General features: G+C 55.2%; 3 protein-coding genes and 1 long non-coding RNA gene across 9 annotated transcripts; 3 read left to right on the forward strand and 1 right to left on the reverse strand.

Moving 5' to 3' along the window:
* Nucleotides 1–4,128: 4,128 nt before the first annotated feature.
* On the forward strand, nucleotides 4,129–48,989 carry MAP3K14 (mitogen-activated protein kinase kinase kinase 14). Of its 2 annotated transcripts, none has more exons than XM_084862635.1 (16): nucleotides 4,129–4,219; nucleotides 29,240–29,515; nucleotides 30,626–30,695; nucleotides 32,574–32,784; nucleotides 32,882–33,472; nucleotides 34,360–34,497; nucleotides 39,735–39,864; nucleotides 40,080–40,211; nucleotides 40,685–40,789; nucleotides 42,557–42,720; nucleotides 43,428–43,578; nucleotides 44,802–45,179; nucleotides 45,295–45,401; nucleotides 45,882–46,026; nucleotides 47,001–47,101; nucleotides 47,396–48,989. In XM_084862635.1, the coding sequence occupies exons 2-16, from the start codon at nucleotides 29,260–29,262 to the stop codon at nucleotides 47,558–47,560; spliced, it is 2,844 nt and encodes a 947-aa protein (XP_084718761.1). In that variant the 5' UTR covers nucleotides 4,129–4,219; nucleotides 29,240–29,259; the 3' UTR covers nucleotides 47,561–48,989. The 2 variants fall into 2 exon arrangements, with proteins under 2 accessions (XP_084718761.1, XP_084718760.1); XM_084862634.1 differs by lacking the exon at nucleotides 4,129–4,219 and adding an exon at nucleotides 28,793–28,852.
* Nucleotides 48,990–49,938: 949 nt separating this feature from the next.
* On the forward strand, nucleotides 49,939–58,689 carry SPATA32 (spermatogenesis associated 32). 2 transcript variants are annotated; one of them, XM_084863484.1, is made up of 5 exons: nucleotides 49,939–50,094; nucleotides 54,191–54,245; nucleotides 55,055–55,754; nucleotides 56,017–57,089; nucleotides 57,601–58,689. In XM_084863484.1, exons 1-5 carry the CDS (start codon nucleotides 50,082–50,084, stop codon nucleotides 57,701–57,703), a joined length of 1,944 nt encoding a protein of 647 aa, XP_084719610.1. In that variant the 5' UTR covers nucleotides 49,939–50,081; the 3' UTR covers nucleotides 57,704–58,689. The 2 variants fall into 2 exon arrangements, with proteins under 2 accessions (XP_084719610.1, XP_084719609.1); XM_084863483.1 differs by lacking the exon at nucleotides 49,939–50,094 and having other exon boundaries at nucleotides 53,823–54,245.
* A 90-nt stretch (nucleotides 58,690–58,779) lies between these two features.
* LOC311611447 lies at nucleotides 58,780–64,293 on the forward strand. The gene is made up of 5 exons (XR_014793112.1): nucleotides 58,780–59,270; nucleotides 59,681–59,765; nucleotides 60,330–60,586; nucleotides 61,677–61,800; nucleotides 64,165–64,293. It is a non-coding gene; the product is annotated as an uncharacterized lncRNA (long non-coding RNA).
* On the reverse strand, nucleotides 61,934–90,911 carry FMNL1 (formin like 1). 4 transcript variants are annotated; one of them, XM_084863406.1, is made up of 28 exons: nucleotides 89,924–90,911; nucleotides 78,956–79,039; nucleotides 77,132–77,245; nucleotides 76,218–76,291; nucleotides 75,830–75,913; nucleotides 75,326–75,463; nucleotides 75,042–75,059; nucleotides 73,422–73,530; nucleotides 72,834–72,910; nucleotides 72,557–72,650; nucleotides 71,568–71,642; nucleotides 71,158–71,268; nucleotides 69,624–69,773; nucleotides 69,005–69,106; nucleotides 68,584–68,836; nucleotides 67,676–67,942; nucleotides 67,409–67,533; nucleotides 66,356–66,558; nucleotides 65,661–65,895; nucleotides 65,482–65,550; nucleotides 64,398–64,478; nucleotides 64,187–64,316; nucleotides 63,909–64,072; nucleotides 63,555–63,656; nucleotides 63,321–63,416; nucleotides 62,967–63,087; nucleotides 62,705–62,803; nucleotides 61,934–62,488 (listed from the first exon to the last, which is right to left on the reverse strand). In XM_084863406.1, exons 1-27 carry the CDS (start codon nucleotides 90,050–90,052, stop codon nucleotides 62,712–62,714), a joined length of 3,297 nt encoding a protein of 1,098 aa, XP_084719532.1. In that variant the 5' UTR covers nucleotides 90,053–90,911; the 3' UTR covers nucleotides 61,934–62,488; nucleotides 62,705–62,711. The 4 variants fall into 4 exon arrangements, with proteins under 4 accessions (XP_084719532.1, XP_084719534.1, XP_084719531.1 ...); XM_084863408.1 differs by lacking the exon at nucleotides 75,042–75,059 and having other exon boundaries at nucleotides 89,924–90,908; XM_084863405.1 differs by lacking the exon at nucleotides 62,705–62,803 and having other exon boundaries at nucleotides 89,924–90,905.
* Nucleotides 90,912–109,368: the final 18,457 nt, after the last annotated feature.

The following is a 109,368-nucleotide window of genomic DNA, read 5'->3' on the forward strand; positions in this document are numbered from 1 at the left end:
CTGGATGGTTCACAATTTATTTATTTATCACTATGGAGACAGTAAAAAGATCATGGGTTGCCAGGGGTTGAGACAGAAGAAAGAATAGGCAGAACACAGAGAATTTTTAGGGCAGTGAAAAAACTCTGTATGATGCTCTAAATGATTGGTCCAAGGCCATAGAATGTACCAAGAGTGAGCCCTGATGTAAACGATGGGCTCTGGGTGATTATAGGTGTTAATGTAGATTCCTCACTTGTGACAAAAGTATCACTCTGGTGGGGATGCTGACAGTGCAAGAGACTGTGCATGTGAGGGGATGAGGGAGTATGTGGGAATCTCTGTACCTTCTGCTCAGTTTTTCTGGGAACCTACATCTGCTCTAAAAAAATAATCTTTAAAAAACACACAATACGCCCTAAAGGTTTGGCTCAGTGGATAGAGCATTGGCCTGCGGACTCAAAGGTCCCAGGTTCTATTCCAGTCAAGGACATGTACCTTGGTTGCAGGCACATCCCCAGTAGGGGGTGTGCAGGAGCAGCTGATTGATGTTTCTCTCTCATCGATGTTTCTAACTCTCTCTCCCTCTCCCTTCCTCTCTGTTAAAAATAAATAAAATATATATATATTTTTAAAATAGAATACAAAATCGTTTCTGATTTTAAGCTACCAACATGAAATTGTCACTGACTGCAGAATAGGAAGAGAGCTCTAGAACGCCACTGCCTATATCCATTTCCTCTCCTGCCTCCTTGCCCCTCCAAATAACGCTAGACTGGGTGGTAGCAATGGGGCAGGTCCAAGCCAGGGTGGGCAGTGACATCATCTCTGATCTGACATCTGAGTTCTTCTCAAGTGTAATTCTAGGATCTCACAGGAATTTGGGGCCTCGGGTCCACAGACACTCTCATGATTCATTAACTAGTTTCTCACTAAACATGGCTGGACACCAGGAACTGTGCTGACTAAGGCAGTAAAAACCAGAATATAATTTCCTTTTTTGCAAGCAGAAAAGGGAAAAGAATCCAAGGATAACATTCTCGCACTCATGCCCAAAATTCGTTCACCCTTCATTACTCTTGTATAGAACTGATGGACAATGGACTCCTTACAGTCCAAAGGCCTTTTGTAGAGTTCTGTATGCAGGAGAGCCCGGACCCGAGGGTCACCTCTGGTTTGAATCCAGGTCTTCTGTTACAGTAAAATGACCTTTGGCAAATCAGTTCTCTCTGAGCCTCAGAAATGGGGATAATAACAGTACCAGCGCTATGGGGTTAGACTGCAAGAGTTCTCAACTGGGGGCCATTTTGCTCCCTTGGGGACATTTGGTAATGTCCAGAGACGTTTTTTGTTGTCACAACTGGATTGGGGGTGAGGGGATGAAGAGGGGTGAGGGCATCTAGTGAGCAGAAACCAGGAATGCTCTTAACCATCCTACAATGTACATCAGTCCCTCCCACCCCCTCACTCCCCCACCCCCGCCAAAAAAACCACCATCCAATCCAAATTGTCAAGAGTGCCAGATTAGGAAACCCTGGACTGGAGTGACTATTCAGACGTTAAGCACACAAAGCATTTAGAAGTGTCTGATTTATTTTTGTTAACTCTCAAAGAAACAGAAGCTGCTCTTCGTTTTGGAAGGACACAGTCCTCCCCTTCTGTTTCCAGACGTGAACCGTTGAGGTGGGAGAACCTGGCTCGCTGCTCCAGGTGTGAGTCACCCAGTGAATGTTGGTTTATTTTTATTAAAGCAGAGCTGAGGCTGCATAAGTGACTCAGGGCTAGAAGCCTTCTCGGCTGTCGTGACTTAACTGGCTGGACTGGGAGGAAGTAATTTTGCCCTGAAGCTCTCCCTCCAGAAGGTGCAAGCATTTCAAGGTTGCTCACTCCGAGTGGGTGCAGTGCTGTGTCTCACCTCACCCCACACATGGTGGGGTTTGGCAAGGCCTGAGAAAAGCAGCTGAAATGCTGAGACCCTTCTCATCCCAGCTCACCTTCCTCACGAGTCTCTAGGGGATTGTTCCTCGGCGGCCTGCTGAGAAAATTCCTTCTTGGGAGCTACATAGTTGAGTCAACATGCTCACTGTCTCCCACTAATACACATTAGTGTTATCGGATAGATGGAAAGGCAGATAATCATGATAGAGTGGATGTGGGCAGGCAAGGGCCCAAAGAAGTGTCAGGAAAGTATGTGGGCCCTGGGTATCCTAAAGAAGGAATGGTGATGAAAGGATAATGCCAAGGCGAGCCAGGGAGCATCTGCCTGTGCAGATCTGGGCCTGTGCCCACGTCTTTCCTGAGAAGTGGTATGCCCAGAGGCAAGCAGGTGGTGAGAGCGGCAAGCTCTGCACCCAGGTTTGTCGATACCAACCTGTAACGCACCATCTGGCCAAGCTCCGCCTCTCCCTGAGTCACCGAAATGAAAAAAACAACAACAACAAAAAAAAAAACACAGGGGTCCGAAGGAGCTTTCTTTCTCCTTGCCCACCATCTTGCAAATTGGTCAGTGGCACAGCCAGTTGATGCACCAGAGACTGTTCAGCTCCAAAGCAAGGCACTATCAGGGCCACCATCTGGAATGCTTCAGGATCCAAAAAGATGACATAAGGTTAAACGGTTGGGTGTCAGACCTAAGGGTTGGGTGTCAGACCTAAGGGCAGGGGCTGTGAGAAACTGCAGGCTCTACCCTAAGGCATTCAAATTCAAATTCAAATTTAAACACCACACACTCACACGGGGCTAGCCAAACAAAGTATATTTATGGCATGACTGAGTTGGTAAGGCCCTGGGGTTGTGAGTTCTTGACCCTTGCCTAAACGAATGGTCTTTCCTACACCCCAACAAGGGAGACGTCGGTTGGGTGTAGATCACCAGAAACAGGCCTTGCAACTACGAAGGAATGTCTGAAGAGTGGCCTTGAGCAGGCCTTTGCTCCAACACTTCCAGCGATGAGATGATCCTTGTTCCCCAAACAGCTCTGAACAGGGCCTATTCGAGTCAGTAACCCCACCTGCCTGTTGTGGACCACTGATGTGGGTAGGTAGGGTGCCCAGGTAGAAACATCTTTTCCATTTTGCAAACGTTCAAAGTTTGGGTTTTGTTTTTTTTTCCTTTATTACAAACAAAATACAAGATCAATGAAAATACAGATAAGCAAATATTCGAAAAGAAAAAATATCCATACCGCCCCTCAATGCCTCCTGCCCACCTAACCCTCGCATTCGGAAAGAAGCACCACCGTTGACACCTTGGTCTTTTTTTGCATGGGTCCAGGTATAGTCTTCTTCCTGGTCCTGCAAACTGTAACCCCACCAAGGAGATGCTTCGCGCGGCGCTCGCACCACGTTGCTTCTCTGGCTGTGGGATGGGGATGCACCACGCCATCCACCCGCTCTCATCAGGCGTGGGTTTCCACACAGGTCTGGAGAGTGCAGGCCTTCTCTGCCCAAGCTCTTCGAGGGCAGGAACCGGAACCTGCCTTACTAGTGCTGGGGAACTCTACAGCCCTGAACAGAGTTCTGTGCTCCATTAAAATGTTTCCAACCAGCACCCCCCCGCGCGCGCACCCCCTGCCCCGACCGGCCTCAGCCCTGCAGACCTCGATCTAGCAGAGGAAGCAGAACTTGGCCAAGTAGGGAGAGCGCCTCGCCGTCTCCAAGGCAACCCGAGTCCCAGGCTGGGAGTGCCCACGCATGCGCACAGTCGCTCTTACTTCCCGTAACCTTCCGAAGAACGCGACCAGTGAAAAAAAAAAAAAAAAAAATCCTGCCTGAAGCCGAGAGCGCATGTGTGGTTAGAGTTAGACCAAACTCCCGCCGCCTCCGCCTCCTGTCAATCCACCCGCCCACCGGCTGCTTCACTATAAACATCGTCCGGAAACCGTGCCCATTTCTGGAAACGAGCCCTCGCAACCAATCGCTGCTCGAGGCCGTAGGAAAGGCCAGCCGAGGCGCGCCATCCCATTGGTCAGACTGGCGGAGTGGGCGGGACCACGGGTCGAGGTGCGGACGGAGTGGGAGGTGCGAACCGAAGGCAAATTTGCCGCCGCTGGGGGGAGGCGTGGTCCCAGGGGGGGCGACCGGGAAGGCGACCAGGGGGCGGGGCCCGAGGCGGGGGCGGGGCGGCCGCGGGGCGGGGCGGCGCGGGCCCGAGAACAGCGGTAGGCAGCAGCCGGCGGCGGCGGGAGATCGAGGGCGTGGGGAGCGCGACGGTCGCTGCTTGGGGAGATCGGCGCGGGCCGGTAGGTGACGGGGCCGGGTCCCGGGGCTCGGAGCGGGGAGCGCCGGGGAGGGGTCTCCCCTCAGCCCGGGACCGGGATGCGGCCGGGCCCGCCGCCCTAGAGAATCGTGGGGGGTCAGCGGCGCGGCCGATCGGACGAGTCCACTCGCGTGCGGGCCCTCAGCCCTGGGGATCGCGTGGTCGGCGCGCCCCGCCGCGCTCCCGGGGCCACGGCCGCGCTCGCCCCGCATCCCCGCGGGCGGCACGCTCGCCCGGAGCGCGCGCGGGCGCCCTGCTTCCCTTTCCCCCCAACACCCGGGTTCCCCTTGCTCAGCTGTCCCCGCCGCCAGGCCTGCCCTCTGCCCGGTCCCCTGGGTGCTCCGAGGATGGGGGTCGCTTTGAATGGGCCGGAGGTGGCTAAGGCACCGGTGCTCCGGTCCGCCCGCGTTGCCTCCTGTCTGCCCTGTCAGAGAAACCCTTCGGCCTTCCCTCCCCGCGAAGTTCTGGGATCACACACCCCAGGCGGGGAGAAGGGGTGAACCTGCCCTTGGCCTTCAGCGGAGCTTGCTGGCCGCTCGCAGCATCCTCCTCCTGCTTCCCCGGACTCCCGGGCACTTTGTCTTTGGCTCTCACACAACATTTCCACCGGGGAAGCCCAAGGTGGCCCCTGGCAACCTGCAGCCACTGTCAGCAGGCAGAAAGAGGCCACTTGGACAGAGAGTCTCTGGACCTGGCTGGCCAGGAGCCTCCTGGATGCTGGGTGAACTTCAGGAGGAATTGGTACCTTCCTTATGAAAGTTAAAATGTTGCTCTCCGTCCTTAAGGATGGACCGGGCAGTGAGTATGGGGAGGGCCGGGGAGAGGATGAATGGAGTAAAGGTCACAGAATTCAGTTTTTTGGTAAATGGAGAGAGGGTGGACACCAGTGACTGGATTAGGGACTCCAAAAGCAAGTAAAATGAAATTGATGAGAGGTGGGGCCTATTGCAGAAGAGCAGTCTGAAGTTTATTCCAGGAAGAATGTTGAAAACCCCTAGACTAGAAACATGGTCGCTCTGAAAGATTAGAAGGAGATAATGTCTTAACATTAGTGACATGGTTTTTTTTTTGTTTTTTTTTACTTCGTATCTTCATACCCGTAAACCTCCTTTTTCCTTTAGACCCGTGTGATAAGATAGATAACATTGTCTCTTATAGGTAAGGCACCTGAGGGGGCAGGGGTATATATAAATGCCTACAGCCTAGTAGCTAGGACTTGGGGTGAGCGCCCAAGCTTAGGACACTAGAACCTTCTCCAGCTCCTCACCCTGGACCAGGACCCCATTCTGGGCCTGAGATGCAAGAAGAGGGAGAAGTGTTTTGTGTGGTATTTCTGCTCCGAACGCGAGAGGACAGGTGGACAGCTGCTCGTCTCGCTTCTGATGTGTTTGGGTTTACTCTGGGTGTTGTTTTTTTCCAAGTGATGTCCATGTCAGTTCCTTTGGTGCAGCGACGCCAGACCCCTGTGTGTCTCAGACACCTTTGGGACATCCTCCTTTATTCTGAAGGGCGTGGTGACTTCTCAGAAGGTCTCAAAATAAACGTTAACACTCTCTGGCTTTCATTTTAGAAATAGGTATCCAGGTGTGTGTCCTGGCACTTGTGTGAAATCAGGCGACACGCTGCCAAACTTCAGGTCACCTTCTGTGTTCCGAACAGAAGGAGCCGTTTGGAAGGGTGGGGGGTGGGGTTTTGCCCCTCGTGTTGTCTGTGAGAGCTTGTGGGAGTGGCGCCCCAGACGGGAGACCTTGCCAAAGGAGCCTTCCTCCACTCCAGAAAAATGCCTGGTTGGCCGTTGCCCCTCAACAGATGGAGGTCTGCTTCCTCATTTTGGTTCTCCTGTTGAACACTGGCTTCTTTGTGATATTCTTGGAGTGTTTGTACATCATTGACTCTGGAGAAGCAACGCTTGTCCTGAGAGATTGTCCGGCTCCAGGCAACTGCTGTGATCTTTCTTGGTGCGTGATAACAGTGCATCTGGGCCGGGGCGTGCTGAGAGAGAGATCGGCGGGGATGTGGATGAGGTAAAGCTTCCTCCCGGGTTGTTTTCTCCGTCGCTGGCACCCTCAGCGACGTCTTATCACTCTGGCCTGTGAAGTCACTCCGCATTTCCTATGTCTTCCTGTCTCAGTGGACAGATAGCGCATGAGCTTCCCTCACAGGTCTGCCCGCCCGCAGTGATCAAGAGCTGACAGATTCATGCCGGGCGGCTTATGGGTGTTCTTTCTAGGTGGAGAGTGAAGAAACCTTAAAACCAAACTCAGTCCTAGGTTAAAAGTAAAAGTCGGCTTGATAACACACTGAGGCAGCATATTCTACCAATGGCTTCCATCCTCTCAGAGCTGTTCCCCCCCCCCCCACGCTGGCAAAAGGTTAAAAGGCAACTAAAATTCTGCTTTCGTGATTAATAAGTCACTACCGCAGTTGTGTCTGATGCTTCCTGTTTGCCCCATTTTAGTATTTCAGTTAAACTGGAAACATGTGAACATTGCGGGCCCTTTTCATGGCACGGTGTGAAATTAGCGGGGAGAGGGGCCAATTCCATGTCAGTGGATTTGGGGGACCCAGAGGTCAGCCGGCCGCTCTGGCCTCTGCGCGCCACGCTCCCCAGGAAGGGAAAAGTGGGGTGAGCTTCTTTAAGGGAGAGGGCGAGCACTCAGAGGGGGGCATGTGAGAAAGCTTGGCATGTGCGTGGCGATGCTGACTGAAATGCTGAAAGCAGTAGCTGAGAAATGGAAGGCCGCACGCAGGGCAAATCCTGCAGGACATTTCAGCGGAGCGGAGCAAGGCACTGCCGTGCGCTGGATAAGGGTCCTTAGCTGAGTGACTTTTCCTCAGTGACCTGTGCGTTAAATTAAAATTTTTTGTGTTTTAATTTAAATGATTCTCTTCCCTTCTTGCTATTTTATATCCTTGACTCCCTTTTCCTCCTGATAGAAATCCCTTGAAATGATATGGCATCAAGAAGAGTGGTACTTAGTAACTATTTTTTTGTGTTTTTCTCGCAATACTCTTATAAAGAGGGACATGGACAAAGGTCAGGAAAGTAAAATCTCATAAGGGGAAATAAAGTGGATGAGATTACTCGGGAAATCAGTGTCATGCCCAGAATCTTACACCCTTCTTTCTTGACATCAAGTTCACTGCCTTTTCTTCTAACTCACTCATGAAAGGATAAATTGTTTATGTGCCCCCTCATGTCAATTTTGAATGTAACTAAACCAGGGTAACTTCTTTATTTATCTAGCTGTATATATTTAAAAGTATTAATATTAATATGTCATTAACAATTATTAATCGATATCAATTATTCATAATGATTATTATTAAAAGACTGGCAGATGAATAGCATAGCCTATGCTCAGGCCCATTTTACAGATGCAGAGATTAAGGCAGAGTGGTGATATATCCAGAGCAATATAGCAAGTCCCTGGTGTCTCTGTGTCAAATGGAGGGGTTTAGGCTGTCAGGTCAGACAGACCTGGGTCAGATTCAAGTCTGCCGCTATCTGTGTGACCTCAGGCAACTCAGTGCCTGGCATATAATAAGCCACAGAATACGACAGCTGTAAATGGTATTGTTTGGCTATAAATGTTGTCAGTGATAGAGTAGTAGTAATAGCAGTATCAGTAGTTGCCAATTACCATATTGACTAGACCTGTTTTCTGTAAGATGGTGTCAGGATGGGTCAGACAGGGCCAGTCATTTTCTCAGTAGGACCTCCAGGGCGACATTTCTTGTCAGGAGGTTCTCGCTGTCAAGTTGCCTCTGCCTTACACTAAACCATGCCCTCACCACCTCCCAATGAGCCTAAAAGGCCCAGGCTCTACCTGGTCAGAGTTGGTGATTCTAAACCATGGGTACCCTTCGCCCTCCCAGGACTCTGAGCAAGAGGCACAGCTGGGCCTATCTAGGGCTTTCTGTGTCCTCCATGTGGTGGAGAGGGTCCCAACCTTAACTCTGGAGGTGAAAAAGGAAAATACTGCGTAGAAGATAAGTCAGCAAGGATTTATTTCTCTTTCATTATATATATATATATATATATATATATATATATATATATATATATATATATATATATATATCTTAGAGAGGAAGATGAAGAGAAAAGTCATTTTTCTCCCAGTGATGAGAGAGAATCATTAATCGGCTGCCTCCTGCACACCCCACACTGGGGATCGAGCCCACAGCCCAGGCATGTGTCCTGACCAGGAATTGGACCGTGACCCCCTGGTTCATCGGTCGTCGCTCAATTACTGGCTGAGCCATGCCGGCAGGGCAGGACTTGTTCCTCTTTGTTCAGGGGACTAAGAGCAAAATTTTGGTTCTGTGGGGTAGGGTTCCCACCACTACATGCACCCCCGGCTCAGCCTTCCTTCCTCTTGTACATGTATCCGCCACTATCTGTGTGACCGCAGGCAAACTCCGTGCCGGGCACATAATGTCTGAGGGCTCTGGGTCTGTAGTCACAGACTTGCAGAGTTCCCTTTAAATCACCCAGGAGGGGGGGAGGGAAGTTTCCCACTACATTCTAAATTCTTTTCCCCTCTCTTTAACACAAAGCAAAAATATAGGTTCCCACCAGGCTGCTGGTCCCTTTAAATAACAATTTGTTTTCTCCCGGGGAAGCTGTCTCGATGGCCAAAGAGTCATTTCTAAAGTGAACCTAGCTTTTAGAAAAAATAGATCACCGGATGTCAAGCATCATGTTCAGATGAAAATGAAACCAGCAGGCCCGGAGTGGCAGCTCCACACTTGACTTCAGGCTGGAGGTGAGAGGTGGAGGGCGTCTGGACCCAGCTCAGCGGCTGGTTGGCCCCACGGCGAGCATTTGATAGGCCCCTTCGTCATTTTCCAGGCAGCTTTGCTTAGGTGAGCAAAGCACTTTCTCTGGAAGGTGAGTCACCCCTGCAGGGGTGTAGGTGACGGGCGATTGATCCGCCCAGCACAGTTGCAGAGGAAGTCTTGACTGGCCCGTGTGGAGAAACCCTCTGCCAACAGTCAGGTTCACTTCAGCCCACAGGTTTTGGAGATGGGGATACAGAGGCAGAGCGGCTCCCAGGGCTGGCTGACTGGAGGAGAGATGGATCCCCTGGCACGAGGTCATGTGAATAGGGCGCAGAGTCAGATCAGCAGTGAGTCCAGCCACATGGAGGGTTAAAAAAACAGCCAGCTTTCAGTGACAGTCAGCAGAGAAGCAGGAGGGGAGCTTTGGCTGCTTGGAGCTGGGAAACCCCTGGGAAAAAAGCAGAGAGAGAGAACCCATTCTTCGGTGGGAAAGACCTTTTGGGGAACACTTTTCTACCTGCCTTGCTTTTCGCCACCGGAGTCGGAGGCTCTGATGAGTTCCAGTGATTGGAAAGGCTAGATTGAATCCTGCTTTTCCGGCAACTGGAATTCCAAGCCTGCCACCACTCTAGAAGTGTCACTGTGTGAACTCGGAGAGAAGCAGCAGAGGAACTCCTGAGCGATCCCTTCCGCACATGTCTGGTTGCTATGGCTTCTGATGCCCCTCTTATCACTACATCCAGGACCAGGTGTCGTTCGGTCAGAGAGTTTGTTCAGGCTCTGCTGTAGATCTGTGCACTCGTTGAGCTTGACTGCTGATGGCCAGGGATGTCTGTGACCAATGTCAGGGTCACCCACAAGATGGCCTTGACTTTATGGAAACCACAGGAAAGAACTAGTGTTACCGTGTAAGTGGTCACAGGCTTTTCCCAGTTCCCGGTGCGCACGCCGTTGATCTGGGCTAACCAGCAGTCACTTCAGGTGGGCATGGCTGTGACCGTAGGCCTTAACTGCCCTGTCAAGAAAGTGCTATTAGAATTACAGACTGGCCCTGACCGGTTTGGCTCAGCGGACAGAGCGTTGGCCTGAGGACTAAAAGGTCCCAGGTTCAATTCCCGTCAAGGGCATGTATCTTGGTTGCGGCACAGTCTCAGTAGGGGGTGTGCAGAACGCAGCTGATTGATGTTTCTCTCTCATTGATGTTTCTAACTATCCCTCTCCCTTCCTCTCTGTAAAAAATCAATAAAAAATATTTTTTTAAAAAGAATTACGCGGTTTGGCTCAGTGGTAGAGCGTCGGTCTGTGGACTGAAAGGTCCCAGGTTCGATTCCGGTCAGGGGCATGTACCTTGGCTGCGGGCATATCCCCGGTAAGGGGGTGTGCAAGAGGCAGCTGATCGATGTTTCTCTCTCATCGACGTTTCTAACTCTCTATCTCTCTCCCTTTCTCTCTGATAAAAATCAATGAAATATATTAAAAAAAAAAAAAAAAAAAGAATTATGGCTGGTTTGGCTCAGTGGATAAAGCAATAGCCTGTGGACCAAGGGGCCCGGGTTTGATTCTAGTCAAAGGGCACCTACCTTGTTTCAGGTTCCTCCCCAGCTGGGGCCTAGTCAGGGCTCATGCAAGAGGCAACCAATCGATGTGTTTCTCTCACATCGATATTTCTTATCTTCCCTTCTCTCACTCTCTCTTTAAAAAAAAAAAAAAAAAAAAAAAAAAAAATTTTGAAAAAAATTGAAAAATGTCCTCAGGTGGGGTTTAAAAATTAAGAAGAATTATGGGCTGGAAATGATCATTACCATTAATCGCTCCTTTTTTTTTTTTTTTTTTTTTTTTTTTTTACAAGAGTAAATGGAGGGAGCTGAGTGAGTTGCCCAAAGCCACACAGCTAGTTAATGCCTGAAACGGACTAAAGTCCAGGCTCTTCACACTGTGCTGCGCTGCCACTGAACAAAGGAGCTGCTCCTGAGGCAGGAATTGTATTTTGTTCTGCTTTGTTCCCCCACCCCAACCCCACCACCCTCAGCCCCTCTGCAAGCTCTGGCAGACCTGGGAAGGGTGGAGCCAGAGCCGCAGCTGCTCTGAGTCTAAGGAAAAGTAAACAGAAAGCTATTTCATTGACGCTCTCTTGTACCATGAAGTTCATGTAACCAAAAGAAGGTCAAGGTTGATAAGAAAATACAATTCTGGGCATGGTTACCAGGAAGTCTCAAAGGTTGCCTACACCTGTAGGGCGCTTGCCTACCTCGCCAAGCAGTATCTTACCTAAAGTGGGCGTTCAGTTACTAGGAATGATTGACTGTAAGGGCACAAACCCACTGGGCACCAAGAAGTTCTTATCTTTGCCCTGTCTTCGTCCTGTGAAGAAGAGACACGTTGCTAGTGGCATGCAGGTGGCTAGAAGAGCCAGAATAGTTAGCGTCATCCCTCTGGATCCATCCAGCTCCTCTCAGTGAAGAGGCTCTTCCCGTGGGCAAAGCATAATGTCATATCTGGATGGTGGCCCCCGCAAGTACAAAGAGCTGTTGTATCCTAGGTCCACCACCCACCCACCTGCTGACATTGGCATTTTCTCTCACTGGGCCAGACTCAGTCTACTGGTCAAGACCAGGGACAGCCAGGCCTGGGAAGAAAGGAGAGCTTCGCCAGCCTCCAATCAGGATGTTATTGCTAATGAAGATTAGAAATAGATTCATTTGACCCAGGAAGTTAGTTGGATGAATCAGTGTCCTTGAGACCATACTCAACAGTCCCAGTGGACTTTGAGCAGTAGAAACAGCCTGAGAGATAAATGTCCAAGGCAAAGATTTGTGTATCACCTCCTAGCTAGCATGTATAACCAGATCCAAGCTCAGGTGGATATTGTTCAGTTCAGAAGGGTCATTTCTCAAGGAAGTGGAAATGACTGGGTCTCTAGGCCAGCATTTAGACAAGAGGATGACAAGGTGGCTCCGGAGCAGCTCCCATGATACCTTCTTGCTGGGGTGCAGTCACAGTACATTGTGCTGATACCTTGTGCAGGGAGCTGGCTTCATCCCCTTCAGCTCTCCGGATGCTTGGACAGACTGGATACTTAGATCTCAGGCTCGCAGAGTCCACAGCACTCATTTATTCCTCAGTGTGTCAGTCATTCTTTCCTTCGGTTAACACTTGTCAAGGGTATCAAATGTGGCAAGGCTCTGCTAGGTGCTAGAATATAAAAATGAGGACCACTGAGGTCCTGTCCCCAAGGAGCTGGCCATGGCGAGGAAAGATGGACATGGAGGCAGACACATTATAGGTGCTGAATCGTGAATCACGACCGTGGGAGCTGGAGAGGAGCGAGGAAGGCACCCCGCGCCATGGCCCTCCTTGGCCAGCCTGGCCCAGCCCTCGCTCACACACAGAGCTCCTCAGGGGGAAGAGCACCCCTCCACATTCCGCCGGAGTCTGGGCAGGAACGCTCTCAGCATTTCTTTCATCTTGGGGCTTTGTACTGCTTGTTTAGCTTGAGAACAATCTGGAACTTCAGCACTCTGGAAAGGAGTCATTTGCAGAGGTGTGGGCCCGTAGACGATGAGTAGCCAACTATTAAAGACATGGCAGACTTATCCTGCCTTCCAGGCTGGTTTTGAGAGGGCAGTGACCAGACTGGCAAATCCCATGTGCTTGGTGCCACTCAGACAGAACCATAGGCCAATGCTCTGTGGCCTGATCCATGGCAGTGCTTCTCTTTAGAAATATAGATTTCTATTGATTTCAGGAAGGAAGAGAGGATAAGAGAGAGAGAGAGAGAGACATCAATGATAAGACTCATCAATCGGCTGCCTCTTACACACCCCATCTTGGGTTCGAGCCTGCAACTCGAGTATGTGCCCTGACGGGGAATCAAACCGTGACCTCCTGGTTCATAGGTCAATGCTCAATCGCTGAGCCATGCTGGCCGAGCAACAGTGCTTCTCAGTAACTGGATTCAGCACTCCAGGAAGGCCTTTCCAGCATTACGAGGGTGCAAGCTCCATGGAGACAAGGACTTTGTCTGTTCTGGTCACCATCACATCTCTCTGATCAGCATAGGACCTAGAGCATGATAGCCCCTGGCTAAGTATTTGTTATTGAGGGAAAGTACAAGACCAGAATCCACACTCCTCCTAGGCCCTCCAGGCCCGAGAGAGGATGAGAGAACCACAGGCTGTTTCACGGTTCCCCTCCTTTAACAAGGAATTGGTCTGCGATCCTCTGAATATTCCGTCATCCCACAGGTCCCCAGCCCTTTCTCCCTTCTGGGGGAGACAAGAATGTGAACCTCTGTTGTAAAGGGACATGTCAAATGCACCCCTACTGCTCAATCCTCAAGCTGGTCATTCAAGGCCAGTCTGTCACCGGGTGTGCTGGGCAGCATCTGAAACAAGGCCATGGTCAGGGCTCCACCGCCGAAGGGCAGAGCTGCCCCTGGTGCCTCCATGCTTTCTGTGGAAAGCCAGTGTTTGGGGTGGTTGTTTTTTTTCGGTTTGTTCTGCAGTTCCTCAAACTAGTTCCTCAATTTCAGAACCAGTCTCTGGTGACTACAATGAACTTAAAGCCTCCTCCCTTACAGGAAGGCTGGGCCTGTGTTTCTCCATCTCCTTTGAATACAGGTAGACCCTGCTTTCAGCCAGTCCCACCTGGGAAGTCCAGAGTTACAAACCAAGAGAGAGAGAGAGGAGGGGAGTGGCTTATTACCGTGGATTGATCGCAGCCCAGGGAACTGCTCTGCTCAGAATCCAGTCCAGAAGGTTACATAAGGAGAGCAGTTTCTCATAACCAAACATTGCCTGTAATGATGACCTCAGGCTGGCAAGATCCGAAGTGTATTTTGACTCATCAAAGAGAGCTGGTTGATTCTTGCCCGACTTTATGTCATGCTTAGGGCACCTATGGCACTGTAATCTTTGGAAATTGGTCATTATTGACTGCAACCAATATGTACTGCAGCCCAGAATACTCAGTTACACAAAATACCCAACCTACCAATTTCACCGACACTTAATATTTTTATATAACATACATTAAACATTCCTTGTTGCTTATTGTATAAATTGAAGAATGTGTGTGATTGAGTTTTTTTCCTCAATACTACCTTCCCCATTCCTCCTGAATACCACTTGCATCATTGTGTCTGTGTATCAATGATGCCCCGATGGCAACTTTTCTATATGCCATTGGCTCTCCTCATACAAAGGGTTTGAAAGTTAAATTGAAAATGCTGTTGTCAGCCCTGACTGGTTTGGCTCAGTGGATAGAGTGTCGGCCTGCGGACTCAAGGGTCCCAGGTTCGATTCTGGTCAAGGGCATGTACCTTGGTTGCAGGCACATCCCCGGTAGGGAGTATGCAGGAGGCAGCTGATTGATGTTTCTCTCTCATCGATGTTTCTAACTCTCTCTCTCCCTTCCTCTCTGTAAAAAATCAATAAAATATATATTTTTTTAAAAAGAAAAGAAAAGAAAATGCTATTGTCACATGTTCCTTTCAAAGCCCAAGTCAGGGGCCTGCAGACAAAGTACTGGCCACATTTATGAAGACAGCAAAGACCAAAGACAGCTATAAAAACCAAAATCCAAAACAAATAAACAAGGCTCAAAAAACCTGGAACCGGGTTTTCTAACATGAAAGGCAAATGTGAAGTTTGTCATAGAATTGGTCCCTGGGATGGGCCAGCTGTGCTGGACAGCCAGAGCATGGAACACAGGCCTGCCACTTGTCCAGCCTAAACCTTTGGCTTATGGCAGCATCTGCATTTGGGTCCCAGTTTTTAAAACTTCAGTAATTTGAAATTGGATACAGTATCGTGGCTGAGAGTATGGTGGTTGACATAGAAGAGTCCCTTGTGCAAATCTTGCTTCTAGCACTTCCTTGCAATGTGACCTTGAACATATTACTGATCTACTGAGCCTCAGATTTTTCCTCTGTATAAAGTGCCATGCCCACCGAGTTATTTTGACGATACAAGAAATAATGCTGCCCTGGCCGGGTAGCTCAGTTGACTGGAGCATCATCCTGTACACCAAAAGGTTATGGGTTTGATTCCCAGTCAGGGCACACACCTAGGTTGCAGGCTCAATCCCAGTTTGGTTGCATACAAGAGGCAACCAATCAATGTTTCTCTCACATTAGTGTCTCTCTCTCTCTCTCTCTCTCTCTCTCTCTCTCTCTCTCTCTCCCCCCCCCCCTCCAAAAATCAGTAAACTTATCTTCCAGTGAGGATTTAGAAAGAAAAAAAAAATGCATGTATTACCTAATTTGTAACAACCAATAATAGCTGTCATTATTATATTTATTAGTATTGACAACCAGCATGTAATTGTGTATACACATAGCAGCAGATGGTTGAAAACACCCAAGATGTCCACACAACAGTTAATTTTAGTTCTAGCTGCCAAGGAATTCCGGGTCCTGGTCCATGCACTGGCCAGTCATTCCTCAGCCCATCAGAGCTGAGGCCCTGCCAGCAGAGAGAGAAGCGGGGTGGCCTGTGCAGATGCTCTCCACAGAGCATTCTCCTTCCTGGGGTGCCCTTTTCTTCCTGACCACTCTGTCCCTCTCCCCTCTGTCTTTGATCATGTTTGTTCCAAACCTTCCTTCTGACACCAGGGCAGCTGGCTGGAAGCTGTGGGAGGTGGGTTTCAGCTTTGCATAGGCAAGGACTTTCGAAGAACTGGCACTGGCATTCATGGAAAGGACTGCTCATCTTCTAACAGCGTCCATCTCACTGGAGGTTCTGCTGTTCATAGAAGCACCCGCTATGTGCCAGGCACTGTAGTGGGCATATAAACATTGTTTCTTACACTTAATTATCCCATAAAATCCTTTTGTGTAGGTTTCAGATGCCTGTTTAACAGGTGAGATAGTTGACTATCAAATTAGTGACCTGCCCATGGTTACACACCAGAGTGCTAAGAGGATAGGATTTGAACGTTTGCTTAATATATTTTTATTGATTTCAGAGAGGGAGGGAGTGGGAGAGAGAGAGAGAAACATCAGTGATGAGAGAGAATCATTGATCACCTGCCTTTTGCATACCCCACACTGGGGATCGAACCCACAACCTGGGCAATATGGCCTGACTGGGAATTGGACCATGACTGAGCCATGCCAGCCAGGCAATAATGAGATCTTTTGGTTCCAAGGCCAACCTGTTATGTAGCTAGATGACCCTCCCTCAGAATTATTAAGTGACATGTTGGAAAAAATTACTTCTAAGGCCCAAGATCATTTTGCGATTCCTTTATCATTTATTTTTCCATCCACCCATTTCCCCCAATTGGATAGTAAGCACCTTGAGGGCAAGGATATCTTTCTAGCAAATAACAAATATCATATTTGGGAACCACCTGTTCTTGACTGATGGATGCTGCCTACTTCCCTGACACATAGAAACAAGAGAGAAGAGAGAGCCCACTGAGAAAAGGGTCACTAAGAAATTCCAATTCCAGGAATTTATCACCTAGAATTATGGAATATTACCCTGTTTCCCCGAAAATAAGACAGTGTCTTATATTAATTTTTTCTCCCAAAATTTTTTCTCCCAAACCCATGTTATGCTAGGTCTTATTTTCAGGGGATGTCTTATCTTTCCATGCGCTAGGTCTTATTTTCGGAGGATGTCTTATTTTCGGGGAAACACAGTATGTATGTACTAGAGGTATGGTGCATAAAATTCGTGCACAAGTAGGGTCCCTAGTCCTGGCCAATGATCAGGGCTGATCTGTGAGGGGCCCCCCTGCTGTCACCCACCTTGGCTGGCTTGAGGCCTGCAGGCTGGGGGCAGCTCCTGCATTGAGCATCTGCCCCCTAGTGGTCAGTGCACATATAGTGACTAGTTGTTCTGCCGTTTGGTCAATTTGCATATTAGGCTTTTATTATATAGGATAAGCTCATGCTTATTTTTAAAATAGTCCCAAATTATATGTTTGTATATGTACAGTAATGGAACAAAAAAGATTTATGCTAAACTTAAGTATGTCTTATGTTGTGGGGAGGAGGGAGTGGTACGGGGATTTATTTCTCTGTCCCCTTTTGTATTGTTTAAATGTTTACAATGAACTGGCATTATATTTGTGGTTGAAAACAAAATAAAGCAGGGTCCTATATTATAGAAGGAAGGTAGGAGAGACCGGCCAGTCACCTGCCTCTCTCGGGTTTCCCGGATTGGGACCAGCCCTCAGATCCCACCCCTTGACATAAGCAGCGAGGGAGGAACTGGTGGTTTTCTCTCAGGTCCAGTTCTGCCGTTTCCCACTCTATGGGGCCACCCATGGCCACAGGCATGTCTTATACCCAGGCCCATGACCACTGCATGTACTTGGCAGCAGATGATTGCAAGTAAAAGCAGGGAAGCGGTGGCCATCAGACGTGAGAACAGCTAGCAGAGCCATCTTTGAGCATCTTTCTGCTTCGTGAGTCGTGACTGATGAAACCCACAGTCCCCAGAAGAGAACGAAAAGGGGAGTGAAATGAAAACCAAAACCGGGAGGAATGGGCTTGCCCACGTCCAGCCTCCTGAGTTGGTGGCCCCGCCACCAGAACTCACTGCCAGCCACCGAGAATAAGGCTTCCTGTGTGGGTGGCGTGTGTGCGCAGGGGGGCGGGACAAGGGGAGGCAGTCACCACCTGCTCATTATGTCCCACACACAGAGGTGGGCCAGACCGAGTGCACCTCTCTGGAGGAACATACGAGAAACCGGTAACAGGGGTCCCCTCAGAGAGATGGGGGAGGGGGGAAAGGACTCGCACTTGTCACTGGATATCCTTTCAGTATTTTTTTAACCACTTGGAACCACCTGTGAAAAAATGAACCCTGAGAGGAGGAATACATGCTCACTGGAAGAAAAAAAAAAAAGTGGAAACATTAGAAAAGTATAAAGAATATTAAATGCCTCCAAGGAAGAAACATTGCTGTATGCCTGTGCTAGGTGTGCATTTCTAGAAATGTATCCTGTTAGCATTCCTCCGTATAGTTAAAAATTATTTCTAAGCAATTTGAATGGATGTAGCGGGATTTATTTCATAATTACCCTTCCCCTGTGCTTAGACTTCTCCCCAGTTTCTTACTATTATAAAAGTACACTGACCCTCTTTGTGCACCTTTATCTGTATTACTGTTTGCCTCATACCTAGATTGCATATCTGAGTTGTACACACAGAAATGTCTGTCTGCTCTTGGCATAATGCTGTATTGTTTCCAGAGTTCTTGCATCTACATCATTTCGTTTGATGACTAAAGGGAGTAAGGGTGTGGTTAAGGGCCAGGGCGAGGGTGAAAAAAAAATGAGGAGACCCAGTGCTGAAAGCAGTCGGAAAAGGAGGCCATGCAGGGGAGCTGATGGGAGGGACTTCCTGGAGGTGGAAGGCCAGAACTTCACCTGTGAAGGACGAGCAGGATGTGTGGGGCGACCCACACCGGACGGGCCACACTCCTCTAGAGACCTGTAGATTCGAGCAACTAGCAGGGTGTGGAGAGATCAGGCTGGCCAGAGCCAAACCTTGTGTTTAGGGAAATAGTGGTCAGACAGATTATGGACCACAGAGTTGGGCCTGGGCCCATAAGCAGTGCAGAGCCAACAGATGTCTTTAAGCTCAAGGTTATCTTAAGAACATGAGGTTTTAAGTTTAGCTCGGCATCAGGGTGGGACGGGAGGGGGTCAGGGGGAAGCAGACGTGGGTAAGACCTGTGCTGATAGAATAGGTATCAGGTGATTGCCTTAAACATGTGAAGGGGCCTGTCGACAGCAAAGTTCCCGCATGTGGTGGGAATTGAAGGACGGTCATAAATTTCATCCCATGCATTTCATTTATCGGGCAGTTTGACCTATGGCATTGGCAGTGAGACTGCCTTTTTGTGGGCATGGCAGGTTTCTTATTTATAATTGATCTGTGAGGTTTTAATGATTAATGTACATTCACATTTCATAGCCTCCTTAATGGGAAATGCTTACGCAGAAATGGCTCTCCTGGGAAGCAGAACTCAAGCTGGCAAGTGAGGCAGCTTTGGAGATTCCTCCAGCTGCATTTCATCAGAGTGCTCCTTCCTCCTTCCTCCTTCCTCCTTCCGAGAGCTGCTTCTGGGTCCCAGTGCCCCACGGGCTCTCCACCCGAGGGGAAGCCGGAAGCCTCCCAGATGCCTATAACGTGTCATATTGTCAGCGAGGCCAGGGAGGTGGGGGAAGATCCTGCCCCAATGGCACGGCTTTCATTTCATGCCCAGCACCCACCATCTGCCCCTGCCCGGTAGGTTCCTCCATCTGGAACTCTACCCCTGAATGCTCTGCCTCCCTCTCTCCTGAGAACTGAATCTCTGGAGGTGCATCAGCACCAAGCACATTCCCATTATCTGGTGCCCGAACTCCACTGGCAGCCTCATCTCCTGCCTTCGGCTTCCTGACCTAAGTTGCCCATCAGCAACCTGGAGCTGCTTGTGATTCCTATATAGACTCACTCTGTGCCTCAACCTCAGCCATGCTCCCTCCCTGAACTGCCCTCTCCTTTTTCTTGGCAAGTGCTTTCTCACCCTTGAGATTGTGTGGGCATCAGCTGCTTCAGGATGCCTTTCCTGATGCCCCCAGGCTGGGCCACATGTCCCTCCGTGTGTTCTCATTGCTACTGCTGTGTCTGTCGTTGCATCGCTGTACCGTATTGTTTTTCTGACTACTTGTCTCTTTCGCCCCATAGACTGTAAGTTCCGACTGTGTCTTCTTCCTCAGTGTATCCCCAGCGCCCAGCACAGGGCCCAGCACCCAGCAGACCCGATGTAGGCTCAGAGAAGGCTGTTGTAAAATCCCGCAATTCTCTGCAGGGTGACAGGACACTTTGAAGCCAAGACTTTACTCATCCATAAAGCCTCAGCCCGCCTCCAGTTCGGGATTTTGAGGCCCTTTATTGGGCGTACATATAAGTGCTTGTTATGTCTTTTTGTCTTAAGTATTTTGTCTGATACTAATATTACATGGTTTTGTATTGACCTGGATATCTCTTTCCATCCTTTATTTTCAAACTTCCTGTATAATTTTGTTTTGTTCGTTTTAGTCACTATGTAGATGGATCTTTTAAAAACCTATCTGGCCGAAGCCTGTTTAGCTCAGTGGTAGAGCGTCGGTCTGCGGACTGAAAGGTTCCAGGTTCGATTCCGGTTAAGGGCATGTACCTTGGTTGTGGGCACATCCCCGGTAGGGGGTGTGCAAGAGGCAGCTGGTCGATGTTTCTCTCTCATCGATGTTTCTAGCTCTCTCTCTCCCTTCCTCTCTGTAAAAAATTAATAAAATATATATTTTAAAAAATAAATAAATAAAAATAAAAACCTATCTGATTGGCTGTGTTTTCATACATGTGCTTAATCTATTTATGTCTATTGTGATTATTATTTGGTAACATTTCAACTTAGCTCTGCCCCTTAACTTGTGTTTCATTTTATACCTACTGTCCTTTTTCCTTCTTCTCCTTACCTTTTGTCCCAGCAATCACGTTTTCTGTTTTTACTTTTTTACCCTCTGGTTTGGAAACTCTGAATTGTATTTCTATTCTTATAGTTAGTTATTCTTAAATTTTAACACACCTATATAACTATTATTTTTTCTAAAGAAATGTAAACATTTTGACATGCAAATTCTGTTAAAGGCAAGGCTCTTACCACTTTTACCCATGGAACCGCCCACTCAACCCTTCTTCCTTATTTATATTGCCTAGAAGTTAATGTATTTAAATGTTTTAAACTAATTTCTTTAACATTCAATTGTTAATTAAATTGACCAGCATATCATATTGAGTCCTGTGCCTACCATTGTTTCTTACATCCTATTTTTTCTCTGTTTTACTTTTATGCTTGCTTTTAGTGGTTTTTTTTCTTATTTTTAACTTTTTATTGAATTTATTGGGTTGACCTTTTCAGTGAGTGGTTCTTTCAATGAAGGTAGCACCATCTTTCCTAGAACTCTTGTCTGTGTATTGTGTGTGTGTTTCTTATTAATTGTTTTAAGAAAATGAAATGAGCCGAAACCGGTTTGGCTCAATGGATAGAGCGTCGGCTTGGGGACTGAAAGGTCCCGGGTTCGATTTCGGTCAAGGGCATGTACCTTGGTTGCGGGCATATCCCCAGTAGGGGGTGTGCAAGAGGCAGCTGATCGATGACTCTCTCTCATCGATGTTTCTAACTCTCTATCTCTCTCCCTTCCTCTCTGTACAAAATCAATAAAATATCTTTTTTTTTAAAAGAAAAAGAAAATCAAATGAGCCGAAACCGGTTTGGCTCAGTGGATAGAGCGTCGGTCTGCGGACTGAAAGGTCCCGGGTTCGATTCCCGTCAGGGGCATGTGCATTGGTGCGGGCACATCCCTGGTGGGGTGGTGTGCAAGAGGCAGCTGGTCGATGTTTCTCTCTCATCGATGTTTCTAAAAATATATTTTATTGATTTTTGTACAGAGAGGAAGGGAGAGAGATAGTTAGAAACATCAATGAGAGAGAGTCATCGATCAGCTGCCTCTTGCACCCCCCCACTGGGGATATGCCCGCAACCAAGGTACATGCCCTTGACCGGAATCGAACCCAGGGCCCTTCAGTCCCCAAGCCGACGCTCTATCCATTGAGCCAAACTGGTCCCGGCTCATCGATGTTTCTAGCTCTCTATCCCTCTCCCTTCCTCTCTGTAAAAAAAATTAATAAAATATATTTTTTTTAAAGAAAATGAAATGACCTATTAACATTAAGTTAAAAATCAGAATCCCCAGGAACATGTACTAATAATATAAGTCAACTAAAAATCTGACCAATTTTTTGCCGATGCAGCCCTTATTGATGAGATCTCTCATTTTTTCGTTCTTATGCCTCCATAGGCTAAGAAATTATTACCGACAATGGATAGAGCCTGTGGGTAAAATAAGGGTAGTGATATCCACATGGGTTAGTAATATTGCTCAATTCCTGGTTGTTCCAGGTACTTCTGTCAACAAACTTTTATCCTAAAAAGGAACTGAGGATCCTTGAGTCCCAGGAGAAAGGGCCAGGCATGTCCTAGCTTTAGCCCTAACCCCATGTTAGATGCTCTAGTTCAGGGGTCTTCAAACTACGGCCCGCGGGCCACATGCGGCCCGCAGAGGAGTCTGATCCGGCCCGCCAGGTTTTTTGGGCAGTGAGCGCAGCCGAGGTGTTACAGTAGGAATTAGTAGTTCATATAGTCCGGCCCTCCAGCTCTCTGAGGGACCGTGATCTGGCCCCCACTTTAAAAAGTTTGAGGACCCCTGCTAGTTGTATAAATTGGTTTTATTGTTTCTGCAGGTAACATATCTTGAAAACTTAGTTTCTTCATCTGTAAAATGGGGACAGTATTAACCAACCTGGCCAGTTCCTGGGAGGTTCATTAGTAATGTAGATAAAGCACCTAGTACGTGCCCAGTACATTGAAGACGTCTGATGACTGGTCGTGGTTATTATAGTCCTGGCCCTTAGAAGACACTCATGGAACACTTGTTGAATGAGTGCAGGAACCTAACACAAAAGGCTTCATTGAGGAGTGAAATCTGGGCAGATATTAATAAAGAAAGAAGACATTCTCGATAGGAGCAAGAAGGTGAGCAAAAGGGAAAAAATCTGAGGCTCACCCATTGCTGCTCTGTTTGGGCCAGTGAAAGGAGTCTGGCTGGAACAGAAGCTGGACTAGGGGTTTGGGGGAGGAGGGGGGCCTGAGTAGGCAGGTCAGAAAGGGAGCCAGGGCCGAGCGTGCATGGGGATCACTGTGTCTGCCTTGCCAGATGGCTTTGGCCAGGCCAGCTCGCTCTGCTCGACGTGGGCCCTTGTTTCCCCTTCCTGCACAGCCCCTCATTCTTGACAGGCACTGGCTGGCCCAGTGTGGCCTCGCGGCTGGGCAAGCTGGAGCTTAAAAGAGGAAGCATCAGAATAAGATTGGTTTTTCAACTAATATCTTACTAAGGAAGTTGAGTCATTCTACTTCTGCTATTTGTCCCCTCTGGGCATTCAGAGAAGGACAGATTTTACTTCCAGATGAAATAGTCATGAGAGGGATTTGCCCTGGTCTGCCCTGGCCCCTCAGTGGACATTTTCAAGATGACCCTATAAGATGGAGATTTTTATTTCCTTTATACTCAGAGAACCAAGGCTCATGTATGGCTGAAGTACGGCTCGACATCTTACCTATATGGTGTTGAAACAGGGAAGTGCCATTGTCTCAGCGGCAGCATTTATGGGCCTGGTGAAGGGTAAGGGAGTGAACTTTCATTTAGTAACTTCTATGGGCCAAGCAAACCAATTGGTGTTTCTGTACTCCACCTCATTCAGTTCTGAAAATAACTCCAAAGACACTAAGAGAAGAAACTGGGTAGCCTGCTGAAGCTTTAGGCAGCAAGCCTCACCTCTGCAACCTGTGACTGTGTGACTTTTATTTTTGTTTACTATGTCTTCATTGATTTGAGAGAGGAAGGGAGAAGGAGAGAGAGAGAGAAACATCCATGATGAGAGAGAATCCTTGATCAGCTGCCTCCTGCACACCTCCCACTGGGGATGGAGCCTGCAACTCAGGCATGAGCCCTGACTGGGAATCAAACCGTGACTTCATGGTTCATAGGTTGACACTCAACCGCTGAACCACAACGGCAGAGCCAGAGAAGCTGTTTCCAATGTGAGTTACATATCAGTTGCATGCTTCTAGCTCTTTTATATATCGGGAGTTAAGGTATGATTTCAGTTGACAAAAATGGTCTGATGGCTTTGTGTGTGTGTGTGTGTGTGTGTGTGTGTGTGTGTGTAAGTTGCCAAGGCTAAAGCCCTTATCTTCTGGTTCCCAGTCTGGTGTTTTCACCAGACTTACTAAAACAGGGAAGTGAAATCCGATACATTTTAGAGATGTTATCAACACTGAAGATAAAATTTTAAACATTATTTTTGTACCCTCCAGTTAATAGTAAAAAATTTTTTAAAAATTCATTTAACCTAAACTACATTCCTGTCTCCGAATCCTAGGAACAACTTTTGCCGTTGAGTAAACATCGCTGTCACAGCTTAGAGCAGAGCTGTCCTGTGGAACTTTCTGCAGTGGTGGGAGTGTTCTCTAGCTGCACTGTCCAACAGGGTAGCTAGTGAAACTGAGGAACTGATTTTTAAATCTTATTTAATTTTAATTCATTTACATCGCTAGTGGCCACCATATTGGACAGCACAGCCTTACAGTATAGAGAGGGGCTGAAATGACAGTCCCTGACCCCTTGGCATCAGAATCATCCAGAGAACTTGTCAAATGTACAGATTCTGGGCCTAATGCCCAGTGACTGACTCAGTAAGTGTAGAGTGAGTGCATTTCCAGAACTCATCTCGTTATTCCAACCTGCAGTCGGGTTAGAAATTGCCGCATTAGCCGGGTGCCCTCTTCCTTCGGGTGGGAGAGCAGAGCCAGCATCAGGCACGGAGCCCTGGCCTTGATCTTCTGGGCGATTGCAGCAGCCTTCTGGGGACTGTGAGGCCCTTGGAGAATGTGATAGAAGCTATGGACTCTTCCCTGGAAAAAGCACACGCTGTATGTTCTCACGTGCCATCCTGAAACCATCCTTGAACCCTCTCCTCATCTTAGAGACCTTTACCACCTGGTAAGGGAGCCGAGTTTGAGTCTTGGGGTCTGGGAGTGTTGTCCACAACAGGCCTGTCGTATGGGTCTGCCCAAGGGTTGATCCGGTACCATCCCAGTCATCCCTACCCCCAGACTTCCAGGGGCTCATCATGGCACCGCAGAGGAGAGAATAGGCAGAGTACATGCATCAGGCCCTGAGAATACTGAATGCACGCCACCCCTTTCCCTTCCACTTCTGTTTTCTGGCTTTGGGTGAGCTGGGTGCATTTGGCTATTGCCACAGCTCGCATACGTCCTCAGCTCAGCTCTGACAGCAGAGGCCTGACTGCATTTGAGGCGTGCGTGGAGCTGGGGAGAGAATCCAGGCTGAGTAATGGATCAGGATTTTGACTTGCCTTCAAAGGCAGAGACATAACTGGCTCCCACATAATCCTCACTCTCCACAAGCTGCAGCAGAGAGAAGGGGCAGCAGAGCTGAGGGGCTGTGAGCTGGGGTGACTAGCCAGGGACCAAAACCTGGGGCTGGCAGGCCACCTGGCTAGCAGTCCCAGGATGAATGCAGCACCTGTTTTGTAGACCAGAACCGGGACAGAAGTGGGGAAGGCGGGAAGAAGTGTGTGTGTTTGTGTGTGTGTGTGTGTGTGTGTGTGTGTGTACAAGAGCTGCTGTCAGGCAAAGTGTCCCGAGAATAGCCTCTTGAACTTGGAGCCTGTCCGTGAGGGCCTGAGTCATGGTCATGTGGCCCAGGAAAGCCGGCCACGGGAGAAGCTGTACAGTTCCCAGGCCGTGACTTCATGCCCCTGCGAGGTGAGGGTCAGCCTGTTTTCCCCGTGCCCTTCACAGGTTCAGCTGCCAGCTGCCGGGCCAGCTTCTCAACAGCCTTCTTGTTCCTCTCCGCCTGCCAGGCCGGCGGATGAGTCACCCGGGAACTGCACAGGCCCTGAGCTCGCTGCCTCCGCCTCAGCTTCTCCCGGGCGGGCGGGCGGGCCTGACATGCTCGTGGAGGGAGGATCAGGGCACCTGGCCAGCGGCCTCCTGACCACCAAGGTGAAAGGATGGCGTGGGGGAACGGGGGAGGTCTCACAGCCTCTCCATGGAGGCATGGCTCAGGGTGAGCCCTGTGAGGCTGAGGGGGCTCTGAGCCCCACACCTCCCGATCTCCAACAGCTGGGTCCCCTCGGAGCAGCCGTTAGCACAGCCTCCTTTCTCACTGGTCGGATGGAATTCTCTCTTCATCCCACACGCTCAGGATCATCCTGTCTCTGGAGATCATCTTTTGATTTCCTCATTCAGCCAGCATCGATTGTCTCGTCTGTGCCTCACTGTGCTGTACACGGAGGGCACCCCTCTGCCCACAGGAGCCTTCTGATGAGCGAGTTCCCCCTTGTGTCTGCCTGTAACCCAGGAGACTAAGGGAGTAGGCAGCACAGCTGAGAGCCTGGGGTTCTAGGTCCTGCCACACAGTCTGGGTGACCTTGGGCAAGTCACTGCCAAATCAAGCCTCAGTTTCTTCAAGTGAAAATGAGGAGGCCCTAGGCAGTTTGGCTCAGTGGATGGAAGGTTGGCCTGTGGACCGAAGGATCCTCAGTTAGATTCCGGTCAAGGGCACGTACCTCGATTGCAGGCTCCTCCCCGGCCTATCAGACAGGAGGCAACCAATTGATGTGATATATTTCTCTCTGTCTTTCCCTCTCTCTTCCACTCTCTCTAAAAATCAATGGAGCTCTAACCGGTTTGGCTCAGTGGATAGAGCGTTGGCTTGCAAACTGAAGGATCCCAGGTTCGATTCCGGTCAAGGGCATGTACCTTAGTTGCAGGCACATCCCTAGTAGGGGGTGTGCAGGAGGCAGCTGATGTTTCAAACTCTCTATTCCTCTCCCTTCCTCTCTGTAAAAAAATCAATAAAATATATTTTAAAATATAATAATAAATAAAAATCAATGGGAAAATAGTCTCGGGTGAGGATTAAAAAAAGAAGGGGGGGATGAGGTTGCACCTGCAGGTGTTGCTCGGTGGTTGAGCTTTGACCTGTGAGCCAGGAGGTCACAGTTCGATTCCCTGTCAGGGCACCTGACTGGGCTGTTGGCTCAGTCCCCAGTAAGGAGTGTGCAGGAGGCAGCCACTCAGTGATTTCTCTCTCACCATTGATGTTTCTCTTTCCCTTTCCCTTCCTCTCTGAAATCAATAAAAGTACACATATTACAAAAAGAAAATGAGGAGGTTAAAGTACAGGAGGTTAAAATGTGGAGGTCCCTGTAAGCAGAACTCTACGGCTGTTAGGTTTGGAGGTTTGGGGTTGTTTTTAAGGTCTCGGCTCCCCCGGTAAAGAATCTGAGGAAGGTAGGAGGTGCTGTTGGCCCCAGATCGATTCCCTTTTGGAGGCTGAGGGGTTGAGGAGGTTGGGCTGGGAAGTAAGAGTGGGTTGGGACAGAAGGCCAAGGGCCTTACAAGGAAAACAGCCTGCTCGGAGGGCTTTCGCCTAATGGAAGTCAGAACGCCCCCTGGGCTTCTGAAAGTCATCAAGTTACGATGAGGTCACCCATTCTGCCTCCCCAGGGTCTAGCCTTCAGACCAAACCCAGGCATGTGAGCTGAAAGTTGGAGCCACCCTGAGTTCAAAGCTAGGAGGCCCTTGAAGGCACAGATGTGAGGATGAGTTAGTGACCAGCACACCCACACCCTTCCCCAGGCAGACTGGCTCAGGCTCAGTCTTTGTGGTGAGGCAGACTCAGGAGGAGGTTTGAGCCTAATGTTTCCCAGCTTCTGACTGTCTCGGTTTAGCCTGACAGGGCAAAAGGCCAGAGGCGTGACAGCTTCGGTGTCATTCACAGGGTCTGCCTGTCTACCCAAAGAGCAAACTGAGACACCATCGCGTGAGTGGAGTTACAGCGGGGGGACTACATCTGGTAGTGACACCGTTAAGACCAGCCTGCCACCGGAGGGCGCTATGAAAGGGCTGTTTGCGCCCTAGGCCCGTGGTTGGCAAACCGCGGCTCCCCAGCCATATGCAGCTCTTTGGCCCCTTGAGTCAGGCAAAATACCACGTGCGGCCGCGCACATACAGTGTGATTGAAACTTCGTGGCCCATGGGCAGTAGTCGGTTTTTGGCCTGGGCGACTCTATTCTGAAGAAGTGGCGTTAGAACACTCAAGGGGCCAAAGAGCCACATGTGGCTTTCGAGCCACGGTTTGCCGACCACTGCTCTAGGCAATTTGGCTCAGTCGATAGAGTATCAGCCTGCGGGGACTGAAGGGTCCCGGGTTCGATTCCAGTCAAGGGCATGTACCTGGTTGCAGGCTCCTGATGGGGGTGTGTGTGGAGGCAACCAATCAATGTATCTCTCTCACATGGATATTTCTCTGTGTGTCTCTCCCCCTCCCTTCCACTCTAAAAATCAATGGAAAAATATCCTCAGGTGAAAATTAACACCAAATAAATAAATAAGTAAATAAATAGGGCCTGTTTGCATGTGGTGCCTTCCCGGGCTCTGTCTATAGCAAGTCAGACCCTGCTCTGAGGGGTTCACAGCCCGTCTTTAAAGGGGTTCCCGGATGGTCCCAGTCTCAGGCGGTTGGGTTCTGATATGGCAGTGCTAGGCCGCAGGCTATGTGCACAGGTTGTCACCACACGGGGTCCCCTGAGCTCCCTGGAACACTCGGGGCCACTGGCGATGGAATTCCTGTGCTTTGCCCTCATGTTCCTAGAGGTGGAGGTGGGTGTTGGAGGCTCTGACATAAACTCCACTGCCCATGGTGCCTGAAAGCAAGATGGCGCCTGGGAGAGGTGTGCAGCAGATGAGGCTGGACGTTACAGAGGAAGTGTGTCCGTTCTCTGGAGAGCCGCAGACAGATGCTTCTTGGACAGAGCCAGGTGTGGTGCAGCCGTTGGCGTGGCGATGTTTGGGCTTTGTGAGATGTGTGTACACAGACGCCTGTGCACACAGACAGCCACCCTGCCCGGGAAGGGAGCGGACCTTCGTCCTCTCCCGTGGGAGGAGGGCCAGGGGGAGGTGCAGACGCGCCCTCCAAGAAGACAAGGCTGGAGCAGTCGGGCGGAGACTCGCGGCTTTGGAATATGGGATCCACCACCCTGTTCTGGGGAAGCAGCGTTTGCCATGAAACAAACTGCCATTCTTTGCGAAGGGAAGAAGGAACCAACCCGGATGTCTGCCATGGTGTCTGGAGGAAGTGGCTGGGAGCATCGTTGTTGGGCAGAGTGGAGGAGTCTGTTGATGGTGGTGTGCTGGTAGGGCCGCTCTTTCGAGAGAGTGGAAGGGAGCAGGAGAGACACTCAGAGAAATAATGTGAGAGACACATTGATTGGTTGCCTCCACATGCCCCCAATCAGGAGCCTGCAGCCAAGTGCATGCCTTTGACTGGAATCGAACCCGGGACCCTTCAGTCCCCGCAGGCTGATACTCCATCGACTGAACCAGACCGCCTAGGGCGCAAACAGGTCTTTAATGAGTGTAGATGCTGAGAGGTGGACTTCTTTGCCTTTGGGAACATGTTGAGGATGAATGCCTGGGCATAAAGAGGCAGAGCCCCCTTCCCCTGCTTTCTCCTCCGCCCCCCAGCTGACCAGGGCCCCTGGGGTCTGGGAGTGACCTTTTCTGGTTCGGTCTCCCCTCAGGGTGAGCGTGAGCCTGGGAGATGGCAGTGATGGAAGTGGCCTGCCCAGGCGCTCCCGGCTCGGCGGTCGGGCAGCAGAAGGAGCTCGCCAAAGCCAAGGAGAAGACGCAGGCCCTGGAGAAGGTGCAGAGCTCCGTCAGCAAGCTGGAGGCCGTGGAGAAGAGCCCCGTGTTCTGCGGGAAGTGGGAGATCCTGAACGACGTGATCACCAAAGGCACCGCCAAGGAAGGCTCCGAGGCAGGGCCGGCCGCCATCTCCATCATCGCCCAGGCTGAATGTGAGGCCCGGCTGGAGGGTGCTGGCAGGAAGGGGGGTCTGCGGGGGGTGCAGCTCTTAGCCAGGGGGCTGGCACAGGTGAGGTGTGGGGCCTCCTATGGAAGAGGGAGGTCATGGTGAGCACTCTGTGTGACTCTCACAAGATACAACTGGGGGGAGCGGAGGTGAAGCCAAGGCTGAGAGTGAAGTGGGGTTATAACTGTGCTGGGGAGTGAGACAGGAGGAGGGAGGAGTGGCAAATGGAGGCCTTTCCCGTTGTAACCAGAGCAGGGGAGAGAGCTGGGAGGCAGGACACAGGTCCTAGGGACTCTGCAGGATCGTCAGGCTGGCCCTCAGCCTCTGTCCTGACCTTGGGCAGCCGGAGCATCCCTGGAGAGGCCCCAGGCAGGAAAGGCCAGGTCTCCTGGAAAGCCCCTGTGGGGCTTGATTCTCTTCCACCTCAAGGTGGCCCCACCCCAAAGAATGAACACCTGCTCTGGGGCCTGCTGGGCAAGCGGATGACTTGAAATGATGGCTGCGCGGGAGCCTGAGGAACTCCCTCCCAGGACGGCTGGGTGGGGCCAGGAGTCTCCTTTCCCCGCCCACCCTCTGGGCGGCTTCTGGGGCCGGCAGACGCTGGTGACGGCATTTTCCCACGTGCACAGCCTTCCCCTCATCTTCACTGCCTTCCGTCTGGTTTTCGAGGAGAGATGAGGGAATAAAAATTGAAGTGGAGTGAGTGACATAACGTAATAATAGACACATAAACACACACATACACATATATGTAAGTATATATTTAGTAGCTTCTATTTATTGAGCTGTGATATGTGCCAAGCACTTTGTTGAGGATTTTGTATAGATCATCTCACTTAAGCTTCACATAAGTGAAGTGAGGTGGGCACCCCGTGACCCCATAGTATAGATATGCCCTCTGCTCTTGACCCTTAACCTGGGAGGATGGGTGAGACAGTCAGTGAGAGGAGCCGGCATGCGTGGGAGGTGAGCCACCAGACAGACGGAGGTGGTCTGCAGAGGAGGAGGGGGAGTGGTCCCCGGGGGGACTGTAAATGCCTCTCTCCTAAGTGCTGAGTTCCTGTTCCTTGTCTTCTCCCTTCCTCTTGTCCAAAAGGCGAGAACAGCCAGGAGTTCAGCCCCACCTTTTCCGAACGGATCTTCATCGCCGGGTCCAAACAGTACAGGTAAGGAGCTGAGGGACCCGGGGAACCGAGCCAGCGTCCGCCTTCCCCAGCTGCTCCGGCCGCTCCCCGTGACCCTGGCTCCCTCCGCAGCACCTGTGGCGCAGCCTTGGAGCCCGCCCAGGCTTTCCTGGCCGAGCTGCTCTCTCAGCCAAACAAGCTTCTCAAAAGCCTTTCGCAGCGTGCGGATGACTGCCTCTGGGCCGCATCAGCTTGACATTTATTTTCATTCTCCTCAGAGTCCCTGCTGCTCCCCCTCCTTTCCCATCCATAGGGCGGGCGCTAGGAACAGAAAGCACTTTTTCGGTGGTGTGTGACCGTCGGGGCGGGCCAAGGGGCCCCTGGCTGTGGAGAGGGCTGCAGTGTCTTCTCCTGTGAGACACGCCCGGGAGGGGGAGGGTTGGAAACAGGCAGGCAGGCTCCCAGCCCGGTGGCCCCGGAGGGAGGAGGCCCAGCGAGGCTCCGGCCGTTCCCAGGCTCCCCATCCCCAAACACGAATGTTGGCGACTGAAAACTAAACCTGGAAACAACTTCCTCCTCTTCCACCAGGCGGGCTTTTTTATCCTTGCAATATGGAAACTGCTAGTGATAAAAAGGTCGTGGGGCCCTAGCCGGTTGGGCTCAGTGGATAGAGCCTGCTGCCTGAAGGGTCCCGGGTTCAATTCCAGTCAAGGGCACGTGCCCAGGTTGCAGGCTCAGTCCCCAGAGGGGCGTGCAGGAGGCAGCCAATCAGTGATTCTCTCTCATCATTGATGTTTCTATTTCTCCCTCTCTCTTCCTCTCTGAAATCAATTAAAATATATATATTTTTTACAGTTGTGGGAAGGGCCGCTGCCCTTGAACCCATAAATGCTCCGTGTTTGGTCAAATTCCTTCCACTGCCCCTCACACCTTTGCCCAGGGAGGGGGTTTCTGAGGGACCCACTTCTTGCAGCTCCCCGAGAGAAGCATGTAGGCCACCGCAGCCCCCAGGACTGGGGTGCGGCTGCCTCCTTTGTGCGGGGGTGGCTCAGGCCGCGCGCAGTCTGTCCGCAGCTGTTTGGCAGCCATCCTCTCAGAAACCGTGGCCAGGGCCTTAATACCTGGCAGGGGAAAGAGCCAGTGAGGTCCGTGGGGGCGGGAGGCCGTCAGAGAAAGCCAGGCTTCCCTGGTCCCTGGCCACCGGCCCGGGCAAGATGTCCTGTTGCTGTGGCTCCTCACAGTCCTACGGCCACCAGGGGTCAGAGGTGACCGACCTCCACTGGCCCTGCCTCTGGAGGTGACAGAAATAAACTCTTGTCAGTTAGCGTTAATGCCCACCCGGAGTGACCCTCAGAGTCACAGGCCGCCTCCTGGGCCCGCCAGGGACTCTCCCCTTGGAGAGCAGAGAGAGAGTATGTCCCTGAGCACCTGTCCCGGTGATAATGGTTTATTGGAAACTTGCCTTTGGGACCAGGCATTGCTTTTTAAATGAGATGTTTCTTTTCTTTTAAAAAAAAAAAATATATATCTTTATTGATTTCAGAGAGGGAAAGAAAGAGAGAAACATCAATGATGAGAGAGAAGCATTGATCGGCTGCCTCCTGCACGGCCCACACTGGGGATGGAGCCTGAAACCTGGGCGTGTGTCCTGACCGGGAATCGAACTGTGACCTCCTGGTCAACCACTGAGCCACACTGGCTGGGCAGTGAGCTGTGTCTTTACACCTCTCCACCTGCACAAATACTACCCTCGTTTTATAAACGAGAAAACTGAGGTTCCTGGGGGCTTGAGAATGTTCCATGTTCACTTACGAACCAAGTGAGCTGGGATTTGCCTACGACTCTAGCTACAGGTACCTAAGCAGTTATGTCTTCCTGCCTCCTCACGTTCCAAACGCATGTCTGTTCCCTTTCTGACAGCCAGTCTGAGAGCCTCGATCAGATCCCCAACAATGTGGCCCACGCCACCGAGGGCAGAATGGCCCGCGTGTGCTGGAAGGGGAAGCGGCGCAGCAAAGCCCGGAAGAAACGCAAGAAGAAGGGCTCCAAGGCCCTGGCCCCAGCGGGCGTGGCCGTGGCCAGACCCCTCCCCAGGACCCCCGAGCAGGAGAGCTGCACGGTCCCGGTGCAGGTGAGCCTGCCGCCACCCCCAGAACCGGCCCCCGGGCCCTGGCCCAGCACCTGAGCCTGGCCTGGCCCTGATCCTAACACCTGTGTTTTCCCCACAGGAGGACGAGTCCCCGCTTGGCACCCCCTACATTAGCAATGCCCTCCAGTTCACCCAGCCTCTGAAGGATCCCGGCCTTGGCCAGCTCTGTTTTAAGAAACTTGGGGAAGGCCTCCGGCCGGCACTGCCTCGATCGGAACTCCACAAACTGATCAGCCCCTTGCAATGTCTAAACCACGTGTGGAAACTCCACCACCCCCAGGATGCAGGCCCCCTGCCCCTGCCTGCTCACCCCTTCCCCTACGGCAGACTGCCCCATCCCTTCCCATTCCACCCCCTCCAGCCCTGGAAGCAGCACCCCCTAGAGTCCATCCTGGGCAAACTGGCCTGTGTGGACAGCCATCAGCCCCTGCCTGGCCCAGCCCTGAGCAAACTAGCCTACAGAGACTGTCAGAAGCCCCCACCCGGCCCACCCCGGGAGCCCAGCTGCCCCCCTTGTGGCACTCCCGAGAAGTTTTCCGTGGAGGAGTACCTGGTGCACGCCCTGCAGGGAAGCGTGAGCTCCGGCCAGGCCCACAGCCTGGCCAGCCTGGCCAAGACCTGGTCGGCAAGCCCCAAAACTGAGGACAGCGAGGGAGTCCTGCTCACTGAGGTAACTAATCCCCGAACACACACACATACCCCTCCCACCACCACCAATCCAGGGTCAAGGGTAGCAGCTGGGAATCAGGGGGACCTGCTATGGAAGAAGGGGCGTCGCTGGAAACCTGCCAGACCCGCTATCAAGTGCCCACCCTTTAGGGGGATGGTTTTTTTCTCTTTATCAGAATCACTCAGGCATGGGATAAAAAGATGAACTCACAGCAAATTGCTTATCGCGGATGAAAAGCATAGTCTCCCACTCAACCTGCGGGCTCCCTTTTCCTTCTTTTTAGCTACTCCTGTTGTTAGTCTGATTGGTTGCCTCTTAACTGCTGAATCGTGTGCGTGTGTTACATGAATAATACATATGCTGAGAAATGGGGATAAGCAAATATCAACTTCAGAAGTTACCCAGGACCCCGGTGTGACACATGAGGGTTTTGCCCTTCGTCACCTAAGTGATTTTCCACGCTTACGTTTCTGGGCTTTATTCCACCCATCTTTGACGTTATCCCTCGGCCCCTGCCCCCTGCCCTGTCCTTCCCTTTCTTCTACCTTTTAGCTCCTGTGTTATAGTTTCTCACTGTCAACAGTGCCACAATGTCCATTTCTGTCCCACAACCACAAGTCTGGGAGACTTTTCATCACAAGGACCAGCTTGCCTCCGGCAGCACTCGAGGCACTCACTTGCCTTCACCTACTTCCCATAACCCCCTCTCTGGGTCCTGCCCCCCGCCCCCCCCCGCCAGCCCCCAATTGGGTGATGTCTTTGGTTGTGAGGGCTCAGCCCCAGCTGACAGCCTGACCAGCGCGGCCAGCTAGAGAGCCTTCCTAACCGTAACGCTCTGTCCCCCTGTGGCCTGGCCACTGACACTGGCCTCTCTCCTGCCAACTCAGAAACTGAAGCCGGTGGATTATGAGTACCGAGAGGAGGTCCACTGGGCCACGCGCCAGCCCTGCCTGGGGAGAGGCTCCTTCGGAGAGGTGCACAGGATGGAGGACAAGCAGACTGGCTTCCAGTGTGCCGTCAAAAAGGTAGGCCCCAACGTGTGCCAGGGCTCCAGGGGCTGGAGCGGGAGGCCAGGCGCCGGGTGCACCCCCTCCGCTTTCCTTCGAGGTGGGCACAGGGTGGCATGGGTCTAACTTGCTAATGGAGCCCGGCTCTCCTGGCTGCCCTGGCTCAGTGTGGGAGCTGCACTTGGTATGTGTGCACGTGAGAGCCGATGTGAGAGTGCCAGCGCCTGGGCCACTCCTGAGGCCGGGCCAGGGGCAGGTGAGCCTGGAAGACGGGCGGATCGCCATGACCTTCGTGTGAGGCTGAAACCCCTCACCGCACAGTGGGGCCACCACACCTGGGCCATAAGGCAATTGCAAGAGCAATACCTCCACCTAACACAGTGGTCGGCAAACTGCGGCTCGCGAGCCACATGCGGCTCTTTGGCCCCTTGAGCGTTCTAAGGCCACTTCTTCAAAATAGACTCGCCCAGGTTAAAAACTGACTTCTGCGCATGGGCCACGAACTTTCAGTCACACTGTACATGCACGCCTGCATGAGGTATTTGTGGAAGAGCCACACTCAAGGGGCCAAAGAGCCGCATGTGGCTCACGAGCCATGGTTTGCCGACCACTGACCTAACAGGTACCTTCTGGGGGAGTCTGTACATGGCGGGAGTGAGATCTGGTTTGAGTTTGGTCCTGGGTGATGGACATTATGAGGAAATGAGATTTATCAAGAGACCCAGGCTTGTCTGACTTGAATCTGCCTCTGAAACACTTTTCAAGGAGGGTGCGAGAAGGACTTGTGGACCTGGGGCTTCAACTAGAGACACAGACATGAGTCACCTCTGCACTCTCATCTCACCACGTTAGAGCTGAGGCAGGAGAGTCACGTGCCTTGCCCAAAGCCACACGGCCGGGCCTGACACCGAGGCCTCCTCCTGTCTAATCACACACAGGCCCGCCAGCCGCACATCCACAAACCTGGAAGGTGTCAACCCTGCTCCCCTCTGCCCCCCTTTTCCCCTCCCTCTGGCTCGCGGCTCACCTTGACTGGAAGCCACTTTGTCCCTGGCCCAAGGCCAGCATCCAGGATCTCTGAGGCCAGAAATCAGGAATGTTTCTGTGGGCACTTCCTTGGCCCGTTGGCAGGGTGAACTAGACTAGTTGAGAGATGGACCTTGTTTTCAAGCGACTTTTGTCAAGGACACTCTGATCCCTAAATGGAAAGAAACCAAGTAACCAGGCCAGGGCCTGTGCAGAGTGGACGGATGCCTGCGGCTTTAAGGGGTGAAGACACACATTGTGGTGTTAATACACCTGGCTTCCCTGGCTTGTACCTGGGCCAGGGGGTGAGAGCGCTGGAGTTGGAGCCTCAGGGCGACAGGACAAGTGAGGGGACTCTCCGTGGGTATTACCCCAAACTTCAGACAGACTGTGTCAAATCAGCCAGCTCTACCCTTCCCACCCCCACTGACCAGAACATGTGCGGCGCTCTGGCCAGCGTGGCTCATCTTCCCCTGGGGCGCCAGGCCACGTGCCTGACCTCTCCGGCAGCAGCTCCCGCCCCGGCCATCGGAGAAGGCGCAGCTGTCCCTCCTGAGAGGGTGCGAAGTGTCCTGGAGATGAATGGTCAGTGCCGGGGGCTTAGTCACTGGGCTGCTCAGCTGTTCCCCTGAGTCCCAGGCAACAAGGTAAACAACCCGAATATAGTGGAAGAGGACAAATCCTCCATTTCTCACCAGGGCATGAGGGAAGCTCCAGCACCACTAGCTTCCCACCCGTCCACTCAGCTTCCGCCTCCCCTGGAGCACCCACTCTCCCAGCTCGCCTCCTGCTGTCCAAGGCCTCGGTGAGGACGGCTTGTTGGCAGCCCCTCCCTTCTCTCCTTTCTCCCAAGGGGAGGAGATAGGGCAGGCAATGGGGTTCTTTTTTTTTTTCCCCTCTTTTTTAAAAAAAATATTTTATTGATTTTTCACTGAGAGGAAGAGAGAGGGATAGAGAGCCAGAAACATCGATGAGAGAGAAACATCGATCAGTTGCCTCCTGCACACATCCCCAGGGGATGTGCCCGTAACCAAGTCATGTGCCCTTGACCGAAATCGACCTTTCAGTCCTCAGGCCAATGCTCTATCCACTGAACCAAACCAGCTAGGGCTGATCTTACTTTTTAATTGCAAATAAACATAGGCTCATTATAAAAGAATTTCAAATGATACCCCAAAAAAGCAAAAGTCTCCCTATTCCCTGATCCCATTCTCAGACATAAATCATTTTAGACTTGTTATACATATATAAACATGTAGTTGTTGCCTTTATTAAAATGAGATTGTACCCTAGAGATTGTTCTGTACCATGTTTTCTTCATGTAATGAAATGTCATGGACAGATTTCCTTACTGGTACATAGGCATTGCGCTAGTGCTTTTATTTATTTATTTTTAATTGATTTTTTACAGGGAGGAAGGGAGAGAGATAGGGTTAGAAACATCAATCAGCTGCCTCTTGCATGCCTCCTACTGGGGATGTGCCTGCAACCAAGGCACGTGCCCTTGACCAGAATTGAACCTGGGACCTTTCAATCCACAAGCTGACGCTCTATCCACTGAGCCAAACTGGCTTCGGCTGTGCTAGTGCTTTTATAAGTTCTCATCTTAGCAGCGGATGAATTCATGAACTCCTCTGTGTGTGTGTGTGTGTGTGTGTGTGTGTGTATGAGTTTGTGTGTGCGCGCGTGCGCACACATGCTTGATGTATGGATGTGCACACATTTTTAATGGGGAAGGGTCGTGTTATATATCAGATTTTCAAAGGACTCTGTGGCCCAAAGAGGGTTAGGCACCATTCATCTGAGTTCATCTGGCTCAAGCACGGAGTTCTGGGAGCCTCCTGTGACTCTGCCACTGATCTGGGATCGCGTGGCTTGGCCAAGTGAAGCCAGCTGCCGCCAGCACCTGCTCTGTGGAGATGAGATATCAGCTCACAGGCCATTGTGAGATGTAAATAACCAGTGATTAGTGTGGAATAGTACCTGGCATATGTTACGTGTGTATTAAATATTAGTTCTCGTTAACATCCCTCACTTTCTGGATGAGGACACTGAAGTCCAGAGCAGGGAGGGGGGCCAGATGGGCAGCTGGCCTGGGCCGCACAGCCTGTGTTCTCCCCACCTGGCTCCCTCGGGGCTGCCCTGCCAGCCTCTCTCCCTGAGCTGGCACAGACTTCTAAACACCTTGTGTTCTGAAGAGTCTCCTTCGACCCCCTTTGGTTGTGTGGGTGGGAATGCTCTTAATATAATTCACTCTAAAGGGACCTTTGGATCTCTTAAAAGCAGAGGTCCCCAGACTTTCTTTCTCAGCTCTTAATGTCTCAGTAATATTTTCATGGCACCCGAGGCCAAAACTAGTGCCTGACAGTTCCATTTATGAAGGAATTAGGTCCAATAATGTCTTTATCCTAACAACGTAATAGCCATTTGAAAAACAGCACATAGAAACTGAAAGAAAATGTTTCTTCTGCTCTTAAACAACCATGATTACTCCTGGGATGCGCTCGTTGTTGGGTATCACACGACTTCTCAGGCTCTGAGGTCAGATTGGACACCATCACCTTCGTTTCCTGCTCCACATCACAGCAACCTCCAGAACCCTAGTTCCATAAAGATCCATCATCAAAGGGAATACTTTGCAGCCTCGCTTTGAAAGTGAGCTATCTCAAGCAGGCAGTGTTCTCGGTGTCCCATAAACGTGCGTCGCTGCTGTCGCCCCAAAAGTAAGATATGCTGGCGTGCCCTTCCAAGTTCTGGGCGATGCCCCAGGGTGCTTCGAGCAGCAGTCTGGGAGCACTAAGTTCACAGACATTTGCTATAACAAGTCCTGTAGGTGAGTTAGCGCCAACAGGTTCAGAGCTGGAAACACTGACAAAGAGTCAAAGTTCATGCGCGTTCATTAACAAAACCAGGGATTCTGTACGGAACCAGAAGAGAGACATTTTCCACTGATAGGCAAACGTCCAAAACCCCACATCGTCAGAGCTGTTTGCCAGGTCAGCATGTCTCCCTCCCAAGAAAGCTGCCAGGTCCTGACCGGTTTTTTCCAGGCCGGTTCTGCTATCCCTGGCGCCCCCTGGTGGTACCTCTGTAGGCGAACATGGGAACCCCCGGGAGCGGGAAGGAAAGTCTATTCAGAACACCGCAGCATTTCCTAAGCTGCTCTCCGCGGAGCTGAAGGAGGAGGAGCGAGCACTTCCTGAGCACCACTGGCTGCCAGGCCCATGCTGGTTATCCTCACTCCGCACCTTTCACTATGGAAACAGGATTACGGAGATCGATCTACCTTTCGAAGGGGCGGAGCGAGGGTCTCTGCCCAGGGTGCTTGTCTGAGGGCCTGCTTCTTCCTGCCACCCCATGCTGGTCTATGCAGACAGGAGGGTTGTTCTCCGGCCGCCAGTCCCCAGCGGAGGGTCCTTGGCCAAACCCCTCCCCAAAGCCGTCTGTGCCCAGATGCTAGGGAAACAGCTGCACACAGAGCAAACAGCACTGCGCTGTCCACGTGGACGCCTTAGCCCTGGGAGGGAAAGGACCAGCATGAGCGTGAGAATGTGTGAGGACTCAGAGGCTCTGACAGAGCAAGAGCCTTTTTCTTTTTAAATATATTTTATTGATTTTTTACAGAGAGGAAGGGAGAGGGATAAAGAGCTATGGAGTTAGAAACATCGATGAGAGAGAAACATCGACCAGCTGCCTCTCGCACACCCCCCACTGGGGATGTGTCCACAACCAAGGTACACGCCCTTGACCGGAATCGAACCTGGGACCCTTTAGTCCGCAGGCTGATGCTCTATCCACTGAGTCAAACCGGTCAGGGCCAGAGTCAAAGTCTTGATACAATTCAGACCCAGCATCTGAAGTCGTCGTGGGTGTTGATAGAGGGGAGGTCCTGTGTCCTAGAAATTGCCCAGTCATTTGTGCTGGGGTTTAAAAAAAAAAATAATAAATGTGTTTGGCAGACTTGAGGGTGGGCAGCCTGCCGGAGCCTGGATAAGGATTGCAAGTTTTTGTGTGTTCACACACGTCAGCCCCTCAGGAATTTAATCAAGCCCTGGGAGTTGCCCTGAGCCAGGGGTACACAGTTTCGTTCCGAAGGGCCCTGCCTGGCCTCCGAATCCTCACTGGGCACATCAGCAGCTCCATGCCGGGAGCATCCGGTTTCTGACAGGGTGACCGCGAGCCCGCCCTGGCCCCTCGCCCTGACTCCCAGCCGCCTCGGGCCCTTGCAGGTGCGAGTGGACAACTTTCGGGCAGAGGAGTTGCTGTCGTGTGCCGGGCTGACCTCGCCCAGAATCGTCCCTCTGTATGGAGCAGTGAAGGAAGGTCCTTGGGTCAACATCTTCATGGAACTGCTGGAAGGTACGGAGCTAGGTCCCACCCCTCCTCCCTCCAAATCCAGAGCCAAGGGTTTTCCCGAGTCTTACCCAGTTTCACCTCGGTCCCCTGTCCATCCGCTTTTAACCTATTGACCCCGTGGCATTGGCGGGAAAGGCCTGCTTCTCCACCACCCGCCCTCGTCCTTGGCTTGGCGGGCGGGAAGAGCCGCATGTAAAGACTGGCCATTGGTCTCCTAGGTGGCTCCCTGGGCCAGCTCATCAAGCAGATGGGATGTCTGCCCGAGGACCGAGCCCTTTACTACCTGGGCCAGGCCCTGGAAGGGCTGGAATACCTCCACACCCGCAGGATCCTACATGGCGATGTCAAAGGTGAGGCCTGGTCCCAGCGGCTTCCTCCTCTCCGTCCTGCTGATTTCTTCCCCGTCTGCTGGGCTCCCTGGTCATCTCCAGGGGCAGGGGCAGGGGCAGGGCCGGGGCAGGGCCGGGGCAGGCTGGCAGGGCTGTGCAATGGGAAGGGGAAGTGTTCTCTAAGCCCTCAGTGGGCGGTGCCCACAGAGAACCCCCGATGGAGCGCCTACACACTGGTGGACCACTGGGGGGAGGGAGGCCGCAGAGCCGAGCAAACCCTCTCCTGTCCCCTCCCTCTTGGAACGCCTGCCTGCTGCCTTCCTCGAGCCTGACCATCATGATACCCTCCTCCCTTCCTCCATGACGAATGGGCCTAATCACAAGCAGCAGCTGCCTCTTCTGGAGGGTCAGCCAGAAGATTGCCTCCGGGAGGTCCGGGGTGGGCCGGCCCGAGGTGACTCACCTGTTCCTCTTCCTCCCCGGGCGCCTGGCAGCTGACAACGTGCTCCTGTCCAAGGACGGGAGCCGGGCAGCCCTCTGTGACTTCGGCCATGCCGTGTGCCTGCGACCTGACGGCCTGGGGAAGTCCCTGCTCACAGGTAAGCCCACGCCCGCCCTCCCCACCCCGCCCCGGCTCCCGCCTATCCCCACGATGATCCTAGCCTTAGTATTAGCCTGTCCTCCGTACCTTCCAGAACGGAATCAGAGATGGGAGCACTTATGTCCACCAGCACGGCTCAGCCCCACAGCCACCCTAGAGAATTATAAGGCTTTTGTTGTCAGACTTACATGCAATAACGCATGTCAGCTGCTCACTTCCGATTTCCCTTCACACAGAGGAGAATGGGAAGACTGCGTGCCTGGCCCTAGGTCTCAGGTCTTCTCCCAGAAGCTTCCATGGCCCCATCCCTCTTGCCTGGCCTCTCTGGGGGAGCTGTGCCCCCAGTCTGTGACCTCGGCCTTCCCGCGCCTTGGAGAGCAGTTTCTGGAGGCACAAAGGCCCGAGCTGTGTAGCTGTAGAAATATCTGCTTTTAACTTTTATTTTTCTGATTGTTAATCTACACTCATTGTAAGATATCTTGCAACAACAGAGTTAAATGATATAGAAGGGGAGGAAAAAAGGAATTCTCACCATTTTTCTTTCTCAAGAAAATAATCATGAAATTTTACTATTTTTAAAAATATATATTTTATTGATTTTTTGCTGAGAGGAAGGGAGAGAGATAGAAAGTTTGAAACATCGATGAGAGAGAAACATCGATCAGCTGCCTCCTGCACTCCCCCTACTGGGGACGTGCCTGCAACCAAGGTACATGCCCTTGATCCGAATCAAACCTGGGACCTTTCAGTCCACAGGCCGACGCTCAATCCACTGAGCCAAACCGGTTTCGGCCAATCATGAAATTTTAGATAATTCCTTCCAGGTATTTTTGGGGGTTTTTTTCTGTACATAAGCCATTATAACCCAATTCTGCACCCTGCTTTTTTTTTATTTATAGCATTAAATGTAAAATGGTTTCATGATGACCAAAGGAAAAACAACCTTTTGGGGAAAGTGCCTACCTGTTAAAGGATTGTGATTGTGATTCTGAAGATGTAAATTGAACATGGACACCTGCCCTCCACTCTAAAATAACTTGGGATTTTTCTTATTCAAAAATAATTTCTTTTCTAATGCATTTTCAGGAACTAGAGCTAAGCAAAAATAAAACTATAGGTCACTAGAACAACAAAAAATGCTGTTTACATCTGGTGTCAATCCTTCTAGCCTTATGAACATAAGTTGGTGTGTGATTTTTTCACTTACTGATATATCATTCATCAGTCTTCCACAACCTAATTTTCAATGTCCAGGCCCCTCCCCATTTTTAAAAAGCACTTTAAGGATGTGGTCCAAAGGGCAGCATCCATATTTGGATGATGTATTCTTTTTTTTCTTTTTTTTTTTTTAACATATTTTATTGATATTTTACAGAGAGGAAGAGAGAGGGATAGAGAGTTAGAAACATCGATGAGAGAGAATCATCAATTAGCTGCCTCTTGCACACCCTCTACTGGGGATGTGCCCACAAGCAAGGTACATGCCCTTGACCAGAATCGAACCTGGGACCTTTCAGTCCATGGGCCGACACTCTATCCACTGAGCAAAACCGGTCTTGGCGGATGATGTATTCTTTGTACCAGTCCCAGCAGAACCCCTGACTTAGCTCATCCCCAGCAGGTGTGATGTGAAGGCTTCATCTCTATTTAGAGCATTTTAACAGAGACACCTTCAAGGCATCTCAGGAGTGGACTGGGGTGGTCATTGCCGAAGCTCTTGCCTATCAGAGGTCACAGGTGGCTTCTGTCTCTCTTGCCTCCTCAGGGGACTACATCCGTGGCACAGAGACCCACATGGCTCCGGAAGTGGTGATGGGCAAGCCCTGCGATGCCAAGGTGGACGTGTGGAGCAGCTGCTGCATGATGCTGCACATGCTCAACGGCTGCCACCCTTGGACCCAGTACTTCCGGGGGCCGCTCTACCTCAAGGTGAGTGACAGCCCCTGAGACAGCCAGGAGGGACAGCCCGCAGGGCCCCGGGGCTCCGGCCGCAGGCTGCAGTGGCAGAGGGGAGCAGGGAACGGGAAGAGGCCTCTTAAATGTGGGATCCTAACTAAAATACGTGTCCCCCAAATCTGAGGGCCTAAGGGGAGACGCTAGGTGAGGGAGTTCCTCGCAGGTCAGAACTCTCCTAGGTCCCCTCCGCCTGCCTCCTGACCGCTGGGCCCGGAAGCCCTGGGCATCTTGCTGCCTGGCTCTGACCTATTCTATTGTACTTGCCCCCCTTTTCCCCTTTTCTTGGAAAAGGCTCAGCCCTCACTCTACCCGAGGCCACTTCGGTCCTAATGGCCAACCCCCCAGTACAGCAGGGTGGGGACAGTGGAGAGAAGCAAGAAGAGAAAGCTGGGTGCTGGGAAATGGGGGGAAGGCAGGCCTCACATGTTGCTTTTTTGTTTTATAAATATATTTTTGTTGTTTTCAGAGAGAAAGGGAGAGTGAGAGAGAGATGAAAACATCAATGATGAGAGAGAATCATTGAGCAATTGCCTTCTACACACCCCACACTGGGGATTGAGCCCGCAGCCCCGGGCATGTGCCCTGACTGGGAATGGAACCGTGACCTCCTGGTTCATAGGTCAGCGCTCAACCACGGAGCCACGCCGGCCGAGCCTCACATGTTGCTTTTTGACCCCCAGATTGCCAGCGAGCCCCCACCTGTGAGGGAGATCCCGCCTTCCTGCACCCCTCTCACTGCCAAGGCCCTCGAGGAGGGGCTGAGGAAAGAGCCTGTGCAGCGAGCATCTGCGCTGGAGCTGGGCGGGAAAGTCACCCTGGCTCTGCAGCAAGGTAAGCGCCCTGTGCTGGCTGGAGGGCGAGGGGCCGCGGCTGGCGTGGTCAGGAGCAAGGCACTCGGCCTGCCAGAGCCTCAGTCAGCACTCAGGCAGACACCTGCAGACCTGGGAGCCACCCTCCACTGCCAAAGGGATTCTCACAAATCCCTAAGGGGACACTGAGGACGGCGCTGCAGCATCGTCTGCGGGAGGGGAGTTGGGTGCAGTGGGGTGTCCTTCCCTGGGAGAGTAGAGAGGACAAGGGTGGGGATGCCTCTGAGAGCGCCGCACAGCAGTTACAGCAGCTCCATGTCACAGAGCAGCCGGGCTGCTTAAAGCCACAGTGCCGGGCGGAAAGAGGGCCAGCGGAGCGAGGCCTGCAACACAGGGCCTTTTTGGTAAATTAAAAAATAGATAAATAAAAACCACAAACACTTTGCAAGAATGAGATCAAACCCAACATGGCACATTGAACATAAGGGAATGTTACCTGGGAGGTTGGTGGGGGAAAGGCAGTGGCTGTGGGGATGAAAAGGGAATAAATAAAACAGGAGAGGGGCCTTAGGTAGCTCCCGACCCCAACGTGGACGTTGTAAGGATGGCTCAGGGGTGAACTGCCTCCCACTCCACAGAAATGGTGCCCGGGGAAGCCTGTGTGAGAGGGGTCAGGGAGGCCAGTTAGCAGGGAACTCTGAGTTGGTGTTACCCCAGAACGGTTTTTAAATCTTCTCTTGACTATTTTTTTTTTTTTACTTTTCTTTAAAAAAAAATATATTTTATTGATTTTGTACAGAGAGAAAGGGAGAGAGATAGAGAGCCAGAAACATCAATGAGAGAGAGTCATCGATCAGCTGCCTCTCACACCCCCCCCACTGGGGATATGCCCGCAGCCAAGGTACATGCCCTTGACCGGAATCGAACCCGGGACCCTTCAGTTCCCAAGCCGACGCTCTATCCATTGAGCCAAACCGGTCTCGGCCTTCTCTTGACTATTAATATTAACAAAGTCCTTGTCTGGAGCCAATTCTGTCCTTGTTCAACTTGCTGCTGTGACCTGGGGAGAAATTGAATAAAAATCAGACATACTGTCCTCTTCTCGTTGTAGGAGGCCCTCGATGGAGAGGCCTCCGAGGGAGCACACGCTGCCCCCTGCAGTGTGTCCCTTCGTAAGGCCCGGGCCACCTCACCACAGTCGGTGCCGGCCCAGGCCACCTCACCGTGTGTCTCTCTGTCTTGCAGTGGGAGGTCTGAAGAGCCCTTGGAGGGGAGAGTACAAAGAGCCACGACATCTGCCCCCGGCACTTCCAGCCCATCCGCCACCACACCCAGCCCCCTCTCACCAGCCCCTTCCAGCCCAGCCGGGAGAGCCCTCACCAGGGACCCCGGGGCCCCAGCCAGCCGAGGACACCACAGGCGGGGCCCCCAAGCCCCAGCCTCCTCTACCTCCGGACCCCCCAGAGCGAAACAAGTGCCCCAGCCTGAATTGGGGCAAGGAGGAGTCTGGAATGTGGGAACCCTTGCCTCTGTCCTCCCTGGACCCAGCCCCCACCAAAAGCCCCAGCTCCCCGGAGCGGAAGGCCACCTTCCCGGAGCAGGAGCTGCAGCAGCTGGAAATAGGTACGGCCGCTGGGTCCCCGCTTCCTCCTTCCAGCCCCTCCCCCTGGACCAGCCCCCAGTCTGTGCAGGGAGGCCCTCCCAGCCTCTCACAGCCTCCTTCGGCTTTGTTTCGCAGAGTTATTTCTGAACAGCCTGTCCCAGCCATTCTCTCTGAAGGAGCAGGAGCAAATCCTCTCGTGCCTCAGCGTCGACAGCCTCTCCCTGACCGACGACAGCGAGAAGGTGAGTAGGCCGTGAACCGGGCTCCAGGGCACAGAGCCGGGGCTTCGTGTCCCGCTGGGGAAGGGGCCATGTGCACGTGGTGGGTAAAGGAAGGGAGCGTGACGGGGTCACCCCTTCCTGCCGGGAGGGGTCTTCACCGGAGCAGGGGCCTTGGTTTCTCAGGGAGGTGATCCATCTCTAGCCTGCACCGCCGGGCATCAAGGATGGTTGACTGCTGGGGCTGGTGAGAAAGGAGGCTTGGGTCTGGGTCCCCATAGCAAAGGTCCTCACCCTCTTCCAACTCGGAGGCCCCTCATGACCTCAGCCTCCTACTGAGCCCCAAAGTGCCCAGCGGAGCCATACGCCAACCTAGAACAAGAGCAATTCCTCACTGCAGGGGCGGGCCCGGGTCCCCTTTGCCCCAAGCAGTCCAAGGCCAGAGATGGTTGTCTGAGCCCAGGATCTGAGTCTGTGCTCCCCACCCCCATCTTGTTGTTTCAGAACCCGTCCAAGGCCTCTCAGAGCTCGCGGGACACCCTGAGTTCCGGCGTGCACTCGTGGGGCAGCCAGGCTGAGGCTCGCAGCTCCAGCTGGAACACGGTGCTGGCCCGGGGGCGGCCCACGGACACGCCGAGCTATTTCAACGGTACAGCCCCCTCCTGCTCAGCACCCCCAGCCCCTGACCCACCTGGGCCTGGGGAGCCTGGGAGCTTTGTCTCCCGTCCTCTGGCACATGGCGAAGGGAGGGGGAGGCTCCTGGCACCCAGAGCTTGAAGCACTTGGCATTCAGTCTGTTTAGAGCAGGGGTCTTCAAACTACGGCCCGCGGGCCACATGCAGCCCCCAGGGGAGTCTGATCCGGCCCGCCAGGTTTTTTGGGCAGTGAGCGCAGCCAAGGTGTTACAGTAGGAATTAGTAGTTCATATAGTCCGGCCCTCCAGCTCTCTGAGGGACCGTGATCTGGCCCCCACTTTAAAAAGTTTGAGGACCCCTGGTTTAGAGCAAAGGCCCTGCTCGCCCTTTCCTACTGGGGCTGAGGGACCGCTGCCCCCCGTGGGCTGTGGACAGAGTCAGAAGTCAAGAGCCTTGGCCTAGAATCAAGAAACTGAGCAATGACCGTCTCTGAACGAGGTTGCTGGGATCCTCCTCTGGGATCTGAAGTCAGAATTGCAGAGAGAAATTACAGAACTTAATTTTCAAGCTCGGTTGCGTAACCTATGTTGTGATTTCAGTAGAACTAGGGTTTCATCAGCTCAGTCACTGGCCCTCGCCAGGGCCAGTGTGACTCATGGTCAGCAAGCTGCACCGCCCGGCCAGGGGCCTCTTCAGCTCCGGGAACATTACAGACTAAGTCGCCTGCGTCTGACTCGGGGGTCTTTGTTGCCAGTTCCTTTCTGCTTTGTGTGCGCTGGAGGACTATGTCCCCATGGAAGCCACCCTCAGCTCTTTGCTCTACGCAGCGCAAATCCTGGTACTGAGAGAAAATGGCCAGGAAGACCTTAGGGCCACTCCAGGCTAAATATCACCCACGAGCTTCCTCAGAGCAGCCTGCTGCCCTCTCCTCAGGGCTCCTCGGGGAGCCAGCAGCAGCTTCCCGACAGCTGCCTTGCTTGCATTCTAGGTGTGAAAGTCCAAATCCAGTCTCTCAACGGTGAACACCTGCACATCCGGGAGTTCCACCGGGTCAAGGTGGGAGACATTGCCACGGGCATCAGCAGCCAGGTAAGGGGCAGGTACACGCCCAGGGGCAGAGGACGGCTTCCGAATAAGTAGAAATGGCCTGTAGAGAATAGTCGGCCTTGGATGGCCCCCAGGGTCTCAGGGCAAGGCCGGCAGTGGTGACTGAGGGGTTCTCAGGACCCACACTTGGACGGGGTGAAAGCAGGTAGTGCCCTCAGGTGCGCTGCTTGGCCGGAGGGAGGAAGCTCCCGGGGCTGGGGGAGAGGAGACCCCGGCTTTATATGTAGCTTCTGAGGCCTGGGCCGCTGTCTCAGGCCACTGCTTGTTCTGCCCCAGATCCCAGCGGCTGCCTTCAGCTTGGTGACCAAGGATGGGCAGCCTGTGCGCTACGACATGGAGGTGCCAGACTCGGGCATCGACCTGCAGTGCACCCTGGCCCCGGACGGCAGCTTCGCCTGGAGTTGGAGGGTCAAGCACGGCCAGCTGGAGAACAGGCCCTAACCCAGCCTCCGCCACCGGCTGCACTCAGCCAGCGTAGCCTTCCTTCTCGGTGCTCGATGCGCTGCGCTGAGCCAGGCTCAGGTGCTCCCGGGATCTCAGCAGTGGGACCAGGCCAAGGGGCGCCAGCAAAATGCTTCCTAGGGTCTCCCACTTGCGTCCTGCCTGGCCCACCAAGAGAACACCCGTGCCCACGTGAGGAGGAGGAGGAGAAAGTCGAGGCCTCTTCCCACCAGGAACAGAGAGGGTCTTCTCTGCCTGGTTCAAACGAGCTGGCCTGGCCCTTTGGATCAGAGACCCCTTGTCAGGGGAGAGCAGTTTGGGGCCCAGTCAGGAGCCAGCCGGTGGGTGAGCCCCTCAGCCTCTACGCAGGAAGGAGGGTGTCAAGTGCCTAAAGACCCATACCCAGGGCCAGGTGGCAGGTGTGCCCAGCCTTGGGTAAATGGGACCTGCTGACCCCCTGCCCTGGCCTGGCCACTCTTCAGACAGAGAGGGAGGGAGGAAGGCCTGACTGGAAGTCTCCCTGGGAGAACGCACCACGTTCTTCAGGGTATTGCAGCGCGGGTCCTGTGCTAAACTCAGCTTCAGCCAAGGACCAGAGACGGTGTTTCGGTGACGCGGTTCTCAGTCCGCATGCACGTGCCCCTTGGCTGCTGGCCACGTCTTCCCCCGGGCAGCAGGCGCTGGGCCCCAACCGCAGGCCCGGCACTGCCCTGACTGGCTGGCACTCAGCCCCCTCTTCTGTAAAGGTGAAGGGCGACTGGCAGGAGACCTCCCTGACAGGAAATGCCTGGGGATACGGCACGATAGACGGAAAAGAAAGCAGCAGATGTAGGCGCTACTGTTACCCGAGCCACGGCTTTCAACATCTTGCACACCAGCTTCCCGAGACCCAGCTCAGGCGCCATGCCCACACTGGCCCTGCCCTGCCCCAGGTTGCGGGGGCACTGCCAGCTGCACTTTGCACTCTGATGACCTCAAAGCACTTTCACGGCTGCCCTCCAAGAGGGCAGGTCACTAGCACAAGCAGACTAGGAGATGGGGTGAAGGGACTCAGGTCTTGACCTATCTCCACACATGTGATGCCTTCAAACCTCCAGATTCAAGATGAAACCTCCCTCCCCCAATTCCTCTTCATTGCCCCAGACCAGCCTCTTCCGGCGGGAAGCTGATCAGGACTCATGTAGCATTAACCAACTGTGAATCATAGGGAGTTGGGGGCCTGCTAGTCTCAGCCCCTGGGGATGAGGGGGGTATCCATCTCCTGAGATTCCTCCTTCGGGAATCTTGTCCCCAAGTCTTGCCAAGGTGCCCTCTGTCTACAAGGAGCCATCCTGCTCCCCAGGGAGAGACCCCGGCCCCCAGTACATGAAGAACTGCAGAGTTCGAGTTGTAGGGTACTCTGTGAGCAATAAAGTTTGGAGTGATGACACGTGTTCAGACCATGGCTCTCTCCACCCGTCGCCTCCTTGCAGAGACTCGGACCCTCACTGCTGCTTCCCTTTGCCTTCATGGGAGGGATCTTGTCAAGTCTGCCCTATGTTGGGGCAAGGACGGCTTCCAACCTTGGAGTGGAGCTGCTTTTCCCACCACCCCCAGTAGGTGCTTCCAGTCCCCCCTCTGAGCTATCCGTCAGACCAGTTTGGCAAGATGCCCCACCGGTGGCAGCAGGGAAGTCCCTGCCAAACACTGCCAGGCCGAAGGGAGGAGGACAACGAAGAAGAAAAGGCCGGGGCACTGACCAGGCATGGATAGTGGGGGCACTCTGCATGCCCAGAGCAAAGGCTGCCCCACCTGCTGCTCCTGTCCCCGAGGCCAGGCTCCTGGGAACTGAACTGGGCGGGGAAGTGTGTGTGTGTGGGGGGGAGGGGGGGGGGGGACCTGGACTCCCAGCCCTTCCAGCCACCTCCTGAGGCCTGTCCGTGATCAGAGGTGGCTTCTCAGAGTGGGGACCCAGATGGCAGGGGCCTGCCTGAGGGTGGATGCCACCAGCGCACAGGGTGCCTTGTCTCATCTGGCTCCACACTCCTTGTAGCTATGCACAAGTGAGAGGTGTGTGTGTGTGTGTGTGTGTACACACGTGCGCAGGGGCATACCCGCCCACCTTGGGGTGAAGGTCGAAGGTTCCATGGGTTCTTGGAGGGGTCCTGGCTACACAGGGCAGCGGCCTTGAGCCAGAACAGGTGCAAAGGCCAGTCTAGGCGACCGCAGGCTCACCCGTGCCCAGCCCTCCTCTGCCCGCCCGCTGAGGAGCGGAGCCGCTGGGCTCAGGTTTAGGCTCCGGCGGAAGGGGTGGGCGGGGCCTCCGGGGAGCCCGCCCCCTTTAGGCCGCGCCCACCCACGCGCCGGAAATCCTGGCGCAGTTCCCGGCCCACGGGGCTCGCGGACGTCACAGAGGCGGCGGCATCACAGGCGCCGGCGCCCACAGCCCTCCGCCGCCCCCACCACAGAGCACAGTGGAGGTGGAGGGGCAGCAGCCACCATCCCTCCCCGCCAGAGCCTCCGGGGCGCCCACTCGGTCTGCATGGGGATGACAGGTGCGAGCGGCGCCGCGGGGCGGGCGGGCGGGCGCCAGGGGCCGCTCCGTGGAGGGGGCGGGAGTGAAAGAGCGGGGCAGGGTCCCGGTCCCGGGGAACGGGTGTGGGGGTGCACCTGAGGAAGGGAGGGCGGGGGGGGGTGTGAGGGAGGATGGGGTGGGCAGCCCCAACCCCCAAGGCCTCGGCCCTGGGCGGGGCATCGCCTGCGTGTGCACGGGCTGGCATGGACACCTTGGGGTTAAGGCCGCAGATTCGAGGGTTCTTGCCCCGAGGTTCCAGGAACAGCCTTGTGCCCAGCGAACGACCCCTGAATCATCCAAACTGCACACCGCCGCGCACATCACGGTTAATTGTCCCCGACTGAGGCTTGGAACGTTTGCGGGAAGCAAAAGGCAACCCGCTGTAACAGCTGTGTCACGAGCACCTCCTTTGTGCTTTGCCCTCTTCACTGTGCAAAAGGGGCAACGATGTTTGCCCTCAGGGCCCTGGGTCTCCCCGGTTTCTGATAATGGGGGCTCAGACCCCCACCGGAATGAGGGCTTTTCCCTCAGGACCTTCTCTCCCTGGAAAACACACATGGGCCAGCGTTTTAAAATGCGCCAAAAACCAATACATAAAAAATAATAATAATAAACTGTGCCAAAAACCAACAACCAGAGAGCAGCTTATCTCCTTTCCCAAATTTGTGGGGTAGCAGACATTTTAAGGAATGCAACTTCCTGCAACGTTTATTACACCCCCTTCAGGGGTTGTTCTTATGCTAAGTAGGCCTGTGTCTGATGAGTTACCTAAACTAAAATGTAGGTCAGCAACAGGCCTCTCTGGCTCGCCTCCCGCTCTGGGTCCAAGGAGAGCCATGGGCTGGCTGCGGCACCTTCTCATCTTCAGCGCCCGACCCTTCCCAGTACCCATGATGCCAAGGGATAGTCCAGGGCTGAACCCCAACTGAGCTGAGGGCTCTCATTCACGCTCCTCAGACTCCTGGCCGCCCCACCTGAAGAAATGAGAGGGGTTGGCCCCAAGTAAAAGCACGTGTATGTATCCAACTTGCCGTTTCCCTGACCAACAGTGACACACCGGATATTTTCCAAGTACGGCAAAAAGTGTAAAGGTCACTAAAATGAAAAAGACACCAGGAAGAGTAAAGGCATTACATTTATTTATTTTTTTTTTTTATAAAGACTGCACAAAACTGTACCAGGGCAATGAACAACAGAGTGATTTGGTAGTGATAAAAACAAGCATTGCTATTGACAATGGAAGAGCAGCTGAGTTTGTCTGAAAACAAAACTATTTGATAGTGAATCTAAATGTCATGAATGTGGGTGAAGAAGTAGAAGAAAGTGGAAATGAAGGGAAAATCCTGCTCTTGACAGCCTCAGTAATTCTATCAAACATAAAGAAGAAATAAAACCAATTTTACACAAACTCAGAAAATTGAAGAGGGAATACTCAACTCATTCTCTGAGGCCAGAATTACTCTAAGAGCAAAACCTGACAAAGACAAGAAAATTACACACTAGTATACCTCATGAACATATATGTGAAAATTCTAATGAAGAAAAATAGCAAATCAGATTCAACAGTATATAAAAAGATAATACATCATGACGAAATGAGGCTTATTCCAGGAATGCAAGATTAATTTTTAAAAATTTTAATCAGGGTATCTCACCATAAAATGAATTAACAGAAAATATATAACAGTATTCATGTTAACATGTAACAATATGTTAACTGAATATAAAATAAAAATATCATCTCAATTTTATTTTTTAAAATATATTTTATTGATTTTCCACAGAGAGGAAGGAAGAGGGATAGAGAGCTAGAAACGTCAATGAGAGAGAAACATCGACCAACCTCCTCCTGCATACCCCCTACCGGGGGTATGCCCGCAACCAAGGTACATGCCCTTGACCGGAATCGAACCTGGGACCTTTCAGTCCGCAGACCGATGCTCTATCCATTGAGCCAAACCAGTTTCGGCCATCTCAATAATTTTAAAAAAGCATCAGACAAAATCCAACATCCCTTCCTAACTAAACACTAAGTAAACCAGGAATAGAAGGGAACGTTGACAACCCAATAAAAGGCATCTATAAGAAAAACAGCCAGCCTGGCCAGCATGGCTCAGTGGAGAGAGCGTCGGCCTGTGGACTGAAGGGTCCCCAGGTTCAATTCCAGTCAAGGGCACATGCCTGGGTTGCAGGCTCAATCCCCAGTAGGGGGCTTGCAGAAGGCAGCCAATCAATGATTCTCCCTCATCATTGATGTTTCTATCTCTCCCTTCCCCTTCCTCTCTAAAATCAATAAAAATGTATTTAAAGAAAAAGAAACTACAGCCAATATCATACTTAGCGGTGATCTACTGAAAGCTTTCTGCCTAAGCCCAGGAACAAAGCAAGGGTGTCCATCCACTCTCCACTTCATTCAGCATTGTATTGGAGATTGTTCCCAGTGCAATAAGGCAAGAAAAGGAAATAGACACCTAGATCGGAAAGGAAGAAGTAAGACTGTCTTGAGTCACACACATTATTATTTATGTAGAAAACCTATGAATCTATTTAAAAATAAAACTAGAACTTATAGGATTTTAGGACAGTTGCAAGATCAATACATTTCTATTTACTAGCAATCGGCAATTGGAAACTGAAATTATTTCACACACTACAGAATGTCACAGAAGTCCCAAGTTGAGTCAAACTCAGACTTGTGTTTCCAACCCCCAGTGCTGCTATGAGGACCACACCATGATCATTTTTCCTCCCATCCACATCCAGTTGCTGTTCATGGGAGGATTAAGGCTGCAGGATGTTGATTCAGTAGAGAGGGAAACTTGGTAAACAAGCGAGGAAGGCTGTGAAGTCAGAGGCCTGGGATGAGCAGCACTTGGGCAGGTGAAGCTGAAGCTGATGATGAGAGGCGGGGAGGAAGCCAAGGGCGTGTGATAGTCAAGGAGGCGAAGCAGACTTCTAGCCCATTTGATCCAGGATCCCACGGCCCTGGCTGAACACCGAAGAGCCCAAATCCCAGTCCCTGGATCAGCCAGGCCAGGACCCTCCTCAGCATCTACATCTCTAGGAAGAGACCACAGCACATCCTGATCCTCTTGATATAATCCTGGGAGCAGTTCTCAGCCAGAGCCAGGGTTGTCACTTCCTGCCACATTCCAGGCTCCTGGGAACCCAGCTTGCCCAGGAAACTTAACCATTAACCCCTACCCACTACCCTGGGAGTCGAGGAATGGGACAGCCTGCTGCCTCCCACTCCCAGAGATTGGGGGAGGGGGGAGCTTTTGCAGTAAAAGACATAAATCTCCAGGGAGGGATCTAATATGCCAAAAACCTGAGTGGGAAGACCTCCCCCAAGGAGTCTGCAGAGGGTTATCAGAGATCCTAAATCAGATCCGTGTCAGCTTCACCTGGGTTGAGAACCTGAGCCCAGAGTTGGGGGTGGATGACCCAGGACGTGATGGGGTGAGAAGCCAGGGAAAGAGAGGGTGTTCTTAGGGATAGGAGGAGGGACAGGGGTAGGTTGAGTGGCAGATCTGAAGCCTCGCTGGAAGAGAGCGGAGAAAGGGGCAGAGGGACAGGAATGGAGGGAGATGAGGAAGGTTCATGTGGACATGACGGGGAACCCCACACAGTTCCAGGCTCCTGGATAGGACAGCATGCAGGACAGGGCACTTGAGTTTCCTGAGTCCAATCTGCATTGACATGCTGACTTCCTGAATGATCAGCTGAAGGACCTTGGGCAAATGAACCTCTTTTTTGTTGAATCAACAAGATAAGCACAGAAAGTGCTCAACATAATGCCTGGGTTAGTAGTTCTCAGTAAATGGAACTCTGTACTGCTAGCCTTCACCCTTAAGGAGGGCCAGCATGGACCAGCATGGAAAGTGGAGGGGAGCAGACATGAAGGATAGGTCTTCATGTCTGCTGACCCAGGCTAGGAAGAGGGAGGAAACAAGGGTTAAGATGGGAGAGGGAACGGCAAAGGGGTTAAGGTGAGGAACCGAGAGAGATGGAGAGGATGGCTGAAGCATCGCCAACAGCCCATGTTCCAGAACCCCTCACCGCCTTCTTTCTGCCAGGTGCTGATGGATTTCCCTGCTGTAGCAAGGACTCGGTGGACATAGTGGAGACACAGTGAGAACCAGTTCCCCCGTCATTGGAAGACCTCTCCCCCACCTTCCAAGACCGCCAACCCTTGCCACCACTGCCAAGTTTTCATGTACCCCCCCCCCCAACCCAGCATCTCCCTCCATCTATTTTCAAAATCTCCCCAAGGATACTATCCAAGCCAAAAGGCCATTGTGGGGGAGGGGGTGGCAGGGAGTGGGGAGTGTGGGTAGCACCCGCTCCTGCTAGTGGGGCATACCCAGGGACGTGGATGGGACCTGACCCCTTAGATGCACCTTGCTCTAAGGACAGAGCTGTCCGAGTTGGGGTTGGGCAGGTGCCTAAGGAAGGAGAGGGGGTCACATGGCTGAGCACTGAAGGCAAGGGGCCAAGATGGCAGCACATGGCCCACAAGCCTGAGGGAACCCATCTCTGCTCTTCACATCTGTCGAGCTGGGACCGAGCCGGTTGGGAAAAGGCAGTGCTCTGGGCTTTTCCTTCTATGAGGAACCACTTCCTGGGCGCTGGTTCTCCAAGTGAGCCGCATCAGCTGACTGAGATGCTTGATTAAGATGCAGATTCCTGGGCCTCACCTCCAACCAGCTGGGTCCCTCCTTGTGGGGGGCCAGAGAGACAACTTGGCAAACTCTCCAGACACTTTCTAAATGCACTAATGTTTGAGACTGCAACTCCAGAATTCTTAGAGTGGGAACAGCCAGGGGAGTGGATAAGCTGGGGGCATCTTGCCAGCCCCTGTAGGAGGCTCCTCCTCCCCCCTAAAGCCATCGCACCAGCCCCTGGAGCCCTGTCACCCAATCTGTCTCCTTCTGTCTTAGGATTGACTTAAACGGAACCCAGCCCTCACGGGAAGAAGGCCGGCCTACACAGGAGAAGCGCCGGCCTTCACAGGAGAAGCGCCGGCCTTCACAGGAGGAGCGCCGGCCCTCACGGGAAGAAGTCCATCCTTCACAGGAGGAGCGCCGTCCTTCACAGGAGAAGCGCCGGCCTTCACAGGAGGAGCGCCGGCCTTCACAGGAGGAGCGCCGGCCTTCACAGGAGGAGCGCCGGCCTTCACAGGAGGAGCGCAGGCCCTCACAGGAAGAAGTCCGGCCCTCACAGGAAGAAGTCCGGCCCTCACAGGAAGGAGTCCGGCCCTCACAGGAAGAAGTCCGGCCCTCACAGGAAGAAGTCCGGCCCTCACAGGAAGAAGTCCGGCCTTCACAGGAAGAAGTCCGGCCTTCACAGGAAGGAGTCCGGCCTTCACAGGAAGAAGTCCGGCCTTCACAGGAAGAGCGCCAGCCTTCACAGGAAGAAGTCCGGCCTTCACAGGAAGAAGTCCAGCCTTCACAGGAAGAAGTCCAGCCTTCACAGGAAGAAGTCCAGCCCTCACAGGAAGGAGTCCAGCCTTCACAGGAAGAAGTCCAGCCTTCACAGGAAGAGCGCCAGCCTGCACAAGAGGAATGCCAGCCTGCCCAAGATGAGCTCCAGCCTGAACAAGAGGAATCCCAGCCTGCCCAAGAGGAAAATGGAAAAAAGGTAACCGTGGTAGACAAGGCCCATCTTCCCTAAATTCTAACCAACCCCTAGCCTTGACAATTCTGGGGCCCTAGTACCAAAATGATATTGACTTGCTCACACCACCTCCCTTCCCCAGAAGGTCTCTGCAAAGAGGCAAGAGTGGGGCGGAAGTGAATAGTGGGGGGTGGGGGGGTTAGGGGAGCAGGGCAAGGAATTGGTTTAAGGGAGGACAGGACCCCAGGGGCAGGGGCGCCCTCAGCTTCCAGTTGAAACTTTTCAGAAGGAAGATGAATTGCCAGACTTGAATCTCCCGCCTAAAGAGGACCTGGAACAAGACACAGAACCGAAGCAGGAGGCCCAGGCTGTGCCGCCGTTGGACATTTTCCCCACACCCATGCTTAAGCCTGAGGCCACGCTTGAAGACTTGGAGGAACCGAGGTCCAGGGCAGAATCCCTCCAGCCCGGAGATAAGACATGGACACAGAAGGACATCCAACTGTGGAAAGCGAGGTCAGCCTCCGTGACACGGACGAGTATCACGGACGAGAAATGCATGGACCCCACCCATCGCTCCATCTTTGTGCAGACGTCCAAGCACCTCTTCTGGGCAGACAAAGAAAACCAGGTCTCAGAGTGCAGCCTGTTCATGGAGACCGGCCTGCAGCGTGGCGAGAGCACAGAGAGGACCGCCAGCCGCCTGGGCCCTCAGAAGCCGGTCCCCGTAAAGCAGTTGGAGGACACAAGCACCCCGCCAGCCCTTTCAGAAGCAGGCACCCAGCAGCCCTCAGAGACCTGCTTGCCCTCCCCCACCCTCACAGCACCTATCACCTTAAAGGACCTGGTCAGCTTCGCCTCCTCCCTGGCCATCGCCTCCTCCAGCAACAGGGACTTGCCCAGTCTCCTGGAGCACGTGATGAAGCCCCCACCCCCGAAGGCCGCGGAGCCTCCTGCGGCGCCCCCTGCGGTGCCCAGGGTAGAGAGTACCACCCCTCCTGCCCAGGAGCAGGAGCCTCCTGAGGAGCAGGAGCCTCCTGCGGTGCCCAGGGTAGAGAGTACCACCCCGCCTGAGGAGCAGGAGCCCCCTGCGGTGCCCAGGGTACAGAGTACCACCCCACCTGCCGAGGAGCAGGAGACGCCCTCTGACCTGAAAGAGAGGCCATCTGAGAAGTCGCTGGAAGCTGGAGAGCCACAGGAACCTCCCAAGCCACAGGAACCTCCCGAGCCCAAAGACAAGACCCTTCACCCTTGCTTTGACGTCAGCAAGCCGGAGCCCAGCAAGACCCCCTTTAAAGGGAAAATCAGGTTTATCCAGGCCCCAGCCAGGACCTCTTCGCTGAATGAAGACAGGAAAGAGTAAGTGAGGCTGGCACCGAGGAGGACATGTGGGAGGGCCGCTCCTCCGGTTCATGAGGACAGGGACCAGTGGGAATGAGGGGCTGGTGGAGGAAGTGGTGGGTGCAGTGCCGAGGCCAGGGCTGGAGGAGGCCTGGGGACCTGGAGAGGGAGCACTCCAGGGCTCGCCAGGGACCTGGGTTCCACATGGGAAGGGCCATTCTAGCATTAGGAAGCTTCTCACCCAGTGGGCAGATGACGTGTCCCTCATCAGAAATGCTCAGGCTGACGACTTCCATGCCAAGCACCTGCTGGCTTCGGCCCTGAGCCCAGGACACTCCCACCGAGTGGCCAGTGCGGGGGAGGGGTTCTCCAGCACCCCCTGGCATTCAGTGAATGTCAGCTGCCCATCAGTGTGCACAGGAATAGGTCCTCTTGCCCCAGCGCCCTCCTCAGAGCGGCCTCTGGGCTCATCCCTCTCCCTGGGCCCCCTCACTGGATCCAAAGTGACACCCTCTCTTTTGCATTGCAGCTCAGTGCCGGGAGCCAAGAAAGAGAATCCATTAACGCTGAAAATCCATTTTAAGCTGTTGCCCACTTCTTCCCCCAGAAATATCACTAAACAAAACCAATAAAACCTCCAGTGCTCAGACCTTTCCTGCAGAAGCTCCTGTACCAGTGAACTCACCTGGCTGCGAAGTCCTTGTCTCGATTTTTTAGGGATGCCACCACCATTTTTTAACTACCGCAGGCCCCCCTGCCCCCTGAGGGCTCCACCAGCCCTATTTGTCCCTGCTCGCTCCCCACGGGTAGTTCCACTTTGCCTGCACCCCCCCCTCCCCCCAGCCTCCATATCATCAACAGAGACTCATGGCTAGTCATGGGGAGGCCTCTGCCCGCTCTGAGGCTCAGGTCCTTAGATCATAAAATGGGGCTCCCCTTTGACCTGAAGCCAGGGACACATCGTGGACATCTAAAGAGAGAGTCTCAGGGAAGGGGGATGCGGCCTGAGCAGGCAAGAAGGTGTCTCTGGATGGAGTTCTTTCTTCCTGCTTCTCTCCATGAGGATGTTGTCCTGGGGCAGGAAGGAGGGAAATAATGAACCAGGAGCCCACAACCTTGAGTTAGAGACACCCCAAAATGTAGAGGGGAGCCATGTGTAATAGTGCATGCAACCCAGACACACACACACTCAGCTGACCAACACATCATACAGACAGGCACTCACATAACATCCACACACACAGGAAGCACGCTCCACACATGCCATGCACACAAGCGCATCAGCACAGACATGTACTAGATATATATACACACAAATGCACAAGCCTCCCCACATTAGGGGAAGGTGGGTAATGTGGGGAAGGTTCTGCAAGAGGAGAGAAATGGCAGCAAATGAGGGAACAGAGTTCTGAGTGTGGGGCTGGACATGGGTATAAAGAGGGACGAGAGGGAGAGAGAAGAGGGGAGGCAGGGCCATGCCACGGGCTCTGGTCAGCCTGGACCAGAACCCACTCTGGGCCAAGGCTCTCTGTCTGGGGAAAACCCAGCCTGGCAGATCCTCAAGGGCCTGGCTGCCTTGAGAGGAGGCTGGGAGGGGAGGCACCCAAAGGTCTGGGAGAACGGGGATTAAGGAGGGGCCATCAGTTAAGGATGGGGTGAGGGCTGGCGGGGAGGGGGCAGGAGATGGGAAGGAGGGATGAGGAAAGGATGCAGAGGTGTCTGGGAAGGGCTGGCCAGGGGTGTCATTCAGCTGCTGGGACCAACCTCCCTGCAATATTTTTTTCCACGTGGTTTGTGGATTCATATTGTCTGGAGGAGGGGATGCTTCTCTCCAAGGGAAGCTGGGATGTCATAAGCCACAGCCCCACCTTGGCGGGGACCCACCCACCCCACGCCCTGACTTCAGGGCTCGGTTTCTTTCTCTCCTGGGTTTCTGCCTCCCAAATAAGCTTCCAGAGTGGAGTTGTGAATCCAGGTCCTTAAGAGAGGCAGAAACTCAAAAGAATAAAGAGCAGGTTCCCGGCAGAGGAGCAGGCCTGTGTGAGGGAGAGAGCATCCCTGCAAAAAAATGCTAAAATCCCCCAAGCCGCCCTGGGAGCTTCGGGCCTGGGGCGCCAGACCAGCCATAGCCTGCGAGTCTGCCTTTCTGGCAGCAGCGGGGAGGAGACCGAGACCCCCGTGGGCACAGAGAACATGCAGGTGAGTGAGGCTAGGAGAGGGTCCCCTGCTCCTCCAAGCCACTGACCCGAGCCCCCTGGGTACAGGGCTGTGAGAGCACATGGCTGATACGGGGTTTCCTGGGAGAAGGCGGAGCTGTGTCCCCGCAGGCCTGGTTCGGGGTCCCTGGAGTCTCAACAGTCCAATGGGGAGTGTCCTCTTCCCGCCTCCAAGGCCTCCACAGAAGCCTCGGAGAGTGCTCACCCAGGACCGGGCAGGGGAGGTGCAGCGGCACACTGCCTTGCTGACCCCCAGGGAGCCCGCAGCAGCCATGGCCACGGGCCTAGCAGCTACCCGCTTAGTAGTGTCGTCAGGCCCAGGTGCTGGGTCTCGGAGGTGAGGGCCGGGAGTGGGGTGCTGGGTTTGGGATAAGGCCTGTCACCTCTCCGCAGCAGGTGCAAAGGACTTGCCAACCTCTTTCCCCGAGGCAGCTCTGCAGACGAGGACCTGCTACCACCGACTTCCGGCAACGGTCAGGTGAGGGCCCTTGGCTGGGAGCAGGGAGAAAAAGCAGGGGTGCTCAGGGGTTGCCTGCCCAGAGGCTAGGTCCCTGCGAGAAATGGTGATTGTATTGTACCCTTCTCTCTGTGCCATCTCTTCAACCCCGGCGCTCACTGGTGTGTGTGTGTGTGTGTGTGTGTGTGTGTGTGTGTGTGAGAGAGAGAGAGAGATGGTGGATAGGAAGGTATTGGGATGGTTGGGTGGATGGATGGATGAACAGGATGGAAGAAGGAGATTAGGAGAAACAATTGGGGGGAAAAGTCCCCTCTCCCCCCAGAACCTGGGGCTGTGGAAGTTGGGGTAAAAGAAACCCCTTTCACAATTTGGGGGCCCTGTTGCCTCCCAGAGATCATGCCATGATATTGGCAGAGGTCCCTCAAAAGAGAATCATTTTATTCGTCACTAATTTGCTGTGCCTGCTACGTGCCAGGTGCCAGCAGGGCTCTGCAGCCTCAATGCATTGTAGTTCCAGAGCCTGACTGCTGCTGTCCCTACTGGGGGCGTGGCCTTGGACATGAGTTTTTAATGTTCTTCATACAGACTTGTCCAAATAGGAGTGTGGACATGAGAACTGAATGGGCACTAAACAGGTGCCAACACACCGCAGCCACCGTTCTCTGCATTCTGCGTGTGGTTCTCCTTGCTGCCTGCCCCTCCACCTGCCCCCAGGATTCCAGGATTTCTTCAAACTGTCGGCTCCAGCCCAGCGGCCCTGAGACAGGCGCAGCATGAGCACTGTGGGGTCCAGCTGAGCCCACAGGAGAGGCGGGAGGCTGTGCAGCAGGCAGACTTGGATGGTAGGTGCCCCCATCGCTGCCCTCTCATCCTCTCCCTCCTCTGGCTCACAGAATCCCTGGCCTGGTCCTATTTTAAAGTTTCCTCTTCCGGGAAGCCTGCCCTGATCTACATGCCTATCCCATCGCCTCTAAACATTTCTGCTGTGTTCATCCCCATCCTTACTTGGTGCTTCCCCAGGGCAAGGGCTAGTTCTCCACTCCTCCAGGTTGACACTTGGCTGCAGGCAGGAGTGGCTTCTCCAATGCCTGGAACTTCCGGCAAGCCCCAGATGCTTCCCCAGGGTAGGCCTGCAAGGGCGGGCCCACAGAGCGCCCCCTCCTGTCTCTCTCCGGGTGATGGAATTGGAAGCTTCAGAGACTTCCTGGGTATCCTAGCTCAGGGCTTGGGCGAGTGGCAGGGCTGGTGGACAGGTGGGCCTGGCTGAGGGAGCTCCTCACCACCCCCTGCTCCTTGACGCCAGGCCAGGTGGGAACGGAGGGTCTGTGCCGCCCAAGGCCTGCAGACCCTGTTCCTAGAGGTCCTGTTCCAGCCGATGAGCAGGGCTTTGTGCCCTCCAGTTAGCGCAGGAGGTGACGCGGGCACAACCGTATCCAGCTTCAGGGCCCGGGATGGGGCGGAGGAGACTGCCCCCGAGACCGGAGCCCTGAATTCTGGGCCTGTTTCCTGGGCCCCAACCCGCCCCGGCCAGAGACAAGTAAGTGGCTTCCGGTCCAGTTTGGTTTCCCCTGTGAGATGGAAGGGCCGGAGGCGGTGTCTGAGGCGCTGCTCCACTTTTCTCCTTCAAGCTGCTCCTCTGAGAAGCAGCGGGGCCCTGCGGCTGAGCCCAGGCAGCAAGGGCAGGTCCCCCAGTATGGCAATTGGGGGGGGGGGGGCGCCGGGTATGTAGCTCCAGTTCCAGGATCCCCTCCCCCCACCTTTTTCTGCCGGCCCAGCAGCTCGGCGGCCTTTCCAGCTCCGAGCTGGCACTCGCTGCAGACTGCACAAAGCGGGGACGCCCTTTGTGAGGCTGGTGGGACCCGAGGGGAGAGGGCCTCTCCCTGAGGACCTGCTCTCAGGACGGCCCTCCTTTTCCTCCTCCTGCTTCCCCAGCCCAGGTTCACTCCTCTCAGATCCCTAACCCAGGATGCTGAGTTCCCAAGTCCTACCCCTCCAGCCACCCCGAGCTCGGGACTAACCAGGGGCCGAGCAGCCAAGGCAAGAGCCCGGGAAGGAGGTGAGGCGAGCAGCGGGGGGATGGGGGGGCCATACAAGGGGCGGGGCAGACAGGTGGTTGACGCTGGTTCCCTCCTCCCCGTTTCCTGAACGAAAAGGTGCTGTGTGGTAGGGGCATGGAGCGGATGCAGACCTTTTGCAAACATCTTTATTAATCTTGTATAAAAATAAGTCCATGGAGAGTCCCGGGTGGGGGGAGGGGCAAGGTTGCACTTGATAAGTTACCGGCCAGGCTCGCTGAGGCTCGCTGAGGCGAAGTACAGTATGGCTATCGGGGGAGAAGGGTGCTGCAGGCAGCATCTGGGGGGAGGGCCGGCGATACTGACCCCTGTAGCGAGATGAGAGTGCGCCTGCCCGTTGGTGAGCCCCTGGCTGGGGGCAGCGACAGGGGGGCTGCCCGGCCCAGCCGAGCTGAGGACCACCTTCCTGAGCCCCGTCTTGCCCCCTCTCCCCCATCCCCAGAGTCCATCTGCGGAAACGGGTTACAGCGAGAGGTCCGAGGTGGCCTGCAGGGGGGGGCCCGGGGGTCTCCGGCTACAGCGAGAGGTCCGAGGTGGCCTGCAGGGGGGGCCCGGGGGTCTCCGGCTACAGCGAGAGGTCCGAGGTGGCCTGCAGGGGGGGGGCCGGGGGTCTCCGGCGAGCGCTGCGGCGGCCGGTGTCGGAGCGGATGTAGGGCTGGTTCCGCAGGTCTAGCAGAGAGGAGTCACGTTTACCCTTCGGGTCTGCCCGAGGCCAGGCCTTACCCTCCTGGGGACCCAGGTTGTGTACATGTGGGAAGGAGCCAGACCCCCTCAAGCACATCCCGCATGCAGATCCAGGAGAGGGCAGCAGCACACATCCCCCCCCCCCCGAGCCCCCAGGGCCATGGGCGGCCACAGGAACGGGGGCCAGGCCCTCGGAGGTACCTGCGAGCTAGAGGGGGATCTCCTCGCCCAGGCTGGCCTCACAGAGGAGCCTGGACGTCCGCTTGCCAGTGCGGGCCGTGAAGGGCACCGTCTTGAGCACTGAGGGGGAGGAGGGAGGAGTGGGGGGAGAGGGGGAAAAGAAAAGAGACAGGAAAAGTAGCACAGAGGCAGTGAGGCGGCCAGCCCCCCGGGGGGGGCGGGGTGGATGGAGGACAGCACAGAAGGACAGACGGAGGAGAGACAGGCCTGGCCACACCCTCACCTGTGATGATGTCTTCAATGGCCCCGTCACGGTCACTCTCATAGATGAGCGGCTCCTTCTGCTGCTTCCGCTTCAGCTCAGAAATGAGGTCCATCTGTGGCCTCCGAACCCTGGGCGGGGACTGGGGGGAGGGGAGAGGGAGGGTATGTAGCTCCAGTTCCAGGATCCCCTCCCCCCAACACCACCACACCCTGTTTGGTGCCCTCCTGCCTCCAGCAAGCCCCCACTGCTGGCTGGAGCAGAAGGACCCCACTCCCATCGCAGGCTCCTCACAGGGCCCATGGGTGACAGCGAGGGGCGGAGGGGGCTGGGTCTCAGGGATGGGATCACGCGGGCTCAGGGGCAGCTGCCTACCTTGGGTGCCGGGGACTCCCCTTTGCCTGGCGTCTCCGCGCCTGCCTCCTGCGCAGCCGCTTCTTTCTTCCACTGCTCCACCTCCTGCTCCGCTTTCTGAGGGGCCGGGGTTGGTCTCCATGAGCCAAGGTCCCCCTCACCTACCCCGCCCCCCAACAGAAGCAGCCCCAGCCCCTCCCACTGCCCACAGGGGAAGGCTGCAGGGGTCCCGGCTTGCCTGCCAGAAACACATACCTTGTAGGCCTTGACAAAGCGACTGAAGAGGGTGAAAAACATGGAGGGGGACGTGGTTTTGGGGTTTTCTCCGAAGTACTCCACCACAGAGTCGTAGGCCTCCTGCAGACACAGCCTGTCAGCCCCACTGGTGTGGACCCCCCGAAGCCTGACCACGGCTCCGTACCATCCCCCCACCCCCCCAATAAAACACCAGTGACTTCCACTGCTCCTCCTGGCAGGTGTCCCCTCCCTCCTACTCCACCCCCCACGGTGTCCACTCCCGTCCAAGCCTTGGCTACTCGACCCCACTAGGTGGCCCTGCTTACCCCCCCCCCCCGCCCCCATCTCCAGGCCCGGCCGGCCCCAGCCCACCTGAGCCGTCTTGCTGTCCGCCAGCAGCTTATCCATGGTGGGCGAGTTGGCCCTCAGGAACTCCTTGAGCACCACGCAGTCATCCTGCCGCACAAACTCCCGCTGGGTCTGCTCCAGGCCTCGCTGCAGGGCCCGCACGTCCCCCAGGATGCTGTCCAGCGACACTGGGGGGCGGGGCAGAGAGAAGCGGGGAATCAGAGAGGCGGCATTCCGCCCAAGGACAGCCTGTGGTCGCCTTGTTTTCTCTCAACCCAAGGATGGAGGACTGCCCGCCATACCTGAGCCCGCCTTGTCCAGGAAGTGCAGGTCGCTGTGGAAGCCTGTGAGCTGTGGGTACTTCTCAGCAATGACCTTCACCAGGTAGTGCAACAGGGTCTGCTTTCGGTCCGTCGACTTCATCTCCAGCAGCTGCAATGGCCCGTTGTAAGTCACAGGCCACCAGCCCTCCCCCTTCTCCCAGCCCAAGGGACCCCTCCTCTCGCCCCTCACCGCATCCAGACTCTGGAGCCGGAAGCCATAGGCTGCTCCCCGCTTGCTGCTGTTCATGTAGTTGCCGAAGGCCAGGACAATCTAGGGGAGACAGGAGAGCTCAATTGCACAAGGAAAGGCGGCAAAGAGCAAGCCCCACACTCAGCCCCGTCCTGCCTGGACCCTCAGGTCCATGGACATGTATGTGGACACGTTTGACACGTGTGCACGGCTAACACCATGGCACACCCAATTTGGTCTTCCTGCCAACCTCTCCTCATAGGCCGTGGGGGTCGCCCCCTTTCTAACAGCCACTTCTGCTGCTTCCCTGGCCTCCACTGAGATGTGGGTTCTGCTAATCCCCCAGTAACCCCAGGCAGGGTCTGAAGTGTGATGCTGGTGGGGGGGGGGGGGGTCAAAAGTAGGTTTACAATTGTCTCCCCTGTTGAATACAATAATTAATAAACAAGAATACAAGAATAGCCCGGCTGGGGAGGCTCGGTGGTTGAGTGTCAACCTATGAACCAGGAAGTCATGGTTCGATTCCTGTACATGGTCAGGTTGCAGGCTCCGTTCCCAATAGAAGGCGTGCATGAGGCAGATGATAAATGATTCTCTCTCATCACCGATGTTTCCATCCCTCTCCCTCCCTTCCTCTCTGAAATCAATAAAAACATATTTTAAGTATGTACTCTTGAGAGTTTAATCTTTTGCCCCATCCTGTACAATTTAGGGGTGTCGAACTCAATCAGAGAAGGGGCCAAAATCTAAAATCCAGCCTAAATCGAGGGCCGAATGGTTTACTGAACAGTCATAAACTGACAATGTCATAAACTGACAGCGGAGTGCAGTGATGACAGCGCAGTGCGTGCCACATTGCAAGGCCTGGCGGGCTGGATTTGGCCCGCGGGCCTTGTGTTTGACACATGTGCTGTACATGGTCCTCACTCCCACCCTGAGCCTGTATGTGAGAGGTGGGAACATTGAATATTTGTTGCATTGTAGGTGTGCAGGGCAGGGCCTGAGTCTCCCTCTACTAAGACCTAGAACACGCAAGGAGTCAAGGGTGGACCCTACCTCCCAGGCCCTCGCCCCGGCACCTCACCTCCAGGATCTGGCGGAGTTTGTCGGACGACTTAATGGACATGGAGGCTGCGATGATGGCGTTCAGTTGCTGGGGGCGGGACGGAGAGACAAGGTGAATTGGGGCCGAGGCTTGGGGAGCCCCTCACCCCATCCTCAACCCAGGCCACACCCACACCACTCCGCCTGCCCCGCCCACACCGGCATGAGCAGCTGGACGGTATCCGGGAAGTTGCCCATGAAGGTCAGCGCAGCCATGCGCTCCGGCAGGCGCGGGATGCGGCTGAAGCGCAGCATGAACTGGTCCTCCTCCGACAGCTCCTCCACTGGCCGCTGGTCCCGCTCGAAGCGTGCGATGAGGGTGCGCTCATACTCCGTGGGCAGGAAGCGGGTCAGCAGCTCCAGGAAGTCCAGGCTGAGGGCCTGGAGGTCGTACCTGGAGGCAGACGGGCAGGCATTGCTCCACACCCACCAGCAATGGAGAGCAGGGCTGTCCCTCCCCTTCCTTGATTGAATCAACGAGCTTCAGTATTTGCTATTTGCCAACAGCTTCAGGGAACAAGAGGTAGAGGTCAAGGGAAGTTGGCAGCTGGAAAGCCTGGGGTCCCATCACACATCAGAGGCAGAAGTCCAGCTGTAAATGCCTGAGTGCCCACAGCTGGGCAAGGAGGTGGGGGGGATAGTGGGAGGAATGGGAGCATCTCGATCAGGGCATGAACTCAGTACGGCCTGTTTCTCGGTCTGAAAATGGGAACAAGGCCCCCCTACTGCCTGACTAGGGCTGACATGAAGCTGGGTGGACCCCATCCCATAGTTGGGGTCCTTTTAGTAGGATCGGCCTATGCACTGCCTGGGAGGAGGGCTGGGATGCCCACAGCCCAGGCGGAGGCACTCACGTCTCAATGGCCTGGCAGATGCGGGCAGCCCCCAGGTTGCCCTTGCGCAGGGTGATGGCCAGGTTCTTGGCGCGGTTGGCCTCGATGAGCGTGGCCTTGCTGGGGGCCTTCTGGGCCGCTTTACCCTTGAGAGCACTGATGTCCAGGCTGGGGCCTTGGGACTTGGTCTTGAACTGCTCCTCAAACTCACTCATGTCCAGCTCCTACGGGCACAGGGAGAGGAGGCGGGCTGGGTGGGCTGGGGTCGAGTGCATTCCTGACTGAGCACCGTGCTCATTGCCTGAGCCGCCTCTCCAGCCCCGGCCTGGCCACGGGCAGAGAAAGAAGCCGGTGATCCAACTTGACCAGAGGCCCTGCTGGGGGGTACAGGGGGGCTCAGGGAGCACTGAGGAGAAGGAGGGGGAGCAGTACCCAGCCCAGGGGACCCAGACTCCAAGAAGTTATAGATGAAGGAAGAGCTGAATTGGCCAAGGGGAAAGGAAGGGCATTCCGGGCATAAGGAGCTGACTAAGCAACGGCCTGGAGGCCAGAGAACACAAGCCTTTTGAAAAACTGAACGTGGACCTGGCCAGCATGGCTCAGTGGTTGAGCATCGACCTATGAACCAGGAGGTTGCAGTTTCGATTCCCAATCAGGACACACGCCCGGGTTGTGGTTGTGAGCTTGATCCCCAGTAGGGGGCATGCCGGAAACAGCCTAGTAATGATTCTTTCATCATTGATGTTTCCATCTCTCTCACCCTCTCCCTTCCTCTCTGAAATCAATAAAAATATATTTAAAACAACAACAACACTGAAAGTGGAATTGGAAGGACTGGAGCCCTGGTTGTTTGTGGGAAGGTGATGGGAGGGGCCTCAAAAGAGGGGAAAGAGGTCAGATGTGGGAGATACACTGCCTACTAGAGCCACTAACCCAGTGTGGCTGAATGCCCATTCCTGGGCCTCCACGTTCTCCTCTGTAGGGGTGGGATGACCTCTCCTCGTGCCCAGCACAATCCAGGCAAGTCCCTTCCTCCGCTGTGCCCACACCTGCAGCAGGCGAGGCCACACTCACCTGCAGCACCTTCTCATCATTGAGCTCCGTGAAGACAGTGCCCGTGATCTGGCTGGGTTTCAGGGCCACCCAGTTTAAGAGGGGCATTCTGAACTTGGTCTGGATGGGTTTCTTGGCCTTCACTCCTGGGACAGGGAGGGAAGGGTGAGTCCTGGGGGCCACAGAGGGCGGGGCGGCTAGCGGAACCAGGGTTCAGTAAGAGGAGCTTGGAGGACACTGAGGCCAAGGCCCGCCCTCCCGCTGCCCCCGCCCTGGGTGCCCCCTTACCTGGGCCCATGTCTGGGCCGGGCTCTGCACCGCCGTCAGAGGGGCCCCCGGGAGGCGGTGGGGGCGGCGGGGGCACCAGTCCACCCGGGCCGGGCGGCGGCGGCGGCGGCGGCGGGGGCGGCAGGACACCGGGCAGAGGGGGCGGCGGGGGCGGGGCCTCCGCGCCGCCGCTGGGGAGGGGCGGGGCCGGGGGCGGGGCTTCCTGCGGGGCGGGCTGGCCGGGCAGCGGGGGCGGCGGCGGCGGGGCTGCGGCTCCGGGAGCCGGCTCTGCGGACGGCGGGAGAGAGGACGGGGAGTGAGGAAGGGGAGAGCCAGGTGCCTCTGTCTCCGCCGGAGCGGGCTGGTCTCCGCCTCCACGCCCCACGCGAGCGCACCCTGCCCTTTCCCGCCCACCCGCGTCTGCCTGAGCTGCACCCACAGCCAGCACCCACCCCGCCCCGCTCTCCCGGCAGGTGTCCTCAGACTCTCCCCCCCCCCCCGGGCCCTGGGTCCCCCACCCTGCCGCACCCAGCCCACGGAGCCCGCACCCAGCCCGGGGAGCCCGCACCCAGCCCACGGAGCCCGCACCCAGCCCGGGGAGCCCGCACCCAACCCGGGGAGCCCGCACCCAGCCCGGGGAGCCCGCACCCAGCCCGGGGAGCCCGCACCCAGCCCACGGAGCCCGCGCCCAGCCCGGGGAGCCCGCGCCCAGCCCGGGGAGCCTGCGCCCAGCCCGGGGAGCCCGCGCCCAGCCCGGAGAGCCCGCACCAGCCCACAGAGCCCGCACCCAGCCCACGGAGCCCGCACCCAGCCCACGGAGCCCGCACCCAGCCCACAGAGCCCGCACCCAGCCCACAGAGCCCGCACCCAGCCCACAGAGCCCGCGCCCAGCCCGCAGAGCCCGCGCCCAGCCCGCAGAGCCCGCGCACCTGGGCTGGGGGAGCCGGCGGGCACGCCCAGCGTCGGGGCATCACTGCCGCCTGGAGTTGCCACGGCGACGGGGAGGATCTCGATGGAGACAGCGTCCCCGGGGCCCCGCAGGATGCGGAGCAGCCCCTTCTCCTCCAGCTCCTCCACCTTCAGCTCCAGAGCCGAGGGCCTGGCCGCGGCGGCGGGCGCGGGCACCTTCTCTGGCTCCGGCCGCCTGGGGACGCCCGCGGCCGCGGCGTCGCTGAAGCGCTCCTGTGAGCCCGGGGAGGGGGTCAGTGCCCACCCACCCGCCGGCCGGCCTGTCCCTGAGCCCCACCCTCCTGCCAGGGCGAGGGAGGCATACAGTCCAGAAGCCCCCTGGTCTGTTCTGGGGGACCCAGACTCCCCCCGGCCCAGCCCAGCCCGGGGCCCCAGTCTCACCCGCATGGTCTCCAGCTCCTTGCGGGCCTGGCTCAGCTGCTTCTCCAGCTCGGCGATCTTGGCCATGGAGTCGTTCTCCGCGTCCCGGAGCCGCTCTGTGAGCTGTGGCAGCGGCACATGGTGAGTCCCCACCCGCTGCCGGGCGCTGGCACCCCCGGCGAGGGGGCGGCCTCAGGCAGGCTGTCTGACTGGAGAGCCGGGGGCGGCTTCCTGCCGCCGGCCCGAGGTGTTGGGTGGGCTGAGCCTGGCACTGGAGCCCACGTGGGTGAGGCAGGAGGGCGCTACCGTCCTCTCAGAAGGGGAACCGAGGCCCCACTCATGGGGGAGGCAGGGGAAGAGGAAGCGGAGCTGGGAGGGGCCTTCGGCTGGACCGTCCCCCCAAGTCAGGCCCTGGGAGAGGAGGGGGCCTGCCGCCCCCAGAGGCCCGCACAGCTAGGAGCTCCAGGGACAGCACTGAGAAAGACCCCGGAGGATTTAGGGTGTGGGCTCGGGGGAAACTCAGGAGCCAGGCAGCCATGCCCAGTTCACTCCTAGAGCCGGCGGTAAGCCCGGTGCGGGATGCGGGCGTGGGGACCTGCGGGCTGACTGTGTCCGGGCCCCGTTCAGGAGCGGCTCTCACCAGGGCCACCTGCTCCTGCAGCTCCTCCATGTGCTCCAGCACGGCGTTCTTGGTCTCCGTGTCCTCCAGCAGCACGCCCACGTCGAACACGTTGTCCAGGTACGCCTGGATCTGCACCTGCAGCTTGTCGCTCTCCGTGAGCCGAAGCCTCTGTCTCCCGGAGGGAAGGGCGGGTGAGGCCTGGCGGGAGGGTCTTTCCGACACCCCCTCCCGACCAGAGCCCACAGAGAGCCCTCGCCTGCTTTTTCCCCTTTATTCTGTCTCCTTTTGATTTTTCTTTTTTTTTTAAGATAGAAAGAGAGAGGGTTAGAGACAGAAACATCAACAAAAGAGAAACATCACTGAGCAGCTGCCTCCTGCACGCCCACCACTGGGGATCGAGCCCACAACCCTGGCATGGGCCCTGACCGGGAATCACACTGGTGACCTCTTGGTTCATGGGTCAATGCTCAACCGCTGAGCCACACTAGCCGGGCTCCTTTAGTCTTTAATGAGATTCAATTCACTATTTTAAACTGTACAGCTCAGATGAAACCGGTTTGGTTCAGTGGATAGAGCATCGGTTCGATTCCGGTCAAGGGCATGTACCTTGATTGCGGGTACATCCCCAGTAGGGGGTGTGCAAGAGGCAGCTGATGGATGTTTCTCTCTCATCGATGTTTCTAGCTCTCTATCCCTCTCTCTTCCTCTCTGTAAAAAAATCAATAAAATATATTTTTTTAAATAAATAAACTGTACAGCTCAGTAGTTCTTAGTGTATTCACAAGGTTGTGCAACCATTATTGCTGTCTAATTCCAGAACCCCGTCCCCATTAGCAGCCACTCCCCATTCTCCCCTCCCCCAGCCCCCGCCACCCACCAATCCACTGTCTATCTATGTGGACTTCCTTATTCTGGACCTTTTCTATGAAAGAATCATACACCATGTGGTGTTTTGTGTCTGACTTCTTTCACCTGTCGTAGCGTTTTCGAGGCTCCGTGTTGGAGCGTGATCAGTATTTCTTCCTTTTGTGGCTGAACAATACGCCCTTGTGTGGAGACAGCACCCTTGCCTGCTGCTAGTCCTGGCTTCATCAATCCCGTCCCAAAGGCCCTCCCCAGGGAAGGCTCCCAAGGAATCCGAGAAGAAAGCTGCAGCCTCTCTGCTCAGGCCAGGAAGCACCGAGCCCCCGTCCCCCTCCCCAGGGAGAGGAGCCGCCAGGACCTGGGCCCGTCAGTGTGTGCCCGCTCCCACTGTGGCCCAGCGTCTCTGCACGCCCCAGGCCCAGGGCCACCCACAGCCATTCAGTGCCCGGCTCCGTGGACCAGGTGTCTATGATGAGGCGGACACCATCCTACGGAGAGTCATTATTATCGCTAAGATTCTCCTATTTGACGGACCGAAAAACTGAGCCTCAGAGAGAAGAGACCAGGCCAAGGTCACACGGAGAGCCAGGATTGGAACCCAAGCCTGCCACTGACCCCAACACCCATGCTGCCAACCACTGAGCCACCCTCCGGGCAAACAGTGAAGCCCGGGGAGCTGCGGGCTCACCTCCAGGTACAGGTCCAGGCCCAGGTGGGTGAACTCGTACTGCAGGAAGACCCGGAAGTTCATGTTCTCCACGGAGTGCACCACGATGTTGATGAACTGCATGCAGGCCACCTGGGGGTGCGGGACACGAGCAGGTCTGTGATCCTCCGGGTGAGGGGTTCTCGGTGCCTTCTGTCCTCCCACTCACCGCCCCCCAAGTCTGCCTCCCTCGTTTCTCACCCCGCTAACCCAGCTCTGTCCCTACCCATACTTCTCCCCACGCCCCCTCCCTCCAGCCTTCCCCTCTCTAATCTAACCCTCTCCCCTCCCCCCAGACATCAGTCCTCATACTCTGCAGGGCAGACACCGGGGCCCCTGGCTACACCCAGCACCTGAGAGTGGCCGAGCCCAAGGTGGGCTCCTGAGCTCACCATGAAGTCGATGTTGCTGTCTTCCAGCCGGAAGTATTCCATCAGCTTTTCAAAGCGGTGCTGCTCCCCACACACCTGGGGTGGGGGGGGGAGGGAGACAATGGCTGTCACGGAGGTCCCGTGCCACACCTCCTACGCCATCTTCCAGCTGCTACCCTTGCCCCCTTACAGGCTTCTCTCTCAGTCAGACCATGATACTCTTCCGCTCAAAACCTCCGCTCCCCCTCCGTCCCTCCTAACCCTCCCCCTCACTCACCGCCCTGGGCCACACTGGCACCCTGGCACAGGCCCACCTCCGGGCACCTCCACTTGCTGACCCATCTGCCTGGTGTGCTCTCAGACAGCCACCACGCGAGGTTCCTCACTTCCCTCTCAGCTCTGGTCAAATCCCACTGAGGCCTGCTCACTGAGGCCTCCCTGACCGCCCTGTACTCAGCGCCCCCAACCCTTTCGGCACCCCTCACTCTTTCCCCATAGCACTGACCGTTTTCCAACATACTATGTAATTTGCTCATGTGTCATGTTGTGTATCATCTGCCTTTCCCTGCCGTGTTCCTTTGGTTAACTGATCACTAATACATCCCAAGCGCCCACTCTGTGTCTGACACACAGTAGGTCCTCAATAAATACCCCTGAAAGGTTCTGAATGCCCCCTGCTGGCTTCTGCACCGTGTTTTCAAGCATTCGCTTCTCGTGAGCCAGGTAACCAGAGCCAGCAACTCTGAGGTATGTGGATCAAGTCCAGTTTGGATATGGGCAAGGCTGAGGGCCAGAGGGTCAGCAGATGCTCTAGTTGTCCCTGTTACCCCAGGCAGTGCCCCTGGGTGACTCTCCACCTTCTCTTCGGAGCTTCCCCATCCCAGATTGTCCCCCCCTGGACTCCCCAAATGTCCACCTCACATCCCCAACTCCCCCCAGCCGAGGCCATGCTGCCAGCAGGGCTCTCAGCGAGATGAGGGGACAGCATGCCCTTGGGGGGCCTCCAGCACCTCCTTGAAGTTGTCGAAGGCTGCGAGGATGATGTCGTGCCCTCCCCGAACCAGGCACACCGCCGCCAGCAGCTCCAGCACCAGCGCCTTGGTTCTGGGGAGAGAGGTCAGGTTGCCCCTTAAGCACAGCGGGGCCCCACGCAAAGGCGGATTGGGGCCTGGCTCATGGCAGACAGGGGAGCTGATGAGTGGGGTGGGAATGGTGGGGGACGAAGCAGACAAGGGTTAAGCAGCAGGAGAATCCAGACAGAGAAAGGCAGGGGGGGCCGGGCCTCACCTGGGGTTCTTGTTGTTGAGGCTCAGCGCGATCTCGTTGACACAGGCTGGGTGGCTCATGACGAGGCTGAAGCCAGACTGCGGACAGAGGAGAGGTCAGCTCCTCCAGGCAGACCCCCAGGACTGCCAGCACTTCTGGGATTGCCAGGGCCAGCCCACTGCCCTGGAGCTTGGGAAGTCCTTTATCTGGACCCACAGCCTCTTCCGAGGCCGCCAACGCCTGGCCCCTCTTTTTAAGGACCTTTGTCTGCTCTAACGGCAGTGTCGGGACTCAGCACCTTGGACAGGGAGTCCTCAGAGGCCGGCGGAGGGAGGGAGGGAGGGAGGACCGGCTTCACTTAACCCTCCTCCCAGTGAAACAACCCAGAGCTGCCCTCCCCGTGGGCCTGGTGACCAGCCTTTCTTGGAGGGTATGTCCCCATACCCAGGTACTCCAGGCGGCCTGACCAGGAAGGGGCAGAAGATGGTCAAGCTCAGGACCCTGAGCCAACAGCCCAGGCCTCCAGTGGAGGACAGGGCCGGGGCACCGTCGGTCGCAGCACCTCAGAGCTTAGGCAGCCCCCGGTAAGAGCCGGCCTGGCTGACCCACCTGGTAGTTCATGATGGCTCGCAAGCACATGATGCAGACGTGGACGTCATCCTTCTGGCTGACGATGCGGGAGTTCCGCAGGGTCTTCCTGCTGTGGGCTGGCGTCAGCCTGGGGGGTGGGGAGGGGGCAGCAGGGGTCAGAGTCCCAAGCCCAGCTTCCTGGCCAAACCCCAATACTATGGGGGGGGGCGGGGGGGGCACATCTACCCAACCAAAGAGGGTGGCTGAGGACAGGAAGTTCCCCTCAGGCCCTAGGCCTGGGGCCTGACATGCTGGGGAGGACATGGAGTAGGGCGGTCAGGAAAACAAAGACCCTTAACAGCATCTTGGCATTCAGAAGGGTTGCTGTGACCCGGCCAGTGTGACTCAGTGGTTGAGCATCGACCTAGGAACCAGGAGGTCAAGGTTCGACTCCCGGTCGGGGCACGTGTCCAGGTTGTGGGCTTGATCCCCGGTGGGGGCTGTGCAGGAGGCAGCGGATCAATGATTCTCTCTCATCGTGGATGTTTCTCTCTCCCTCCCCCTTCCTCTGTGAAATCAATAAAAACATATTTTGAAGAAGAAGAAAAGAAGGGTTACTAGGCTGTGGAGATGGAGAGCCTGTGAGAAAAGACAGAGCTTGGAAACCGCCATGGAAATGCTCTCCACAAGGGGGCGCTTCGGGCCACTTGGGCTTATCGTCCATAGAGAGAGGCGGCCTCTGAACTCAGGCTGCCTTGTTTCAAAGCCCAGTTCACCACTCACTGTGCAGGTTACTTAGTCTCCCCGTGCCTCAGTTTCCTCGCTTGTAAAACGGGAATGACAATTACAGCACCTCTCTGGTGGGGCTATGGGGACTATGAAATGAGCCCAGAACAGTGCCTGGCACATAGTAGATGGTGTATGAGTGTGCTTAGTAACTCTTTGCTAAAAAACGTGATTTTTTTTCGCTGTTGCAGATCTTGCCAATCGTGACTTCCACGTCAGTTCTTCTTGACAGTCCTATCACATGTCCAACAGCACCGGGAGGCCCCACCCCACCCTTCTGCCTGCCCCACCGCCCTTCTCTCATCGTTGTAAAACTAGGCCTCTTGCTCATGCAGTTCCTCCCGCCTGAAAAGCCTCTCCCTGTCCCCATCACTGCCCGTAAAGCCCATATCATCGCAAGGCACAGTTCCAGGACCACCTCTTCCGGGAAGCCTTCCTGATGCCTCCTCAGACCGCAGTCACACCTGCATGACACCTGTCACACCCTGTCCCCTACCAGACCACGGACTCCGAGGGCAGGGAAATCTGTCTCCTGAGCGCCTGCTACCATGACAGATACTTAGGAAATGCCAAAAAGTATTTGTTCAATGAATGAATGAATGAATGAATGAAGGAGCATGCTGTGAGCGTTTGGGTCTTCACATGAAGTTAGTCCTCTTCCTACCCAAAGCAGGAAGAGAGGAAGGTGGGCATCCACAGGAGGCTCCAGGGCCCCCTTCTCCCCTCCCCCCACCTCCCAGCAGGACGCCCTAAGTGAGGGTGGGGTGATCTGTCTACAGCAGCGAACCCAGGGGCATCAGCTCAACACCTCACCCCACCCACCACCACCCGGGAGACCACCAGGCATGCACCTGCCCCCAGGCAGCTACATACCGGGGAGAAGGGGGGCACCTGGAGGCCGCATGGAAGAAAACAGGGTGTTAGATGGACACAAGAGGGGTCCCCTTCACCCAGAAACCGCCTCCCTCTTCCAGACCCACCCAGACGCCCAGCCCTGCCCCGAGCTCTGGTGGAGGCCCTTCCTCAGATCCCAAAGCCAGGCTACCCCCCACCCCCCCACCGTCCCTGATGTCCCAGAGTGAGGCTGGCTGTATGCAGAGGTCTGGGGGGAATTCTCCCTTCTCCCCCATCACCCCGCCATGGGGGGGGCCACGTACTTGACGGTCAGGTGGCGACTCCTGGGCTGTGGCGCCGAGGGGGCGGGGGGGCCCTTGCTGAGGTCTTCCACAGACTGCTCCAGGGGCTTGCTCTTCTCCGAGCCCGGGGCCCCATTGTCCGTGCTCTCCATGTCATACCTGAGGGTCAGAGTGGGGCTGGGGGCCAGCGCTGCAGGGGACTTAGAGAGGAGGGGGGGGGGGGTGAGGGAGAGAGTCCTGCAGGAGAGACGAGTGGGCAGGAGGAGGCGGTGCGCTTGGCACGGTGTTGGGCTCAGCAGGGGGAGAGGGAACAGTGAACAGAAGAGGGAGGCACCAGGTCCCCGCGGGGCTCCCCAGGACACATCCCGCCCTGGCCATGGCAGGCCTTCAGGGAGAGGCGCTGCCCAAGGCCAAGTGCAGGCTCCAGGGCAGGCCGGGCTGCGCCGTGGGGGGGCGGCCAGCGGGCGGCGAGGACAGAAGAGCGGTCAGTGCTCGGGAGAACCACGAGGGCGGGGGCGGGCTTACGTGACGGAGCACTGGGCGAAGGCCAGGTAGTCCAGGAGCACGTCCAGGCCCCGGTTCTCCTCGTTGAGGAACTCCTGCACCCACCTGCGGACAGGGCTCCCTCAGGGCCGGCAGGAGGAGGCCCGCGGGGGGGACACAGAGCGGGCACTTTCCCCGGGGCTGCTCGGGGGGGGGGAGCTGCTGGGGCTCAGGCAGGACCACGGCCAGGCCGTGCCTCAGGGGCGGGCAGAGCGTGGGTAGAGGAGGAGGCAGAGAAGCTGTCCCGGGCCCCTGCCTGGAGGTGGCCCACAGGGAGAGGAGGGGGAGGAGGGGGCTCAGCAAGGGAAGCCCCGGGGCTGCCTGGAGGGGAGCTCCCCCGCCCTCCCGAGGGAGAGCTGAGCCGGCTCACCCGATGTGGTTGGTCCGCAGGGAGATCTCCAGCTCCCGCAGCACCTGCGTGGACTCCTGGACTCGCCTCTTAAACTGGGGGCCGAGAACAGGGAGTCTAGCCCGCCACGCCCCTCCCCATAACTGGCCTCTCCCGTCCAGCCTCCCCCACCTCCTCCTCACACCTGCCCAGCAGAAGAGGCGTTCTCAGGCCACACACTCCCCCAGGCACAGACTCGCCGGGCGCACACAGACCTCCATACACAGACGTACAGCACACACACACCCGGGACACAGGGCACACACACATCCAAACGTGAATACCCCAGGTGCACACACACACACACACTCACACACACACGCAGGTCCAGACACAAATATAAGGTACCTACACATCTACACACAGACACATGGGGTACACACACACACCCTGTACATGGACTCAAACGTACACACAGCCAGGCTGGTGTGGCTCAGTGGTTGAGCGTTGACCTATGAACCAGGAGGTCACGGTTCGATTCCCGGTCAGGGCACATGCCTGGGTTGCAGGCTCCATCCCCGGTGGGGGGGTGTGCAGGGGGCAGCCAATCCATGATCTCTCATCATTGATGTTTCTATCCCTCTCTCCCTCTCCCTTCCTCTCTGGAATCAATCAATCAATAAATATATATATATTTTTTTTAAAGGTACACACATATCCATATGTGAATACAAAAGTACATATGTGCATATCCATGCACAGACACATGAGGCACACACGCCTATACAAGTACACACGTGTGCAGTGTAAGCACACACAGGACATGCAGAGGAGCCTGTGCACACACTCACACCTGCACCCACACGGCCACACGGAAGTCTGCACACACAGTTCCTCTCACTGCCCGGAGCTGGAAGCGCAGGGGGAAAGGAACAGAGAAAAGGGGGGACATGTACCCCCAGGTTGGACATCCAATCCGATGCTACCTTGCGGCTGACCCCACCCGTTTCCAGGTAGCTCTTCAGCTTCTGGATGTAGGCTGTGGGGGGGTTCTTGACTTGAAACCGCTCCTGGGGAGAGGGAACGGGGTGCACAGGAACCAGCCAGGGCAAAGAACCAGCCTTGGTCCCAGCCTCCCACTCTCAGCTTTACCCCAGGCCCAAAAGGAGGCCTCACCAACCAATCCGCCAGGCCACTTCCAAAGACCCCGGGCCGGGCCTCACCTTTCCTTCCCACTGTAGCCTCACAGGCCACGTGGCCCTCGCACAGCCTTGGGGTGGAGTGTGGAGGGCTCAGTCCCCATACACCCCACCTGGGAGGAGGGGACTCAGCTGGGGGCACTCTCCAGCCCACCGCTGGGCGTGCTGGGAAGAGACACACTCTGGAGCAGGGGTCTTCAAACTACGGCCCGCGGGCCACATGCGGCCTGCAGAGGAGTCTGATCCGGCCCGCCAGGTTTTTTGGGCAGTGAGCGCAGCCGAGGTGTTACAGTAGGAATTAGTAGTTAATATAGTCCGGCCCTCCAGCTCTCTGAGGGACCGTGATCTGGCCCCCACTTTAAAAAGTTTGAGGACCCCTGCTCTGGAGGGACCTTAGGAAAGGGCCAGGTCCTCCGCCGCCGGCTGAGGGTCCCTCCCCCAGGACACTACCCAGCTGTCCGGTCACCTGGGGTGCTGGGTACCCTGTGTGCTCAGCTCCCGGGCCCCTGCCTCCCCGCCCCACCCAGCGCTCCCGCAGCCGCTCCCACAAAGAGGTGGTGGCGTAGCAAAGGCCTCCTGCCTGCCTGCCTGCGGGAGGCGCTCCCATCCCTCCTTCCCACCCCAGGCCCTCCACCTCTGCCCAGCCCTCCCCTCCCACCTCTCCCAGGCCTTTGAGCCCCAACCTGGAGAGGCCAGGCCCAGTGGCAGGGACCTCCTACCACATCCTCAAAGCCTCTGGTGGTAGCTCTCCACCTCTCCCCAAGGCCCAGCCCTCTCCCCACCCCCATCCCCAGGCTCCGGCCGGCCAGCTCCTCCCAGCCATTAGCAGCTGCAGAAGGCCCAGCCCTGGCTCCCAGGGGAGACTCGGGCTCCCCTCTCCCTACCCTCAGCCTCAGGCTACAGGCCAGCCTCCCGGTTCACTAAAATCCCGGCGGCAACCAGACCCCGCCCCGTGGCAGCAGTGGGAGGGGTCCGCCTGCTACCATGGACAGCAGCCCCAGAGGCCGGAAGGGCCCGGGCAGCCAGGGAGCCTTGGGAGCCCAGGCTCCCAACTGTGAAAAATGCAAAACGAGGCAGGGGCTCTGGTCCCTGCTCCACCGCTTAGGAGCCAGTGGGCTCCGGGGAGCCGTGTGGTGGCCGGCAGCTCCTCTGGACCCAAGGTCAAAGGAGGACAGGCACCCTGCCCACTTCCCCTGGGTCAGACCGAGATGGCCGGCCCTGGGGGAGTCCCTCGCCTCCCCCGACCAGGGCTGGAGTGTGGACAGAGGCTGCTCCAGGAAGCTGAGCAGAAGGAGGGTGACAGCCCCAGCTGGGCTGGCTGGCTCAGGGACTGGCCCGCCAGCTCTCCAGAGGACACACCCAGCCCTGTATGACTCAGAGGGCTCCGGGGAGGCCCGTGTCCAAGAGAGGGAGGTTCCGGAGTCCTGCCGATGCCGCCAGCACCCCAGCGCCGCCCCACATGCCACACTGGCCTCCGGGCAGGGTCCTGGCCCTTTGGGCAGCGTGGCAGTGCCTCCTCCCCAGCCAGCCCCAGCCCGGCCAGGGCAGGGCCTCCGGTGGCGGGAGGGTCCCGGTACCCACCTGGTCACAGATGAGCTCCCACTTCTTCTCGTTGTCATACTGGCTCAGCAGCTGGACCTTGTCCGGGGGCAGGTTCATGCAGTTCTGGGCGGGGGAGGACAAGACACAGACCCTGAGCCTGGGGCCCGGCAGGAGGGGAGGGAGCATGGGCATTTTCCGGGAACCCACTAGGGTCCAGCTCCCCAGACGTTTGTCATACACAGGAATCCCCATCACCCTCACATTAGACAATGGGGAAACTGAGGCACAGAGGTGGAGCGCCCTGCCCTAGGCCCAAAGGCTAGAAAGTGGCACTGTGATTTGAATAGGAGTCTGCCTGACCCAGGGCCTGAGCTCTGTCGCCCCACACCAACTCCCTGGCACACCTGGCATGCAGGCAGGAGGGTAGGTTCTCGGCCTAACTTCCTGGGACCTCAAACACCTCTGGGCTCATCTCCCCATTTTTACTCATAAAAGGGTAAAATGCCAATTAGACCAGACATCCTTCCAGACAAAGCCATGGTGGCAGGGGCCGAGGCAGAGGTGGTTAGGGGTGATCAGGCTGGCAGGGGAGGGCAGTTAGGGGCGATCAGACAGGCAGGCAGGCAAGCAGTTAGGAGCCAGTGGTCCTGGATTGCGAGAGGGATGTCTGGCTGCCGGTGTAGGCCCAATCAGATCCCAGATTGGAGAGAGTGCAGGCTGGGCTGTGGGACACCCCTGCCCCCCAGGTCCCCCCCCCCCCGCCCCAGTGCACAAATTTCGTGCACCAGGCCTCTAGTGTGCAATAAGAAGGTATCATCCCTTCTCCACTGGGGTGTGACGCTAACAGGAGAGCCATCTACAGTCAGGCTCAAATGTGGCCACACACCACCAGACACCACCGCATGCCCAGCCCAGGGCACCAGTGTCTCACAAATGCCAGAAAAAACTTTTTTGTTGATCCTCACCTGAGCATATGTTTTCATCGTTTTTTTTAGAGAGAGTGGAAGGAAGGGGGAGAGACAGAGAGAGAGAAACATCGATGTGAGAGAGACACATCGATTGGCTGCCTCCCACACGTGCCCCAACCAGGGACGGGGGTCAAGCCTACCTCCGAGGTACCTGCCCTTGACCCTTGACCCTTGACCAGAATCAAACCCGGGTCCTTTCAGTCCGAGGGCCAACACTCTATCCGCTGAGCCAAATTGGCTAGGGCAGTGGTCGGCAAACCACGGCTCTCGAACCACATGCGGCTCTTTGGCCCCTTGAGTGTGACTCTTCCACAAAATACCACGTACATGGGCGCACACGTACAGTGCAATTGAAACTTTGTGGCCCCCGCGCAGAAGTCGGTTTCCGGCTCTCCAAAGAGATTTCAGCCGTTGCACTGCTGATATTTGGTTCTGTGGACTAATGAGTTTGCCGACCGCTGGGGCTAGGGCAACACCAAAGTCTTGCCATGGTTTTCTGCAGACAGCAGCCTTCTTCCCCATCCCCCTCCCACCTCGTCACTTCTGGAAGGAAGGAGATGGGGACAGGCTGAGGAAGCGGGGGTCAGAAGGTCAGGGAGTTCCAGGCAGGTGCATCATGGCTCCGGGGGCAGGAGGGGGGATTCCAGGGGAAGGTCACCCCACCACGCAGACAGCGGCCCAGGCTGGGACTCCCCTCGGAGCTAAGGAAGCCTCAGCCGTGCTCTGCCTGGTCCGCCCCAGCGGGGATGCCCTGGGTGTGGTGTCCCTGCCAAGCCCCTCCCCCACAGGCAGCTGTGGGGTCACCCGGTGCTGCCTGCACACAGGGCTCCTGGATCCCCAAGACTTAGCATGTCTTTCTAACGGACCCAGAAGACGATGCTAGTTCACCCCGATGCAGTAAACCTCGGGTTATGGGGTGTCTGCCCCCAAGAAGCAGGTCTTCCCTCCAGGAGCCCCAAGTCCCCTCGGATGATACCAGAGGAAGCCCCTGTCCCCAGCTCCCGCCGTCGCCCAGACAGGAGGCCGCAGCTGGAACCGAGAGGAGCCCCACCCAGGAGGCCGCACAGCCAGCTTCCTCTCTGGGGCGCTGGGCCCAGTGCGAGGGCTCGGCCCAGACTTCGTCCCCGAAATCACAGCCCTCGGTCAGCCCAGACCACAGGAAGCCGCTCTCTCAGGCTCCGTTGCCTAAGCTCTCTGGGCCCCGAGAGGAAAGGTGAAACGGCCCTTCCTCCAGCCCCCCAGGCCGGCTGGGCATGGGGTGCGTCATGGCTCACCCCACTGTGAAAGTGAGCCTGTCTCCTCCCCACCTCCTCCAGCCCAACCCTGACCACAGCCAGAGCAGCCCCTGCCCCTGGGGAGGGTCCTACTGGGCCAGGGAGGCCTCCCTGCGCGCTCTCTCTCTCTCTCTCTCTCTCTCTCTCCGGCTCTCGCTCTCATCCATTCCCACCCCACAGAGACCCAGGGCGGGGCAGGGCTGAAGTGATGGGGCAAGGCTGAGGGGAAGGAAGGAGAGAGAGAGGACAGGCAATAACAAGGAAACCTGAGCAGTGGCCAGAACCAGAGGAGGGATTTGGGGGAGGTGGGGAGGGGGTGGCTGTGAGGGGCAGCTGAGCCTCAGAGGAGGCCCCACTTCCCAACATGGGTCCTTCCGGGCCCTCACCCCACCCAGGACCCGTTTGTGCCTGGAATGGTCCCGCGGCACCAACTATCGTGGGGGCCGGCCTTGCCTGAATGCTTACGGAGAGGGCATGCGCTGAGCCCTGCACGCAGACGCCCGCCGTGCACTCTCACACCGTCACTGCCCCTCGATGAGCCCACCTTACAGGTGCAGCACAGGCCAGGGACCCGCCCCAGCTACGAAGCCAGGAAGAGGGGAGCTGGGTGGGCTTGGAGCCCAGAGCTAGCTGCCCCAGCGCCCTGGCCCGTCCCCCGGGACAGCACAGGGTTACCAGTGGGGAGGGGGAGGCCTCTGCCGGAGCTGGCACACCTGTCCTGACCCACAGCCTCTGCCCACCCTCTCCCCTCCGCCCCCTCCCCACCTGGCCCCCCGCAGGCCCGCAGGCCCGCAGGCCCGCAGGCCAGCCTGCCAGACGGGCTAAATTTAGGCTCCGAGATCAGAAATAGCTCTGACGGCGCTGAGCACTAATTAGCAGCTGTTCCTTGGCTGTGCCCACCGCGGAGATGGGCACCCTAGGGAGCGGGAGAGGGGCCGGTCCTGCCATTCGCCCTGGGTGAGAACAGACCCCCGACCCAGGGCCCTCAGCCAGGAGGCGGCACCAAGGGGCTGAGCCCTGGGAGGCACACGGAAGTCTGGCTGACAGCTCAGACGGGCCAGGAAGGGACAGGTGTGGCTCAGTGGTTGAGCATCGACCTAGGAACCAGGAGGTCCCAGTCTGACTCCCAGTCAGGGTGCCCTATGCATCCCCAGTGTGGGGTGTGCAGGAGGCAGCCGATCAATGATTCTCTCTCATCGTTGATGTTTCTATCTCCCTCTCCCTCTCCCTGCCTCTCTGAAAGCAATAAAAAAAAATTTTTATTTATAAATAAATAGTAAGAGAATAACATGGGCACACTCCCCTCCTGCCTCGCAGACCCCCGGAGCCCCCAGGAGCACGGGCGGGCTGGCTGTGTGGCAATAACCCCCTTGGGTTACACACCACGACGGAGAGGCTCTTGGGACTGGGGGAGGGGAAGTGGGTCTGTGATCCCGAGGTGAGGGACGGTGTGGTGAGCAGAAGGCAGTGAGAACACCCAGATACAGCAAACCTGCCTCCAGGCGTGGCCAGAAATGGCCTGACCCTTCAGCACCCTCCCCTGCCCCCTGTATGCTCTGGGTCAGAGGGAGGAGAGAGGATCAGCTCCAAGAAAAGGGGCTGACTTCCCAGTGTTTCTTTTTCTCTGTGTGGAGATCAGCCTTGGCCGGCATGGCTCCGTGATGGAGCATCAACCTACGGACAGCGGTCGGCAAACTGCGGCTCGCGAGCCACATGCGGCTCTTTGGCCCCTTGCGTGCGGCTCTTCCACAAAAATACCAGGGCCTGGGCGAGTCTGTTTTGAAGAAATGGCGTTAGAAGTTTAAATTTTTTAAAAATGTGGCTCTCCAAAGAAATTTCAATCATTGTCCTGTTGATATTTGGCTCTGTGGATTAAAGAGTTTGCCAACCACTGTGCCAGGAGGTCACGGTTTGATTCCCGGTCAGGGCACATGCCTGGGTTGTGGGCTCGATCCCCAGTGTGGGGTGTGCAGGAGGCTGCCAATCCATGATTCTCTCTCATCACTGATGCTTCTGTCTCTCTCTCTCTCTCCCTTCCTTGCCTTTCTGAAATTGATAAATATATATATATATATATATATATATATATATATATATATATATAAAATGTGCAGAGATCAGTCTCCTCCTTCCCTACTCCCACCTCTCTGAGTGCCAGAGGGTCCCCCAGCCTGGCTCACCCAGAACCAGTCCCTTGCAGGTCTTCCCTGTGCACTGACACCAGGAGGCGTCCCTGGAGACCGAGGGGCTCCCGCTGCATCTGGACACAGCCACGCCCTCCAGTTTCACTTTCATTTGAGCTGAGACTGATCCCCCCCCACCTGCCCTCCCTCTCCCCTGGGGCCCTCCCTCTCCCCTGAGGCCTGCCCTTGGCGCCCCAGGATGCCTCAGCCCAGCCCTGCAGGGTCCCACAGCCAACGAGCCTAGAAGGGGCCTGTCCCCCAGCCCCCACTTCTCCATCCATCTTCCCCACCCATCTTCCTCCGGCCTCTACCTTGGTTTTGTTTATTTTATTATTTTATTTTTATTAAATTATTATCTGTGTACGAATACCATTGCCCCCCCCCCTCCCATACATGTCCTCCCTCCCCAGAGTTTTGTGTCCATTTCAACCTTGGTTTTAGAGCCCTCAGCATATCTCCAGAAACAATCAATTTTATCCACTTTAAAAAAATTCCAACATACAGACTTTCTGAGGCCCTTAGGAGAGGGTTGTAGGGTAATCCAAGCTGAGGATCAAGTAACAGTTTCTCCCATCAGGGTTCAAGGATTCACCTAGCAGGGACAAGGACAAGCAGGGTGGGACCCAGGGCAGCAGGCACTGCCCATCAAGCCAAGTTGGTAGGAGAACAACAACAGCAATAATAAATAATCCCAGCCTGGCTGGTGTGGCTCAGTGGATAGAGCGTTGGCCTGTGGACTGAAGGGTCCTGGGTTCGATTCCGGTCAAAGGCACATCCCTGGGTTTTGGGCTCCATCCCCAGTAGGGGGCGAGCAGGAGGCAGCTGATCAATGATTCCCTCTCATAATTGATGTGTCTCTCTCTCTCTCTCTCCTTCTCCTTTCTTCTCTAAAATCAATAAAAATATATTTTAGCCAAAACCGGTTTGGCTCAGTGGATGGAGCATCGGTCTGCAGACTGAAAGGTTCCAGGTTGGATTCCGGTCAAGGGCATGTACCTTGGTTGCGGGCACATCCCCAGTGGGGGGTGTGCAGGAGGCAGCTGGTCGATGTTTCTCTCTCATCGACGTTTCTGGCTCTCTATCCCTCTCCCTTCCTCTCTGTGGATAATCAATTATATATGTGTGTGTGTGTGTGTGTGTGTGTGTGTGTGTGTGTGTATATATATATATATATATATATATATATATATATATTTATTTATTTATTGTATTTTTAAATAAATAAATAAAAAATGCTTTTACTCATTTAAACCTCAGCAGCAAGCCTACGAGATTGATACTATTTCCATGCCCACTTCACAAATGAGAAACTGAGGCACGGAGAGATTCCGTCGCTTGCCCAGGGGACCCGGCCGGCCAGCGGGCGAGCTGATTCCGTTTCCTCTGGAGAAGGAGCACGGAGGACCGTGGACCCTGTGGGTGCCGGCCCCGGGGTCCTCTGCAGACAGCCTGGCCGTCTCCCGTCTGAGGAACCAGGAGCAGCCGGCCCCGCTTCCTGCCACCCAGCACCCTAGCTTCCTGTTGTTGCCCACACGGAGCTCTTACTCACCGGGGAACCCCCCCCACCGCCCCCAGCGCACCCTCCCAGAGGGAAGTGGAGGCCTCCCCACCCCCTCCCGCATGTGCACACAGTTAACCAGCTACCGTTAGCGCCCCGCCGCCCCACCCTCGGCGAGGTGGGCCCTCCCTCTCGTGGTTTCCGGCCGCCAGGCAGTGTTCAGCACAGGCCCGGCTGCTGCCAACCTGCATGAGGGCGGGGCGGGCGGCCTGGCCCGCGATGGCACAAGACGGCAACCTTGGCCCTGACCGGTTTGGCTCAGTGGATGGAGCGTGGGTCTGAGGACTGAAGGGTCCCAGGTTCGATTCCGGTCAAGGGCATGTACCTTGGTTGTGGGCACATCCCCAGTAGGAGGTGTGCAGGAGGCAGCTGATCAATGTTTCTCTCTCTCCCTCTCCCTTCCTCTCTGTAAAAAAATCAATAAAATAAAATAAAAATAAAAATAAAAAAGACGGGATGGGAATGGGGGGATGAGGACAATTATGTGATAGCATAATCAATTAAATTAAAAAAAAAAAAAAAAAGACGGCAACCTTGTTGGTCTTGGTAATGGGGTGGGGCAGGGGAGAGGCACAAAGCGGCTCTTTCACCTACAAGGGCTCCGAGATAGAGAGGACCAGGCGGACCCCACCTTCGCCCCCTGCCTCACAGTGCAGAGTGTCTACTGAGCACTCGCCCGGTGTCAGGCACTGTGCTTCTGCCCTCTATTTAATCCCCTCAACTCTATTTATTTTTTAGTATTTTTAATTGATTTTCATTTTATTTTTTTTAACATATTTTATTGATTCCTCACAGAGAGGAAGGGAGAGGGATAGAGAGCTAGAAACATCGATGAGAGAGAAACATCAATCAGCTGCCTCCTGCACACCCCCCACTGGGGATGTGCCCGCAACCAATGTACATGCCTTGACGGGAATCGAACCTGGGACCCTTCAGTCCACAGACCGACGCTCTATCCACTGAGCCAAACCAGTTTCGGCTTTTAATTGATTTTTAGAGAGGGAGGAAGGGAGAAGGATAGAGATAGAAACATCAGTGAGAGAAACATCATCAAGCAGCTGCCTCCTGCACGAGCCCCCCTCCCCCCAGTGGGGATCAAGCCCACAACCGGGCACGTGCCCTGACGAGGGATTGACCTCTCGGTTCATGGGCCGATGCTCAAGCACTAAGCCACACAGGACGGGTCCCTCACCTCTATTTAATCCCTCCGGCAGTCCTAGGAGGTGGGCATGGACCCTTACTCTCCTCCTTCCACGTGTGAGGAAGACGGACGCTCAGAGGGGGTAGACAAAATTCAACGCCCGAGCTTCGTGCCCCCAAAGCCCAGGAATCCGCTCTGCCGTTCCCATGCGTGACCCCTGCCCTCTCAGAGGCAGGAGGCCCCCGCCACCTTCCCGGGCTCCACGTTTGTGGGGAAGACGCAGGGGTGGCCCTCAGAGCAGCCCACCTGCTCCTGCCCGTCTCACCCCACTCCTGGCCAGCTGGCCCCACCCAGATGTCACTGTGAATCATGCCCACCGCATCCCTGGGTGCCAGGGTCAGCATGTGCCCGCCCTGCCTGCTGGAAATGTCAACCCACAGCCTCTGCCCAGCCCAGAATCTGACCACGTGGCCACCGCTCCACTGGGATCCTGTGTGAGACACCCCCGAGATGGGGGAGGGGGCCCCCACAGGGCCTGAGCCACCCCACAGCTACGTGCCCCCACACTTCCTCTGCCCGCCCCAGGGGGGGAGCTGGTCAAGGAGACGGCGCTCCCTGGCAGGCCCACAGGATGGAGACACCACCTCTGCTCTGTACACCAGCCCAGCCGGGGAGGGGTCCAGCTGAAGGCAGGATCCCAGCACCCACACCCCCCTGCTGGGGGCTGTCCTGACCGCTCCATGCAGCCTAGCCGAATGCCCATGACCCTGGGCGCAGGCTCAAGGCACTCCCGGGTAGCTAGGCCCCATCAGGCAAATTCTTCTCCTTGTGGATGCCAGCCTCACTCTCAGCCTCAAGCACAGCAGCCCAGTCCCCTTCCCTGGACCCTGTTGCCCTAAGATTGCAGGCTCCTCCCTGCCCAGATCAGGGTGCCCTGTGCCTGGCCGTTAGCATGGCACTTCCGGCAGGCCTGGGAGGAGCGTCTTGCCATCCCAAACCCGAACCCTGGCAGGGGACGGCCGTGGGCCTGGCACCGGAGAGGCGAGTGCAGAGCCCGGCGGGCTGGCTTCCACCATGGCCCAGGCCCAGGCCCAGCCACTGGGCAGCGTGGCTCCGCCACTGTTGCTAAGGCAGCAGGCGGGACTCCCGGCTCAACCTGCCCTTTCTCTCCCCCCCCTGCCAATTTTGAGCAGGGGCACCCCTCTCTCGTAAGCCTTCTTGCACAAGTAGGCCCACCACCCACCGTTGCACAGGAGGAAGGCAGAGCAAGCTCCCTGGTCTCCTTTCGGCCGGGGCCACGGTGGGGGCACCGCCCCTCACAGACAAGATGGGTCCCACAGCCAGGAGCCCAGGAGCGGTTTGGGGTTTCGGGATCCCGCTCCCTACCAAGAGTGAAAGGGCGGAACTTACATGGAAGAAAGAGGTTCCCTGGGGCCGAGTGACCAGCCCCCCCAGGGGAGGGCTGCGTGCCTCCCACCCAGACGGGGGGTCCCTGGGGGAGGGGGCCCCTCACGCTAGGCCGTCTCGGACATTCGCGAAGGGCAGGCTGTGCTCAGAGGCCGTGCTCGGAGGAAGGCCTGCCCCATCGTCCCCACTGCCGGGCCCGGGGGCTCAGCCCAGGGGTCGGCAAACTCATCGGACCACAGAGCCAAGTGTCAACAGGACAACGATCGAAATTTCTTTCGAGAGCCAAATTTTTGTACGTAAACTTCTTCGAACGCCACGTCTTTAACCTAGACTCGCCCAGGCCGTGGTGTTTTTGTGGAAGAGCCACACTCAAGGGGCCAAAGAGCCGCATGTGGGCCTGCCTACCACGGGCTTAGCCAAAGCCTTAGTCCTGAGCTAAGGGTGGAGCTCCCCAGGGTGGAGCTCACGCCCCTGCTGGTGGGGAGTGAGAAGAGCCAAGCTCTAAGCCAGCCCCCTTGGGCTGAGTGCGTTTGGTCTGTACAGGAAGGGGACAGGCTGATCTGTCCCCAGGAAGATGGGGTGTAAACAAACACACTGGGGCTCCCAGGGTGGGGGGGCCGGGGTGGTGCTGCCCTAGATTTCCACCCGCCACCACCCTTCTCCCCACCAGGACAGCCTTCACGGCCCATCTCGGGGCCCCACCCTCCACGCCCTGGTACTCAGGGACTCCCCGTGGCATTTAGTGTCAGGCTCAGCCAATCGGAGCAAAGGCCAGGACGCCAGCAGAGCAATCAAGTCCCGCACATGCATCAGAACCTCCACCACTCGGCTTCTGGACTTTCCACTGGTCTCAATTATTCACAGGCTCCTCCTCCTCGGTGCGCGGAACAGAGGAGGAATTGGGGCCTGGACCTCTCCTCCACAGACACACACTCGGGGGGGGGGGGGGGGGGGCTGGGGAGGGGGGGACCTGGATTCCCCAGTCAAAGCTGGCGGCAGTCCAGGGATCCACCAGCAACTCAGGCCCCCCAGATGGCCCCCGACACTGTCTCTCCTCCTTCTCCCCCACCCCCCCCATCTGCTCAGCTCGGCTCTGCCGGGCCACGGGCTTGGGGAAGGAGGAACAGGTGTAGGGATGGGGCAATCAGGGCCTAGCCGGGTGGGAGGTGTCCCTCAGGGTCCCTCCCTCTCCCCTAACCAAGCAAGATGCCTCTCCAGGGTAGACCAGACCCCACCCCAGAGCTCCTCCAAGCCCTCCTAGCCTCCCTCCTGGGAGGGGGCAGCAGCCAAGACTTCCAGGAACTGCTAGGAGGGGCCGCGCAGAGGATCTGGCAAGTGCGGCCTCGGAGCCAGGGGAAGGGAAGTGATGTCAGGGAGGTAGAGGGGAGAAGCACTGAGGCCGCCACCCGCCACCGGCCAGCACTGCTCTGCGGCCTGACCGCCCTGGGCCCCCCACCCCGCTCAGACCCGCAGTGCCAGGCCGCTCAGACCCGGAGCGCCCCTGGGGGAAGGCAGGGCCTCAGGCGCCTGTCACCCAGTGTCCTGCAAGGGAGCTGACAGCGGACAGGCCCCCAGCACTCCGGGAAGGGAGCCCAGGAGCCGAGGGCAGGGCCGAGGTGGGGAAAGGGAAGTGAGAATGAGTGACCCCTTCTCCTTACTTCTCCTCCCACCAGGTCTTCAGGGGCCCCACCACCCCCACCAAATACATCCTGGCTGCCTCCAGGCTCAGCCTGAGCAGACGGCTCCCTCCCCAGTGGCCACGTCCCCACACCCCCAGTCCCCGGGGGGCAGGTGACCGTGGCAGGGTAGGTGCCCCCAGACTTCTGCTCCACACCCAGCCCGAGCGGGCACCTCTCCCTGACGCCATCCTTCCCAGCCCCAACCCCTGCAGTGGGCGGGAAGGGGTGCCCGGGACACAGGGGTGAGGCACACAGACACCCCCTCTGCACCACCTGACCGCCAGCTGCCAGCAGCCGGGCACCCACAGACCGGGGACCAAACCTCTCAGCTGGGTCTCCGGCTCCCGGAGGTTAAATGTCACCCCTCCCCTCTTTGACCCTGAGACACAGGCAGATGCTCCAGACCCGTGCCCGGTGTCTGGGCCTGTGAGCCGCGGCGAAGGGGGTGTCCCGCGAACCCCTTTCCGGGCTCCACTCCCAACTTGCTCACGGGACATTTTTTTTTTTTTTTTTTGCTTCAACCTTTAGATCCAAGAGCACTGGGGGGATGGGGTGTCTGGGGAGGGAGCCTGGGTGATGGAGGAAGAAAGTTTTGGGGGGGAGAGTGCTAAGTCACTGGAAGGAGCCGCTGCCCCGTCCCCCCACCCGGTGGAGGGCAGCCGCCGGGCTGGGGATCTCCAAGCGGGACCTGAGCCCCCGGGGGCGGGGACGCATGCCAGCCCTTGCAGCCCCCCTTCCCACCCCCTCCCCACCCACCCCCGCCCCCCGCCCTGCCCGGCGCGGCAGGTCACACTCACCAGGACGCGGTTGAACCGCTCCTCCAGCTCCCCCTCCGCGGGCATCGGCTGCTTGGGCGCCGCGGGCTGCTTGGGGGCCGGGGCGGCCGGGCCCGCGGGCTGCTCGGCGCTGCCGGCCGCGTTGCCCATGGTGGTCCCCACCCAGCCGGCCAGGCGCCTCCAGCCTCGGAGATCCAGCTTTCCGGGGGGTTGGGGGCCGGCGGGGGACGCGGCTCCCGGCCCGGGGCCGAGGGGAGCGGCAGCCGGGGCGGCGCGGGGGGCTCGGCGGCGGCGCGGGGCTCGGCTCAGCGGCGCGCGGGGGCCCGGGCGCGGCGTGCCATCGCGGCGGCCGGGTCCGAGGCGCAGGCGGCGGGCGGGCGGCGGGCGGGCGGGGGGAGGAAGTCGGGCTGCAGCCGCCGGGGCCGGAGGGCTGGGCCGGGGGCAGGAAGCTGCGGCGCGGGCTCCCCCCGCGGCGCGTCTCTAACTTCTGCTCTCGCTCCCCGCGCGCGCAGACCGCGCTCCGCCGCCGCCGGGCGCCCAGCCCCGGGGGGCGGGCTGCGGGGCGGGGGCGGGCGGGCGCGCAGGGCCGGCCCCGGGTCCGAGGCTGCCATGGCGCGGCGGGGAGGGGGCTGCCGGCCCGGGTCACCTGCCGCGGAGGGGGCGGCCGGGCCGCTCCACCTGCCGGAGCGGGAGGACACCGAGGCCGGGCGGAGGCGGGGGCGCGCACGGCGGCGCCTCCGGGTCCTAGAACCGCAGGCTGCCTCCCTCCGAGCCCCCGGGGGTCATCGGCGGGGTCCGGGGGAAGAACGGGGTCGCTGCCGGGGGCCGGAGGGGGCAAACCTCCCGCCGATGACTGTCAGCCACGGCGAACGCGGCTCGGAGACCCATAACGGGGCAGCGTTGGGGCGCCAGGGCTGCGTGCGTCCCCCTCTCCGGTTCCCGGCCGAGAAGGTGGGAACCCCCTTCCAGGCCCCCCACCCCTGGTTTCTCTCCTCTGTGGAGCCCAGGGAAGAGCGGAGGACCAGAGGGAACCATCTGCAAATGAGAACCCCAAAGAAGGGCGGGGATGGGGGTGGCGCGCAGACCCGGTCCAACGGAGACCCCTGCCGGCGACCTGGCCCTCCCTGGACCGACTCCCTGCGCCGGGGCCGGCGTCCCCGGGGGTCTTAGAAGGCGGGCGCCCAGGGGAAAGGGCAGGATTCCAGAACCCGGGGGCCACCGAGGCCCCCAGACTCCAGGAGGAGCGTGGGGGCTGGGAATGCAGGGCTGGAGCCTGCATCCAGGCTGGGAAAGGAGCAGGCGCTGCAGAAGGGAATGAATCTCCTTGACGCTGTCACTGGGGACCTAAGGCAGCTTCTCCTCTGGGAGAAAGACAATCCCCTGGGGTCTGGCAATGACGGGAACACTTCAGAAGTCTTCTTTCTCGCATCCCGACGGTGACCGGGGAAGGCAGCATAGATACGGGCATCCTTCTGTTGGAGATGGGGAAACTGAGGCTCAGAGAGGCTGAGTTGTCCAAGGGCACGCGGCTGATAGAAAGCAGACACAGGCCTCCTCTCTGTTTACCCTCAAAGCCTGCACTGCCTCGGAGCTGCTGTCTCATCCAGGAAGGACCAGAGGATGAGAGAGGATTGAGGGCGGAGAACCCCAGGTCTGGGCACAATCTCCAGCCTGGATTTGAAGCTTGTCTTTCTGCTGCTCCCCATCTGGTGTGTGGGGATCCCCAAGAGGTCCCTTCTTGCACGGAGGGTAGTGAGGAAGGAGCACCCATTCATGAGCCCTGGATTTTCTCCAGGCCAGGCCACCATTTCCTCTTCCTTCTCCCCTCCCTTTTAAATTACAAAAACAGCTGAGGCTGGTTTGGCTCAGTGGATAGAGCGTCAGCCTGCGGACTGAAAGGTCCCAGGTTTGATTCCTGGTCAAGGGCATGTACCTTGGTTGCGGGCACATCCCCAGTGAGGAGTGTGTAGGAGGCAGCTGATTGATGTTTCTAACTCTCTATACCTCTCTCTTCCTCTCCGTAAAAAAAATCAATAAAATACATTTTAAAAAATTAATTAATCGCTGCCGAAACCGGTTTGGCTCAGTGGTAGAGCGTCGGTCTGCGGACTGAAAGGTCCTGGGTTCGATTCCGGTCAAGGGTATGTACGTTGGTTGCGGGCACATCCCCAGTGGGGGTTGTGCAGGAGGTGGCTGGTCGATGTTTCTCTCATCATCGATGTTTCTAACTCTCTATCTTTCTCCCTTTCTCTCTGTAAAAAAATCAATAAAATATATTTTTTTTAAAATAAAAATTAATTAATTAATTAATTAAAAAACAAACAAAACCTGACAAGAATTTTTTTTATTTTTAAGAATTTATTTATTTTTTTTATATTTTATTGATTTTTTTTACAGAGAAAAAGGGAGAGGGATGAAGAATTAGAAACATCAATGAGAGAGAATCATCGACCAGCTGCCTCCTGCACACCTCCTAGTGGGGATGTACCTGCAACCAAGGTACATGCCCTTGACCGGAATCGAACCGGGGACTTTTCAATCCGCAGGCCGATGCTCTATCCACTGAGCCAAACCGGTTAGGGGCCTGAGGGGAGTTGAAACAGGAGCTGAGAAATTAGCTCTCTGATCTTAAGGAGGGCCCTGGAATGAGCCAGCCCCTTCTCCCAGGCTTTCCTGATGTAAACCTTTCCGCTGCCAAGGTCACCAGCACCTCTGGTCCTCAGCTGGTGGGAGATGTATCTCTTATTTCCTGTCCCAGCCAGGGGCCCAGCAGGGAAGACAGCAGGGTCTTCTTGGGCAGCTAAGAAGGTGATCCATTCTGTGCCTCCTGCCCTCAGCTGCAGCCCAGAACAGACCAGAATCTTGCCCGTGGATTCTTGCCCTTGAGATGATCTCAGACCTCTTTCTTTTTTCTTCTCCCCCTTTCTTTATTTCTTCTTAAAGAACTTAGTCCCAGCCGATACCGGTGTGGCTCAGTGGATAGAGTGTCGGCCTGAAAGGTCCCAGGTTCGATTCCGGTCAAGGGCATGTACCTTGGTTGCGGGCACATCCCCAGTAAGGGGTGTGCAAGAGGCAGCTGGTCGGTGTTTTTCTCTCATCGATGTTTCTAGCTCTTTATCCCTCTCTCTTCCTCTCTGTAAGAAATCAATAAAATATATTAAAAAAAAAAAAAAAAAACAACTTAGTCCCAGATGTCCTCAATGCACTATCTCTGCCCACAACCAGCTTTCTCTGAGCACCAGCCCTCTGCTCACTCCTGGAGGCCCTGTTCTCCGGCTGCTCGTAGCCTAGCAAGGGACACAAACACATAGGGAACAGTGCCCGCCACCAGGTGTTCACACTTCCTTCCTCTTGCCCAGAACTGCTTCTTTGAGCAAGCAGGACCAGGACAGAAGTTGTGCCTGCAGCTGAAAACCCCAGCGGGGCGGGGAGCCTCAAAGGCAGCCGTTGCCAGCCTGTGCCCTCACCCCATTGCCATCCACCCCTCCCTCCGGGTGTGGCGGAGAGCAGGCTGCGCGATGCAGAACCTCTTGTGTGGAAAATAAGGGGCCCCTCAAGCTTACGACGACTCTCTCTTGTGCTGATCAGAACGGAGAGGAACCAAAAAATAAGGGGGGAGAATTCAATCAATTATTACCTAATAAAACGCGGTTGGCTTGGCAACACCATCTTTCCAATCCTGGTCCACAGAGGAGGAGATCCTAGAAGGGAGGCTTCACGTTTGGAACCAATGCTTTGGTGAGTCTGTGCTGCCCCCTACTGGGCACAGGCAGTATGGCAGCCAACATAGGGCGAGGCCTCCAGCGGTGATGAAGATTGAGTCACAGCGAGGGTGACATTTCTGGACTGTCGCCTTGTCACCTCCAGTGCAGGGATCGTGCAGCCACTGGGTTCACTGAAGAGGTGACTGAGCAGACATGTCCAGGAATTTCCTCGCTCCCCTCTTACTCCCCCGCCCCCGCTCCCCATTACTCAGCTGGTGCCTCTTCAAAAATAGAAATAAAAGGTAATGCATGTGCATAGTTAAAAAGAAAAACAGGCCCTCACCGGTTTGGCTCAGTGGATAGAGCGTCAGCCTGCAGACTGAAGGGTCCCAGGTTCAATTCCAATCAAGGGCATGTACCTTGGTTGCAGGCACATCCCCAGTAGGGGGTGTGCAGGAGGCAGCTGATCAATGTTTCTAACCCTCTATCCCTCTCCCTTCCTCTTTGTAAAAAAAATCAATAAAATATTAAAAATAGATAAATAAGTAAAGATATTACTATTATTTAAAATATATATATACTTAGCCACAACCGGTTTGGCTCAGTGGATAGAGCGTCAGCCTGCGGACTGAAAGGTCCCGGGTTTGATTCCGGTCAAGGGCATGTACATTGGTTGCAGGCACATCCCCAGTAGGGAGTGTGCAGGAGGCAGCTGGTCAATGTTTCTAGCTCTCTATTCCTCTCCCTTCCTCTCTGTAAAAAATCAATAAAATATATTTTTAAAATAATAAAATAAAATAAAATAAAAATATATATTTTAAAAAAATAAAAATAGCCGAAACCGGTTTGGCTCAATGGATAGAGCGTCGGCTTGGGGACTGAAAGGTCCCGGGTTCGATTCCGGTCAAGGGCATGTACCTTGGTTGCGGGCATATCCCCGGTAGGGGGTGTGCAAGAGGCAGCTGATCGATGACTCTCTCTCATCGATGTTTCTAACTCTGTATCTCTCTCCCTTCCTCTCTGTATAAAATCAATAAAATATATATTTTAAAAAAATAAATAAATAAAAATAAAATAAAATAAAATAAAAATAAAAACAGTTTTAATGCATCTTTCCAGAGATAATTTGGGTGTATACAAGCAGTGTGTGTGTGTGTTTGACACAAATGATAGTACACATTCCACACTGTTGAGCATCTTGCTATTTTCATTTAAAAATATATCTGGCCGAAACCGGTTTGGCTCAGTGGATAGAGCGTCAGCCTGTGGACTGAAAGGTCCTGGGTTTGATTCCGGTCAAGGGCATGTACCTTGGTTGCGGGCACATCCCCTGTGGGGGGTGTGCAGGAGGCAGCTGATCAATGTACCCCTCTCTCATTGATGTTTCTGACTCTCTATCTCTCACCCTTCCTCTCTATAAAAAATCAATAAAAATAGCCGAAGCCAGTTTGGCTCAGTGGTAGAGCGTCGGTCTGCAGACTGAAAGGTTCCAGGTTCGATTCTGGTCAAGGGCATGTACATTGGTTGTGGGCACATCCCCGGTAGGGGTTGTGCAAGAGGCAGCTGGCTGATATTTCTCTCTCATCGACGTTTCTAGCTCTCTATCTCTCTCCCTTCCTCTCTGTTAAAAATCATTAAAATAAAATAAAATTTTTAAAAATCAATAAAAATACATTAAAATAATATTTAAAAAATATATATATCTGCACCCTGACTGGTTTGGCTCAGTGGATAGAGCACCGGCCTGCAAACTGAAAGGTCCGAGATTTGATTACAGTCAAGGACATTAAAAATAAATAAGTAAAAATAAAAACATAACTGCCTTTGCCAAATCTACAGTCTCCCATCATATGGGAGTGTCACAATTTATTTCTTCCGGCTAGGGTAATCCAGCATCAGAGTCAACATTCAGTCCTCTGCGCGCCATGTGCGCGCGACTCCGGGGGCCCCGCATTTCGCCGTCCCCCGGGATTGTCTCCCCCTGCCGGAGCCTGGGTCCCCAGGGTCTGGCACATAACTTGGGGCTCAGCGCTGCCGGTTCGGGGGTTCAGCCCAGGCTGGGGGTTCTATTTCCTTCCTGCTAGGGAACGCCAGGCAGCACCCAGCCCTCTCCTCCTCTCCGGCTGCGACCTCTCCGCGCGCGCGTGCGTGTGAGCGCGCAGCATGTCTCCGTACCTTAGGCTTTTTTTCAGCTCCTCTGATTTTCCTTCTGGTTTTCTCCCTCCTTCCTATTGTAGAGTTTTCAGTCAGTCGACTACCTGTAGCTCTGGGCAATGTCCACTCTACATTTTAGTTGTATTCCCTTGAAATTGTTGTGAGCTGCTGCGGCTAGGTGTATACCCGAGCAGCCATCTTGGATCTGCAGTTTCGGGAGTGTCACAATTTATTTCATTATTCTCTTCCTAGTGGATATTTAGGTTGTGTCTGCCTGCAGGATATATCTCAGTACACTGCAATTGTGTGTGTATCTGTAAGACAAAAGTATAAATATAGCATTGCTCGGTCAAAGTTTACGAATTTTAAATTTGAGGTAGATGTTCATGGGATTGCCCTCCAAAAAAGTTTTCGCCAATTTGCGACCCCCAGAATGGGTGAGATTGCTGGTTTCCCCTCATCCCCACTAACGAGGGCACTAGCAGGCCTTTTGATCTTTGGCGAGGCCTCTTTGAAAGTCTTTGTCACAAGGCAGGTGACCGTCTGTCTCTTTCTTTCTCCAAGGCAGAGACTGTGCAGTCTTTTCCATCCCTGCACCCCCAGCACAGGGCTTCCATACTGAGTGAGAGAGACCAGGACTGCACTGCACAGGCCTGGAGGAGGGAGGGGAGTGGGGTGGGTTTGAGCTCAAAGCCTGTGCTCAGGGGCCACCCTTGTTTCCAGGCCCTGATCAAACCTCAGCCCCAAAGCCCAAAGCCCCTCTCCTGCGGGAGCCTTCCAGGCTTGGAGACCCGAGGTTGGAGACCGAGCATTCCCAGGACGGCTCACGCTCAGCTCCCCTGCATCCCAGGGGTGGCCCTCATCGCCCCTGAGCTGCTGGAAGACTGGGCATAAACAGGCGTCTGGAGATAGGGGGTCAGTGAAACCAGCATCCAGTAGATCTCTCTGCAATGAGGAAATGCTCTCTGTCTGTGCTGCTCAGTATGGCAGCCACTAGGCACTCAGAATGACTGGAATGAAGGGCATGTGACTAGATGGGGCAGAGGGAGTCTGGAAGATCCAGTGCTCAGGGACCTGGGGGACATGTGAAGTATATGAGACTTGAGCCTGGTGACTCACAGGGTGAGGGGAGGGGGGCGGGGCAGGAGGGACATGACCAGTTGAGGGCATTAGAAAGAGAAGGAAGAACTGAAGACCATTTATTTCAAAACAAAAGATCAGAAAAGAGAAGCAGAGGGAGGTAAGGGCGAGAGCTTTGAGAGGGAAGGCATGGCTTTGGTGTAAGGGTGGAAAATAGCTCCCGTTTGGAGTGCAGATGCCAGAGAGGTGGTGAGTCACCACGGGACAAGGACGGAGGAAGAGCTACAGATTGAGAGAGAAGTGCTGGAATCTGAGGGGCATCCACCGGCCCAGGCCAGACAGGAGGGTTGGAGACTCAGGACTACGCTCCTGAACTGGTGGAGAAGAGAGGGGCTGCTGAGGCCACTGGAAGGCTGCAGGAGCACAGAGACCCCTCTGACCGCAGGAACGGGAGGCTGTCTCCACCTGGGGGGGGGGGGGAGGGCAATAAGAAAGACCCGACCTGCAGGTTTCCCCCATGCACCAGCTCCAGCAAGGCCACTCCCAGGGCAGCCTGCAGGCACCAGCCCTTTGGGGGAGGGAGGATGGGCAGAGACGGAAGCAGGAGTGGCCCCAGGAGGTTTCAGGGAGGAGGGCCAGTCCCAGGTCCGGGAGCAGGTCAGAAGGGTAAGCACTCTGAAGACCATGGAGGTGGGCAATTAGGGTAACCCCAGTGGCCTTCAAAAAGGAATAAGGCTTCCAACAGGAACTGCTGAATTTCGATGGCAAGTTTGGTGGCAGAAGAGAGAGAAGGGGGGAAACTGAGGGGCACAGCCTAAGCCAGCCATCAACAGAGAGAGAACACACATGTAATTAATGGTGTTTATAACCTGTGTTGAAAATATGATTAAAGTTTTTACAGCCAAAACCGGTTTGGCTCAGTGGATAGAGCGCCGGCCTGCAGACTGAAAGGTCCCAGGTTTGATTCCGGTCAAGGGCATGTACCTTGGTTGCGGGCACATCCCCATTAAGGGGTGTGCAGGAGGCAGCTGATCGATGATTCTCTCTCATTGATGTTTCTAGCTCTCTATCCCTCTCTGTAAAAAAAATCAATAAAATATATATTTTTTAAAATTTTTAAAAAAGAAAATATGATTAAAGTGTTTACAGATAACTCAGGGATTAATCCTTAGAGGTTCAGGAGTGTCGTGAACCCTTAAGGTGGAGACTCCCATCCCAAGAACAGCATACCACGTATGTAATATTCCCACCAGGGATGCGCAGCCTGAATCTATGCGTAAGGAAACACCAAGCAAACCCAAAAGGAGGAGCATTCGGTTAAAGGAATTTCAGGTCACTACTCTGAAAAAAAAAAAAAAAAAAAAGTCAAGAAAGACGATACAGATGAGAAATCGCTCCAGATTAAAGAAGCCTCAAGAAACATGACAAGTTCGAGGTGTGATCCTGGTCTGAATCCTACACTAGAGGGGAAAAGGACCCTTAAAGGACACTTATTGAATCAACTGATATAACTGAAATACGGCCCTGGCTGGTTTGGCTCAGTAGTTACAGCGCTGGACCCAGGGGTCTTGAGTTTGATTCCCCGTCAAAGGCAAGTACCCTGGTTGCAGGTTCAATCCCTGGATGGGGCTCCAGAGGGAGGCAACTAATCCCTGTGATGTGTCTCTCTCACACGGATGGATGGTTGTCTCTCTCTCTCTCTCTCTCTCTCTCTCTCTCTCTCTCTCTCTCTCTCTTTCTCTCTCTCTCTCTCTCTCTCTTTTTCCCCCTACCTCACACCCTCCTCCCCTCCCTTCCACTCACTCTAGAAATCAATGGGAAAAATATACTCAGGTGAGGATTAAAAGAGGGTAAATAAATAAATAAATGTATTGTATCAATGTTAAATTCCTCCAACTGGCAAAGTCTACTGTGATTATGCAAGAGAAGGTCCTTGCTCTTAGGAAACGCCCTCTGAAGGCGTAAATGGGAAGGACGGCTGCCACCTCCGCTCCGTTCAGGAAAATAATATATTTATATATTTTTATCTCACAAGGGGTATATGGAGGATGATTGCATCATATATATATATATATATATATATATATATATATATATATATATATATATGTAATTTTTTTTTTTTTACAGAGAGGAAGGTAGAGGGACAGAGATCCAGAAACATCCGTGTGAGAGAAACATCGATCAGCTGCCTCGCCCCCCCCCCCCATGATGTGCCCGCAGCCAAAGCACATGCCCCCGCCCGGAATCGATCCCGGGCGCCCCCCAGTCCCCAGGCCGACGCTCCATCCACCGAGCCAAACCGGTTTTGGCGATTGCATCGTTCTTGTGCCTCTTCTGGAACCTATAATTTTTTTTCCAAATAAAGTTTTAAAAAAACAAACAAAATAACTACCCAGACCAGGAGCCTCCTGAAGCTGGGGACCTTGATCCTCTTTTCCCCCCTCCGCTGGCCCCGAACTGGCGTCCTGGGGGCACAGGGCAAAATGCGGAAGACAGGTGGCGGCTGGGGGACATTCCTCGCCCCCGGAGGGTGGAGGGCGCCGACATTTTCCGATCTGACAGCTGGAGCAGCCGCAGGAGTGACTGACGCCCCGCGGCTCCGGGCGGAGGCGCCCCGCCCCGCAGGGAGGCGGCCGGCCGGCAGGGGCCGCTGTTGAGCCGGCTCCGCTCTGGCCGAGCGGGGCCGCGGCTCGGCCGGACCCGGGCTGGTCAGCCGCCCTGGGGTGTCTGAGCCCAGCCCGCCGCGGCCTGTGATCCACCCCTCTCATCCCGCCCGCTCCGGGTCTGGCTCCCCACCCCCGGGCCCTCGGCCTCCCCGCACCCCTCCCCCACCCTGGATGCCCCAGGCAACTCCCACGTCTGACGCTGGCGGAGGCGGGGGCAGGGTGAGCAGGAAGAGGCTTCGCTTCTGGGCCCTGGAGTCTGAATAAGACATTAATTCTCCCCTTTTCTCCCGTCTCCCTTTACTCCTCCTCTTCCTCCCCTTCCCCATCCTCCTCCTCCTCCTCCCCCCCCCTCCCTCCTCCTCTCTCTCCTCTGGAGCTGCACCAGGCTTTCAAAACAAACACACACACCTCCCTCTCCCGTCCCGCCTGCCTGGGCCTTTCTCCAAGGGTGGCTGCTCCCAGCCTAGTCCTTTCCGCTGGGTCCGGGGATGGGGCGGAGGTGGGAGAGGGGAGCGTGTGCTGATGGGGGTAGGGGGTGATGTCATTTCTTCCTGTCCAGAAAGGAGTAGAGTGGACTGGGGTGGGGGTGGGGTCTTCTTCCCTGGGACATGGAGCTGGCCCTTGTCCGCAGCTCTCCCCTGGCCCTCCCAGACTCAGAATGAAAGAGGACCTAGAGCCCAGGCTGGTTTGGCTCAGTGGATGGAGCATCAGCCTGCGGACTGAAGGGCCCCAGGTTCGATTCCGGCCAAGGGCACATGCCTGGGTGGCAGGCTTCCTCCCCAGTAGGGGGCATGTAAGAAGCAGCTAATCAATGATTCTCTCTCATCATTGATATTTCTATCTCCTTCTCCCTCTCCCTTCCTCTCTAAAATCAATAAAATATATATATATTTTTAAAATGACCTAGAGAGGTCCTTTTTTGTCCATCCCCCTGGTTCCAGGAAGGACCGTAACCAAAGTCCTGTCACTCCTATATGTTCACTAACTCCTTCAACAACCTTTCACCGAGCACCAACTCTGTGCAAGGTGCCGGAACCTTAAATCCTCACTGGGACCATGGGAGACGGGTATTATTACTCAAAGTTGACTTATCCAAAGATCCAGTTCAGTCCAGTGCTCCTCCGACTCACCCACTGGGCTTGGTGTCCTTCAGCTTTGGGGCCACCACTGCACCCCACACAATGGCTCCGGCACTGCATGTATCTCCCCGGCTCCCAGGGCTTTGTCTTCCTGGGTCTCCCACCCCTACCAGCCTGGGCCCCAGACCACGGGGAGCGGGGACCGTGAGGCCTGCGGGCCCTGCTCCAGCCCTCGCCGCGTGGCCTCCAGGAAGTGCCTTCACTTCTTCAAGTTCAATTTTCTTCTCATCTGTGATGAGAAACACCTCCTCATGAGACCGCGAGATGGTAAAATAAGATGCATAGAAAGTGCTTAGCACAGTACATTTAACTTTGAAAAGGGAAGCTCATCCCCACCGGAATGGCTAAAACGAAAATAATAATATAAAAGCCAAGTGTTGCCGAAACCGGTTTGGCTCAGTGGTAGAGCGTCGGTCTGGGGACTGAAAGGTCCCAGGTTCGATTCCGGTCAAGGGCACATACCCAGTGCGGAGTGTGCAGGAGGCAGCTGATCGATGTTTCTCTCTCATCGTTTCTGGCTCTCTGTCCTCTCTCTTCCTCTCTGTAAAAAATCAATAAAATAAAATAAATATATATACTAAAAAAAAAAAAAAAAAAACCAAGTGTTGGCCAACAAAGTGGAGCAAAAGAACCCCATATTCACTTGGTAGAGGGGAAAACCGTGGAGTCATTCCTGTTAAAGCTGAATCTAGCTACGGTTTGGCTCAGTGGCTAGAGCGCCGGCCTGTGGACTCAAGGGTCCCAGGTTCGATTCCGGTCAAGGGCATGTACCCTGGTTGTGGGCACACACCCAGTAGGGGGTGTGCAGGAGGCAGCTGATCGATGTCTCTCTGTCATTGATGTTTCTAACTCTATCCCTCTCTCCTTCCTCTCTGTAAAAAATCAATAAAATGTATTTTTTTAAAAGCTGAATCTATACATACATGACGACCCAGCATAATCTCACTCCTAGATACAGGCCCTAGCGGAATGTGCGCACACGTGCACTGAGAGCCACGTAAGATGGTCTCCATAGCGGCACTCACCATAATAACCCAAACTGGACACATCTGGAAGGTCCAGCTGCAGAATGGACTCATGCATTTTAGTGTGTTCATGCGGTGGAATACCGTATTGCGCCGAAAACAGAGTGAACTATCACTGGAGGCTCAGGGAGTTCTGGGGTTCGGTCAAAACCGGATCGCAGTGCCCATGTGACGGGTGCAAGAGAATAAACAGCCCTCCGCCTATTAGTTCTTTGTGTGCAAAGAGAGGCCTCTAATTGCAGACGCCTTTCATGTGTGTGTCAGGCCGTGTGGAACGCAGCGTCTGAGAGCAGCTCTCCTGGCCACTCAGAGTCCACAGGCGCCGCCCAGCCCCTCTCCGGGACGCAGATGAGGGCCGCCTTTGTGGCCAGGAGTAGAGTGAGCCACATAACGAACACAGGGGAGGGGAGGCAGAGGCTATGGGATTTTTTTATTGATATTAGAGAAGGAGAATGAGACATAGTTGTGTGTGTGCTTTTTTGTTCCACTTATTTATGCATTCCTTGGTGGATTCTTGGATGTGCCCTGACTGGGGACAGAACCTGAGACCTTGGCCTATCAAGATGATGCTCCAACCAACTGAGCCACCTGGTCAGGGCTTTAGGGATGGTTTTTGTTGTGTTTTGTGTTTTTCTAATATATACTATATTTTTATTTTTTTGCAGAGAGGAGGAGAGAGGGATAGAGAGTTAGAAACATCAATGAGAGAGAAACATCGATCAGCTGCTTCCTGCACACCTCCTACTGGGGATGTGCCTGCAACCAAGGTACATGCCCCTGACTAGAATCGAACCTGGGACCGTTCAGATGCTCTATCTACTGAGCCAAACTGGTTAGGGCTGGGGATTATTATTTTATATATTTTTAATTGATTTTTTACAGAGAGGAAGAGAGAGGGATAGAAAGCTAGAAACATCGATGAGAGGGAAACATCGATCAGCTACCTCCTGCACACCCCCTACTGGGGATGTGCCCGCAACCAAGGTACATGCCCCTGACCAGAATCAAACCCGGGACCCTTCAGTCCGCAGGCTGATGCTTCATCCACTGAGCCAAACCATTCTCGGCTGGGGATTATTTTTAAGAAAGAGGATTGGGCCCTGCTTCTGTGGGAAGCTGATTATTCGCATACCTCCCCTCAGAGCCAGGGACCCTGCTGACTGACACTGGCGGTGGCTGAAGCTGGGAGAAGCCCTCTGGTCATCCAGGCCATCACTCCACGCCTGTCTGCCAGCAGCTTCTCACTCTTCCTGACACGTGTTAAGGTAAGGTCTCTGATGGCGGTGGTGGGGTACTGTACCTTGTGATAATACAATGACAATTCTCTTCAAAAACACTTTCGACCAGACTTTCCATTGCCACCAGCAATCCACCCCCACCAAGGGAGGTTGAAATCAATTAAATAGTGATTCGTTCACTCATTTACCCATTTAATGTTGAATAAAGCCCATTTGTGCCAGCCATTGTATCAGATGCTCAGCTAACAAAGATGGCTGAGATGGTCCCTCCCTTAGGATCTCAGAGTTGAGCCAACAAAAATGATGATCCCACGTGATTAGGGCAATGATAGGGGGAAATAGAGACGCGAGGCCCCCAGGGAGAGTGGGGGGGGGGGCTGCTTATCTACTGCCCCAAACTCCCCCGCCCCCCAGGTCCCAGGTTGCCACCCATGCCCAATACATGCTGCCCGAATGGATTCCTCTATTCTGCCCTGTTGCTCTCTGTTAGCGACACCTTTCCCCACCCCCATCTGATTGCCAATTCCCGCTCCTCCCCGCAGATTCATCTCAGAATGAGAAGTCCCCAGCGCAGGTGGGTGGTTCACTGAGAGGATGTTACCAGGGAGGAAAACCCTGGGGGTTTTTAAATGGGGATTATTTTTAATGCTTTATGTCCTAAGCAGGAGATTCACTCCATTATTCTGTATGCCTTTCCGTGTCTGAAATATCTCATCATAATACATTTTCAAAATAGACTCAATTCAAGTTACTCCTCCACCTTGCTCCCCAGCTCCTGCTGCCTTTCCTCGTCAGGAATCAAGCTCAAGCCCTGGCCAGTGTGGCTCTGCCGCTTGGAGCTGTAGTCCTGCACACTGAAGAGTGACAGGTTCTATCCCCAGGGCACCTGTGGGAGGCAACCAATCAATCTCTCTCTCTCTCTCTCTCTCTCTCTCTCTCTCTGAAATCAGGAAAAAACATATCCTCAGGTGAGGATTTTTTTTTTTTTTAATTAAGCTCAAAAATTCCTTACTGTGTTTCTAAAGATGCATGGAAATGATTGTCACCAATATAATATCCTAGTTCCCTCTAGGGTGAGAAATGCAATTGGGGAATGATATGATGCTAGGGCTTTTTTTTTTTTTTTTTTTTTTTTTTTAATACCGGTATATATTTTATTGATTCTTTTACAGAGAGGAAGAGAGAGGGATAGAGAGTTAGAAACATCGATGAGAGAGAATCATCGATCAGCTGCCTCTTGCACACCCCCCACTGGGGGTGTGCCCGCAACTAAGGTACATGCCCTTGACCGGAATTGAACTTGGGACCTTTCAGTCCACAGGCTGATGCTCTATCCACTGAGCCAAACTGGTTTCGGCTGATGCTGGGGCTTTTTTTAAATATATATTTTTATTGATTTCAAAGAGGAAGGGAGAGGGAGAGAGATAGAAACATCAACGATGAGAGAGAATCACTGATCGGCTACCTCCTGCACTCCCTATACTGGAGATTGAGCCCGAAACCCAGGCATGTGCCCTGACCAGGAATCAAACCAGGGACCTCCTGGTTCATAGGTTGACACTCAACCACTGAGCCATGCCGGCTGGGAATAATGCTGGGGCTTTAACAATAACAACAGTGCCGCTATGTCATAAACTGGGTGGTGGGTACATGGGTGCTTGCTTTATGTCTATCACATTATAGAATAAATGCAACATTTGAAAGAGCAACTCTGTCCAGAGAGAGAGAGAGGCAGGAAGGAAGAAGGAAGGGAGAAGGAGCTTGAGCGAAGTGGGAGGAAGTAGGACAAAGAGGCAGCTCTCTGCTGGGCCTGGCAGGTTGGTCTTTCTGGGGTAGAGCCCAGAGCAGAAAAAATAAAAATAAAAAAAGGCGCAAGGCTGTGTCTACCTGCAGGGAGCCATATGGTGGCGGGGAAGAGCATAGATGCTGTAATGGGGACATCCAGGTTCAAGTCTCTGTGCAATCTTTTATCAGCCCCAGGACACTGGGCAGCTTCAGTCTCCTCACCCTGGAAGACACGTGTGGGAGGCAAATGAGATGAGGTGCGTGACGGGTGCACTGCGTGGATGTGTGTGTCCAGGCGGGCAGTGGGGACGGGCCTGTCTGTTCCACGGTCGGTGGGGAGCAGCAGGGGGCAGAAGCAAGCAGGCAGGATTTGAACCTGGGCGGTCCAAGGCCAGGATCTGTGCTCTCAGCCTTCACTCTGGAGAAGCCCCGATGGCTGTGGCGCGCTCTCCCTGCCCTGGCCTGTAAGGGGTTTTCTTTTCTTTTTTTTAAAATATATTTTATTGATTTTGTACAGAGAGGAAGGGAGAGAGATAGAGAGTTAGAAACATCGATGAGAGAGAGTCATTGATCAGCTGCCTCCTGCACACCCCCTACTGGGGATATGCCCGCAACCAAGGTACATGCCCTTGACCGGAATCGAACCCAGGACCCTTCAGTCCCCAAGCCACGCTCTATCCATTGAGCCAAACTGGTTTCGGCTATAAGGGGTTTTCTCCCTCCCTCATCCCCACTCTGGGTGAGTGAGAAATGGGCAGAGGGCAATCGAGAAGGCACTAAAAAGGGAAGCAGAAATAGCCTGATTCTGAAACTCCTCGCAGACTCACACCCAGCGCTTGCACACAGATGGGTGCCCGGAGCAGGAGGCCTGGGTAAAGCCCCGGCTGGAAGCCCCCTGCCCAGATGGGTGGACGTCATCATTGCACTCACACTGCGTGCGGGTGGGGGTGCCGCTGTGGCAACGAAGCACCAGCTCTTTGCCCGGCAGAAGTTCAGAATCTGGCTGCTGGAGAGGCCCTCAGCTTTTTTCTGGTCTCACCTCCTGCCCTTCCTCACAGGCCCTGGTACAACCAGGTCAGGGTCTGCAGAGATAGCTTGACTCCTAGCTGATTGGTAGAAATTCTCCTTTTTAAAAAACAAACAAACAAACAAACAAACATAATTTTATTGATTTCAGAGAAGAAGGGAGAGGCAGAGAGAGATAGAAACCCCAATGATGAGAGAGAATCATTGATTGGCTGCCTCCTGCACGCCCCCTACTGGGCATGTTGTTCCCTGACTGGGAATTGAACTGTGACCTCCTGGTTCGTAGGTCTACCCCCAACCACTGAGCCATGCTGGCGGGGTCATTCTTCCTTCTTTAACCTGACCTCTGCCCATCCCCTGGCCTGGCCACTAAGACTCACGGAACATCCTGACTCCTTGTCTGGCATCTGCACGCTAGAGGTCACGCATCTGGGAGTCCTCCTGGGGATGTGGGCAGAGGACAGGCACCCCACGTGTGGGACTCCGGGCCACACACGCTGGCAGAGAGAACATTTGGAGCTCTTAGAACTCTGCCTCTCAGTCCTGGCTGCACAGGAGCATTCCTTGGGGAGCCTTAAAAACTCCACTGCCCAGGCTCCAGAAGAATTAAATCGGAATTTCTGGGGGTGGCACCCAGATATCCAAACTTTAAAAATATTTCCTAGGTGAGCCGAGACCGGTTTGGCTCAGTGGATAGAGTGTCGGCCTGAGGACGGAAAGGTCCTGGGTTCGATTCTGGTCAAGGGCATGTACCTTGGTTGCGGGCACATCCCCAGTAGGGGTGTGCAGGAGGCAGCTGATCGATGATTCTCTCTCATCGATGTTTCTAACTCTCTATCCCTCTCTCTTCCTCTCTGTAAAAAATCAATTATATAAAATACATATCTCTTCCATTTAAAAAAATATTTCCTAGGTGATTCCAATAAGCAGTCAAGTTGAGAAACAATAATTTATTGGACAAAGAGCGGGAGCCTGGACTCCAGCGGGTGGAACGTACAGGAAAGCAATCCTATCCAAAGGCTTCTTGAAAAGAGGAATGGGAGCAGCCAGGGACTGGGGGAGGGGCAGAGGGCATTATTGTTTAATGGGTCCAGAGCCTCAGTTTGGGAAGATGAAAAGGTCTGAACATGGATGGTGGTAACAGTTGTACAACAATGTGAATGTACTTAATGCCATTCAACCGTGCACAGAGAGCCCGGCTGGTGGGGTTCAGTGGCTGAGCGATGACCTATGAGCGAGGAGTCGTGGTTGGATTCGTGGTCAGGGCACATGCCGGGGTTGCAGGCTCGATCCCCAGTGTAGGGATGCAGGAAGCAGCCGATTCATGATTCTCTCTCCTCACTGATGTTTCTCTCTCTCTTCCTCCCCTCCTCTCTGAAATCAATAAAATTTTATTTTAAAAACAACAATTAAGCCCCAACCGGTTTGGCTCAGTGGATAGAGCGTCGGCCTGTGGACTCAAGGGTCCCAGATCCGATTCTGATCAAGGGCATGTACCTTGGTTTCAGGCACATCCCCAGTGGGGGGTGTGCAGGGGGCAGCTGATTGATGTTTTTCTCTCATCGATGTTTCTGACTCTCTCTCCCTCTCCCTTCCTCTCTGTAAAAAATTAATAAAATATATTTTTTTAAAAAGTGGTGAAAGACTATGAGACAGAGTCACAGATGTAGAAAGATATTTAATCCAACCTCAAGATGGGACATTGAACTAGGTAACAGAAAGACAAACAATAGGTCTAGAGCAAGTTGGACCTGAAACATGGCTGGGGGCAAAAATGACAAAACTGAAGCTGTCTTGGTTTGGCTCACTGTGAGGAGGCAGGCTCTGTAGAAAAGACAATAATTCGGGAGGGAGGGAGGGGAGATAAGGCAGCAGGAAAGGAGGAAGACCAGCTATGAGGTGGATTGTTCCATAAAAAGAGCCACAGGCATGAGCTGAGCAGGCCTGCTGTGTTCATGACATTGTGAACATCACTCATTCACAGAGTCGCAGGAGTCATCGGTGACTCAACAGCACGTAACGCACGTATAAAGACATCAGGTTATGCTTTGGGGAGAGGATCTAGACAAGCTGCTTTTGAATGGACTCTAGAAAAAAAAATTTAACAGTTTTTAAAAAATATATTTTATTGATGTTTTACAGAGAGGAAGGGAGAGGGAGAGAGAGTCAGAAACATCGATCAGCTGCCTCCTGCACACCTCCTACTAGGGATGTGCCCGCAACCAAGGTACATGCCCTTGATCGGAATGGAACCCGGGACCCCTCAGTCCACAGGCTGATGCTCTATCCACTGAGCCAAACCGGTTTCAGCAAGATCCTCTTTTTCAAAAGCCCAAGAGGGAAATGGCTGGGACTGGGAAGAAAAGGAAGGAAGATCTAGGTGGAAAGGACAGGGGGGCCTGGGAACCAGGTGCTGTTGTGAGGGAGTTTGCAGCTTCCCGTGTCCTCACACTGGGATAAAGGAGTCCCAATGGCTGACCGGGGTGTGTGGGCTGAGGAGAACCCCGTGGAGGGAGCTGGGAGGAATAAGAGCCACAGGAGATTGTGGGGCCAAGGAGACCCCTTTCCCCTCCTGTGGGATGATGGGTGTAGCAGAGGTGGCCTCTGCATGTCCCTGTGGCTCATAATGTCCTCCTCACAGCTTAGTTTCCTTGGGAACTTCCTCCCAGAGCCAGTGGGGCGAGGACGGAGCAGGGGAGGGCCCCTCCTGGTTGTCCGGAGGCAGGACGCGGCTGGCAGATGCCCTGAGAGCTGGTCTGGGCCGCCCATCTCGGATGGAGTCCAGGGAGGATCTCTGGGACAGGTGGCTTCTGGAATGTCCATGCTCACAGGCAGCCCGTTCCCACTGGCCAGCTGGGAGCAGCTGCTCAGCCTGTGCCCCTGCCAGGCAAAGCCTGTCCCGTCCCCTCCACCCCCTGGTCCACAAAGGCCTTTCTGTTTGGGGGGCAGGAGAAGTGGGAGAACTGAGCCCCAGGTGAAGGCAACAAATAGCATCTCCTTTGGCGGGGAGCAGCCCGGCTTCCCACACTCACCTGCCCTCATGGTTCAGGTCCAGGCAGCCCCTTCGCCCCGACAAAAGCTGTCATTCTGCGAAGGCCAGTAGGGAAGGCAAGGTGTAATCTCTTTCAAAAGATAAGGGAGCCCTAGCTGGTTTGGCTCAGTGGAGAGAGCGTTGGCCTGCAGACTAAAGGGTCCTGGGTTCGATTCCGGTCATGGGCATATGCCAGGTTGGGCCTCGATCCCCAGTGGCGAGTGTGCAGGAGGCAGCTGATCAATGATTCTCTCTCATCATTGATGTTTCTATCTCCCTCTTCCTTCCTCTCTGAAATTATATATATATATATAGATAGATAGATAGATAGATAGATAGATAGATAGATGGTAGTAAAATTTATGCCTGCTTCCATTTGAGAGCATCTCCTATACAGCTGATGCTAAGTCCTTAACTTCCAGTAACTCTTTGACGATAGGAAGGAGCAATGGGCAAGAGCTGAAATACAACCAGAACCGGTTGCTACAGGCATTGTGAGGCCTTGGGCAAGTTTCTTAACCTCTCCAAGCAGAAGTTTCTTCTTACCCCCGCTGACCCCGGACTCCACAGTATGTCCCCTGGGGCCACCTTGACTTCCCGGACCTGGCTGGGAGG

The sequence above is a fragment of the Pipistrellus hanaki genome (assembly GCF_964339955.1).
Source record: "Pipistrellus hanaki genome assembly, chromosome: 16".
NCBI classification, from domain to species: Eukaryota; Metazoa; Chordata; class Mammalia; order Chiroptera; family Vespertilionidae; genus Pipistrellus; species Pipistrellus hanaki.

Excerpts from the sequence above, each read along its gene's own strand:
- MAP3K14 (XM_084862635.1), top strand. The coding sequence starts at position 29,260 with ATGGCAGTGATGGAAGTGGCCTGCCCAGGCGCTCCCGGCTCGGCGGTC. Across the intron at positions 42,721-43,427 it reads GGGGGCCGCTCTACCTCAAG|ATTGCCAGCGAGCCCCCACC; the intron begins GTGAGTGACAGC and ends TTTGACCCCCAG. Across the intron at positions 43,579-44,801 it reads CACCCTGGCTCTGCAGCAAG|TGGGAGGTCTGAAGAGCCCT; the intron begins GTAAGCGCCCTG and ends TCTGTCTTGCAG.
- SPATA32 (XM_084863483.1), top strand. The coding sequence starts at position 54,121 with ATGGAGAGGATGGCTGAAGCATCGCCAACAGCCCATGTTCCAGAACCC. Across the intron at positions 55,755-56,016 it reads AAGAGGAAAATGGAAAAAAG|AAGGAAGATGAATTGCCAGA; the intron begins GTAACCGTGGTA and ends GAAACTTTTCAG. Across the intron at positions 57,090-57,600 it reads CTGAATGAAGACAGGAAAGA|CTCAGTGCCGGGAGCCAAGA; the intron begins GTAAGTGAGGCT and ends TTTGCATTGCAG.
- FMNL1 (XM_084863405.1), bottom strand. The coding sequence starts at position 90,052 with ATGGGCAACGCGGCCGGCAGCGCCGAGCAGCCCGCGGGCCCGGCCGCC. Across the intron at positions 77,246-78,955 it reads GGGAGCTCATCTGTGACCAG|GAGCGGTTTCAAGTCAAGAA; the intron begins GTGGGTACCGGG and ends CCCTCTCCCCAG. Across the intron at positions 71,269-71,567 it reads ACAGCAACATCGACTTCATG|GTGGCCTGCATGCAGTTCAT; the intron begins GTGAGCTCAGGA and ends CCGCACCCCCAG.